Raw genomic sequence first — 124,220 nt, forward strand, 5'->3', positions numbered from 1 at the left:
GTATGTTCCTATGTGTGAAGGGGCGCCTACAGGAGTGTGTAGCACTTACCTATGGAGGCTAGAAGCTGACGCTGAGTATCTTTCCCAATTGCTCTAAATAGTCGGCAGGGTATCATTGATTCAACTAATCCCCCTGTCCAGCTTGCCCTAGGAATCCTGCCTCTGGCTCCTGCATATTGGGATTACAGGCATGTCATCTTCGTACCTGACATTTACATGGGTGTTGGGAAATCCCAACTGTGGTCCTTTAAGCTTACATAAGTGTTTTACCAGCTGAACCAACTCCCTAACTCTGAACTCTTTTTCTTGTTTGTTTGTTTTTGTTTTTGTTTTGAGACAGAGTTTCTCTATGTATCAGTCCTAGTCATCCTGGAACTAATTCTTGTAGACCAGACTGGCCTCAAACTCACAGATATCCTCCTGCCTGTGCCTCCTAAATGCTGGGATTAAAGGTGTCGACCACCATTGCCTGGTAACTCTGGACTCTTAATAGATACTCCAAGTGGCTTTCCAAAAGGCAAGCACAGAAAAGAATCTGCTTTATCAACTTTTAACAACTGGAGGGGACCTAAGAGCTAGGCATAGTGATCAACACCTGTAATCCCAGTCTTTGGAAGGAAGAGGCAAGATGATAAAGTTCAAAGTCATCCTCCATTACATAGCAAACTCCAACTACCCAGGCTACATGTGATCTTGTCAAAAGAATCATTTGAAAGATAAAAAAAAATACTTACTAGGACTGAACCGATGAATCAGAAGCTGAGCAATCATGAGGACCAGAGTTCGGATCCCACCACCCATGTAACTTGCCCAAGACAGGGTCTCACTAAGTATCCATGACTCACTAGAGCTCACTGTGTAGACCAGCAGACTAGCCTCAAATTCACAGACATCCGCCTGCCTCTACCTCCCAAACTGCTAGGATTAAAGGTGTACACCACACACCTGGCAATCAACACCTTCTTCTAGCCTCTACCCAGGCACCCAAATCAATATACACAAATAAAGTGGATCTTTTAAAGCAGTGTTAGTGTGCCATTCTTTGATTAATTAAAGAATTAAACATTTTCCACATGTGTGTGTATATCTTTATTCACCTACAAACTGAATAACCCCATGTTCTCATTCAGCAGATATAGTTTAGAAAATACATTTGGGGAGAAATATTTTTCTAAGTATTTGGTTTTGTTGCCTTTTAAAATGTTGGTGTTGTTAATGTTTTACTGCTTTTCTTTGTTGTCAAACCTTTTGCTTTTTCCATTACTATTTTATTCATGGTCTAATTCAGTGGTTTTCAAACTCCCTAATGCTGTGACCCTTTAACAGAGTTCTTCATGTTTTGGCGATTCCCCAACCACAAAATTATTTTTGTTGCTACTTCATAACTGTAATTTTGTTACTGTTATAAATTGTAATGTAAATATTTTTGGAGATAGAGATCTGGCAAAGGGGTTGAGACCCATGGGTTGAGAACCAATAATCTAAATGGTTTGGAAGAAACACCCCACATACATCCCAGTTCAGAGAAAGAATAAGGATTTGCATGTGATTCCTTCTTAAACAGTTTAATTTCTTTTTGTTTTCCACTTCGTTTGTTTGTTTTTCGAGACAGGGTTTCTCTGTAGCTTTGGAGCCTGTCCTGGAACTAGCTCTTGTAGTCCAGGCTGGTCTTGAACTCACAGAGATCTGCCTGCCTCTGCCTCCCGAGTGCTGGGATTGAAGGTATGCGCCACCATCGCACAGCTAAACAGTTTAATTTCTTAAACATAACTCTTTAATTAACAACTTCATTCTAGCCATGAAATATCAACCATGAAAGCAAAGTTCTACAACTTTTTGTTCATTTTTGAGACAGGGTCTCTACAAAGGCAGTTTCAACTTGTGGGCCAAACCCCTTTGGGGACTGAAAGACTCACAAGGGCCACCTGAGGCCATTGGAAAACACAAATATTTACATTATGACTCATAACAGTAACAAAAACTACAATTCTGAAGTAGCAATGAAAATAATTTAATGTTTTAGAGTCACTACAACATGAGGAATTGTATTAAGGGGTTGCAGCATTAGGAAGGTTGAGAACCACTGCTCTAAATACCCCTGGCTGTTATGGAACTCACTATGTAGACCAGACTGGCCTGAACTCACAAAGATCTACCTGATTCTGCAGGGATTAAAGTCATGGACCACCATTCCCAGTTAAAGTTTGGCAACTTTTAAATGCTGTAAACAGGTGAAAACGTTAAATTACAATCCCAGAGATTTACACAAAAGGAAGTCTGAACACTGACACTAAATTATAGACACAAAGGATGAAGGGGTCACTATGGGGTCCTCAAGCAGAATCTCCTCCCTCTCCATCAGCTCACACTTCAGTCCTCTCCTGAACATCCGGGTACATGATGATCTATCTGACTCAGGTCCTTTGGAAAAGCAGTACACTCTTAACCACTGAGCCAGTTCCCCGCCCATCTCATTTTAAGTGATGGGATCTCACTACATACTCCTAGGGTAGCCCCAAACTCCTAACTTCATAAGGTCATCCCTGCCTCAGCCTCCTAAGTAGCTGAGACTATAGGTCTACACCCCATGCCCAGCAAAAATTTTTATTATTAAAGTTTCAAAAGATTATTATAAAAATAAAATAGTTAGGCATAGCCAGAGGGTGGTGGCACACACCTTTAATCCCAGCATTCAGGAGGCAGAGGCAGGAGGATCTCTGAGTTTGAGATCAGCCTGGTCTACACAGTGAGTTGCAGGACAGCTATGGCTACACAGAGGAAACCCTATCTCGGAAAAACAAAACAAAACAAAAAGCCAAGCATGGTAACACCTTGATGATCCCAAGATTACAAGAACTAAAAGCAGAGGGATCCGATGCTAAATGTCACCCTCAGCTGTACACGCAGCCTGAACAACAAGACATCCTGTCTTAAAACGAGGAAAGGAAGGAAGGAATGAACCAACCAACCAACCATTGCCTTCACTCTCTCTCCCAGTCCCACGCCATCTCCAGGCTCCCAAAGGAGCACTATCCTACACCTTACTGTCTTTCACTCATTGTTTATGTGCATGTATATACAGAGGCCAGAGGACAACCTTGGGTGTTTTCCCTCAAGACAGGGTATCTCATTAGACTGAAGCTTGCCAAGTCAGCTAGACTGGCTAGCCAAAGATACTGCAAGCATGTGCCACCATGCTCAGAGCTGCTGTTTTATTTTTGATGTGTTGTGTGTGTGTGTGTGTGTGTGTGTGTGTTATGTGGGTTCTGAGGATGGAACTCCAGTCCTTGTACTCTGAAAGTACCCTACTGTTCTGTTGACCAAGTTATCTACTCAACCACCCACCCCTTTACTTCTTCTCTTGAGTTGTACCACGTGTGTTTGCCATTAAGTAGCACTTTGTTTTGTGTTTTAGTGTTAAAATGAAATTTTTCCCTGAGTGTAGTGTCTCCAAGTACTTGAGAGACAGAGGCAAGCATATTCTTCTGTGTTCTAGGCTAGTCTGGTGTACATAGCAAGTCCCAGGCCCACCAGGGCTACATAGTGAGACTCTGTCTTAAAAAAAGAAAAAAGGCAGGGAGGTAGTGGCCCATGCCTTTAATCTCAGCACTTGGGTGTAGCATGATTACTAAAAATCCAGAGCCAGATATTGGGGGTCAACCTGAAAATCAGAAAAGCAAAACAGACAGCCACTGGTTCTTATTAATAATGCTACACTTGAGAGGCAGAGGCAGGTGGATCTCTGAGCTCGAGGCCAGCCTGGTCTACAGAGTGAGTTCCAGGACAGCCAGAGCTGCACAGGGAAACCCTGTCTTGGAAAACAAAAACAATACAAAACAAACAAACAAAAAAGGAAGGAAGAAAGGAAAGATTTTGTAGACCAATTATATTGAGTAGTATATTTAAGCAAAACCAAACGTGATTCTGAGACCATCCACCAACTTCAGACAGCTCTTACCAAGAGAACAGAGGTGAGATAAAGAAAACAAGTTGGCTGTGACTCCTCAACCTGTCAATTGGTTACAAATTAACTAGTTGTTTACAACTTAGTTAATTGGCTACTAGGGCTCCTGAAACCACCCAAAACCCTATTAGTGACATTAAACTTCTTTATTGATTTGTTATGCTGGACCCAGAACAGATATCAAGGACAAATCAAAGGCTCCCTGGTGCAGAACGCATCAAATGGGGAAACGCGAGTCAAATAATCTCAAGATAACTCCAAATAGAGTATTCTAAGGTTTTTCTTTATTAAAGGGGAACTCATGGATCACAGCAAGGAAACAGGAATGGGGTCCAATATCCAGTGTAGCTCGCAAGGAGAAGAGAGGGAGCTGGGCAGGACCAAGGCTTTGGGTACACTAAGTCACGCCCAAACCTGGTCCAGCCTCTTAAAGACCATTAGCTAAAGGAGGTTCCCCATCAGCCCCCTAAAATTAATAGTTAACATCTTGGCAAAATGGAAACGCCACACAATTCACTCTTCTCTAATTGTATTTCCATCATTTGCCCTTATGCTCCTGGTGCCACATTTTCTCGTGTTGCTATAATTGACTCATTAATACTGCTCAACAGGATCCATTGAATAAATGTCTCAGAGTTTATTTATCCATTCTACTGCCGATGAACATTTGAGCTGTTTCCTGTCTGGAGCAATGAAGAATAATGCTGTGTGAACAATGGTAACAACCTTCTTGGGGTAGGATGTGTATCTCCATAAAATTTACCCATCTTAAGTAGTCTATAAATTCATACCAGCGTGCAAACCTCACCACCACTGAGTCTGGGAACACTCATTGCTCGCAGTCAACCCCACCTGCTGTAGACTACCACAGCTCTCTCTGGCTTTCCTAGAAATTCCACATAAGTAGACTCAGACAATAAGTCTTTTGCATCTAGCTCCTTTCCCAGTGCATCAGTGTTGAAGAGTGTTAGATTCTGTGCCTTGTCGATCAATGCCCAGTATGTAAAAACTTAGTTGGATTTCAGGTTTCGGCTGAGAGATGCTGGGAATGTGTATGTGCAAGGCTTTGTGGGGACCCGTATTTTCATTTCTCCAGGAGTAGAATTAGCAGGACAGAGAGTAATTTATGTTGCTTTTTTTTTTTTAATTTGAGATACACTGTATCCCAGGCTGGCCTCAAATCTGAAGTTGTTCTGCCTCAGCCTCCCCAGTGCTGGGACCGCAGATATACATACCATTAGGTCTGGTATACTGTATATTTTTTTTCTCAATTTTGATGCGCTGGAGATGGAACCCTGAGCTCTGCTTGATCACAAAGTGCTCTACTACTGAACTATACCCACAGCCGTGTCTAACATATTTAAAAACAATTTAACCGGCAAGTAGTTCTTCAGTTGCTATTCTGCACACTGCTCATACCAAAGGGCGCTAAATAAACTTGTTTTCCAAAGTGACACAGCCATTTAGCATTCACCACTTAGGTCAGAGCAGGACTAAAGATGAGTAGGGGGAGGAAGATGGTCCCTTTACGGGGTGCATGAAGAGGGTAGTGAGGCTGGATGTGCAGAATTCTAAATGAAGTTGGGGATACTCGGGGATACTAGGGCTTAGAGAACACCACCACCACCCAGTTGTAGGATGCTGAACTTTTTTTTAACCTACCCAAACCCAATGTTCAGGTCTGTGAAATAGGTACCAGGCTTGGCTGCTAGAAAAGGAATTCAGAACTGCTTTGAGTTAAAACTAGGCACTACCAGAGTTTGGAACCCTCAACCTCCCATTACCATTACTATAAACCCCATCGACCACGGACATCAGTCCTTCAACCTATTTACTTTGTGCATAGTCTACTTTAAACACAACTGGAAACTCCAGATACATAAAAAAATGTAACTAAGAGAAATGCCTACTCACTTAACCCAAATCCTCACCAATGAACAAACATCCAGAGTGCATTTACACAGATCTGCTTTTGGGGACTGGAGGACCTCTCTAACACAGAAGAGGATATTCCCATGTTTTCTCTGTCCCCACCTGCCACAATGTGTTACTGCATGGCTCCACACCCTTAGTTAAATCCCTTAAGTCCCCAGAAACACTTTGAACACTTAAAGGGGCAAAAGGGACACAAGTAAAAGAACCTTTGGAGCAAGAAAGTCACAGGTGCAAGGCTCAGACCTGACACTTATCAGCAGGTAAATCAAGGGAAATTAAAGCCCCTGGGCTCCATGGGCTTCGGCAAGTGAAGTGCCAGGTGCTCACAGTGATAAAATCATTCCTATCAGCTGGGAGACTGTAGCCAAGGCAGGGAGAGAAGAGATGCCCTGATCTGAGTCCCCTGAATCCCTTCCAGCCCTTGTCCACATACACAGAATCCGGATATAGTGCAAGGCAAGGTGACCCACACCCTTAATCCCAGCACTCAGGTGGTAGAGGCAGGAGGATCCTGACTTAGAGGACCAGCCTTGGCTACACACACATCAAGTTCCAGGCCAACCTGAGCTGCATAGTTAGATCTTGACTCAAACAGAAAAAAAGAGAGGGAGGGAGGCAGAGAGGGAGATGTCACCTCTGTCTGACCAGAACAAAGTATCCTTTTTTGACAAGTGACAAATAAATTTTCACAGGACCACAAAATTCCAGTGGAGAAGTAAAGCCAGCTGCAAGTAAGAGGATCTGACTCCAAGCACCCCAACCACAAAGACATTTAATTATGCCATGTAACAAGTCACCAACAAAAATGTAACCATAGCTTTTTAAAATAAGCATTTCCAGTAAGCCACCACGGTGTCAGCTTTATCCTGAAGCCTTATTACCTCCAGGTCCATAACCTGAGTCAAGGAAGAGATTTCCTGGTGCATACTGAGTTTCAGATTTTGTTATATGAAAATTTGTTTTGAGACGTTCATATGTGAGTGCTGTATTATTTCCTCCCTTCCTGTCCTCCCTCCAGCTTCTGTGTCCCTTTTTATTCTTATTCTTTTTTGCTTCTTCCTTCCTTTCTTTCTTCCTTTCTTTCTTTCTAGATTGGGTCTCATTATGTAGACCATACTGGCCTTGAACTCACAGAGATCCACCTGTCTCTGCCTCCAAAGTGTTGCTTCTATGTGTGTTAGAGCTGACACTTGGGACCGGATAATCTATTGGGTTCTTGCCTGGAGAAGACTTCCTCTCTCAGCAACCATTACTTACCTGTAGTTCTTCCTCTAGGGATGAGAGCTTGTGAAATTTTCCCCATTCACACTGGTATTCCAACTGTTGTCATTTTTTCAGGTCTTATTTAAGCAGCCACACTGCTAAGATTTCATGGACATGGCTTCCTGTCGTATGTAGAAAACACTATCTCACAGCAGACATCCTGGTCCTCTGCCTCCTATAATCTTTCTGCCTTCTCTTCTGCGAGGTTCTCTGGGCCTTAGTTTTAAAGGTTTTGTCTTAAGTATGGAGAAAACACCTTCCTAAGAACCCTCTTACAGATATCTGCTTACATCTCAAGTTCAAGGCTAGGGCTAGATCACCAGCCTTCTCACTCAATGGGAGCCATAAAAGTGAGATATCTCTGCTTGCCTTGCACCTATCACAAGTTACAAGGTGAGGGTAGGACACAGAATTAGGAAAGCAGGGCAGGGTGGTTGCCACTTTTCCTGAGGAGCCCCTTCAAGGCTCACAGGAAGGGACTGGGGCCCAGAGACCTTAAGTCCCTCATTCAAAAGCCCACCAGAGCCTAGTAAAGCCACTTCACCCAGGGCTGTCTCCGCCATGTCCAGGTTTATGACTTCACAGGGCATGAGCATTAAGCAAAACTTGGCCAGAGGTGTGGCATGGCTAAGGTCAAGATCCTTCAAACAGATCCCTCCAGTGCCTCTCACTGGGCCTGCCTACAGAGCCCACAGTAGGAAAAAGCACTTTGAGGTACTCACCAGAGCCTAGCACTGTATCTCTAGCTTTCTGGTACCTGGCCAAACTGCCTCATTACCCAGAGGTGAAGTCTGGAGAGGTCATTCTTCAATCCACCCACAGTCTGTGTGCAGCTCAGTTCTGCTACCAACAAAGGAAACAGCCAGGCTAGTGTGTGGAGAAAGGAACACAGCACAAACAGCACCCCCACGCCCACCCTGCACCCCCATGCCCACCGTGCCCACCAAAGCCTCTGTCCAGCCAGTCAAGCCCACTTCAAAAGGGAGCTGAGACAAGGTTCATGTCCACCTGCTGTCTTTCCTCCAATGGATGAGTATATTTTATAAAAAAGCAAAACAAAAACTTTCACACTGGCTATTTCTGTCTGCTGCATTCAGACTCTTGGAGAGTGAACAGGCAGTTTAACTTCATGGGATGCACTTGAATATGTCTGTTGTCAGTTCCAGAGAGAAAGAGAGAGAGAGAGAGAGAGAGAGAGAGAGAGAGAGAGAGAGAGAGAGAGAGAGAGAGAGAGAGAGAGAGAGAGAGCGAGCGCACAAGCACTGGAGAATTCATGGCCAAGCTAAGGCCCACATTCTGTGACAAAAAGTAAATGTTTATTTGGCCCAGACCTGGAGCAGCCACCCACTCCAGAGGTTCCAAAGTCACTATTAGCAAAACCTCCCTTTGTATGGAAGCCATGTGTGCACCTAAGGACATTTAAAAGGCTTCATGATCTTATTTTCAAACTCTCTTTCTGGGTCAAACATCTACTTAACACTCGAGAGTGAGTGAGAGTGGCCGTGGGAAGCAGCAACTCATGTAGTTGTGCCCCAGGATACACACGCTCCTTTTACACCCTTCCAGGACCTCTTTCTACCATCACCCGTGCCTTCAAGCTGCAGGAACTACCCAAGGCGTGGGATCTCATTCGTGTAAACATTTTATCCTTGGGCTGTCAAGATGGTTCAGCAGGACAAAGCACTTGCCTTGCAAGCCTGACAGTCAAGGTTCAACCCACACAAAGGTGAAGAAACCCTACTCCTGAAAGCTGTCCTCTGACTTTCACGCTCATCTGGCAGTGTGTCACGTGCGCTCTCTCTCTCTCTCTCTCTCTCTCTCTCTCTCTCTCTCTCTCTCTCTCTCTCACACACACACACACACACACACATGCATGCATGCATGCACACAAGTGGAGAGCAGAGTGGGCACACAAAAACACAATAAAATTCTTTTAGCTTTGTTCTCACTCAACCACAGGGACTAAGAAACATGTGGAGGAAGGCAAAGGGCCTGTCTCTTGTTTGCCTTCCCAGCTCTAGCCTGACCCAAAGGAAGCTGACCAGGTTTAAACTTTGCTTACTGAAGTGTTTCTCGGGCTAAGAGGAGTCTTCAGAGCTTGAAATCTCTGCATACACTGCATACATTGAAAGTATGCAGACAGCGTAGACACATGTACAGAGTGGAATTTTCCATTTACAGAATCATAATCTTCATACCACTCTGGGGGCCACCGTGCTTGTGGTAAGAGCTCGAGTTTAGTGTCAGCAAACCTGCCAGGCTTCTGTGGGAGACCCACAGCACTCGAGTTCTTCTGTTTATTTTTGGTGGGAGAGAGGGAGGAAATAAAGGTGACTTTGAACCTGAATGCCAACACAAACTTTAAAAAGGAACTACATTGCCAAGTGCAGAGTATTCCCGCATGGCTTTAGGTCTCTACCAAACACTGGCAGCTAGGGCATGAGAAAGAACATGAAATACATATCTTCAAGCACTAACTTGACAATTGGTCAGAACAGATGTCTCTTTCTTTCTTTTTTTTTCTTTTTTCTTTCTTTTTTCTTTCTTTCTTTCTCTCTTTCTTTCTTTCTTTCTTTCTTTCTTTCTTTCTTTCTTTCTTTCTTTCTTTCTGTTTTGTTTTTCAAGACAAGGTTTCTCTTTCTGTGTAACAGCTCTGGCTGTCCTGGAACTCACTTTGTAGACCAGACTAGCCTCGAACCCACAGAGATCTGCCTGCTCTGCCTCCCAAGTACTAAGATTAAAGACATGCACCACCACTGCTTAGCTCAGGTGTCCCTTTCTTGCTTCAGACCTGATCCTGTACCTCCAGTGTGCTTTGTATAGCTCCTTGCAGGCAGGGCCTCGAGCAAAGACAAATCCATCATTCCAACTTATTTCTTTCCAGCTACCCACTGATGATAACACTAATTTAGCCTGAAATACTTTCTGTACCCTGGTATTTGGGGAGGTCACTTGGCCAGGAGTAGTGAGGCCAGAGTCCTAATTTTGACTGTCATATAGTCGCTGTTTGACCTTCAAGAACTCCATCTCTTCTTGGGGGTCTCATTTTCCTCACCCATAAAGAAAAGATGATCCCAAAGATTCCTCTCACGGCCGATCTGTTTCACCATTCACACATTTATTCTAACATTAATTCAAGCCAGAACCAAGTTCTGAGCATCCTGTGCTAGGCACAGCAAGTCATGTGACTGTGGCTTGTCACCTAAAGAAAGCTGATAGCATTAGGGAGCCTATCTCCTCGCTTCCATGGTCAGTGTATGGTGCAAAGTGGGAAAAACAAAACCAGCTCTCCTACCTGCCCAGCCAACAAAGAGAAGGTGTTTTTCTGTCCCTCATCCTAGGTCACGTAACATTTTCGAAGTTTCAAGTTATTTTTTGAAGTTGTTGGTGTTTGCATTTTAAGTTGCCTCTTTCCCTCCTAATAAGTCCTTTATTCTCCAGGGTTTTGCAAAAAAAAAAAAAAAAAAAAAAAAAAAAAGTTACTCATTTCAAAGCATCGAATACACTGTTTTTCAAGTTGCACAGACTCTACATTTCAATATAAGACCCCAGAAGATGAGCTTCAGGCAAACAGGCCCATGGAAAGAATTTCTGAGTAAACATCTTACTGCCCCCAGTTTCTGAACACCTGTTAAACCTGCTATGATTCTCTACCTTTTACTACCGTGAGCTTCCTCCCTGAGCCTCAAAGTTTGTGGGAAGATTCACCCTGTGGAAAGAGCTCCGGAGCCTTGTGCCAACCGAAGTCACTGGGTCTCTAGTTGGGCTTTGATGGGAGATGGCGCCTAGCTCTGCCTCTCACAGCTTGTCTTGCTGATGACGTTGAAAGGCAAGGGGAAATGGTGGTCTCAGACTTTAACCCCCGGTCCAGCCAACGCTGCAGGTGGATACTTGTATCCCAGTGGTTCCATCGCGATCTGAGTCCACGGCATCTCACTACCCAGCAGAGGAAAACCAAGCTGGGTCACCAGTGGCAGTCCCCACACTGGGGCGAAGGCTAGCCCCAGCCACCGCCCCTCCCGGCCCTCTCCGCAAAGCCACCCCCCACCCACCCCAACACACCCGCCGCCCGCCTCCTCCCTGACTACCACCAATCAGCATCCCGAGCGGCGCTCGCGGAGTCAGGTCGGCAGCCATTGAGCGCCAGGGCCCGAGGCGGCGCCTCGCCCGCCCCCTCGCAGGATGCCAGGCGCCCTGCAGCTGGCGAGGTGGGCGCTGCGCGGTGGGCGCAGGAGGCGCGCGGGGCTGGGGAGGAGCGCGCACCCGCCTCCGCTCCGCCTCCGTCCGGGGGCGCGGGCGCGGTGGCCCCGGCGGAGGATCGCAGGGGGCAGGGCCGAGACAGAGAGGAGGGGCACCGGGGGAAGCGGGAGCGATAAAAGGAGGCAAGGCTGCCCCACCCCGAGGCAGGCCGGTGGGCAGGCTCTTGCGTCCCTTCCGTCCGGCCTGTGCCGGCTGCGGGGAGGCGCGCGGCCCGCTGCCGGCCCATGGAGGCTTTCCCTTGGGCGCCCCGCTCGCCCCGCCGCGCCCGCGCCCCCGCTCCTATGGCGCTCGTGCCCAGCGCCCGCTACATGAGCGCCCCGGGCCCGGTGCACCCGCAGCCCTTCAGCTCCTGGAACGACTACCTGGGGCTCGCCACGCTCATCACCAGAGCTGGAGACCGCAGCTCCCCGCCCTCCTCGTCCCACTGCTCCTCGCACGAAGGGTCCGGGCCCTTGGCGGCGGGGCCCACGCTTGAGCCGCCCGACGACGACGAGGACGACGATGGCGATGAGCCAGGGGCCCGGGACCGCTACCTGGGCGGCGCGCTGGAACTGCGCGCACTAGAGCTGTGCGCCGGCACTGCCGAGGCCGGGCTGCTGGAGGAGCGCTTCGCTGAGCTAAACCCGTTCGCAGGGCGCGCCGCCGCGGTGCTGCTGAGCTGCGCGCCCGCCGCCTCCGCCGCCCGCACGGCCGAGGTGACGACGCGAGAGGTGCCGGGCCCTGCGTGGGCGGCCGAGCCTCGTCTGCACGCGGCCTCGGGGGCGGCCGCCGCACGTCTGCTGAAACCGGAGCTGCAGGTGTGTGTGTTCTGCCGGAACAACAAGGAGGCGGTGGCGCTCTACACCACACACATCCTCAAGGGCCCCGACGGCCGAGTGCTGTGCCCGGTTTTGCGCCGCTACACGTGCCCCTTGTGCGGTGCCAGCGGCGACAACGCACACACCATCAAATATTGCCCGCTTTCCAAAGTGCCACCGCCTGCTGCCCGCCCGCCGCAGCGCAGCACCAGGGACAGCCTGCCCAGCAAGAAGCTGCGCTAGGGCCGGGCTGTGGACACCTGAAGTCATGGTGGCGCCTCCTTTCCCGTGACTCAACTTTGCAAGTGGTCTTCGTTTTGCGGAAGCCGGCGGGACGCAGCAGTCTCCAGTGGAATGGTCGGGTCTCTGACGTTGAAATCTTGAATTTTGTCTCTAGTTTCTAAAGCGCGCATCCAGAACCGTGAGGACTGAACGAGTATGCCACCGGCTTTAAGTGGCGACTGGAGTTGCTTACTGAATACGTCGGCCTATTTTAGGTGCGCATCATTATGAAATTGTCTCTGATTTGGGATGTTTCGTTTCATGAATGGAGGCACTTTATTAGGTCTAGAGTATTTTTTAATAGCCTCTGAACTTTAGTGTGTAAAACTAACCATTTTATGGAATGTCGGCAAATGTCTATTTTATTGTTTGATCCAATTTATTAACTTAAGTTTGTCCTTACTGTTTGCAGGTAAAACAATTCAGTACACGTCCCAGTATTATTTAAGAGGGTGTTCCTCCTCGTGGCTTGTTTCTGTCCTAACTGGGAGGTTTAAAGGCACAATCTGTAGCAGGTAGAATCGTTCTTAACCTTTTATGTATCAGATATTCTACTGAATTAGCAAGTAGCCCTTCCTACCCTTAAAATTAACTGTGCCAAGTCCTAATCATATCATGTTCATATTTGGAAATGGTGCTGTTTAAGAGACTTGTGTGACAGTGACAATATACGAATACATTAATCTCCCCTGTAACTCCTGCTTAGCATTTCCTCTATGCACCATTCCCCGACCTCTCCAATTCTTTATAATGTCTGATGGTAAGATCAGTCAGAAAGGAAAAAACCCAAGAACAGTGTTTTAACTCACCTTGATTGTTCCATTTCAGGCTTCCTAAATAGAAAATGGGAAACTATGAAGCAATAACCTGAGATCCAGAAGGTTGTACTCTGGGCTGTCTGCCTTCAGATATACAGGTGTGCCAAAATAAACACCATTTAAAGGCTCTAATAATTAGGGTTAGATGCAAGTATCATAACCTCCCTGGTTATGATTCCACTCTTACTGGTCTGCTTCCAGAACCTAATCTTGAGGCAAAAGTTCCTAACCCCTTATTTCCAGTAAATCCATCACATTGAATGCTGGACTATGGCATATAACTGCCATCCAGACAGAAGAGGCAAAGATGGAAGTGAATTAAGATAAACTCAGACATAACACTATCTGAAAATACCAGGCAAGAGTTTAAGTATACAAAACTTCCGGTAGTCAGATTAGCTACAGTACTGAGTGTAGGCTTTCATATGTAACAGTTAATTTCGACAACAAACTGTGTACCAGAGAGTGATATAAAAATACTGGATAGCTGTGCACCCTTTTGGTAAAAGGGGGTGGGAGCCACAGGGTGCATCATATCATATACAAGGAGAAGGGGTTGATGGAAAAATATTCTTAGCGAGGAAGAAAATACCTGTTGCAGCTCCACAGAATTGCATATTCCACTCGGCCTGGGCCTAAACTTGTTACTTAACAAAACCATGTAGTTCCTTGTTCTTTTGCTAAAAAATAAACCATTTGTTTTGGGGCAGTTTTTCAAGTTAACATAAATTCACATTCTTTCCCCTAACTGGTCTGTTTTTTAAAAACTGAGCATTCTCAAAGTCAAGATCAAGTCATTCAGCTCCTTAAACTTCACCACATGCCTTGGTGGAACTCCTGAAATTCAAAGAGCACATACCTAATGTCTACATTTATTTTCTGACATCTTACCAAAACCAGGGCTGTTGAGATTTGCATTCCTGTTCAGTGGGCGGTACTAAGGCAACCCCAAAAAATGTGCTCACATTAAGTACCTGTTATACTAAGAAATGGGGAAATGGCTACCAATAAAGTGCTTCTAAGCACAAAGACCTGAGTTCTATCCCCAGCACCCACATAAAAATATGGGAATGGTGATATGCTTATACTCCCAGTGCTGGTGAGGCAGAGGCCAGCCTTGCTAAAACCCTATCTCATGTTAGGTGGTCTCATGAAGACAATCCCTCTGAGGCTAACCTTCACATATGTGCACACTCGTGCAGTTTGGGGTGATTTTTTTTTTTTTTTAAGCTATAGTCTTAACGACAGGGGAAGCAGGCTAGCTCCAGGTTTGGAGAACTCCAGATTCAAAGAAATACCTTGTGTGAACAACAAAACAAAAAATGTGGAATGCGATTGAGGGCACCTCTGACCTCCATGTACTTATACAAAGAACATGTACACACACACAAACATAACCCATACACGGTCTCCACCCTATACTAAGTCAATTTACCAGCTAATTGAAAGTCTTCGATATAAACAAAAAATATTGTTGGTTTTCTAGTGTTAGAGCTCTAGAGGAAATAGACCCCACCACCACCAAACCCTTGGGGAGCCAGATATGAGCCTTTAATCCTAGCACTCCTGAGGCAGAGGGAGGCTAAGTAATCCTTGGAATGCGATGTGACACTTTATAAAGGTTCTGTAAAAATGTTTACAGTAGAAACTCAAGTTTAGGGCTAGAGATACACTCAGTGGTAGAGCACTTGCCTAGAATGCGCAAAACCCTAAATCAATCCCCAGTATTACAGGGAAGTAAAGGAAACTTAAGATGCAAAGTTTAATACGAAACTCTGTGACAAGGTTGGCTTCTAAGAACACACTGTGTATCTGGTTAAACCACAAAAGGTACAGCCCTGTAATAGCTTCTCCAGGAGCACAACAGGCTGTGCTATGCTTTAGCCTGTCTGTCCAAACTTGTTAATTCTAGTGGCTTTTTACTTCCTTGTACTTTATTTTTCCTACAAAATCCTTTTCAGAAGTTAAATAGCTTTGATTAGAACTTTTGTCAGATATATTAAACCAAAACCATGTATTTCAAAACTATCAGAAATGTATTTCAGATTAATTTTGTTGTCTTAAGCGTCTGGTAAGAACATTCCCTCCAGTGTCTCGTAGTTCTATTATAACAGCCGAAATGTCTTTGGGGAAAATACAACAGATGGAAGTACAGTTCTTGAGACTGCGTCTCACCAGCCAAAGCTGACCTGGAAAATTCAGTATCCTTCTGCCTCACCCAAAGTTCTGAGATTACATGTCATGTGGTACTGGTGGTTACTGACTATATCCCACACATAGGTTCAAACCCCTTCCTGGTTGGCACTTTATGGGCAAGCGTGATAAAGATCTTCTGAGGGGTCTCTCTACCTTCAAGAACAGCTATGGGAGCTGTAAGGTTCCATTGTTTACAACTGCCAAAAGCCATAGGGCTCACCTGGAGATTAATCAGCTTTCCTTTAACCTGTTAAATGTATGGAAAGAGCGCTGTGATAGTGGAATCCCACAAGTTAGACCACAAAGCAAAAGCATCAGATATTTCTGCCCCTACCCTGTTCTCTGGGTTCTCTCCCAGAACAACAACAAGAATGCAGACAGTGTCTGGAATCCCAGCTAAGCGGCAAAGATAGATCTTCAGGCTAACCTTGCAACATGCTACCCCCACCATATGCATTCAACTATATGTAGTTGATTACTTGCTGGGGATTATCTCTGGCATCACATTAGTGTCTGGCTCACTAGTAAATGCATATAGGAGGTTACTGTCTCAAATATAACCAATGATCTCTAAGTCTTTTGCATGTTTGAAATTCCAGTCCTTGGAAACACCATATGATTAAGTAAGAAGAGCATGAGCTCTCCCTCTTCTGGTCTGACAGCTATAACAAATTTTTAAACCACTACCTTAGTAATTTATAAAGTCACCCCCACTAAAAGTTTATCACACAAATCCCCTACAACTCTGTTGCTTTTTTTTTTGTTTTTCCTTTTCCCGACAGGTTATGTGACTGGTAAGGACATTTCACAAACTTGCTAGCTGCTACTATTTGCTTTTTGTGTTACTGTTAGGTTATTCTTTGCTACTAACAATGGTAAATTTTAATAGCATTGATAAAATTCACAAAACCTCAACTGAATACATGGACTATATATAACACCATTAACAAATTAACACTAACACCAATTATGTAAGTATTTTATTTATCACTGAAGAAAAAACACAGCAGCAAGTTCTGTGTTGGCTTCAATAAGACCAAATGGTTATTACTCTTTAACACAGCTACTACACTCCAAAATTGAAGTCAACACAGTCATCACTACAAATTACTTGTTGAAATAATCTATCCTGAAGAAAGGAAATTAGGAAAAAGAATTTAAACAATTCCTCCAAACCACACATTTATAAATATTGTCATATTTAAAATGCTTGAAAGGCATGAATTAGTGGGAAAGCAGTTTTCTTTTGGCAACAGAAAAAAAGAAAGAGCAGCAGTTTACCAAATGCTCTAGGAACCCAAAGCTGTCCTGTCCTGGATCTGCACCTGAGCAGTGCCATGATGACTACAAAATGCTTATACTCACCTCTCTCAAGTAGTCTACAGAAAACCCCCTTGCAACCAGTGTTTGTAATGTCTACTGCACTGATCAGAAGCTATAAACTGCCTAAATGTAGTTAATAGTAAATACCCAAGAAAGTATGTCCCCACTAATGATGGGAAAGCTGTCAGATCTGTTGGCCTAAAGGGTTTTCAAAATTTTAACAGAACCTTACCTTATTCCAAATTAATTTGATATTTCAAAACAAAACAAAAAGATCAATTGTATACCAAGATATAGGTGTTAACACCTGAAGGGTTCATTTTTTATTTTTTTAGTTTTTTTAAACAAATGATTGATGAAATAATGCAACACCTTAAATTCCAGAAAATGGCATGGTTTTTCAACCTCCTGTGAATACAGTGCATGATCAATCTATTATATATGATTAATACAAGTTCATGCTTTTTGTGTTATGGTGAGACAACATTAAAGAATTCAGTTTAGACCGGGTGAAGCACAAGTGTAATAACCCTTGACTGTGACCAAACCTATGGGAGACGCCCGTCCGTCTGACTCCGCCGCCTCGGGCCTCAGCGCCGCACCGTTGTCCATCCGTCTTCATCTGTTTCATTCTTCGCACGACGAAGGGTCTCCCTGTCTTTCTCAGCTCTCCAGGATGCTTTCTCTTTCTCACCTTCTCGTTCTCTCTCTCTCTCTCTTGAAAGAGCTGGGGGAGGAACACGACGAGGTAGATCCCGCTCTTCAGTCCGATCATCTTTCCTGTCATCAGCTCGTCTCCAAGAGCTTGCTAGAAAAGTTTAAAAAAAAAAAAAAAAGTCTTAAGTTTGAACTATTTTATTGGTTCAAAATAAACAAGTGAAGCTAAGGAAATGCCCACCTTAAACTATTGAGAAAATCAACAATGCAGAATCACACTTTTAAATTAATTTGTTCACATTTTAATTTTTTGTCATTTCTGACAAAAATCCTTTTAAAATATGAACTTGTAGACATAATTGAAAAATTGCAAACAGAAATCCCTGGCCATAGAAATATCTTAACAGTTACAAGCTAAACAAAGGATAAAACTATCAGAATAAAAATGTCCAATAGAAAGAATTTTTGGCTCTTGAATTTAAGTTATAGTTTTAATACTCTTCTGATCCCGACAAGTGAGCAAACTGTTAAAAAACCATGTAAGGGCCGGGCGGTGGTGGCGCACGCCTTTAATCCCAGCACTCGGGAGGCAGAGGCAGGCGGATCTCTGAGTTCGAGGCCAGCCTGGTCTACAAGAGCTAGTTCCAGGACAGGCTCTAGAAACTACAGGGAAACCCTGTCTCGAAAAACAAAAAACAAAAAACAAAAAAAAAACAACATGTAAGGAAAGCACGGAAGTACAACGGACATCTTAAACTAACTAAAAATACTTAAAATCTGTTTGCTGCAAGTGGTGGTGGCAGTGCTCACCTTCAATGCCAGCACCTGGAAGACAGAGGCAGGCAGATCTGAATTCTAGGCCAACCTGGACTACAGATTCTGGGACAGCTAGGGCTACACAGCGCAACCCTGCCTCAAAAAAAAATCCAAAAATAAATAGATATAATTTAAAATATCGTTTAGGTGTTTACAGTTAGGGATGTGAGTGAGCACCGATCAGAAAACAGCTTTCAGGGAGTGAGTTCTTTTTCTCCTACGTAGGTCCCCAGGACTGATGTCAAGTTGCCAAGCAGAGCTTCACTTACTGAGCCATCTCACCAGCCCCAAGTGTCTCTGCATTTACACGCCTGTGCTCGTACACCAGGACCTTATACAGTTAATACTGTTTCTCCATTCTCATTTACACGCCTGTGCTCGTGCACCAGGACTGTTTCTCCATTCTCATTTACACGCCTGTGCTCGTACACCAGGACCTTATACAGTTAATACTGTTTCTCCATTCTCATTTACACGCCTGTGCTCGTGCACCAGGACTGTTTCTCCATTCTCATTTACACGCCTGTGCTCGTACACCAGGACCTTATACAGTTAATACTGTTTCTCCATTCTCATTTACACGCCTGTGCTCGTACACCAGGACCTTATACAATTGATGCTGTTTCTCCATTCTCACCAGTTTCTGCTACTTACCGGTCAGTCTATTGTACACACCTGCCTTATACATGAGCTGATAACTAAGTGCCACAAAACTGTTCATTCTGACACCCAAAATGTCTCTCTACCTTCTTCTCGCTCTGATCTGAGGGGAGGTCCTCTCCGGTCTCTATCATCTCTTAAATCCCTTCTTTCTCTCAGGTCTCTCAGATCACGACGATCATCTCTTTCCCGACGACGGTCATCCCGGTCTCTATCATCACGGCGACTTGAATCTCGCCAGCTTGAAGATTCTTCTGCTGGTCCTCTCCTCCAGCCACCTTCATCCCTGTAGCCATTTAAAGTAACAAGTTCAGCTCTTGGTAGACTACATGGGTAATTTGTAAACAACACACCGGCCTTGTGGGTGGTGGTGCATACCAGTTTGAGGCCAGCCTGACTACAGAATGAGATCCAGGGCTTCACAGAGAAACCCTGCCTCAAAAATAAATAAATAAATAAATAAATAAATAAGTAAATAAATAAAAAGTTAAAAGATAAAAAATTAAAAAAAATAAAAAGTATGGGGCGGGGGGACACGAACACACATAACACACCAAATCCAGTTTATTATTCTGAGTTTAAACTCCCAACACCTCAATCTCAATCTGGTATCTAAGGCGCCTAGACCACTTCACCTGTAGTTACTTAAATGAGATCCTACAATAGCACAACCCATACTCCTAGAGCTAGATTACTAGCCACATGAAGCTGCTGGCTGCCATGCTGGACAAAATACAGAGAGCTTTTACTGCTGATAAAAACCGGGCGTGTTGTCAACAGACTATAAATCTCAGCATATGAGTGCTGGATAAAAACTGGAATTCAGGTCATCCTAAGCTACACATTAATACTTCATCTTCTCAAAAACCAACAAAAAAGGATAATTTAAAGATAATTAAGATAATTCATTACTCTAAGAAACAGGAGTAGTAGACACCCAGTCTGGTCCATTTACCTGATAAACAACCTGCAGGCAGCCAATCAGAGTTAAGCTCCCTCCACAGCCCCATTTTTTCACTTTCTAGATGCTCTGTTTATCTAAATGGTGCATAGCAAAGTGTATGAGAACTATGAGTCGGGTAATTCCAACCTGGGTCTTCTGAAGCGATCCTCCCGGTCCCCATCTCTCTCTCTGTCCCTTTCTCGTTCAGGGTCCTTATCGTTCTCCTCTCGATCTTGACTGTCTCTATCTCTCTCTTTGTCTCTATCCCATTCACGTTCTTCTGATGGTCTTGATTCTCGAGGTGGACCCCAGCTCTCTTCTCTAGCCTTTTCTTTCTCTCTCCATCCACCTATTTTATAAAAAGAAGCAATTTTATTTTTAAATCTACGGATTAGCAATTGTATGTTTGTGTGGTATTGGGGATTTACCGTAAGACCTTATGCATGCTAAGCAAGTCATCTATCAACTGAGCTCATCCCTGGCCTTTATGAAAATATCTTAGCATCAATTCACCATCCTAAACAAATTGAAGATACTCTTATTTCAGTAAGAAAATTTAAACTAAATTCATGTGTGTGCTGTGTGTGTGTGTGTGTGTGTGTGTGTGTGTGTGTGTGTGGCGCTGGTCATTAGCAATTTTTCTAAATTATGTATCTATAGGAAGTTTAAAGTCTCGATGTAATGTTTGATAAGAGATTATCAAATATTTCTTGTTGTATACATTGCCAGTATAAAAATCTGTTCTAATTGTATTACAGAGTACTCAGTTAAACAGAAAACTTCAGAGTTTCCTGGGAATGACTACCCCAATTATGAATTTATACTCTGTAATATTTTATCAACGACTTCTTTCCTATTCCTGTCCTGTGACATTTATCCCACCATCCAGTTACAAAGCAAGGATAAATGCTTTGATTCTGCCTGGTGTTTCGTATAAAAAGCAAAGAAGCCAAAGCAAGCTAACGTCTCATTGGTGCACTATAGCTACAAAGCTAATCACCACTGTACCTTACTTTCATATCAAGTGAGTAACAAACTATAGACTTAAATCCCACTTATATTAACTTGCTTAATTAATCCTTGCCATAATTAAGTCAATCCTAACTATTGTCAGATTCTTGAATTTTCTGTTCCAAAGACAGGGTCACTCTATGTAGCCCTGGCTGTCCTGGAACTTACCATGGAGATCATGCTGGCCTTATATTCACAGAGATCCTCCTGCCTCTGCCACCAGAGGGCTGAGATTAAAAATGTGTGCCATCACACCCAGCCCACTTACAAATAAATATTTATAATCTCAAATTAATACTTGTGGCAATTTTGCAATTGCTCAGTTCAGAAAGAAAAGTAAGTTGTCTTCTGACATGAAATACCAGCTCAGGTTTGCTGCCCTCTGACTCACAGAATCAGCTGTTTTAACTATAAAAAATGTCCTTTTAAAGGTCTGCTTATTTAGTACTGTGATTTTTTTACTCCACTATTCAAATGACCACAATAGGCTGAAGTACTGTCTCAAATTTAAGGGGAAATGCATGTGTTAGACAAACTTTGTTCAATCATGGGTTACCAAAACTGCTGGCCATGGATTCACTATTTCAAATCAGTACTGTTTTGAGCAAAGTGATTTAAACAGAAACACATCAAGAGATAAATTATATGTTGATGGATGGCAGAATAATAGAAAGGCATCTAAGCTTGTATTTCTTCTAGGATTTCTCAGTATTCACAGCAACTTTATAGGACACATCACAATTTACTAAGAACCTACCATACTGCCAATCTCATCTGACACAAAGCATGGAAATCTAAGGTCACATAGTTCAACAGTGGAATATGGCCAAGATTAGAAAAGATAAAAAGGTTTGCCACAAAGTCACAACTAATAAAAGGTGATAATTAGATCTAAACTCAGGAAGGACTATTCTGGGTACTGCAAAAGGAACTGGGAGTGAGGAAAAATGGCAGAAGCCAGTTAGCAGGGCAAGAAGAGCTCAAAGAACATATATTCAATTTCAATCAGAGGGAACACAAACGTGGGTGGATTTAAGGGTCCTCAAAAGGCAGACTGAAAGGGGCTGGAGAGGACGCTCAGCGATTAACAGCACATTCTGTTCTTGCAGTTCAATTCTATATACCCATGTCAGGAGGCTCTACTTGCCTTCACTCTATCTCCAGGAGATCAGATGCCTCTGGGCTGCCTCCATGGACACCTGCATTCACGTGTACATACCCGCACACAGGCAATTTTAAAATAATGCCACTTTAAAAATGAGATCCTGAGTATGATCCCAGGGTGGACGGGACAAATGAGAGTAATTTTCATTTAAAAATCATTGTACAGGCACTTGAAGAAGAAAAAACACCTACCTACATTTAAAAAAAAAAAGATATAGTACCTGTCATTTAGGCCTACAATTCCATTCTTTACACACCAAATTCCACAACAGCATCTAATTTTTTAAATATGAAATCTTACCTGGCTTGACAAATGGTCTCCAAGGACCAGGCCTTGCATCGTCACCCCGTCTGGGAATCCTGTCATCGTCCATATTTCTCCAAGGCCCCCGGTCATCATCCGCACCTCTCCTGGGAATCCTATCATCATCAGCATTCCTCCAGGGTCCTCGGTCTTCATCCATGCCCCTCCTGGGACCCCGGTCATCATCCATGCCCCGCCTGGGACCCCGGTCATCATCAGCACCACGCCAGGATGACCGCTCATCATCAGCACCTCCTCTTCTCGGCCCCCGGTCCTCATCCATCCCACGTCTAGGTCCTCTGTCCTCATCTGCTGTCCGCCAGCTTCCTCTGTCGTCATCCGTGTGACGCCAGCTGCCCCTATCGTCATCACCAATTCGCCTGGGAGGTCTGTCATCATCTGTGTGACGCCAGGAAGGACGGTCATCATCTGTTCCTCTACGAGAAAATCTATCTTCATCGGGACCACGTCTAGGCCCTCTGTCATCATCCAGGCCACGCCTGGGGATGCGATCATCATCTGGTCTAAGAGAAGATTCTCTCTCTTCATCATCTCCCAAGCGCCTCAGTCGATCCTCATCTCTCCTGTGAGGCCTGTCATCATCCCGAGTTTCTCCACGTCTCCAGTCCCTAAGGAGCAATAAGGTACAAGCTTTAAAAGCAAATTTTTCAGAAAGCATATGGATCCTTGATTTCACTCATTCTTCTAAATAACTAAGTCTAAATTCATTAGGTCTGGTCCTTTAAAAATGTTTTCCAAATAAAAATTGTACAAAATCCAGCACCTTAGCAAATAAGATCCTGAAAACAATTACCTGTGCCTTCCCAAGAGCACCTATCAAATTCTATATCTTTTATAATGAACTTTGCTTGAAACTGAACTTCTACTTAAATAAAGCACTATTTCTACCAATAGTTATTACCATAAAAAATAGTTCAATAACTAAGCATGTGGTGTCTCCCAGTATTACAAAGATTAAAGAATATATTAAAAAACAAAAAACTGTTCAACCTTCTTAGAAAAATGTTATAGACAGCTCTTTTTGGGGAGAGGTTTTCTGTGTAGTCCTAGATGTCTTGGGAACTCACTCTACAACAGGCTAGTCTGAAACTCAAGAGATTCGCCAGTCTCTCTGCCACCCAAGTGCTCGGACTAAAAGTGTGTGCCACCACAACACAACACATTTCATTCTTATTCTTTGAACTCAGTGCTGTTGGGATCTGATGGTATTTCTCAAGATTGATATGGGTCAGTCATCAGAGCAATGTTGAAGGAAAAAACAAATATAAAGAAAAGTCACATTAACAGTAAACCCAGGCATAAACTTGCAAATCCAACACTTGGGAAATAAAATAAGATTAGGAGTTTCAAGGTTATCTTAAAGCTACACAGGACCATGACCTTGGCTCAAATAATACATGAATCTGCATATTATTCTATAATCCCAATCTGATTTTTTTAATCTACATATCAGGATCTAAGACAAGGCACACTGTTCTCATGGTTCCACTTACTTCTCTGGCGGGCCTCTCCTCCACTCAGAGTCAGCTTCTGGTCCTTTCCTCCATGTGCCTTCTGAATCTCTATCTCCCCACCGAGAGTCCTGGACCCACAAAGCAAAGAGGCATCATAGTAATAAAAGATACAATGCCAACTACTAGAGTTGTAACAAGCATTTCATGCTTTCATTAAACAACCTCAAGATCCTAAAAAGAAAAAAAGATCCTCTCCTTCCACAAAAATTAAAAACTAGGGACTGGAAAGAACTCAGTTCCCAGCAGTATCAGATGCCTCACAATTTTACCTATAACTCCAGTTCCAATGAATGCAACAATTCTGTGGGCACTTGCACTTATCGGTACATGCCCACATGCATATAATTAAAAATAATCATTTAGGAAGCTGAATAGATGGCTCAGCAGTTAAGAGCACTGGCTGCTCTTCCAGCGGTCCTGAGTTCAATTCCCAGCAACCACATGGTGACTCACAACCATCTATAGTGAGATCTGGTGCCCTCTTCTCGCATAAAATCATACATGCAGATAGAGCATTCATATACATAAAGTAAATAAATCTTTTTAAAAATCATTTAAGAAAACTAGAAAAAAAATTGATAGCCAGTGTTTGGTTTAAAAAGTTGCTAAAGCACAAGTATACAGCTGAAACTGTGAAAAGGGTTTGTCAAATATGTTCCCTTAGGCTCTCCGTAAATGAGTATGAACCAAAGGAAGCTAAGACAGAAGAGCAGATTTAAGGATCACATACGCTATCATTATGAAAACTAGAAAAGGTCTGGAAGAAAGTCTAGAAGGATATTATGATGGGGAAGCATGGGAATCAGAAGCGACATAGGGTGTAATTAAAACTGAAATATGAGGGGCTGGCAAGATGACTCAGCAGTTAAGAGCACTGGCTGCTCTTTCATAGAGTTCAATTCCCAGCACCCACATGGCAGCTCACAACTCTCTGTAACTCCAGTTCCAGGGAATCTGACACCTCATACATACAAGCAAAACAGTAGTGCACATAAAACAAAAATAAATAAATCATTTAAAAAAGTTTAAAAAAGAAACAGTCATAGAAGTATCCCCACTGGGTGAATGAAAGAATGAAATGTGGGAAACAGAGGCTCCTTAGTTCCCTAAGGTGCATTCCCCAGAGCTCAGTACTTTAGTTTACAAAAGCCTGACCCCATGTGAAAACCAATGTTCACAGGTAATGCCTGCCTACAACCTTAGTTTAGTCCCTGGGTGTTCCCACCCATCCTTCAGTCTGTAAGGAAAAAAAGAAAAACAAAATACTAAATTATGATTAAGTGGATAACAGACCACAAATGAGAATAATTTAAAAGATGAGAGAAACAAGTCAGTTTTTGTGTTCAAGCAATTTTTTATCACCTAGGCCCCCAATTACACTGCACATTCTGAATAAGGTTGAGATGGACCCAATTAACTCTTCCAAGTGATGGAGACACTATGAAACTGAAGTTTTTTGTATCTAGGTAGTCAGACAATGTCCAGTAGTTCATCAGGCCACAATATTATATAAGAAATTCATTGGTGACTCTACATGTAACTAAAACAGAATAAATATATAAGGGTTGGGAACATAACTCAGTTAACAGTGAACTTGCCAGATGAAGAGTCTGGATTCCCTCTCCAGCACTAAAGAGAAACCAAGAGAATAACTTCTGTACTCACCTTCCTAGAAAGTGGGTCATCACCAAGTCTCCTCTCTTCCTCTCTGCGCCGTTCTCTTTCTTCAATTTCCAGTTCCCTCTGCCGTTTTTTCCTTTCTACTTCTTCCAGTTTCTTGACTCTCTCTTGATACTCTCTAAGTTCTTCCTCCCGTTTTGCTCTCTCAGCTCGCTCTCTTTCTTCTCGCTCTGTAAAATGTTTTTCAGGTTACTCCAATGTTGATTCCCACCCATACTTTCCCTACCATCAGGGCTACTTTTCTAGTATAAAGCAGTACATGTAGAGTGGAGGTAGAATAGAGCAGAGCTGAAGAGGTGGCTCAAACTGCTCTTCCAGAGAACCTGGGTTCAAGTCCCAGCATCCACATGGCAGCTCACAGTCATATAACCCCAATATCTGACATCCTCACAGACATACATACAGGCAAAACACCAATGCACATAAAAGTAAATAAATAGTTTTTCAAAGGCAAGAATATTAAAACAAGCCAGTTAGTAGTAGTACATGACTTCAATCCCAGCACTCATGAGGCAGAGACAGGCAGATCTGAGTTTGAGGACAGCCTGGCCTACACAGTGAGTTCCAGGATAGATAGGGCTACTCAGAGAAATTCTGCCTTGAAAAAATAAACTACAACAGAAAAAAATATTAAAACAAGGCCATCAAGATAGCTCAGCAGATAAAAACATTTACACGTAAACTAACTATATACATTTAATCCATGGAACCTACATAAAAATTTTAAAAAAACTGACTCCTAAAAAGCTGGCCTCTGACCCCCAACCAGCACACCTGCCTCATATATATCATATATACCCATTAATGAACAAAAATTTAAAGAAATCTAAAATAGCTGGCAATCAACAAATAGCAGTTGAGATTCAAGAAAAACCACAATGATTTAGGATCAGTTGACACAAATCTAGACATACTTGGAAGAACTGCCTCCATGAGACTGGCCTATGGACATGTCTGTGGGGACACTTTCTTGTTTGCTGATTGCTGTGGGCAATACCATCATTCATCCCTGGACTACACAAGAAAGGTAGCTGAGCAAGTCACAGGGAGTGAGCCACGAAGCAGTTCTCCTCCATGGTTTGAGTCAGTTTGTCTCCAGGTTCGCTCCTTGAGTCCCCTAGCAGACTCTCTCGCTTCCCTCAGTGATGAACTATGATATGGAATTCAAATAAATTATCTCATCCCCCAAGCTGCTTTTGGTCAGTGTTTTGGCATAGCAACAGAAACCAAACTACAACAAATTCTTAATCTGTGATACCAGGTATACAACCACATATGTAATAATCATTAATAATACAGGATAATAAAATACCAAGAGGGAAGAAAGTATAAACTTAAGTATGTAGATATAGGTTGATAGAGGAAACAGCACCTATACATAATGCATTGGGTCATCTGTATAGTAGAGACCAATTATGCAGATTCCTTTGTTTTCTAAATAAGATCGTAAAATAGGACATCTAACAATTATGCAGTTTATCTAAAGGATACCTTTTAGCATCTGTTCTTCTGCTCTCCTCTGTTCTTCTTCTTCCTTTTCTCTGTAGTAAGTTATCTTCCGTTCTTCTTTTCGCTGCCTTTTCCGTTCTTCCAGACGATTATGTCTTTCTTCTGCTAACCGCTCTTCAAACTGTTTCAATTTTTCCTGTAATTAAAGTTATATTACCCCACAAAGGTCAATTTTGTCCGAATTATAAACCAGGAATATACTATTACACTTGTAAGCTCACAAGATCTAAAAGCCATAGAAAGTGGCCACCAAGGAAAGACAAAAGCACAATCTCTAAAAAGGTAAAGAAATTTTATCAGTGTGTCAAGTTTTAAAATACTGAATTACACTTAACTAAAGCTAACACTGGACTGAGAACAGAGTGCTTTGTCTGGCACATCTGCGGCCATAGGTTCAACTCCCAGCTCTAGTCCCTACCTCAAAACAAAAGAAGAAAAAAAAAGAAAAAAGGGGTAAAAAAAAACCTAGTCACATTTTATTTATTTATAACAAAGAAAATGACTATCTAAGAACTTAACAAACATCTTTGATTTAGTTCTAGTTCCCTTTCTTTTTCTTTTTTGAGACAGGTTCTCTCTACATAGTCTAGGTCTTATATGTAAACCAAGCTGGCCTCCAACTCAGATCTGCCTGCCTCTCCCTCCAAAGTGCTGCGATTAACAGTGTACATCACCATTCCCAACCCTGATCTAGTTCATTTCTAAATCAAATAGTAAAAAACCACAACTTAAAAGCACACATGAATCTGGAGTTAGCCATGGTGTGCCTGAAATTCTGCCTCCTTCAAGAGGTTCAGTGTCAAAACACACAGCATGACAAATAAGGCACCATCCCCAAAACCCACACTTCTATCAAATGAGAAAAATCAATTTTCATCTTTGAAACATTTGAGATGATTAAAATATCTCCCAACTCTTCCTACTAAAATAGTAAATAATTATCTGTTATATTTTAACTCAAGATAGATCTTGCCAATGTTAAGGGAGAAAGAATCCTTAACACACACACACACACACACACACACACACACACACACACACACAACCAATAAATAAATAAATGAAAAGAAACCCTCAAAGCTCACAAATTAAGGTTCCCTTAAGCACAAGAATCTCACCTCATAGACAGACTGCCGGGCTGCTTTGAGTCGCATCACAAATAGATCTCTGTCTTCCAACATACGTGACATTCGGTTCTTATGTTCCAGAGCTTTTTCTCGTTCTAGCTGCATTGTAGTAATCTAAAGTACACAATAGAAGAGTAGTCTCCAAAGCATTTGTTTTCCCAATTTACCCCAAAAAGATTCTAATAGACATTTTTTAAAACTAGAAACTGCTCCTTCCCCATTGTATCTTGTGGCAACAGTATCCCAGTAGACCCCCAAAATAGAAGGCAGGGACAAGAGTCCTAGGACATTAGTGAGAGAAGTTTTGAGCAAAACTATTTAATTATATTGGAAGTTAAGGCAAATTGTCAGATTTTCTTCTCAGCCCAGCGAAAATACAAAAGACCCCAGACTGTCCCAAGTGCTACTTGACCTTCAGCATTTTCTACTTCTACTTAGTCTGAACACTTATATTTGAGAATTACCAAGAAAATTCCAATTTATCCATTATAAAGCAGGAAGAACAAAAGGCCTATAAATCTCCAGGTACAAGACTGACTGCAGGTGCCACAGGGCCCCACAGGGATGCCCTTCTCTCGTGTACGCGCACACAAAGCTGTGACTTACAGTTTCATATTAAATCTTTATTGTGAATATTGCTCCTTCCAAACTATTAGTAAACAATTGTTAAAAGCACAATTTCTAACAAAAGAATTTAAAAACTGTTTCATTGGCAGACTTATAACTTAGTTTATATAGTATATAATACCACAATGAAATGAAAGCTTACTCTTTCTTCTTCTTGTTGTTCCCACAGGTCCATATCTTTAACTCTTTGCTCCTCATAAGCACTCTTTATCAAAGGAATTTCTTCTAAACGCTTAGCTCTTTCAAAATAGTCAATCTGAATGGTATGAAAACAAATGCAGTTTTACAAAGTAACTTTTGTTTTTATGATTTTAGAGACAAGGTTTCACTATGTAGCCCCAACTGTTCTAGAACCAGGCTAGCCTCAAATTCAGAGATCTGCCTGCCTCTGCCTCCCACGTGCAAGGATTCAAAGCATGCACCACCACCACTACCCAGCCAGAATAGCTACTTAACTCATGTAAAAAGATTAACAATCCCATTAGGCAGGAGGATCATTTAGAAGACAATTTGGAGAACTTTTATTAAAACTAAAAAAGCTTAAAAAAAAAAACCACCCAAAACAAAACAAAGCCCTCAAGAAAAAAAAAATCCACCCTTTCTTTTACCTTCTTTTCTTGATTCTTCAGGCGTTCCTGAAGTTCCTTCTTTTCTTTCTCCAGTTGTTCAACCTGTTTGGCCATGATAAAATCTGGATCCAGTTCTTCAAGGTCCTGATGGCAACACAAAGGCAGAATGGTCACCACAACATTTTAGTTTATATTTACTTGAGACAGAAACATTTTAGCTTATATGTATTTGAGACACGATTTCTCTCTATAGCCCTGGCTGTCCTAGAATTCCAGCCTGCCTGGTCCACCTGCCCCTGCCAACGCCTGGCTACAAATTTTAAAGATTAATTTTAACTATAGGGAAAAGTTGCCTGGAGGTCCCAAGTGTTGATGAGTGACTGATGTGCTACATACTTCAATGTCGATGTCTTTGAATGCTTTGGCACCCAGTTCTGTCTTCTTGATCTGCTCTAACCGCTCCCGAACAGTCTTCTTTTTGATTTGCTCATGTTCCTGAAGAATTCGTTCCTTTTCTCGCTCTTTTGCTTCCTGGCGCAGCCTCTCTTCTTCGGCCTTCCGTACTTTCTGGAGTTCTGCTTCCCTCTGCTCCAGTTCTTCTTTCTCACGCTGGATATTCAGACTCTCAAGTCGCTCTTTCCTTTCCTCAATTGTCTGTCGACGAGCCAGAATCCGCTGATGCTCTTTTCGTGAATTTTTAAGGTATGCAGTAACTGCCAACTGATGCTGTTCTTCTTTCTCTTGCTTCAAAAACAAATACATTTTTTAAAGTGATTACAACTATGACTTAGTATTAGACAGCAGTAGTAAAAACAAGTGTAAAATACTAGCTTTCCACAAATATGTGCATTTAGTAAGATAATATTCTAGTATCCAAGTACTATAGCACTACAGTTATTCACTCTCTAACTAGCAATGACACAAGCTAAAACAGTATTTGCCAGTCTATTACTGTTCTCAGCAACAAATTTATTGTGTCAAGTCAATACTGACAGCTCACCAACTATCATTTAGCAAGAACACAATCACCTCAACAACTAGGCCAAGGTTTTTGTGTATGTAGTCTGTTTTGTATAACATATTACCCATTGAAAAGCAGTTCAACAACTTCTCTTGACAAAAGCATCTCAACCACCAGTGAAATCATAAAATCTCTTCCAGATTTCATCTCAAACCACATTGTGAAAGATATACAAGTACCTCAAAACTTTTATAGCTCATATCCCCCTCAAAACACATACCAGAATGTGAGCAGGCTTGATGACTTCAAGTGCTTTTGCAAGCACTGAGGACATGGCTGTGAGCTGATTTCTTATTTGTTCTGATGGCATACTTTGCAGATGAGGGCCAATTGGGGCATCTTCTCGAGTTGCATAATTCAAGTCTGATCCAAAACTCAGAGTCCGAGAAGTATGATCAATGCGAACCTTTGAAAATTAAATTATCAGTAACCAAACTTAAACTTACAACTGCATTTGAGAAGAAAATTATCACCCAAAGTTAATAGAAAAGCAGTGAGAATTTGCTAATTAGACTTAAAAGGTTACTACTGTATCAAAAGCAGAGTTTCAAATACCTTCTAACCAGCCACCAGTGCCTCCTTATAGCACATACCTGCAGGTCACAGTGCCTGGCTGCATCTACTATGGCCCGTTCTAGTTGGAAAGCATCAACAAAAGGAACCAGAGAAGTCAAACGAGAAAACTCAATGCTCTGATAAATCTGAGCCACCTGCACAAAAAAACACAGGGTTAATAATAGCTCCAATACAGTCACAATTTTTATGTGCAATTTCATGGTAGCTAGACAAAGCAAAAATTATGACCACTGTCCAGAAAAGGTTTAAAAAAAAAACTGAAGTTTATGCAATTCAGCACAGCAGTAGACTATGGGAACTGGAGTTTCCCAAGGCTCCGAATCATATGTTGTACTTATTATACATAACCATCTTCTAATTCCCAGATTCATAAAATCAAAAACCATTAAATGGCCAAATATTTGTAGATAAAAGCCTACTACTTACCTAATATAAGTACTTCTAATGTTTATTTTTTGTTTGAAGGAGACTGGCAGCATTACTACATACAGTTACTCTGCTAATTAACCTTCAAGTATTTGTATAGCACATAAGAAATAACACTGCTCACATATTCAAAAGAAAGCAGGTCAATGAAATGTGCAACAATATTCCCTCAACAAATGAAAATAAAGTACAAAGAACTTACACCACCAATAAACTGCAACACTCAACCATAGTTATGACATTGAATTAATATGACAAAAAAATACCAATGTCAGTGTAAGCAAAAGAAAATAGACCACCCGTCCATTACTGGTTAAGATGCTGTTAATATAGTCTTCTCAGGAGCTGCTAAAGAGTTAATTACATAAACTGTGTGACTAACAATATGTATGCTACAGGAGTCTCACTCACATGCAAAGGTATATGCATATTAAGTGTTTGCTGCTCTAACACTTTCTAATGGGGAAACCCTAAAGGAGTTCCAGTGGCAAGAAATAGATGATTTCGTTACTATTATCTGAGTAAGTAGAACTTTCAGACTATGAAAAGTAATGTACATAAAATTTTAAAGGAATACAGGAGCCCTATATTAGCAAGGAAAACTCAGGGTAGGTGCAATGATGCACACCTTTAATCTCAACACTTGGAAGGCAGAAGCAGGCCAATCTCTGTTGATTTCAAGGCCAGCTTGGTCTACATAATGAGTTCCAAGATAGCCAGAGTAAACAGCGAGACTGAGTCGACTACTGATGTGGGAGAGTCTTCTGTTTGAGTTGATTTCATTGGCTAATAAAGAAACTGCCTGGCCCATTTGATAGACCGCCCCTTAGGTGGGTGGAGTAGACAGAACAGGAAGAAGGAAGTGAGGTAGATGGCTCAGTCAGATGCCACGCCTCTCCTAAGTTAGTCAGACTGCCGTGCCTCTCCTCAGAGAGAGATGCCAGACACAACGAAGCTCCAGCCCAAGATGGACGTATGCTAGAATCTAAACGGTAAGGCACCACTTCATGGTGCTACACAGATTATTAGATATGGGTTAATCAAGATGTGAGTAAGAGGCTGAAAATAATGGGCCAGGCAGTGTTTAAAAGAATACAATTTGTGTGTTGTTATTTCACGTGTAAAGCTAAGCATGCGGGAGCAGGGCGGCGGGAATCCGGCCCACAGCTCATCACTACAGACTACAACCCAACACCTAAGGAAAACTCAGTCGTATTTGGCAAATAAAGAGAAGGGAAGAAGAACAGCTGTTAAGTCATTGACTCTGTTTCAAAATTACAAATACAGAAATTGAGCAGAAGTGGAAATTGGGATGGCTTTCACTTAAGTAATTCTAAACTTTTTTTTTTCAGTTTTATCTTCAAAATAAAGAATGAAGGGGCTACGGAGGGGAGGGGAGCTTTCCAGAGCCAGTCAGCCTAGCTATTTTTCAGCTTCAGATTCAGTGACAATCTCAAAGTACAAGATAGAGAGTAACAGATAACAGAGGAAAGACAGGCAATGTCCACTTCTGGCATTCACATACTTGTGTGCACATATACAAAGCAAGTGTGTGCATACAAATATTTGCAATAGTGATAGAGTCAAGGACAGAAATTTCACTTTCTCCATAAAGCTTTTGCTTGCATTTTACCTGTTGCAGAAGGCGGAGTATGGTATTGTTCTGTAGTTGTGGTACATATTGTTGCAATTCTGGTTCCTTTTCAGGTTGTTCCCTAACCCAATTTAATACCTATAAAATCAATTATATTGAGAAAAAAATTCATACACAAATAGTTCAGATTCTTTCAACTTCTTATATATACAAATAGTACATAATATAAAGATACAAAAATCATCAAACACTATCAAAACTTGTTTGAAGGTGACTGACAACAGTGGCAGAAAGTCATGTTGCTAATTTACCTCCAAAAGTTTGTTTAGCACATCAGAAATATCTTTTCTCTTGATATGAAGAAAAAAGACGATAAAATGTGCACTTTTCAAAACATAGGGGAACGCTTCTTTCTTAGACAAAATACAATGCTCAACTGCAGTAATGCCAACCATGTGGTAAAGACAAAAAAAAAAAAAAAAAAAAACCCGCCCATGCCAAAGCTTACCTTTGTGACTCTCTCACAGAGTTTTAGTGGGTTGAATTCTACCTCTAGCCAGTTGTAAAGGTCTTTTACTTCCGGGACAACATATTGTAGCACATTGAATCTGACCTACAGTAAGAAAGGCAAAATGTTTAACCGTGAAAGGAAATTTTCTAGCAGAGATTTTAGACTACAAATAAAAATAGAAAATTAACTGACCTCAGTTCCTTATCAATTTACCAAATACAATACAATCCAAACCATTGCTTAATTACCCCTATATTGTTTCTACCTATAATTAACGACCCAAAAAAACACTTGAAAAGAGAGCAAAATATTAGGTAACATACAATATTTACAAAGGCTGGACAGCACAAATCACACAGCCAAAAAGGCAAAATAACAGCTTACATTTTTTTTTTCGGGGGGGGGGGGTGCAAGTTCAAAACAGAGTTTCTCTGTGGAGCCATGGCTGTCCTAGAACTCGCTCTGTAGACCAGAGCTAGCCTCAAACTCAGGGATTGGCCTACTTCTGCCTCCCATGTACTGGGATCAAAGGAGTGTGCCACCACTGTCCCGCAACAAATTATTCTTATACACAAAGTATCACAAAATTAGTAAGGCGACTCTATTGTGTACAGGGTCAAATTCAAAAAACTCAGCGTTTATTAACAGAACAGTGTTATGTTCATTTAATAGTGCTGGTCCCTTGTATCATCAGGTTCCACATACACACTCAATCAAATTTAGATAATATTCAAGAAAAAAATTACATCTGTCCTAAATGCTTTCTCCTTATCATCTAAACAACATAACTATTGTACAACGTGGTACAAATATAAGTATTCTAAGTAATTTGGAGATTACATTCCAATCTTACATGAAGTTATGTGTGGATTATATGCAAATACAACCATACCCTATTTCGGTGTACCAGTAGTTTTGATGTGCACTGGGATCTGAGACGATGATCTGAACCAGTATCATGCAGACACTTTCAGGTGTAACTGAAAATATACTTTACTCATCACATACCCTAAGTCTCCTCAAATGAACAAGATATCCACCCATTTCATCAGTGGGTCCTTGTCCAGACATCAGAAGTCTGACAATGAATCTGAATTCCCAGTATTTAATCATGAACTAAAACTTACCACAAAGTTTTCTCTCCAGAGCGATAAATGCTTATACTTATACTAACCATATCGTTAATAAGGCCGATTCGTGTGGGTGGGGCTTGAAGACCTAGCAGTGTTGCAAGGCGGCGCTGCTTCTCAACTATAATGCCATCCATATCCAAAAGCCGAGCAATATCAGTTCGCTCAGGAGTGATAGGTATGGAAAGAGTCGCCAAAAGGACTCTAGTTGACATTCTGTGGCAAACAAAGTTTTCTTTATTGAGATTATAAATATGCTTCTTTATTTATTATATGGCAGACAGAATATATACTTCATACTAATAATTCCAACATAGTACAGTATTAGAAAACTGAACCTTGAAGAAATGAATTCTTGTAAACGAAATCTCATCAACACAATGAATGTGGCACAAAAGCAGTAAAAACAAACTTCCTTACCAAAATAATTAAAGGTAGCTTTATAAACTAAGAAAAAAATGACAGGGAAAGAAAACTTAACTTTTACTTTCCTGAAACATAAGAAAGTCTGCACTTTAGAATGCTAAGCACATAGGTGCTCATGAGTCTCAGTAACACGCAGGAGTAAATGGCCTGATGCTGCTAACTAATATTGCAGCACTCATAAGAACAGTATTAACTCTTTTAAGGAAAACCATTTGATTTTGTATTCTACAAAACTAAGAAAAACAGATAGATATTAAAACGTTTAGTGATTCAAGGAAAAAAGGTGACATGTGACTTATATAGTTTGTGCAGGACAATGGGTTCAATTCTATGCTTGACAAAAGAAAAAAAAGAAAACTAAAAGAAACAAGCTATGTGATAGGGTTTGTTGTAGATTTTCCTTTTTTCCTAGTTAAGCTCATCTAGTTTTGTCCATGTGCCACCACATTCGACCTACACTATGATTCTCTTTTTAACAATCGACAAGTTGCACACTCTTTTATCTTTGAAATGTATTCTCATGATTATCTCCCAAAGAGTCTCCATTTTATGATTCACATATTAAGAAACACGGTTTTTTAACCCATATTTTTAGCACAGTACAAAAGAAATAGAAACTTTTCTTTCCCCAAGCTAGTGATGTAAGGTGTAATATTCTTGAAAAAGCAGCAGCAGTAATGATACACACAGCTCCTAGTGAGCCATGCAATTTTAAGAGTGAGCAGACCCTCTCCCTCCCCAGTACACTACACTGTTGACAGGAGGTCAGTGTAATACATCCTGACTTTAAGTTTTGAACTTACAATAGGTTTACCAGGATATAACCTAACATAAGTCAAGTGCTTTATGCTACAGTTACTGTTTTATAATCGAGGAAATGAACTTGATGGAGTTACCTAATTATACAACTTGTGCTAAGAAGAGAATCTACCAATATATGGATAGAAGGTTCACATGTTAGCATTACCTCTGTGAATATACGATTTTCTCAATTGGGTTTCCAGTGACAGGTTTTCTGGGTTCAGGAGAATAATCTCCAAGGAGAACAATGTCTTAGAGATACTTGGTAGTCACAATTAGAGATTGCTCCTGGCCCCTAAGGAACAGAGTCTAGGGATACCGCTATCAAGTTCTCGCAATGCACCACAACAGTATTAGCCAATCCAGAAGGTCCAGAAGGTAAGACACCATGGCTTAGACCACTCTGCCACAGAGAAGTTTAAGTTCATTACCACCCAACTACAACATTGTTACCTTTGCATCTCATCTTGTGTAAGATTCTTTCTCATTTCTCTAGACAGATGATAGAGACGATGAAGTGTAGACGCATGAAATAGAGCATTTCCAGATTTCCAAAATACTGTTGAGACTTTGTTATAGTAATTTGCCATCAACTGAGGCTTAGGTGGTTTTTTAGACAAGGAAAATAGCCCATGAATATCTTCCACAGCTTTGAAGGCTTCCTAAAATGTACAAATTAATCACTTCACTTCATTTAAAAAGGATCGAATACCAATCACTTTCTTGAAATTAAAACTTACTATAAATAATAGAAAATAAAATGCCTAACATGGTTTTTATTTCTGTCTCATAAATCTGAGAAATTTTTAAATTTACAAAAATGCTGTCTTTAAATTTTTCTGTTTTGTTTTTTAAGACAGGGATTCTCTTTGCAGGCTTGGCTGTCCCAGAATATTTTTCCTAATATAATCACGTTTGCTTGCCCTCTACACGTAGTAATTTAAGACAGGTGTTCCTATAAAAAAGGAAAAAATACTATGGGCAAGAGCAGAAAATTAAATCACATTTTTACTTTTAACTCTCAGTTAAAGGATTTCAACTAAAAACTGCTATTTTAGTTAATCCTTTGTAATTTCAATAGGCTTTTTTGTTAAATATGAAAGTCTTCAAGTTATAAAGCCACAAAATGATGTGACTATAAACTAAGGGGAAAGGGCCAGGAAGCTTTTCATCACCAGTGCCATCTCTAAAGTGCAGTATATACCATGCATGGTGCTAAAGCAGCACTTCTCCAAACAGAGAAAAGGATATGTCATTTTAAATTCTCATCATCAACAAATGCTCACAAAGTACAATAAAGTTAAAATGTATTATCAGATTAATACAAAATTATGAGGAAACTGCTATTTAATGCTGTTTGTAGAAGGTAGAGATGTAATCAGTGGACAAGCTTACCATTTGAAAGTCTACGAGTTTAACTACTGACACCAGGAGTTTGGGAGATTTAGCTCATTAAAGTGCTGGCCTACCAAGTCAAGACAAGGCCCTGGGTTTGGTACCTAGCACAGAAGAGCACGCACGTATAAACAGGTACTAATCCCTGGCACTAAAACCAAATGAGGAGAGGAAACATCAGCAGCAGCAGCAACAGGAACAAAAATACCTACATCTTTTAATATTTTTCTTTATACTTCTTTCATCAGACTACCCAGCTCAGAATGGTACCAATCATAGACCAATTATAGAGCCACATTTTTTGCAGCAGTCATGATGCAGGGTTTTGTTTTGGCATAGAATAAAAAGATATGATTTAGTCCAGATTTTTTAAGTGATTAAAAACTGACCTCTGAACTTCCTGTCTAGAACTCTTCCTACTGTCAGACAACCTTAAATTCTCACATTACCCAACGGAATTAACGAGTATTGAGTAAATACTAATACTCAAGGTGGAGAGGGAATGGAACAAAGCTAACAGTTTAACTTGCCTGCCATAGTTCCATGCTGATAGCACTGTCCAACTGAACAAGTCTGGTTTCCAAATGCATGGACTGGCTCTCTGGATTGTTAAGATTGATTGCTGTGCTTTGGTTATGGTGGCGCTGAATCTGAGATAAGTGCATTCGCAAATTGTCACAGAGCTTGCGGAACTCAGCCTTCCGAGTGTACTGGAGGCAGAATTTGAAAGCTGTAAGCATAATTGTCAAACAAGAATTAGATATTTTGTCAACTTCAGTATCTGAGTAAGTTTAATACACCATATATTAAGATCAACTTTAGCAAGACCAACTAAGCTCACCATTAGTCTTAACTCCCTCACGAACCTATACCACCACTCTGAATTCTGAGCAAAATAAAAGACATGGTCATAAATCCTGGCCCAAGATATGGTTCCCAGAAATCTACAAATATGAAATGAATAGAATTTGAATTTAGGAAAAGTCTCGGGAGCTGGAGAAATGGCTCAACATCTGATTACTCCAGAGGACTCAAATTAAGACTTCCTAAACCCACATGGCAATTTATGGCCATCTGTAACTCCAGTTCTAGGGAATCCAGTGCCCTCTTCTGGACTCTGTAGGCACCAGGCATGTATGTCTATATCATAGACAGTCAAAACACCCATACACAAAAAATAATAATTCAAAATTTGAAGGAGTCACCTTCAAAAACCTAAGCACAAAAGTTGCTAGGCTGAAATACAATGAACTTACATATCTAATGTATATAAATTCAACATGCTTTTGTACTAATGACAACTATGTAATGAGGATTTACTTAACCTAATTTCAAATACAGAAACAGAGAAGCACATGAACTACTTGTTGTTCCATCAAAATGCACATCTATGCAATTATCAGAGTACTTTTGGGGGACATCTTTGTTCTTAAAATATCTCGCTGAGTGGGGGTGGCACTGAAGTCAGGGAGTTGGCAGTAAGAGGATAATCAAGAATGAAGACTAATAACATGAAAATATACAAAATAAAGCCTAATGCTCAGTGTGCTTAACTTTAAAAAGCAGGAGGGGGCTTCAAAAGTCAGTAGAACAATTCTTAAACCTGTAAGACATATCTCTTTTTCAGCTATTTATGCAATAAAGATCAATTTCATTTCACCAAGGCTAAAACTAGTTGTTTTTAAAAACTATAGAGAACGAGTTGTTAATGTACAAAAATCTATTCTAAAGTCAACTTTTCAACTCAGTTTATTAACATTTCACGCTGTCATTTTACCTTGCTGGGCGATATCATGGTAAAGGCGCTCTACTCTAGAATTGTTTCGAAGAAGGTCCAAACACTGCCTGTATGATTCCCACAGGAACTTGACCCAAGGAGTCAAAAGCAATCTGTCAGTACGATCTTGAGTGTCTTCCCCGCTTACTGCACTTAAGAGAACACTACAAAGAAAGTGCATTGAAAACATTTTAAGTAATTTTCTATTTTATTGTGATGTGAAAGCCCAAACCAACAATGACATCCTTCCCACAACCTCATATATACTTTGAGATGTCCCTGAATTCTCTCAGTCTGTAGTACAACTGTTTAAATTTTATTGCATGTTCTATTCTAAGGTGTAAATTTTAAATATTACTTACATGGTTGGTGAAGTATACATTTTAAGCTTCTAAGCAGTTTTTCTGATAACCACCTATCTTCAAGTAGGGGAATTATAGTGGCCCATGAAAAAGAAAAACACTGTGCTGGGCAGTGGTGGCACACACCTTTAATCAGAGCACTTAGGAGGCAGAGGCAAGTGAATTTCTTTGAGTTTGAGGCCAGCCTGGTCTACAGAATACATTCCAAGTCAGGTGTCTCAAAAACAAACAAACAAACCATTGTGCCAACTATCAAAATACTTGCGAAGGCATTAAACTCACGTACCTCTCAGGAGTCTGAATATTATCCAGATCTTCTATATCTAACACCATTTGTTGGGACTCTTCTTTAGCAGCTTCTGTTTTTTCCTCTGCTAATTTCAAGTATGCCCTAACAACATCTTCTAAAGATTTAATATTTACCTACAGGAAGAAGGAAAATGAATTACTTTTCTCCAATGAACTAAAAGAATGTTTGAAAAGCAAACTGAGATAGAAAACTTAAAGGTAAATTACTCTAAAAGTTATTAAAAGTCTTTAAAAATACAAAAAAACTGAGCTCGGTACCTGCTGACAGATGTTCTTATATTGATATAAACCTTCCTTAGCCAAGTGGCTCTTACGAAGATCCACACACAGTTCCAAGTATTTCAACATAATTGGCTCGTGTATCTTTTGCCATGTTCTGTGTTTCTTACTTTTCATAACATCATAAAGAACATCCAGTGCAGGTTGCTTTTTGCCAACCTCAAGAAATTCTGGAAAAGAAAATGAGAATTGAAATTAGCTGTACATACTACATACAAACCTAAATGACAGACCAAGGAAATAGCTCAATAGCCCTTGCTGCCAACCCTGACCCTCTTGAGTTTCATCTTTAGAATCCACATGGTGGCAGGAAAACCCACTCTTGTCCCCTTAACTTGCACAAATAGATGTAAAGGAAAAACTTTTTAAAATCTAAATCTTGTCCCTTTACTGATTTAATGTTCTAACTTACTCCTAACTTTTTCTTATGTTTGGCTTCTGATAACAATCCCATAATCATCCAACATATAATGATGAAAAATTAGTATTATCTCAACATATAGTATCTATATAGAGCTCAGTGATTTTAAAATTCCAGAAACTAAAGTCATGGATGGGGGGATATCTACCCAGTAACTGAAAGTGTAATTATGACCTTCATCACATTTCTATGGATGATTTCATTTCTGCTAGATTTTATGAAGTAGAAAAACAGTAGATTTTTTTTTACTATCTAAGGTCAATTGACTACATTTAAATGAGTTTATTCTCAAGGAAATCTAATAGTCTTGAAACTGGATACTAAGTATTCCAATGTTGTCAGTTGGTATCTCTGATCTGATATAGGTCTGAGCCTTTCCACACAAATTTTGCAATCATCTACAAAATAGCTTGCTAAAATTTTGACTGGGATTAAACTGAAGTTATAGATGTGAGTTTGAAATGTGACAATCCAAATGGGTCGCATACACACACCAAAAAAAGACAAGAAAGGAATTCATGGGTCTGGAGAAGATGGCTCAGCAGTTAAGAGAAATGTCCTGTTATTACACAGATCTAAATCCCAACACCCCCATGAGGCAGCACACAACTGCTTGTAACTTTCAGCTCCAGGGGGGGATAGATACACAATGCCTTCATCTGGCTCTTCCAGAATTTTACACACACACACAGACACACACATACACAAATTTTTTTTTTTTGGAGGGGAAGGGTCAACACACAGTGGCCCAGCTCAAAAATAAAACTTAAAAAAGAAAAAGGAACTGCTGAGCTTAATGACACATGCTTTAATTCCAGCACTTAGCAGACAGATGCAGGTGGATCTCTGAGTTCCAGAATAGCTACACAGAGAAACCCTATCTCGAAAAACAAAACAAACAACAGCAAGAACAGAAAGAAAAAAATGAGAGGGGAGAGGGAGAGAGAGGGAGGGGGAGAGAGAGGGAGAGAGAGGGGTAAAGAGAGAGGGAGAGGGGGGAGCAAATCTGTAAGTTGGAGGCTGGCCAGGTCTACTTAGTGAGTTCCAGGGCTACTACATCCTATACAAAATAACAAAAAAATTAACTTTGTTTACTGGCTCCTTAGTTATGAGTGATATACCATACTGTTTTAAGATGTTCATTAATGGGAAAAACTGTGGTAAAAACTCTGTACTATCTTTAAATGAGTCTTAAAACTTTTATAAATTTAATGTTAGTTTTAAAATTATAGGGCAAAGTAAAGACTTTATCAAGCTTGAAGGCACTGTGTGTAGTAACATTTCCAAATCCAGCTGCTGTCTTAAATTTTATGCAGCACCTTTTCAAATTCAGCCAATAGAAGTGGCTTAAAGTAAAAATGTGTAATTTTTGTCCTTTTCCCCCTTCATACAAATAATAGAAAATAGTTAATCTAGTCAACTGGTTAGGTTCATTTTTAAATTTAGTAATTAAGTCAGGAGTGGTGGCTTATACACATAATCCTAGCATTTAGGAGGCTGAAAGCACACACACACACAAAATGCTGAATTTTGAAACACAAAAATTCAGAAACACAAATAGATTCCACTGCACATTTTTTCTTTTCTTTTTTTTTTTCTGGTTTTTCGAGACAGGGTTTCTCTGCAGCTTTTTTAGAGCCTGTCCTGGAACTAGCTCTTGTAGACCAGGCTGGCCTCGAACTCACAGAGATCCGTCTGCCTCTGCCTCCCGAGTGCTGGGATTAAAGGCGTGCGCCACCACCTCCCGGCTTCCACTGCACATTTTTAAAAAAACAGAATTTGAAGGAGTTAAAACATTGGTTTTACTAATCTCCATTTTTTTAAAACTGTTTATTTTCCTCTTAAAGAATAGACTTGGGGTCAGGGATGGTGGCCCACACCTTTAATCCCAGCAAGGAGGCTGGGGCAGGTGGACCTCTGTGAGCTTGAGGCCAGACTGGTTGGTCTACATAGTAAAAAAAACCCTGTCTCCACCACCCCTGAACATAATCTTGAGCAAACAATTCTTTTTTTAAATCCTGAAGTAATCTGAATCTGGGATGTGGTGTACATAGTAAAACCCTGTCTCCACCACCCCCTAAACAAACAAACACAAACAAAACACTTGAGCAAACAATTTCTCTTCTAAGAAATTGTTTTCTTAATCTATTTCTTAATCTAAGCAAGATTGTTAGATGCCCTGGGTTCAATCCTTAGTACCATTTTTTTTTTAATGGACAGCATTTGAGGCTGCTCTCATACACTCATGCACACAGAAAGCCAATAAAAGTTCCTTATTTATAGGGAGCTTACTAGATCTACAGGTTTAATGACTAAGATTTCCGGAACAGTGCTTCCCAGTTCTTCCAGTGAAACAATACTCCTGTGACTCTCGAACATACTAAGTTTAGACCTGAACAAATCGTGCAACCAGTCAAAAACTAAGCACCTTTACAGAATGTTCTTAGTCCTCTTGTTTATTTTTCCCTCCAGTGCTGGGACCCAAACCTAGTGCCTCACCTCCAGTATGCCAGGCAAACAACCTTAGCACCACCCCATACAGTATTAAATAGTATTCAGAGCAAACAAATACAAACTCAACCTTATGTGGAAACAACCATCTTCATTTCTGCCACACACTGTTACCTCAAAATTTTACCAAATGAAACAAGTTAGTACACCTATATACTATATTAGAACCAAAAATTCTGTTTTAAGCACTATCCTCTTCCTGAAGTGTGCCTAAGGTTGTTTTCCATGCTACTTTAGGTGTTTTTCAAAGCTATTTAACTGAAAGTCCTTATCAGAAAAAACCCACCTTAATTAGTCAATTAATTTAGCCATAACAGCAGGGCTTAAGAGATGGCTCAGCAATTTAGAACACTGGCTACTCTTCAAAGACCTGGGTTCTATGCCCAGCACCTTCATGGAAGCGCACATCATCTCTACCAACACTCTTTCTGACACCCTCTTCTGACTTCTAATAGGGTACTACTTGCACATAGTGTACAGACATACATGCAGGCAAAACACATATACACATAAAATAACAAGAAAATTATAACAGTAACATTAAAATGGCATCATATCCATATACCCAACTCCTAATTGTACACTAAGGATTTAAGTTTTCAAGCTATTATTCAATGTTTGCAATATTAAATACAAATAAAGTTGAGGAGTGAACTCATGATAAAATACAAAACACTGGAAATATAAGAATAATCCACTTTCCCAATATATATTTTAAATGGAACTAGGGCTCCTTTACTTTAAAAAAATTCTATTTTCTTAATTATTTTATGTGTATGAGTGTTTTGCTTGCATGTGCCCCACAAGCATGCCTTTGTATGTCAGAAGAGGATAGATCTCCTTCAACTGATGTTACAGTTGGTTGTTAGAGTGGTTTTTTAATGTCATGTTTAGAAGCTTGATGTGGTAGAATCAAATCTGTATCTTTAGCACTGAAGGAGGTTGAAGCAACAGGATCAAGTTTGACGACAACCTGGGCTACCTAATTAAGACTCTGGCGCTAAAACAAAAACCCTACAAAAATAAACCTTTAATGATAAGTCTGGTTCAAAACTCATCCTTTCTAACTCTGAAAGTCTCAAATAACTAAAGGAAGCACACGTAAATGAACCTTCTACTGGGTGTAATAGAGCACGCCTTTAAATTAACCCCAGCACTCATTAGGTGGATTCATAAGAGACCCTGTCTCAAAACACAAAATTATCATACAGATACCCGCACTGTCCCCCAAATAATAAGAAAAATAAGGGAGGGGATGAATATTTTTAAACAAAACAATGAAATTGAACAAACTCTTCATAATGCTCCACGGTTGTGAGATTTAGCTCCTAGTTAATGGGGTAGGAAGGCTTGTGAAGCTGGAAGGATTTCAACACCTAAAATGATTCCAAGACTAAAATTCTAGAAACTGAAATCCAGAATTATATGTACTAATGAGTTAAGTGTAGAAATTACTAGCATTCTGTGTTTATCTTTAGGACATGATTGAAACCATGAAAAGGTTCACATCAATCCTTCATCTTTCACTATTCTGTGCAACAGATTAAGTATCTAAATTATGTTACTACTCAATCGTGGGGTTTCAGTAACAACTTCATCTCTTAAGGCAGGAGTTGTAGGGTGTGCAAAGTGAAAAGGCTTTGACATTTTTCCCTCAAAAATGACTGCTTAGTGTGACTGGAAGTGCTATTTTATTAAAAAAAGAATCGCGGGGGGGGGGGGGGCGGGAGGGGTGGCTCAGAGGTTAAGAGCACTGATTGCAGCCGGGCGGTGGTGGCACACGCCTTTAATCCCAGCACTCGGGAGGCAGAGGCCGGCGGATCTCTGAGTTCGAGGCCAGCCTGGTCTACAAAAGCTAGTTCCAGGACAGGCTCTAGAAACTACAGGGAAACCCTGTCTCGAAAAAAAAACAAAACATAAAAAAAAAAAAAGCACTGATTGCTCTTCCAGAGGTCCTGAGTTCAATTCCTAGCAACCACATGGTGGCTCACAGCCATCTATAATGAGATCTGATGTCCTCTTCTGGCATGCAAGCATACATGGAAGAAATGTTGTATACATAATAAATTAATAAAAATCTTAAAAAAATACTCATTTAAAAAAATCGCTGGGTTTACAGATGCTACAGATAAAACATTTAAGTAAACAGATTTCTAGAATGTGAAAAACCCTTTCATTATTCTACTTAATGTCCTGTAAACAGTGCTAAGTGTGATAGACAATCTGCTCCTGTCAAGTCCTTTGGAAGGGAAGGCATCACTACTTGCTACTTCAGACACTAATGGGGCTGCAACAAGAAGTCAATACAGGCCTTTGGAAAGATACATCTATAGAATCCATGTTACCCAAACAGTACTTTACTGCTACTTTCCCCAACTTGCTCATCATTAATCAAGTCTACTTCAACTGAGAAACAGTGAAAACAAATATATAACACGTTATGTAACCTTCCTACTTTAAAAGTTATTGAACTATTAAGTTCACATGCTGATTCCAAACAGGAAAAAACAAGGTCAGCATGTTACTGTGTATGTATGTAGGCCAAAGACTACAGTGCTTTAAGTAGACAACGATGGGGGTGCAAATAAACATACACACAACAGCTATACCTAGTACATCCACCTTTTCTACAAGACAATGAAATTCTAAGTTTCAGAACATCCAAAGTCCTAACTTAGCTACACTTCTGATTTCAATATAGATTAGTGTTAGTAGTATTAGGTTAGTTATCAGCAACTTGCAGTTTTAGTAAATTCTACTACAATTCCAGGGTACATAGTAACTCTATTCCGGATTACTCCCCAACCACAAAAAAATACCACATTTCAGAAGTATGTAACCAACACATCTTTATTCCTGACAGACTATCAAAAGTATTCCTTTTGTAAGTACTGACTCAAATAGCCTTTTCACAAAATAAGATCTCCACTTCTAACAAGCTTGCCAAACATAAACCATCAACATACATGGTTTCCCTGTTTGGATTGGGAGTTAAAAGGGGAGATGGCTACAGAATTATTACGATTTTTAAGGCAATTTTTAAAGATCAGAGATGTGCACACGACTTTTCCACCTCACAATGTCAAACTGATGAGATCAGGACAAGTCTTTCCTGCAAGGGCCAGGGCTTAAACACACATATGTTAATAGAAATAGCAGACGGTGGGGCTGCGGGGGAGGAAGGAAAAAAGAAAAAAATCTGATCTGGTTATCAAGAGACCTCGGTTTTAGTTTCCTCAAGCTCCCAAGTGACCTTGGGGAAACAACTCTAGAGGCTTGTCTGGGGAGAACCATTTTTAAATCCCTAAAGAATATTAACTTTTCGTGGTTCAGAATAGGCTTTCGAACCGGCCCTAATCAATATGGGAGGAGGAGGAGCACAGGAAACAAGTTAATGGGTGAGAGGCCTGAAGTGCAAACTAGCGACTTTGTTAGGGAAGTGGACCCTGACCCAGCAGGCCTCGGCGTGGGACTAGGGGCCAGACGTGCCTGAGAGGCAGGGTGGAGGTAAACTAGCAGGGTTCCCGGCCCCGGCGGGAGGTGGAGCCGAGGTTCTCGCGTGCATTGTCCCCGGGAGGGAGCCATGTTTCCTCCTCCCCGGCACTCCCAGATGGCGGTAGGGAGCGCGGGGCTTCCCAAGCAGCCCGCGAGTCTGAAAAGCCGGAGGGAGGCTGATCGAGGGGAGGCCTCACCGGGCCGGAGACCCCGCGACGCAAGCATCAGGCGGCAGCCAGGGAAGACAAGCCGGGGCGACGGTTCCTGATCCGCGCTTTCCGCCGCGGCCCGTTTGAGCGGGGAGGCCGGGCCGAGACACCGCCGGGGTGGAGGCGGCCGTGACCACCGGTCTCCAGAGCCCGGGCTCCGGGAATCGGGCCGGGGCTCTCGACCTCCCAAGCCTCAGGCCGGCCCTGTGCGGCGCGACCTGCTGCCTTACTCACCGTTGGCGCGCTTGAGGGCATTTTCCGGCCTCTGGAAATAGGCCGGCATCTTGGCGGTAGGCTCAGCTCACCCGGCGTCAGCGAACTCCCTAGTGGCCCGGACCGGGAGAGGAGGCGGAGGGGAACTAGCGCGAGCTTCCACGCGCCTCGCCAGCAGTCGCCCGCGCCCAGTCGGCCAGAGACGGAAAGGAAGGAGCCACGTGATCCCCTTGCGGCGGCACAGCCGCCGCCCGAGCCCCGGATGTAGGGGGCGGACTTCTGCGCATGCTCCGACTTTCTCCACGCGCAGGCGCGCTCGTCTGTGGAGCGCGGGCTGACGTGGCGGCGGGTACCGGGTGGCGCGAACAGTTGTGTACCCCTTGGGGTGCGGGAGGAGAGGACCTTGGAGACATTTTCCTCCCGACAGCGGTGCTCCAACGAACGTGGATTGGGAAAGGGGAATTTGCTGTCAGATCTGCGACGAGAAAAGGCAGTATCTACACAGTCATTTCCAAAGCGATTGGCGCGTGGGCAGACCGCGTTAGGTTAAGGTCACATTGGCTACGCAGGCTCCTCGCCTGACTGTCAGGAAAGGCTGAAAAAGAGTATTGTTTGTTGTTTTTCGAGACAGGGTTTCACTGTGTTGTGTAGCTCTGGCTGTGCTAGATCTCTCTTTGTAGACCAGGTCGGCCTCCTGCCTCTGCCTGTCGAGCGCTGGGATTAAAGGCCTGTGCTGCCACTGCCGGCCGTATTTACTTAACGGAAATGCGGAGCTCGTCGCGGGGAACTAGGGTACCAGTCGCTTGATTGACAAGGAAGGGGAGGGGAGCACACTAATAAGTAGAGTTATTTGGTATCCTTGTGGGTTTAGTGCCTCAAGGATTCTCAAGAGAAAGCTAGTTCTGGCAGAACCACCTCATAAGAGGGAGAAGGCCCTGGAAAATAGCAGATTATTTGTGTGTTTGAAAATACGCGAGTGTCGTCGATTTTTACATAACAGTCCACGTCACAAACAAAAGAAATGTGTGTTGGTGGGAAAAGGGTTTATTGCAAGCCATGTATGTCTTTTATTGCTGACTAACAAACTTGGTGTGTATAGATTAATTACTATGCTTAGAGCTTGAAAGCCATTTAAACTGCGTCGAATTATTAAGCTGTTGGTAGGAAATAGCTTGAGTTGAGGGCTGAAGATTGCCTAGCATGAACAAGGTGCTTGGCTCAGTCCCTAGCTCCATAATAAGAAAGGTTCAGAAGGAAAAGGTGGGATAAATTACTGCAAGTTTATTACACACTTTACAATAATAGATATTGGATATGTGAATTAATGAGATACTGTATCAATGAATGAGGAAACCACAGTACATGCCACAAAATCATCTCTTATTTCTGTCTCCACAACGAGGTTTTTCCGTTTAATGGAAAGATGGGCAAAAAAAAAAAATTCTTTTCAAATCAAAAACCTGGCGGTGGTGGCTCACACCTTTGATACCAGCATTCTGGAGGCAGAGGCAGGCTCTGAGTTCAAGGTCAGCTCAGTTTACACAGTGAGTTCTAGGACAGCCAGGGCTACCCGGAAAAACCATTTCTCAAATAAAATTTAAAAAAATTAAAGAGCTTTTTACGGGTCTGAAGAGATGGCTCAACCTTTAAAGGGATTCTGGGCCTGCAGAGCCCCTTAGTTCAGTTCTCAGCACTCATGCCAGCGTATCCAACACCTCTGGCCTCCCCGTGGCACCTTACATACCCACATGCAGACATGTTTTTAATTTTATTTCAAGAATTCTTATCCCAGAATGCTTAGACCATGCTAAGTGCATGAGCTTTAACCTTCCAAAGCAAACACCAGACAGGGTTGGTGTAAAGGAGCAGCAAATACTAAGATGCTTTAGCAACTGTTTTATGGGCATGATCAAGGGATTTCATTGTGTATATTATAATTAAGTCAAAATTTAAAAGCCAAGCATAAAGAGCAAATAGTTCTTTTATGCAGTTTTTATTACATAAAAATTACTTCATAGGCTAAAGAAAGATGCAAACGATAAAATAAAAGGAAACTTGACCTAAATATTAGAAGATGCTTATCATATCAGAAAAGGATAAAAAAAAAAACAGGAGCTGGAGAACTGGCTCAGCAGTTAAAAGGACTTGTTGCTCCTGAGGAAGATCCAGGTTTGATTCCAAGCATCCACAATGTGGTTTACAACCATCCATTCATAACTCCAGTCCCAAGGTATGTGGCACTTTCTGACCTCTACAAACACCAGGCACACACATGGTCCACATATATACATGAAGGAAAAATACCCAGAAACATTAATAAATCTAAAAAAAATTAAAGGTAAATGGGTTCTGCATTACTCATTTGGAAGGCCCAGTCGAATGAACCCTAGAAAATTAAAAGATGAACTGAAATAAAATATCCCTCATATTGATAATTTTCCCTTTCACATTGTTTGAAGCATATGAAACATTGGTGATATAATAGCCAATGATCATTTAAATGCATTAAATAAAATTAGTCAAATTAGTTTTATTTTATTTATTTAAATGGTGGCTGGTATCTGTAGTCCCAACCACTCAAAGCCTAAGGCAGAAGGATTGCTTGAATCTAGGATTTCAAGACCAACTGGGCAACACAGAAGACACCATCTCCAATAATTTATTTGGAATCTGGTACTATTTGTTAATGAAAGCAATAATGTCAATTGCAGGGGTAAATACATTCTCCCAACAGGTTTTGGGTAACATCTAGCAGCCATAATGTTGAGTGGTAGAGATAAGATATCCAATGCCTCCTTTCAAAGGATTCCTTGGTTTAAAAAAAAAAATTAGATTTTTATACAATGAGAATTGAGATAGGAGCTAATTGGACCAAGAGAAAAACATAATTGCCTGCTGATTAGTGCTCATTCATCAGGAAAAAAACAACTTGAAGATATGTTTGAAACCATTCAAGCATGGTCAAAGCTGATGATTTTTTCCCTTGTCAAGTTACTTTTGTACTTCCTGGGATAGTTTCTCTCATACATGTAGGGAACTTTTTAACATATTTTTTTTACTGATTCTTTGGAATTTCACATCATGCACCCCAATCCCACTCATTTTCCGGTCCTTCCATGTCCACACTCCACCCTTGTAACCTGTCCCACAGAAGAAAATATAAATAAATAAGAGAACACGCAAAAAACACTTTGCTCCTCCATCTTTCCAACTCTCAATCTCATATTCGTTTGTGGTAAGTAACATTGGGAGCTGTGGTTTGTCATGCAGTATATCCTATCGCCAAAATAGTTTTACTTGCAAATGTTCATTGCAATGAGTCTAGTTCAAGGCCTCTGGCTTCTGGTACACCATTAAAACCGGACCCTCACCAAAACTTCTCTCAGATATCCTGCTGTTGTCCTGAGTTATGGAGATCCTGTGGCTATGGTTCTTCAGGACCAGTGTAGGGAATGTTTTTGAGAGTGTTTTTGTTCTCTTGTTTTGCTTTTAAAATAGGATCCCACTATGCAATGAAAAAATTCTAAGCTGGCCCAGAATTTTCAATTCTCCCAACTTAGCCTGCAGTGAGCTTGAACTACAGGCTTGCACCACCATGTCTACCACACGTTTATCATTTTATTTATAAGAATGTGGCAGTGTACTTATAAACTATGATTCACAGTAAAGCACTTTTTCAACAAATCTTTTATCAAGTGTCAAGCACTTTACTATGGGCCAAGCATAGTAGATATACATTTTTGATAGGGGTAAGGGTCACAACAGTAAACAAAATAGTCTAGCTTTCTACCTTAATGAACTTTGCAGTCCTAGGAAAAAGTTCAAACTCATAAGCTTTGTGAAGGCAACGTCTCTCCAGGCCCACACCCTATGTCTTTCAGAGTTCTCAGAGGCCCTCCCCAACGCCTGCCATTACCTCACTAGGAACCAGTCATTCCTTTTTATTCTGTTTTATTTTAGTTTTGAAACAGTCTCACTACGAAGTACTGGCTAGCCAGAAACAGATCCGGCTCCCTCTGGCTCATAAATTAGTGGGTTTTTTTGTTTTTTAGGGTTTTTTTTTTCTGCTTTTTCTTTCTCTTTTTTTGTTTAGTTTTGTTTTACATACCAATCCCAGTTTCCCCACCCTCCTCTCCTCCAGCTCCTCCCCCTCCACCTGACCCCACCCCCCATCTGCTCCTCAGAGAGGTTAAGGGCCCCCCTGGGAAGGCAACTAAGTCTGTCTCAACGCCTCCTTGAGGCAGAACCAAAGGGCACCACCACCACTATCACCCCTCCCCCTGGCCTAGGCTGAGCAAGGTATCCGTCCTTAGAGAGTGGGCTCCACAAAGTCATTACATGCATTAGAATTAGATCCTGGTCCCATTGCCTGTGACCCCTTATACTGCCCAAGCCACACCATTGTTACCTGTATTCCTGGGGCCTAGTTTGGTCCTGTGCAGGTTCCCCAGTTGTCAACCTAACAGTTACCACCACTGCTTGGTGATGCCTGATCCATGTTACAGACATTTCTCACGTAGAGTTAGTAGTAACTTACTAAATCGGGTTTTTATTCCACGTTGGTTCTTTCTCTTTACTCCCCACATACCAGGGAAGAAATTCTTTGGAAGTAAAAGTGAGTTGGTGCCAGTGCCCTGATGAAGATCCATTTTGTCATTCCAGCTCAGCTGGTGAAAGTCAGAGTCTTTACAGTATCTCACAAGGCCTTTCACAGTCCTGGTCCTCTGTAGTATTATTCTCCCCCCCCCCCCCACTGTCACCCTTACTGTAAAATCTTCCCCCATAGAGTAATGACAACTTCCCTTCTCCTACATCTCTTAGCATCGTTCTTTTATTTCCTCCACAGCATTGTTCGCCATTTGATTCCTAGCATATTTTATTCATTTATTTATTGACTGACCATCTAAAAACACAGTAATCTTGCCAAGGGCCAGGTCTGTTTTATTTGCTCATGTATGTGACACCTATAAGAGTGCCTAACACATAGAAAGCACTCGATAAATGTTTGTTGAGCACATGTCGTAGTTGATTGAGACACGCTTTTAATGCCAAAAAGAGTGGCACACGCCTGTAGTCACATCAACTTTGAAGCTAAGGTGGGAGAATAGCATGAGCCCAGGACTCTTTGAGTAGCCTTGTCAATGTAGCAGACTATCTAGGGAGACAGAGAGAGAGAAATCCTAAGAGATTGCCCATTTGCCTGTTGATGTCCTTGTGTGATGCTGGCAGTATCTTAAAGGTGGAGCAGCCTATCATTGTATGCAGACAGTGCCTGGCACACAGTTAATACTCAGAAAACATTAATTCTGTGACTGTTTTCAGAGCAGCTTGATTATTTCACCTATGTGAAAAAAAGATCCAACACCTTCCAGCTTTCAAACTTCATCAAGTCCAGTTAAGAGATACACCAAGGACATAGTGTACCTCTACCAAGCAGGTCACTGTTGTTGGTGGCCATGAAACTCAGTTTCTGCTTGGCATTTTAGGAAGGTAGGCCCAAAGCTACCCAAACCAACTAGACCAAAACAAAATGAATAAGACACAGAAGAGTGGTTTTGGGTGTGGTTTGAAAACAAATGTCTCTGTTAAATATGTCAAACATGATTACAAGGAAACATGGAGCCACAGGGTGTGGGCTTTCATGCTGGGGAGGTAGAGATAATCTTTATAGAGATTTCATTCTGTGTTACAGAGCAACTTAAAAGGCACCTGTTTAGAAAGCCCTATCCAATACCCAAATGTAAATCTGATGACTATTCTGTTTTTCCTTTAATTTAGACTTTTAAATAGTGAATATCAATTGTAAAGGGTTTTCTTAAGGCATTTTCATGAATGCATCTCATATACTTTGAAATAATCTTACTTCCCTTTCCCCCTTTCCTTCTACATTTCTAGTTTGAATTTTCTGCAGCATGTTCACCATCAGGTGATTAATTTGTTTCCTTGGTTACTAGGTGGCAAGCTTTAAGGGACCAATGAGGCTGTGTTCGCTTTTGTGCCCCAGTCCTGGAACTCTGCCTGGTACAGAGCAGTCACTGCATAAATATGTGTTGTGTGAATAAATAAAAGAGGAGCAGGAATGAAGGCTCAATGATTGGCTAATAAACAAACTGCCTTGGCTTTTTGATAGGGCAAAATTTAGATAGGTGGAGTAGACAGAACAGGAAAAAGGAAGTGAGGTAGATGGCTCAGATAGTTGCCCTGCCTCTCCTCTCTGAGCCAGACTGCCATGCCTCTCCTCTGAGCCAGATGCGATGAAGCCAGCCACCAGGTCAGACGTGCTGAATCTTTCCCGGTAAGACACCATTCGTGGTGTTATACAGATTATTCGATATGGGTTAGTCAAGATGTGAGTAAGAGGCTGAAATTAATGGGCCAGGCAGTATTTAAAAGAATACAATTTGTATGTTGTTATTTCGTGTGTAAAGCTAACCATGCGGGAGCCAGGTGGGATGAAAAGCAGCCCTACCCTCAGCTCCTCACTACAGGCTACTCTTCCAGAGGACTCAGATTTGACTCCCAGTGCCTGCATGGTAGCTCACAACCAAAAGATCTGATGACCTCATGGCATCCACAGGCATCTAGCATGCATGCCACACACAGACATACATTTAAACAAAACACCCATACATATAAAATAAATAAATAAAGTGGTGGAGACTGACCATGGTGGACAGAATTCTATAATACTTCAACATTCCCATCTCCTGGTGAACTTGCTTTGTATAAACCCTAGGCCTGTTTTTCAAAAGTAGGATTTGGGTTATATGCTACAATTGACTTTTTAAATTTTTTTATTATTGTGTGTGAGTGTGGGTACATGTATGTTGAGGTCAGAGGACAACTTTCAGGAGTTGGTTCTCTCCTTCCACCATGGAATCTGGGTATCAAACTTAGGTTGGCAGGCTTCTGCCCAGCTACAGGTAACTTTTAAAAGGGGAAATAGTCTAATGAGATGGCTGTAAAAACCCTTGATGTTCAGACTTATATATAATACACACACACACATACATACATACATTAAATAAATGAATGTACTAAAAAATTACCTCAATAAAAGAGCTAAGAGCAGTAAACAACCACTCAGATAAGAGAGAGATGTTAGTCCTACAACCATAAGGAGCTGAATGCTGTCAACAGTCTGAATTTAGAAGCCAGTTCTTCTGATAATCTCCTACAAGAAATGCAGACTGGACATCATTTGGCTTCCAGCCTGGTAAGATCCTAAGGAGAGAGACCAGCCCTACTGTTCCAAGCCCAGAGAGCTATAAGCTCATGAGTATGGGTGTTCTGAGCCTCTGGTGATGCTAATTTGTTACGCAACTATGAAAATTAACATAGAGGCATTAACAGTTCTCTCTCTCTCTCTCTCTCTCTCTCTCTCTCTCTCTCTCTCTCTCTCTCTCTGGTTTTGGTTTTTGAAACAGGGTTTCTCTGCATAGCCCTGGCTGTCCTGGAACTCAATCTCTAGACCAGACTAGCCTTTGCTGTTGGTCATACAAGAGAAACAATGAGTTGCATTCAAAGTTCCAGGAGTCAGCCCACCAGAAGGGCATCCTCTGATGGGTCAATCTCGTTTAGGCAAGGCCATGGGACTGCAGACCCTGGAATGTCTTTTGCTTCTGCTGTGCCTTTACATGTTTGCTACAGCTCTTTCTCTCATATATAGCATGGTGTGAGAAGATGTGGGGAGATCTTCACTGACTGTAATACAATGTGTTTATCTCTTGGAAACATCCCATTCTACTGGGCATTTTTAACCTGTGGATTGGCAAGAAGCTAATACTTCTTCCCTAAGAAGTACTGTCTAAGCTGTACTGTCTAGTTTGATAATGATGATAGCATATATAGAGCTTTGATGAACAAAAATAAATACAAGGGTATGTTTCACAGCTAAGATCTGGGAGTCTCTCATAGGAGCTGCATGGATTTTAGCTCAAGTTAACAACTAACAACTGAGTCCCAGTAGCCCAGCTAGTTTAAATTCTTTTAAACTTAATGTTGGGAAATGTGTTCACAGGTCTCAGAGTGCATCTCAGCTGAAACAAAGCTTTGAAAATAACAAAGTCAGATTAAGAAGTTTTTGTTAAATAACATGGAGGTGAAAACCCCAAGAAGACAAGTTTTAAAAAGGCACATAGCTGAATACAGAACTCTTCAAGATCAGGGAACAAGAACAAAGTAGCACAATTATTACTGGCTGACATTCTCTCCTTGCTAGGTTTGGTTGATGACAAAAGGTAATAACTAATTCCTTACACCCATGTATGCCCTCAGTCTCCTGATATAAAAAAAACTATTAATGAGTGGATATGTACCCTAAAGATTTAAAGTAGAGCTGAATGATTTTTTTCATATGTAAAAGTTTACATTTGTAATTTCTTTAAGATTCCTTATAAGATTACCTTTCGAGATAAGTAATAAAGTAATCGGCCCTTTCTTTGTAACTGTAAAATACAGCCTGACAGTAAAAGACCTGACAAAAACATTTTGCTTGCCATATGATTAATCTATAACAAGTTGCTTTGGGTATGAACGTATGTGGGTTCTTGGGATAATTTGTTTCTCACCTGTAATACATAAAGTGTTTAATCATGGGAGGGAGATGAAAAACATGTTTTTCCCTATAATCATTCACTTGAGAAATGAAATGGAACTGTTTTGACTCTTGTGCTGCCTGGAAGATTCTTTTGGACTATAAAAGCTGTAGAACAACTTATACAGAGAGAGAATAAAGAAGAGAAAGACTAAAGAAGGAAACTATCAAGAGTTTGTGAGTACCTTTTTCCCTGCCCCCTCAGATAGAAAAGTTTAGCCTCACTGACTCCATAGATTCCTGTCAAAGCCCTGTGCTGCTCCAGGCTGGTCCCCCAGATAGCAGTAGGCCTTGACCCTCTTGCCTCTGCTTTCCAAGTGCTGGCATTCAAGGAGTGCACCACCACTGCCCAGCTAAGTTTCTCTGTTCGTTTATTTATTTGTTTGTTTGTTTGTTTGTTGTGTGTATGTGTGTGGGTATGTGCATGCCATGACATGCATGGGGAGGTAAAAGGACAACTCTCAGTCATCAGTTCTCTCCTGCCACCTTGTAGGATCTGGATATTAAGCTCTGGTTGTCCAACCTGCATGCAAGCGCCTTTATCTGCTTAGCCATCTCTATAGCTTTTTGTTGTTGTTTGTTCTTGTGAGACGGTGTTTCACTGTTATCCAATCTGGCCTCAAACTCACAGGGATCCTCTTACCTTAATCTCCAGGCTGTCGGAATTACAGGCATGCATCATTGGGACTTTCTCTCCATATTATGTCAGAAGAATATTGAGATTCTAAAAGGAATCTAACCCCAGCACTTGGAAGGTAGAGTCAGAAGTTCAAGGTCATCTTCAGCTACATAGCAGATTGGAGACCAGCCTGGTTTACCTCAGACCCTGACTCAAAGAGAGGGAGAATTTTGGTTAATAGTATGTTACCAATTCTCCCAAAATCCTGTAAAGCCTTGTGTGCATCTGCTGCAAGGAGTCTGTTAACAGGAGGTTCTAATAGGGAGAAGCATTGAGAGTTAGTTGTTGGTGCCATGGTTTGGGATGATGCTCGATGACTCGGGGTCAGAAGTTCAGTTACACTATTACTAAGGATTCTCATTCTGGGTAGTGGTGGTGGTGGTGCAGGCCTTTAATCCCCACAATAGGAAGGCAGAGGAAAGTGGATCTGAGCTCAAGGCCTGCGTGGTCTACAGAGCAAGTTCTAGGACAATCAGAACTCTACAGAGAAACTCTGTCTTGAAAAACAAAACAAAAACCAGAAAAAGATTCTCAGACTATGCAACAGAAAGTGGCATGCAGCTAATCACCACATGTAACATGTCAGGATCATGGGGAATAGGTATAGCAAACCTGCCAGAGATGGAGCTGGCCCTGGGTGCCAAGATAGTTGCCCTACATAAGAAAAAGGTAAAGGCCATGAAAGTGGACTGAAGAAGAATCCCGAAGAGCTGTAGGATGCAGGTTGGGTGCACACGTTCATGCATAACTCCTCACTGGGAAAAAAAACTCATTTTTGAATTGTTCATATTATTTTTATGTATGTGTTTTGCATGTACATATGTATGTGCACCCCATACACACCTGATGCCTGTACAGACTGTCAGATCCTCTAAAACTGGAGTTACAGATGACCGGGAACTGCCAAGTCCTCAGAGAGAGTAACAAGTGCTGATCCAGCTCTCCGGCCCAGAACTTGTTTTTTGAATGGATAATTTGAATATAACCTGTACATCATAAAACAAAGATTTTTTTTTTTTGAGACAGGGTTTTACTATGTAGCCCAGGTTGGCCTTGAATTCTCAATCCACCTGCCTCTGTCTCCTCTGAGAGTTGAGATTACAGGGAATATACTACTACAAGAGATATTTAAATAAACAGTTATGGTGCACCAATCTTGGTCCATTACTTGTAATAAATGTCCTGATGATACAAGGTTGACAAAAGAAACTGGGTAACTCTCAGTACTATACTTATGGCTTTTCTGTAAGGTCAAACTGTTCTAAAACAAAAAGATGACTTTTTTTCTGGTTTTTCAAAACAGGGTTTCTCTGTGTAGCCCTGGCTGTCCTGAAACTCTCTTTGTAGACCAGGCTGACCTCACACTCATAGAAATTTACCTGCCTCTGCTTCCCAAGTGCTAATATTAAAGGTGTACACCACCACTGCCTAACAAAAAGATAACTTTTAAAACAGGGTAGAATTATTTTTAGACACATCACTGTAAATGATAAATATTTTAGTGTTCTGTGGTGATTTGCTTGAGAATGATCCTCATAGGCCCATATAATACTTGAACACCTGGTTTCCCAGCTTGAAAAAAACATTTGGGAATGACTAGGGGGCGTGGCCTTGTTGGAGGAGATGTGTCACTGAATGAACATTAAGTTTTCAGAAGACTCAGATTCCATTCTGTATGCAACTGATGAGTCCTTCAAGCAAATCAATGGATTTAGGGGTAGTATTAGAAACCCCTGATACAAGGCTAATGACACTTTTCTAAAGTTTTTCTGATTCAAATTTTATTGGGAGAGGAACAAAGGTAAGTGTGGGTAGCTTCTCTTGACTTTCAAGGAAACAGGAGGAGAACAAGTGATGTAAATTAGGCTGCACAGCTAAGATGGGCAGACCCGGGCTTTGAAACTAGAAAGTTTATTTCTACACCCCAGCTTCATCTATGACAGAACAGAGGTCAGTCTCACAGCTAAAGGTTGGTTGCATAAGCTTTCTTTCCACCATCTCCATTCTCTAACCTTTACCACTTAACGCTGGTGAACTTGTCTGGCAGGTCTGACAGCACAAAGTAATGAAATAAGGGGGGGGGGGCATAATTACCAGTCACCTACTGTCTTAGTCTCCATTCTATTGCTGTGAAGAAACATCATGACCAAGCCAACTCTTATAAAAGAAAACATTTCACGGGAAGCTTGCTTGCAGTTTTAGAAACTTAGTCTATAATCATCACAGCAGAAAGCACAGCAACAGGTGAGTATGATGCTGGAGAAGTAGCTGAGAGCTACATCCTGATCTGAAAACAGAGAGAAAGAGAGCATGGGACTGACATGCGCTTTTGAAACCTCAAAGCCCACCCCCAGTGACATACTTCTTCCAACAACACTACAACCCCTAATCCTTCTAAATATTTCAAATACTCCCACTCCCTGTGATTAAACATTCAAATACATGAGCCTATGAAAGACATTCATCTATCATATCTACCTTCCCACAAATCATATCTCCAGCTCTGACCTAGAGTCCCACAGCATAGACATTAGACATGGCCTTCAATATCCTTTCTCTGCACCTAATACCAGCTCCATTAAATACAGCACTTATGAGTTATAGGCAGGAAGATTAGAAGTTCGAAGTCATCCCCCAGCTATATAGGAAGTTGAAGACCAATCCGAACTTCATAAGACCCTAACTCAAAAACAAACAAACAAACAAACAAATAGAAAAGGATTTTTACTTAATATGTCACCAGTTCTCCCAATCCTGTAAAGCCTGTGTTACCTCTGTAAGGAATCTATTCACAGAAGGTCTAACAGAAGTTCAAAACAATTATGTGGTAACTATAAGTTCGTGAAGTTGGTGGAAAGAATTATATTTATTCAAGGATCTGTGGGGGTCTTCGCAACCACCATGGTCAGCATAAAGTCAGTTATGCTTGAGGCAGTTCAAATTGATTCAGGAGTTAGTGCTGGATCAAGTGTCAAGAGTCTGACCTCGAGTACTTTATTTTAGGCACATTTAAGCACAGCACAATTTGGAAAAAAGTTTCCTTGTGATAATAAAATAATCCCATGTGTACAATAAAGCTTAAGACATGACTACATCAAGACTCTCATCTAAAGTACATGTGGCATCTTCCATAAAGATGGGTTCTATAGATTAATTAACATGGCATCTTAAGCATCACATTTGTATCAATATACAAAAAATTCATACCAATGTAAAATATATAAGACTAGTAGCTCCTTTTCTTTAGTTTAAAAGTAGATTCAATAATCTACCCTTTCTCCTATCATTCCTATACTCCTTTTTCTTTTCAGAATGAGATCCCTGAATCTAATATCCTTTGCTTAGTTTTCTCCCTGACTATGACCAATAACAACTTGCAACCAAACCCCCTAAAAGATGATACACATCTATTCTATGGAATTGACCAAAAACCAACTACCCCATCTCTTGGGCATGTGGGCATTGTGTTCTTAAAGTTACTTTCTGTTTCTTTGGGCAATGACATCTTTAGGGGACCATGGAAAACTAAGATAATGGTCAAGTCCTGGGAGATCAAGCTGTGTCCAATCTTGGTGTGATAGGAAATTGCAGGACTTACCTGAAATCCTGTCTGGAGTAGTCTTTGAGGCTGGACCATCTTAACTAACTGTTTTGAAGTTGTCCTGAGCAGCAGGAATCCAAAGCTAATTTTTTGAGAGGGCTTGTCAGCTTAGTGGCAAACACAGTCTCCCACTATAACTACTTTTTTTGGCAGGGAGGTTGAGACAGGGTTTCTCTGTGTAGTTTTGGAGTCTGTCATGGAACTCATTGTCTATACCAGGCTAGCCTCAAACTCACAGAGATCAGCCTGCTGGAGATCCAGTGTCAGGACAGCCAAGCTTAGGCAATGAAGGACACAAAGCTGATAGAGATGTAATTGAATTAGGGGGCCCCAATAAGCTGCAGAACTTGGCCATATGGTTCTGGCTTTAGAGTTAAGGATAGAAGAAATGGGTTATAGAATTTGCCTGCATGCAGAAAGAAAGATGCTGAGGCCAACCATGTTTCAGGGGTGTCACTAGTAGAGAAGCCATTGAATAAAGCTGTGAAGTTGAAGCCTGGATTGCTTTGGAGAACCCGAGATGTTAGGATGCAGAATTGTGGGGTACCTGCCAAGGACAGCTGATACCAGGGAGTGGAACCAGCCCAAGAGAAAGAAGTATATTGCAGTAAACAGCCAAATGGTGTTGGAGCTCTGAAGAGCGCTTTTATATCAGACATAGAGATGCAGAGTTTAGAGTTTGCCCAGATAGTTTTCGGTCTTGCTTTGGTCCAGTATTTTCTCACTATGCTTCCGTTCCTAAGTTTTGGAATGATAAGGTATATCCTGTGCCATTATATGTTGGAAGTATGTGATCTGTTTTTCATTTTGATTTTACAGTTGATCACAATTAAGATTGTATGAATCTCAGAAAGGACTTTGAATTTCGAACTTTTTAACATTGTTGAGATTGTGATAGACTATGGGGACTTTTGAAGATGGACTAAATGAATTTTGCATCATGATATTGTTACAGACTTATAGGGGTCAGGGAGTGTAATGTGGTAGTTTGAATGTAATTGACCCCATAATCTCATAGGGAGTGAAACTATCAGACATAACCTCTGAAACTGTAAGCTGCCACCTTAATTAAATGCTTTCTTTTGCTGTGGTCATAATGTCTCTTCACAGCAATAGAAATCCAAACTAAGACACTCTATGACCTATTTCCTCTAACTAGCCCCTCTTTCCTACTGTGACCACTTCCAATAAAACTATCATATTATGGGTGCTGGAGAGATGGCTCAGCGGTTAAGAGCATTGCCTGCTCTTCCAAAGGTCCTGAGTTCAATTCCCAGCAACCACATGGTGGCTCACAACCATCTGTAATGAGGTCTGGTGCCCTCTTCTGGCCTACACAGACAGAATATTGTATATATAATAAATAAATAAAATATCTTTTAAAAAACTATCATATTATGAATCCATCAAGGGATTAATTCATTTATTAAGTTATCCTTATGATCTAATCACCTATGGGAACACCATCATAGACATAACCAAATAGCATTTCACTAATCTAGACATTTCTTAAGTCAACCAAATTAAAAAGATTAACCATCCGAGATAGAAAATAAAATTTATACGATGAAATTGTTTTGGACCAAGTTTCTGCACGAGGCCCAACATGCCAGATCCAAGTCAAGCTTATCAAATAATCAAATTGAACTCATAAACTACGGAGATTTGACTAAAAATGGTCCCATAGACTCATAGGAAGTGGCATTATTGGAGGTGTGGTCTTGTTGGAGGAAGTGTGTCATTGAGAGGGTGGACTTTGAGGTTTCAAATACTCAAGCCAGGCACAGTGTCACTCTCTGTTTCTGCTGCCTGCCAGTTCGGATGTAGAGCCTTCAGCTACCTACCCAGTACCATATCTGCCTGCAGGCTGCCATGCTTCCCACCATGATGATAATGGACTAAACTTCTAAAACTGTGAATCCCAATTAAATGTTTTCCTTATTAAGAGTTGCCATGGTCATGGTGTCCCTTCACATTAATAAAATACTGACTAAGACAGAAATCATGCCTGTTTTACAAAACAAAACAAGCAAACAAACAAAAATAGGAAGGTTCTTGGCTGGCCATGCAGAAGAACCTTAGTTTACTAAAGCAACTGGGAAAGTCTTGTTTTACCCTGTAACAAGTCCTGAGACTGTAGCAGGCCTCCAGACCTTAGTACTACTGACTCCATAATGGAAATGCCATTCAGGCTGTAAAATCCAACATGTAGACATCACCACCAGACAAAATGAAAACAAAGGCCTAACTCATCAAAGTCCATAATTCTGGGAAAGTCTCTAAATATCCTATGAGACTACAAAGTTTCTAGATTTTTGGCATCTGTAGTTCCCCTTCTGGCTAGCTGTTCTTGTTAACTGAAGTATGTCAACCGAGAACATGTTTTTTGTGCTTAAAAGCTCACCCTGAAAAATTCTCAGGCTATACCCAATATAGTCATTGACCCTCTAGTAACGACTTCTATTGGTTTAAACCCATGTCTGAGCTGTCTTCTCTGGTGAATACCCCATAACAGTATACGTTGAGGAAATGGTTAAAGCTGAAAAGTGCTTGTCAGGAAGCATGAAGACCTGAGTTGGGATCCCCAACTCCCACATAAAAGGTAGTGTGACTGTAATCCCAATTCTGGGGAGCTAGAGACAAGAGGATCCTGAGAGATTGCTGGCCAGAAAGTCTAACCAATCAGAGAGACTCTGTCTTAAATAAATAAATAAAATGGAGGGCTAAGGAGATGGGTTAGTGGGTAGAGTGCTTGGCTGTGCCAGCATAAGAACCCGAGTTCAGATCCTCAGCACCCTCATAAAAAGCCTGGAATAATGGCACATATATGTTACACACATCTGTTACCCTGGGGAGGGAGGCATAGCAGATTCTGACCTAGCTGCAATGACAAGTTCCAGGACCAACAAAAGACTCTGTTTCAAAAAATAAGAGGAAGATACCCAACATACCCTTGGCCTTCATATGTGCACACATAGGTAAGTGTGCATTCACACTCTTGTACACATGTATACACACACACACACACACACACACACGAGACACCAAAAAATTATTGACATGAGGGACAACAGAGATGCCGTAGCAGTTAAGAGCACTTGGCTTCTTCCAGAGAACTCAGGCTCAATTCCCAACACCCACATGGCAGCTCGCAACTGTCTGTATTTACAGTACCAGGGGAATATGATGCTGTCTTCTGGCCTCTGATGTATGTTGCACACATGTGGTACACAGACAACACTCATACACATAAAAGTAAGAGATAAATTTTAAAAATGTTAAAGAGATTTAAAAAATATTTAAATTATTTTTTTCAAGGTTACATAACATAAAATTTACCATTTTAGAGTGGATTATTCAGTGGCTTCCTTTTCCCTCCCCCGCCCCCCCCACAAGGTTTTTCTGCAGCTTTGGAGCCTGTCTTGGAACTCGCTCTGTAGAGCAGGCTGGCCTTGAACTCACAGAAATTTGTGTGCCTCTGTCTCCCAAGTGCTGGGATTAAAGGCGTGAGCCACCTTCACCCAGCTTCTAGAGTAAGATTTAATGCTGAGGGAAAAGTCAAGATTATGAAAAAGGGATTTTTCTTTTCTAGAAATTGTACATAAGTAAGGCAAACATCTACTTTCAGGGGGTGTGTTGTGTAGGTCACTGCAACACTGCCGTCATTAGCTCCTCATCAAACAGCAAGGCAACACTTTGAAAATGATGACTTGATCTTTTTTTTCGATAGTTGGCATGTGTATTATACCTAATAGCATAATACTTCAGGAAGTCTTGCTTGACTGTTGGACTAGAAGTCCAAACATCAGGGAGGAGTCGCTCCAGACACCACTCACATAACCACAATTGATGCAAAAGCAAGAGGATTTTTATTCTGACATGACAGGGCCCTTCAGGTTCGGGATATGAAGGACCTCTGATAGCTGTTACAGTTCATCTTTTAAAGCAAAAAGCCACAGACACAAGTGGGGAACTGTAGGTTGTTTTCCAACTCATTGGATTGGCTTATTCAAAGGGTTACTAACAGTGATTGGTCTATTCCAGGGCAGGAGAATAGCTGAGAGATCGGGTGAGATAAGGGGAGCATCTGTGGCCTTCCTACCTTGTTCTACTGACTAAATCAATACATCAGGAACTGAGTCGACATCTGTGGGTTGTATTTGCCTCAGTTCCCAGAATGGAGTTATGTTTGAAGATTATTCACAAGGACACAGGAGGATGAGCAGTCCAGCATGTGTGTATGTGTGTGTGTGTGTGTGTGTGTGTGTGTGTGTGTTTGTGTGTGGGCGACTGTCCCGTTTCCAAGAGAGAGTGAGTGTAAGGTTTTAGAAAAATGTCTTAGGGTTGAGGGGGCTTACAAATGCATTTAGAGCCTTTCATGACACCCATTGTGAGGTGGTATTATACCTCATTCCCTGACAACTAGCAGTATTTTTTAAAATATTTATTTACTTATTATGTATACAATATTCTGTTTGTGTGTGTGCCTGCAGGCAAGAAGAAGGCACCAGACCCCATTACAGATGGTTGTGAGCCACCTTGTATGTGGTTGCTGGGAATTGAACTCAGGACCTTTGGAAGAGCAGGCAATGCTCTTAACCTCTGAGCCATCTCTCCAGCCCCCAACTTGCAGTATTTTGTTGTCTTCATGCCGCTTATCATTTTGAGCTGTCCTAGTAATATTTATTTTATCCAATTAATGTCCCTCACCCTTACTGAAATGCTTATTTTCTTTTGGTCAGCAGTGTTCCCAATACATATTAGGTCTCCAATTATTTTTATTTGTTTTCTTTCTTTCTCTTTCTTTCTTTCTTTCTTTCTTTCTTTCTTTCTTTCTTTCTTTCTTTCTTTCTTTCTTTCTTTCTTTCTTTCGTCTTATTTATTATGTATGCAATATTCTGTCTCTGTATATGTCTGCAGGCCAGAAGAGGGCACCACACCTCATTACAGATGGTTGTGAGGGGAATTGAACTCAGGACCTTTGGAAGAGCAGGCAATGCTCTTAACCGCTGAGCCATCTCTCCAGCCCTTGTTTTCGTTTTTTGTAATGAATCAGTGAACGGAGACTCCATTTTTAAGGTACTACAGAAACCGAGGGTGAAAGGCTGGGTGGGGCTCTGTGATTGAACAGAGTTTAGAGAAATGGAGCTGCGAGAAGGAAGTCCCCGCCAGGAAAGAGAAGCAGGGGCGGTACCTGCACGGTCGGATCCTCCGGCCGGAAGAGAGGGAACTGGTGTGTGGGCGTGGCCAAGAGGAGGGGCAGGACCTGCAGGGTCGGATTCGCCGGCCGGAAGAGACGTTACTGGGGTGTGGGCGTGGCCAAGAGGAGGGGCGGGACGTGCGGCGCGGACGGGGCAGCAGCGGAAGATGGCTGCGGTGGTGGCCACGGATACACAGCTGATGCTCGGAGTCGGGCTGATCGGTAAGGACCCAGGCTCTCTGCCCGCCAGCCCCGCTGCAGCTCCACCTCGGTTCTCAGATCTGCCAGGACGGGGCTGGACCGGGCCGCGGAATTCGGCCTCCTCGCCGCCCGGACTGACGTGAGGCCTGCGGGCTGGTTCCGCTTTGGGAATACGGGGTTGGAGAGCGGGCTCCCCGGGAATATAGGTGACGCCCCGGGGGTCTCGAGGAAGTGGCGGAGCCAGTGTTGGAACCCGCGCAGGGTGACCTCGAACTTCTAAGTCCACGGTGGAGAACTTCTTGTCAGTTGATCCAGATGTCCCTGCTGCGTGGTCACATTTGTGACCCCGGCTAGTTTATAGGAATTTTTTTTTTTTTTTTTTTTTTGGTTTTTCGAGACAGGGTTTCTCTGTAGCTTTGGAGCCTGTCCTGGAACTAGCTCTTGTAGACCAGGCTGGTCTCGAACTCACAGAGATCCGCCTGCCTCTGCCTCCCGAGTGCTGGGATTAAAGGCGTGCGCCACCACCGCCCGGCTAGTTTATAGGAATTTATGATGAGGAAATTCATAGGTATCTTTGGACAGTTCAGACTGTGTGTGAGTTTTGTGCAGTCCAAGCAGGCGGTAGCTGACACCGGACTGCACGAATGAATGAACCTTTATGAATCCCTTTGAATAGTCTCGCTCCCGAAGTTCTAATGCACCTAAACCCTATCCTTCCTTGCAGAGTGCAAACCATTACCTAGGCTTAGCAAATAACTACACTAATTATTTTTCAGACGTTCAAAGGAGTGTCTTTATCCTGAATTTATTTTTTTCTTCCACTGTAAAATTTTATTTATTCATTTTGCATGAGTGTTTGTCTGACTGTATGTTTTTTGCACCGCGTGCATGCCTGGTGCCTAACGGGAACCAGAAGATATCATCAGATCCTATGGAACTGGAGCCAGTTGTGAGCTGCCATGTGGGTACTGGGAATCGAAGAAGAACAGCCAGTGCTAACTGCTAAGCCATCTCTAGCCACATTGTTTTCATATCTAATGCGGTTTTTAAAAAAGTGCTTGGGGGGCTGGAGAGATGGCTCAGAGGTCAAGAGCACTGCTTGCTCTTCCAGAGGTCCTGAGTTCAATTCCCAGCAACCACATGGTGGCTCACAACCATCTATAATGAGATCTGGTGCCCTCTTCTGGTCTGGTGGCATAATGCAGACAGAACACTATACATAATAAATAAACAAATCTTTAAAAAAAATAAATAATAAATAAATAAAATAAATAAAATGTGCTTGAAAACAAAACATAAGTACCTCAGGCATCTTGGACTTGTCAGCACTTCAGAATTAAGGTTGAAATATCTGTGAAGATAAAGATGACATACAAACAGCTAGGCGATGGTGGCATGCCTTTAATCCTAGCACTTGATAGGCAGACTCAGGGATATCTCTGTGAGTTTGAGACCAACCGGGTCTACAGACCAAGTTCCAAGACAGCCAGGGCTGCACAGAAAAACCCTGTCTCAAAAAAAAAAAAAAAAAAAAAAAAGACTTATACCTACCCGTAAAACAACAACAACAACAACAACAACAAAACCAGTCCATTAGTTTTTTATTGTGGCATGCATTTAAGAGGTATTTCCTTGCCGGGCAGTGGTGGTGCACACCTTTAATCCCAGCACTTGGGAAGTAGAGGCAGGTGGATCTCTGTGAGTTCATGACCATCCTGGGCTACGGAGCAAGTTCCAGGACAGGTTCTAAAGCTACACAGAGGAAACCCTGTCTTGAAAATACTAACAAAAACAAAAAACAGAAAAAGAAAGAAAAAAGGTATTAACTTCTAAACTGGGTAGTGTTAGCATGCCTTTAGTCCTAGCACTCCAGAGGCAGCAGCAGGTGGATCTATGAGTTTGAGGCTAGTCTAGTCTACATAGTGAGTTCCAGGGTAACCAGAACTACACAGGGAAACCCTGTCTCAGGAAAAGAAAGATTTTTTTGTGTCTAAGGAAAGAGGGTATCAGAGGCATAGTAATGCGAATCTATAGTGAACAACTACTTTGGGGACTGAGCTAGTCCCACAAGTTCTTTTATTTCCTTTTTTGTAATTGAGATGTTTATTTTGGTGATAAAATTACATTATGAATGGATAGTTTTTATTATTTTTATTTTAAAAATTTGGTAGAACAGTAGAACTCTTGCTTAGCATATAAAATGTGTTGGGTTTAATCCCCATCAAAAAACGCAAATTTTAATCTAGTCTTTATATAACATGAGTTGAAGGATGTTTCATTATCTTTTTCATTTTTGGGAAAGTGGGATTAAGGATCAAACCCAGGGTTTCAAGTGGCTCTGCCTATATGCCTAACACTCTCTTTTTTTAGGAACCTTTCCTATGTATTTTTATTGAAGATCTTCCTGTTACATAAAAATAGCATTTTTTTTTGTGGGAGAAGATAATCTTAACAAATATCTAAGCCTAGTTTTTCATTACAGATTCATTCATTCATTCATTTATTCATTTATTTATTTATTTATTTATTTATTTATTTATTTATTTATTTATTTGTGTATGTGAACATGTAGACGGCTTGTCCACGTGGAGGTCTGAGGACAGGCTACATAACAAGCACTTTTACCTGTTTTACTTAGGTGACCTAAAACTAAAATCAAGGTATATGCCTGTAATCTCAACTCTTAAGAGATAGAATCAGGAGAATTACTAGCCTGGGTGATCACAAACAAAACAACCAAACAAATGCAAATCATGAGTTCATAGGAATGTTGGGTCTCAAGAGCTCTAAGTTGCTTTGTAAAGTGGGTTGTTAAAACTGATTCCACAAAATGTTTCTAAGTAACCAATCAATTTACTTCCTTGCTGCTGTTTGACATTCTCACAGTGACCATCTTTCCACCATAGAAAAGGACACTAATGGAGAAGTTCTGTGGGTGTGGTGCTATCCTTCCACCACAGCCTCATTAAGGAATCTGCTGCTTCGAAAATGCTGCCTAACAGATGAAAACAAACTTCTCCACCCCTTTGTCTTTGGCCAGTACAGAAGAATGTGGTTTTATATCACTACAGTTGAAGTCCCAGATGCTTCAATTTTGAAAAAGGTATGCTACAAGGTCAAAAAAAAAAAAAAAAAACAAACAAACAAAAAAAAACCCATTATATCTAAAGTGATTTAAGAATATAAGACTTGTAGACTCTGTATTTCACAACACACACTTGAAAGCCTTGAATGTTATTTTCACTGGGACTGTTCCCTTTTGCACTCCATTGTGGTTAGTTGAATGCTCAATAACTTAAGGATCAAAGTTACAGTCTGGTGGAGTAGAGGTTTAAGAGCAGTCTCAAAGCCACACTGAGTAAAAATGACAAGTGTTTTCCATAATTAAAATCTGTTTTAGGACTAGGTGTGTTGTCTCATACCTTTAATCCCAGCACTTTGAAGGCAGGTTGATCTCTGAGAGTTTAAGGCCAGCCTGATCTCCATAGGGAGTTTCAAAAACACAGCACTATTTTAGAAGCTGGGAGTGATGACATATTCCTTTAATTCCAACTCTTAGGGGGCTCAGGCAGGAGGATTGCCAGGTTCAAGACCAGCCTGAACTACAAATGCATTCCAGGCTAGTAAAAAACTTTTAAATTTTTTTAAAATTTATTTTTATATGTATAGGTGTTTTGCCTGAATGTATATCTGTATGAATGTACCACATGTGGTCTAGTGCCTGCAGAGACCAGAAAAAGGTGTTGGATCTCCTGGGACTAGAGTTAGAAACAGTCATGTATGGCCATATGGGTACTGGGAATAGAACCCAGTCCTCTGTAAGAGCAGCCAATGTTCTTAACCACTGAACGATCTATCTCTTGAGTCCCTTAAAAACTTTTTTAAAGTATTATAACTACTCTTGGCTGAGTTAAGTGATTATTAAGAAAATCTATGTCATAATTAGACTTTTATTGGTGTGTTGTTTTCTATGAGTAGTTAGTCTCAGTGTGACCTGGGGAATAAGTTATGTGACTTCTTTTTTGTTGTTACTATTTTGTTTTTTTCCAAGATGGTTTCTCTGTTTAGCCCTTACTGTCCTGGAACTCTGTAGACCAGGCTGGGCTTAAACTCAAGAGATCTGCTTGCCTCTGTCTCCCTGGTGCTGAGGCCAAAGGTGTGTGCTGCCACCTAGCTAAGTTACATGCTTTCTAAGTTCAAGCAAGTAGTTTTCCAAGAGAAAAATAAGGAAGCAAGTTGCTGAGTCTCTGGCATGAACCTGATGGCGTCTCTTCACTTTTTAGAGTTAACTTTTGAGCTATAACGGGACACTATGAAGTATGCCCAGACTATAAAGAATGGTATGAAAAACAGGAAAATCATTTATAAAGAGTTATAGGATTCTTAGAAAACGTAAACTTGGAAGTTTCAATGTATTATAAGATCTTTGCATTTTGTTCAGTAAGTACTTTTTCTCTTTGATGGTTTGTTTTAAAACAAGGTCTCTTATAGCCCAGACTGACCTCAAACTCACTATGTAACTGAGGCTGGCCGTAAACTTTTTTGATTGTTCTGTCTCACTTCCCAAGTGCTTCCATTACAGATTTGTGCCATCATGACTAATTTACTTACATTCAGTTTGGTGTGTTTGTTGTTTTTTTTTCTTCAAACTTTTATTTGTGTACATGTATGCCCATTTGAGGACAGGTGTCTTCAGAAGCCAGAAGAGGGCATCAGACCCCCTGGAGGTGGAGTTACAGGCAATATTGAGCTGCTCCGTAGGTTCAGGGATTCAAACTTGCCTCTGCAAGAGTGGCAAATACTTTTAATTGATAAGACATCTCTCTTTCACTTCTTTCTGGAAAATTCTTACGCAGCCTTAAGTGGATGTGACCCGTGTTTTGGATTATAGACTGCCAAGTTATAGCAGCATTCATAACAACATCTGTGGTTCAGAATTCAAAGATAATAAGATTTAGAATAGTCCAAACTATATATTTTTCAACAGAGCACAGTGGCATACACATATAATCTAGCACTTGGGAGGCTGAGGCAAAAGGTCTCAAATTTGAAACCAAGATGGGCTACATAGTGAGACTGTCTCAAAATAAAACAAGGATAAAGAAGCTGGTGAAGACCTTGACATTTTGGTATTTTCTTTTTATTGCAACTATGTTGTGTTCAAGAGGTTTGTTAGAATAGAATAATACTGTAATCTTTTACAGTAAGTATCTGTTGAATTCTATTCAAGTATCTTTAAAAAAGTATGCTTTTGTTTGTTTGTTTCTTTTGGACAGGTGACTCATTTTTCTATTGTTCTGACCGCCAAAGATTTTAACCCAGAGAAATATGCCGCCTTCACTAGGATATTGTGTAGGTCTGTATGAAAATTGTGTTAAATGCTAATTCACCAAATTAAAGATCTCATTTTGTAGTGATCTAGCTGATGTGCACATGAAGGAAACAAATTCAGTCTTCAGTCTCCTGACTTAACCACTGTGGCTTTGCAGAGGCTGATTTGTAAGGAGGGACTTTCTCTTTGCTTGAAGGATTTATCTTCTGATTTGGGAAAATGGGGCAAGAGAGGAGAAAAAACAATTTGTCCAATTTCTGTAGTTCCTGGGAGATTGCTTGCCACTTTTGGTCTGTCCCAATATTTCTTACATATTAAGCACATTGACTTTTTAATGATAGCTTTTCACAGGTTTTAGCTTTCCTGTTTTAGTAGTATTACTATGTAATATGTATTTCTAAATGTCACATGTGTCAACTCACTCACCCAGTAGTTTGTGAAGAGCTGAAGGGAATTTTTGTGTTTCCTACTGTAAGCCTAATAAGTTTGGGGTTTTTTTTGTGTTTTATACATATGTACCCCACATATATGCACATGTACACCAAAGCAAAAATTGAAAAATAAAACTCCATTACTTAAGAGTTACAGTTAGGGGGCTGGAGAGATGGCTCAGAGGTTAAGAGCATTGCCTGCTCTTCCAAAGGTCCTGAGTTTGATTCCCAGCAACCACATGGTGGCTCACAGCCATCTCTAATGAGGTCTGGTGCCCTCTTCTGGCGTGCAGGCATACAGACAGAATATTGTATACATAATAAATAAATATTTAAAAAAAAAAAAAAGAGTTACAGTTAGATTGTATTTTAACCAAATGAGGTTTTGCTGTTTATGTAACTAGCTATACTACAAGATTTGCTGTGGAAGATAAATTCCAGGCATGTGACTCACCATGGAACAGAAACAGTTGCTGCTCTTGTGGCACATGTTTAACAACATAGGGAAGTTGTTATTGACAGAAAAGTCCAGGCCCAGAAGCTGTAAACTAAAAACATTATAGATGTTTTCTAAAAAACATGAGGCTTCCATTGCATCTGACTTACCTAGTCAGGGCTATTTGGATAGACCTGAACTGAGCAGGAAGAATTGTGGAGTTCAAAGGCAGTATTGTTTCAGATCTAACTTCCTCTTCAGGAAGCCTAGAAGATGTCTGGTTTCTGTAGTGCATAGTATTATGGCATTCCACATCCTCCTCTCAGGCCATGGGTCAGAAAGAATGGGAACTCAGCAATTGCCAGCCACTTCCTCTGTCCCCTGTTCCTCCTGCTCCCACGTGCTCAGCTTTACGTGTGTGCTCGTGGGTAATTCCTCTGCATGTCCCCACCACATGTGCCTGATGTCTTTGTACACATTCATGGACAAACACTTTTCATGATGGTGAGGTAAATGTAGAGGTTCTTATCGTCATTTCTGGGGAGAAAATCAGGCAGGTGTGCTTCCCATGACACACAGCAGAGGTCACTCAGGAAGGCTTCAGTCCCTGGGTGGCATTCTTTGCCACCACTCCCTTCCTTCCTCCTCTAGCTCCTGCAGCTAATGGGGTCCTGTGCACTCCTAGAATCTGCTGTATACACCAGCTGTGGGTTACTGTCCACACATGGTCCTTGGGGCCACACTGCATGATTCTCCCACAGTCTTTTCAAGGGGGTTGTTCTTTTCTGTTTCTCATAGCCCAGGGTCGTCATCTTATCAATTACTATAGTTGGTTTCTGTTCATTATGTTGATAAAATTTTTTATTAAGAAACACATAAGGGGCTAGAGAGATGGCTCAGTGGTTAAGAACATTGACTTCTCTTCCAAAGGTCCTGAGTTCAATTCCCAACAACCACTTGGTGGCTCACAATCATCCATAATAAGATCTGGTGCCCTCTCTGATCTGTAGACATACATGTAGTATGTCTGCGTAATAAGTAAATCTTAAAAAGAAAAAGAAAGAAACACATAAAAAATTATCAGTGATACAAGAGTCTACAATAAAATTCAGGATTTCCCCTTCTTCCCCAGCCCCAGTTCACACAACCCCTGCAATATATACTCTTGTTGGTGGTCATACCTGAGAGCTCACAGTGTTTATTGTTTCCTACCCTTTTCTCAGTTTGTAGCATTACATTAGCTGTTGAAAGGCCCAAGTATGCCCAGTAATGTCTTTTTAATTCTTTAGTGCTGTGGATCAAACTCAGGGCCTCAAGCAGGCTAGGCCCACCCTTGACTACTGAAGTATAACACCAGCCCCAGTCAAGTTTCTCAAGCAAAATGTAGCTCTAAGCCAGGCTTGGTGGCTTAAGTCTTTAATCCCAACTCTCTTGAGGCATGGGCATGGGGATCTCTCTGAATCTGAGGCCAGCCTGGTCTACATGGCGAGTTCTAGGATAGCCAGGACACAGAGAGACACTGCGTCTAAATAAGTAATTGCTGTCAAGTAATAAATGAATAAACAAACAAGAGAGAGGGTAGTCTTAGTTGCTCAGTGGAAAGGACTTCAAGGGGAAGAGACTGAACATGTGGCTTCTCTTATTTTTTATTAAAAATTTCCATCTCCTCCCACTTCCCTCCCCTCCCCTCCACCCACACCCTATTCCCTCCCTCTTCAGACCAAAGAGCAGTCAGGGTTCCCTACACTATGGGAAGTCCAAGGTCCTCCCAACTCCCCCCAGGTCCAGGAAGGTGAGCATCCAAACTGACAAGGCTCCCACAGAGCCCGTCCATAACATGTGGCTTCTGTAAGTGCAGCTGACTTCCCATCGGTGTTTTCGGAAGTCTTTAACTTGATGACAGATGTCTGTGTTTATCACTGGGTTTCTTAACCATCTAAGTGTAGTTACTTCTAGGATTGCTTATAATAATGGGTCCCTGAGCACTGTTTTATCTGTGGATGATGCTTTGAACTCTTGTCAAAGGAAGTTGAGCCAGGAGAACAGAGTTGTGTGACTGAGGACACCAGTTGTGAGCATAAGACATAAAAAGAAGTAAGAATACAATATTCCTGGGAGTAACAGCTTTGGGAATCTATTGTTAATTTCCCCTATATAGGGACTACATTTCCAGATGGCAGGAGAGAGCCTTCCTCAAAGAAATGGTCTATACCTGTCAAGTGTTGTATTTCAAAGTAAAGCAGAGAAGCAGTGTTATGGGCAGGTTTGCACATTTGGAAATGCTGAAACTTCATAATCTAGAAAATACTAGTGTCTAATCTTGGTCCCTTTCCCACATTATCATACTGCATAAAAAGCATTGTCACCGTTTGTCCTTTCTCACAGAATATATCTGAAACACGGGAGCCCAGTTAAAATGATGGAGAGTTACATTGCAGTTCTTACCAAGGGGATCTGCCAGAGTGAAGAAAATGGCTCTTTCTTTAGCAGAGACTATGAGAGTCGAAAGGCATATCTTGCAGGCTCCATCAAAGGTAAGAAAGAAAAGAAAGGAAAACCCTGACCAGCAACAAAAGCCCCAAGCTAAGGCATTTTCTATACAGCAGAATACATCAGCTCTTACGTTACTTACTGGTTTAGAATTCTGTCAAAACAAAACATTTTGTTGCAACCTTTTTCCATATTGTATCTTTTATAGAAATGTTCTTTTAGCTAAATTTCATGGCTCATGGTCTCCACTGACTTCCATATTTTTTCTTTCCTAACATCTTAGTCATTAATTCTTCCTACTAGAGAGCTACAGCCATATCTATAGTCTTTAATCCAGCACTTAGCTAAAGAATACAATGACAGGCAGCCAAAAGCTGAGCCACAGATCCTGCTGTCCTCTGGAGGTGGAGCTGCCCCGCCTCACGTCCTTAACAGAGCCGACTGCTCTCCATCTGCTGGCTTCAGTGGGGTCGGGGCTGGGTGTTCTCCAGAGCTTTTTATGACTCTGAAAAGTGTTGGTTCTCCTTCATATTATTTATTGCACTTCCTTGGGATTCTGGCATTATCTGTGTATCCAGAGTCCCCAAAGGGCATTGTTGGCAACTATGATATATGTCCTGGTAAGAGGACATGAATAAACATATCCATTTACTAAATGAAGTATGTCTGCACTTAATAGCATTTGCTTTAATGTAGCCAGCATATTAAAAGTCATTTTGTATTTATATGACAAGAATTCTTTTTAATGGAAACTTTATGCTTTTATGTATTTAATGTAATATTTTCTTTTTATTTTAAGACATTGTTTCTCAATTTGGAATGGAAACTGTTATCTTACACACAGCATTGATGTTGAAAAAACGAATTGTTGTTTATCATCCCAAAATAGAAGCTGTGCAGGAGTTTACCAGGTACCACCTTTAGTTACTAAAGTGTGAGCTTTCCTTACAGTTGGAGATACTAGATGCTACTGTGTGCTATGCTCTGTTGCATATTTGATAAAAAGAGCATGGGTTAGTGTAGTGTGATTTTTTTTTTCTCTTTACTCTTTGTTCTTTAGGGGGCTCACCATCCAGCTCCCAAGTAAGCACACATGGAGGCTTATTTTTACTTACAAATGCCTGACCTTAGCGTGGCTTGTTTCTTGCCAGCTTTTCTTAAATTATGCTGCCTACCTTTTGCTTCTGGCCTTTTTCCTTTTCTTATTTCTGTATATCTTACTTTCACTCTTACTCGTGGCTGTCCGGGTGGCTGGCCCCTGACCATGCCCTCTCCTTGTTATCTCAAGGAGACAACATGCCCTCTCTTCCTCGTTTCTCCTTCTGTTTATGTTCTGTTTGCCAGCTTCGCCTGTCTTGTTCCGACCTCGCTATTGGCCATTCAGTTAAACAAATGAAGCATAAACAAAAGTCACACACCTGAAAATAATATTCTACAACAGGTTAGTGTGAGTAAAGTACCATTTTTATGATTCAGTTTAGAGCTAGTAGTTCAGGGTCACTGAATTTTTATTTATCTTTAGAAATAGGGTACTTGGAAGGCAAAGGCTGCACTCAAGAGGCAGAGGCAGATGGTTTCTGAATTTGAGGCCTGCCTGGTCCACAGTGCTAGTTCTAGGACAGCCAGGGCTACACAGAGAAACCCTGTCTTAAAAAACAACAACATAAAAATGGACCTGCAGATGTGCACCCCAGGAGGAAGGGCTCTCCTTAACTTCTGTTTGGTGCGTATGTTTATATATGTGAGTGGGTGCTTGTGGTATGTGTGCATACATTCCTACAATACTGACTACAACTATTTCTTTGGCAGATACAATGAGTTAGCAAATTTTTGTTTGAAAGAAAGTAAGTAGTTTAGGCTTGGGGCTGGAGATATGGACTTAGTGGTTAATAGCACTGGCTGTTCTTACGGCAGGTCTGGATTTAAGTCCCAGTACCCACATAGTGAGTCTCAACCATCTGTAATTCCTTGGGCACCAAGCACAGATGTGTTGCACAGACATGAATTCAGGTGGAATACCCATACACATAAAATTAAATAAATTAAAATTAAAATATATACATGTATATACACATTCATACACATACGTGTATATAATAAACATTTTAGGCTTGGGAACTATGTGCCTCTGCTAATTTCTCAGCTGCCTAGCTAGCAGGAAAGTAACTCTAGACAATATGTGTGTGAGTGAGCATGGCTATGTCAGTAAAACTTTATTTTCAAAGATAGGCAGCTAGCCAGCCCAGGAGGCCTAGTTTGCTGACCTTTGTTTAAAGTAAATTTTTGATTCAGTTTTACCTGACTCACATCGTTAGTGGTAAATGGGGTGTGGGAAGTGGAATTTTTTTGTTTACTAAATCTAATTCATTCTTATATCTTTTTTTGTTGTTGTTGTTGTTTGTCTTTGTTTTTCAAGACAGGGTTTGACTGTTTAGTTCTGGCTGTTCTGGAACTCACTTTGTAGACCAGACTGTCCTCGAACTTACAGAGATCACCCTAGTTGCTGACTCAGCCTCCTGACCACAGGTGAATTTTATTTAATCAAACACATTTTTGCATCGTTAAAAAATTGTTTCAGAGCATAAACAAAAATGGCATACCTTAAAATAATATTCTACAACATTTCCCCCTTTTTATCTAAACAACAAATGAAAGGTTTTAACTTTAACAATATACCTATAATCCTAGCACTTAGAGGTTATGGCAGGAGAACTGTGATGAGTTTGAGGCCAACCTGGGTTACATAGTGAGTTCCAAGCCAGCCAGGGTACAATATCCTGTCCAAAGACACACACACATAGGCATTGCTTTATTGTCAAGTCCATTTAAGGCTTAGATTTCTCCTCTGTTTCTGCATAGCCATCCATAGAACTTTACCCTGGATGTTTCCTCTTGGGAGGAGTGGAAGCAGACAAGTGTCCAAAGTGAAGGCCAGCAAGTGTATGACTGAGTTTTTCCTTTATTCCTTAGGACTCTGCCTGCCCTGGTGTGGCATCGACAGGACTGGACCATCCTGCATTCTTACGTGCACCTCCATGCTGAAGAACTGGAAGGCCTGCAGATGTGCACAGGTACACGAGAACATCCTAGGGGAGGAAAGACTCTGCCTATGTTTAATGTATGTATTTGTATTGATGGGGCATGCACACATTGATAAAATGAATAATAAAACTTTTTTTTGCAAATACAATGATTTTTTTCCAATTTAGAAATATTTTTTAAAAATTGTAGTAAAATGCACAAAATTGTCATTTTAACTTGTTTGTGTGTGTGTGTCGGGGGGTGGTTTCCTGGTATTAAAACTTGAATGTAGGGTTTCAGGCATGCTAAGCAAGGCCTCTACCACTGACCTATATTTCCAGCCCCAAGTTAATCAGTAATTTGATTTTGAGTGGTTTTTTGTTCGTTTTTTTTTTTTTTTTATTGAGACAGAGTTTCTCTCTGTATTAACAGCCTTAGCTGTCCTGGAACTTGCTTTGTAGACCAAAATGGCCTCAAACTCGCAGAGATTCACCTGTCTCTGCCTCCCAAGTGCTGGATTAAAGGCATGCACCACTACTGCTGGCTTGAATGTTTAGATTTTATTTTGAGCCTTTCCATGTTTTTTCATAAATCCATAGTCATTAAAATAGTATTATACATATATGATGGTAAGATATGAGAATAATTTAATCATAGTTTATTACTTATATCTACAAAATACTAACTTTCTATGGGCTTTTTTAAAAAATTTAAACTATTATACCATCTGTATTTTTATGCCATCTAGGATTTTTTTGGGGGGGCCAGTGAGATGGATCAGCTGGTAAAGGCATTAGCCCCCAAGCTTGATGGCTTCAGTTTGATCCCTGAAACTCACATGACAGAAGGACAGAACTAATTTCCAGAAGTTGTCCTTTGACCTCCACATGTATGCTGTGGCATTGGTGGGGGAAGTCCTTCTGTTTATGTGTTGCTTTTAGTGGTTAATAAATAAAGAAGCTGCTTGGGCCTATGACAGGACAGAGTAAATCAAGGTAGGAATTCCAAGGAAAGATAGAGAACAGAAGCCAGAGTCGGGAGATGCCATGTAGCCACCAAAAGAGACAGATACCCCGGAACCTTGCTGGTAAACCATGAGCCTCGTGATATTACACAGAATAATAGAAATGGGTTAATTTAAGATATAAGAGCTAGCTAGAAATACACTTAAAGTATTGGCCAAAAAGTATTATAATTAATATAGTTCCTGTGTGATTGTTTTGGGTCTGGGCGGCTGGGAAACAAACAAGCAGCCTCTGCCTACGTGGCACATACATTTATAATAAAGGAATGCTTATCTATCCAGCCATCTATCATCTATCCATCCATCATCCGTCCGTCCGTCTATCTATCTTCGGGTATTTGAGACAGGGTTTCTCTATGTAGCCCTTGCTGCCCTGGAACTCACTCTACAGATGAGGCTGGCCTCAAACTCATAGAGATCTACCTGCCTCTGCCTCCCAAGTGCTGGGATTAAAGGCATGTGCTACCACCACCTGGGTCATGATGTTGCCTTTCAAATTATGAAATATTTCTGTCATGCAAAATATACAGAGTTGAGGCCAGAGTGATAGCTCAGCAGTAAAGACACTTGCCACCAAACGTGATGACTTGAGTTTGATTCCCAGAATATACGTAGTAGGTAGAAGGAACGAACCAACTTTTTTAAGTTGTCCTCTGACCTCCACATGCACTGAGTACTGAATACATATACTCAATCAGTCAATAGGATATATTTTTCTAAAGATATATAGGGTTGGGGATATGACTCAGGGTAGATAATATTTGCCTAACATATTCAAAGCCCTGAGTTCAATCCTGAGCAACAGAGACAAAGAGAAAACGTTTTCTTAGCAATAAGTCATTTGTCAAGTGAAGTAGCCTCTTGGTGGTGTGCGGAGCACCGCTCTTTCCGCCTGCTTTCCTCCTACAGCTTTTTTTCCCCTTACATTTATTTGTGGGTTCATCCTTTCTGGCCTTCATGTATAAATGTGTATCTCCAAGCAGCTCTGTGCATAGATGCAGTAGATGAAATTTTCTGTGACCTGTTTTATTTCTGTTTAGCATTTAATATTTTTGTGGGATTCATCCATGTTTATGTGGATGTCTGTAGTTCCTTTTATTCTTCATTTGCATTGGAGTTCACTGAATAACTTTATATATTCACTTTTTAAATCTAACATGTTTATTTATTTTGTGTGTAGGCGTATGTCTGTCATTGCATGTGTGGGATTAAAGGACAACTTGTGGGTATTGGGTCTCTCCTTCTACACTGGGGCTCACAGAGATTGAACTAAGATCATAGGCTTGGTGACGGTCACCTTTACCAACTGAGCCATTTTGCTAGCCCATAGTTAACCTTTTTAAAAACACTGCTACCATAAGCATTCTTATGTATTGCTTGGTGAATGTTTATAAGACTTCTCATTAAATATTGTGGTGGAATTGCTAGTTTAACACAAGTCACTGGCTAAGTGTGACCCTCAGAGACTCCAGTTTACCTTCTCTGTTACTTCCTATCTTCAACCACTCCTGCCGTTATAGATTGAAATATTTGCCAGCTTGAGTTTTTTTATTTATTTGTTTTATTTTGTTTTGTTTTGAGATAGGGCTTCTCTGTGTAGTCTGGCTGTCCTGGAACTTACTCTGTAGACCAGGCTGACCTTGAATTCACAGAGATCTCTGCCTACCTCTACTTCGCAAGTGCTAAGATTAAAGGCATGGGCCACTACCACCCAGCTACAGCTTGGAAAGTTTATAGTGGTAATTTATTGTAGTTTTAATTTTTCCTGATTCCTAGTAAGGGTAAACACATCTAGATATCTCTCCTGTTTTCTTTACAGCAAAACAACATTTTTTATACTCATTTTTTCAATTAAGTTTTTGTATAAATTTTATTTGTTCAGGATATAAGCACATTATTTTTACTTATGTTTCAAAATCTCCAAGCTGGTGTGTGTTTCATTACAAGCGGTATCTTTTGATGAGTAGAATTCTTTTTGTTTTTTATATTTGTGTGTGTGTGTGTGTGTGTGTTGCTCAGTTGCATGCTTACCTTCCCATAGCATATTGCTGGAGGTCAGAGGACAGCTTGTATCAGTTGATTTTTTTCTATGTATGTCTGGGGATCAAGCCTAGGTCATTAGTCTTGGCCACAAACACTTTTACCCACTGAGCAATATTACTGGTCCCACAAATTCTTAATTTTAATTTGTTGGAATTTTTTAGACTTCTGTTACTTTAGTATTTTATATTTTGTCTAGAAAAACCTTTTCCTGGGCTTAGATCAGAGTCTCCTATGCTTTCTTAAAAATGTTTTTTTCTTTCCCATTTAGTTCTTTAATATACCTAGGATTATTTTGTATATATAGTGTCTAATTTTTTAAAGATTTATTTATAGTCTCTTTTATGTTCATAAGTGTTTTGCTCCTATGTATGTCTAGGGACTATTGTGTGCCTAGTGCCTGTGAAGGCCCGAAACTGGAGTTCCAGATGGCTGTGAGCCATCATGTGGGCTCTGGGAATCTAATCTCTGTTCTTGCTCTTAACTACTGAGCCATCTCTCTAGCTCCTAATTTTAAAATTTTATTTATTTATTTGTTGTTTATTTTCATTTTTGGAGACGGTTTCTCTGTGTAACAGCCCTGGAACTCATTCTGTAGACCAAGCTATCCTTGGACTCACAGAGATCCACCTGTCTCTGCCTCCCAAATGCTTGGATTAAAGGTGTGCACCACCATTGCCCAGCTGGGGATAGGCTTCTTTAAGAGTTACCTACTTTCTGACATTCTTGACATAAATAGCATTGACCAAAAAGTAAATGTTTTCCTTCAGCCTTGTTCCTTGACATTGAACTCAAGTTTTAGAACATTTTGAGCCATGCATATTTTGATTTTATAGCACTAATAAAGTAGTGCCAAGGTACAGCTAATGTTCCGAATAGTAGAAAATTCTAAAGAAAAGTAGCCAGTGAGCTATCAGTTTGATCACTTCTGAGACTTTAACCATATGATTTCTTTCTGCTCCAGTAATTTTATTAATTTGCAATGCAGGCTACATTGCTGGCTTTGTAGAACTGGAGGTGAGCAACAGACCAGACCTCTACGATGTGTTTGTGAATCTGGCGGATAGTGAGATCACCATCGCTCCACTTGCAAAAGGTGACTTTTCCATTCTGTTCTCTGTTCTAGTGTTAGCATGAGATATAAACCAAGCAGCTGTGTGTTTTGTGCTGACTCCTTAAAACCAATATTTGAGAGCTTGCTAGGCATCTGCTAGAGCTGGAGGGATTTCTCAGTATTCAAAGTGTACAGTTTATTCCTGCAGGTCCCTGTGTTAGAAAGACATGTGCGACTGCTGCTCAAAGCTTCTGTGTGCTCTACCACTTGTTCCCAAAGGTGGGAGCAGCCGAATGCTGGCTGTCAGGACTCTGTGCTAGAATCTGATGCTGTGAGGGTTTTATCTAGCAACTTCAAATGAGTAAAACCAGATTTTTTCTCTTTTCACTTGTTTTAAAATTTCTAACATGACCATGTTGCATGTTCATGTGGAAAAATGAAAGTAGAAACAGACCTTAGGAAAAGGCTAAAATTATAAAAAATGGCCATGGTCAGAGCCAGAGAGGACGGCACTGCCCATTTCTGATCTACAGAGCACACTCATTCCAGTTGGCACCAAATAAATAGACTGTGTCCCTTGCAGTGACGCACAGAACTTTCTGTTTCATAGCAAGCAGGAGCAATTCTGTAATTCATGTGACTGAAGCGGTTTTCTTTGCATATTTCCAAGGATCTGAACATGCTGTGTGCTCTTCTAGCACCCGAGGGCCTGGTAGGAAGCTCTTTTTTCACAACCTTCCTGCCAGAATAATTCACTTAATTTTTTTATTCCCCACCCTGATTTTTTGAGACAGTCTCTCTTCATAGTCAGGACTGTACTAGAACTCATTCTGTAGACGAGGCTGGCCTACAACTCAAAGAGATTGGCCTTCCTCTGCCCTCAGATTGCTGGGATTAAATGTATGTGCCACTCAGATTCTTAACTGTAAAGGCTTTCACCTTCCAGTCACAGCTCACTTGTAATCAGTGTTTTTCATCCAGTTTATCAGGCAGATATGAAGGGGAAATCTGGTTTGGCATTGGTGATAATACCTCCAGCATGCTGTTATGTGTGTGTTGGGAATAAAACAGAAACCTGGAGGGTTAGCTGTAGTCTTTGAAAAGTCCTTTAGTGTGGTCTTTCAGATTTTCAGTTGGAAGACTTGGTTATTTTTTATTGTGTAAAATTCTAAATCTTTATCTAACATTCTTTCTGCTTTCATCAGAGGCCATGACAATGGGCAAACTGCATAAAGAGATTGGTCAGCTAATTGTGCAGTCTGCAGAAGACCCGGAGAAGTCAGACAGCCAGGTGATACAGGTAACCCTTGATTTGCCTTAGGAAGCATCCTGTAGCAGCCTTACTGTACACTCTCAGGGCATGGTAGTAGAATGAAGTGTCAGGGGACAAGCCAACTGGCCATAGTAGGTTTTGCAGTGGCCAAGATAAAGGTGGATAGCTGTGGGTGGGTGTGGGAGGGGAGGGTCATTACAGGGGCTGGTACTGAAGTCATCCCCAGTGGTGAGAACTGTAACCACTGAGTAGGCTGGAATGCCTGTGAAGATCACCAGTGACTCTCATCCTGCTATTAGAATTTTCATGGGGGAGCAAATGGTGAAACAGTAGCTTTGGAATCAAGTCTCCACTTTTGAACTCTTAAGAGATCAAGCTTTTAATAATAGGTCTTAGAGGAGTTGCTGACCTGTAAACAGATGCAAGGAGCAGCAGGCTTTGGCAGGGTTGGCTGACAGCACTGTTTTCTCTGCAGTGTTGGTGGCCTGTGCAGCATGGCCAGGAAAAGTAGGTGGGTTCCCTCCTAAGACTGAGACACTTCTCTTTTATTTGAATTGGCCATAGCCTCCCATCAAATTAGAACAGAAACACTCATTCTTTTTAGTATCATTTAAAATTTATTCTTTGAGAATTTCACACATGTATACAGGTATACTTTGTACTTTGACAGATATCTACTCCCTACTTCTTCTGGATCTCTCCAGTAGATTCCCTCCCAACTTCCTCTATCTATCTATCATCTATCTATCTATCTATCTATCTATCTATCTATCTATCTATCTATCTATCTATCTATCTATCTATCTCCATCCATCATCTATCATGTATCTGTCTGTGTATTATGTGTGTGTGTATGTGTATTGGTGTTTTGCCTGCATGTATGTCTGTACACTATATTACACCCAGAAATCAGAAGAGGATGTTGGATCCCCTGCACTGGAATTACAGATGATTGTGAACTACCATGTGGGTGCTGGAAACTAAACCTGGATCCTCTGAAAGAGCAGCAAATACTCTTAACCACTGAGTCATCTCTTCAGGTCTCTGCCACCCCCACACTGGGCTCAGTGCTGCCCATATGCACATGGGTGTGGGGCAGCCATTAGAGCACGAGTGACCTACCTCTGACTACACCCCAAAGAAAACTGACTATCTTCCTCCAGCTGTCTTCTACTGAGTTAGGGTGGGGCTTCATTTCCCTCTCCCTATCCGTGTTGAAATTTTAACTTGATCTTGTACAGATTTTTACATGGGCAGTCAGAGCTGTATGGAGTTCATGAATGCTACAACCCTGTCAGCATCTCACAATTCTGCTTCCCACCCTCCAGCTCTTCTATGATTCTGTGGTGTTCTCGAGCCTTGCGGGGTGGTGATATAGATGTCCTGTTTAGGGTTGAGCAGTCACTTGTTCTCAGCACTTTGACCAGTTTGAGTCTCTGCATTAACCACTACTCGCTGCAAAAATAAGCCTCTCTGACTAAGGTTGAGATCAGCACAAGTCTGTGGATATAACGATGAATATTTAGAAGACAGTTTGGTAATATGACCATTTAGAAAACAGCAATAGTATGTTTGCCCTTAGTATGAACTCACCTTTTCCCTCTACCCCAGATGTGGGCTTTTGACCATGTTTACAGTAGCCTCAAGAATTCCCTCCCATGGAGCAGTCAGAAAGTGAACGATTGTTACTCTGTAATGGTCCTGTCACTGTTGCACCAGTGGTGGCACATCTTGCCTTTCAAGTCACTTTATAGTATATAGGGTCTAATAATAGGTAAGACCATTGCTGTCTTTTCTTAGCAACCTATATATAGCACATTCTGGCAATATGAAAGCTAGCAAGCAGGGAGAAAATGTCTTGATCAGTTTCAGCTTAATTTTTATATATCCTACAGCCAGTATATGGATGGTGTCATCAGTATGGACGGTGTCATCAGTATATGGACGGTGTCATCAGTATATGGATGGTGTCATCAGTATATGGATGGTGTCATCAGTATATGGATGGTGTCATCAGTATATGGATGGTGTCATCAGTATATGGATGGTGTCATCAGTATATGGATGGTGTCATCAGTATATGGATGGTGTCATCAGTATATGGATGGGGTCATCAGTATATGGATGGGGTCATCAGTATATGGATGGGGTCATCAGTATATGGATGGGGTCATCAGTATGGATGGTGTCATCAGTATATGGATGGTGTCATCAGTATGGATGGGGTCATCAGTATGGATGGTGTCATCAGTATATGGATGGTGTCATCAGTATGGATGGTGTCATCAGTATATGGATGGTGTCATCAGTATGGATGGTGTCATCAGTATATGGATGGTGTCATCAGTATGGATGGGGTCATCAGTATGGATGGTGTCATCAGTATATGGATGGTGTCATCAGTATGGATGGTGTCATCAGTATATGGATGGTGTCATCAGTATGGATGGTGTCATCAGTATATGGATGGGGTCATCAGTATATGGATGGTGTCATCAGTATATGGATGGGGTCATAACATCTGGTTAGAGAGGGCAGTGAAGAGCTATGGCGATAGCCTGAGAAACTGCCATCCTTGATAATGTTGGTCACATACAGAGATCATAGCTATGGGTTGTTTGGATTATTTCTCGTAGATTAGAAGTGATACTTAGATAACTTCACATAATGTATGAGATCTTGGAAAAGGTAAGTGATAAATGTTGAAAAATACTTGAATGCGATTATGATGTCAGCAAAACAGGTAAAAGACATGACTTTAATGTGAGTTCCAGTGAGTCACCAGCCACTCAGGAGTGCCAGTTACTGAACAGGCTAAAGCCCATGTGGCAGGTGACAGGTTACTCTGCTGGGCAATTGGGGGGAAGAGACTCATTCAAAGAATGTACCTGTAAAATGATTCTTAATCAGCAATTCTGCTTCTAGGTGAATATCCGGTGGAATTGAAGGCAGAGGCATAAACAGACTTGTCACTGGTAGCGTTATGTATATTTAATAAAAGATGGGGGTGACCAAATTATCCATCAGCGGGAAGAGTCAGTAAACAAAATATAGTGGACACATACAATAGAATATTATTCAGCCTTAGAAAAGGAGGATCTAATAGCCAAGACTGAACCTTCAGGACTTGGTAACATGTTGCATGAAACAAGCCAATCACAAAATGGCAGATACATGATTCTACTTAGATAATGTAGCAAAGCAGGTGAATTCGTAGAGAAGTAGGATACAGGTCACCAGGGTTCTGCAGGGAAGAAAGAGTTGACCATTCCTGGGCACACAGTACCTGTGTGGCATGGTAAAAACCTAGAAACAACACAACATGGCAACTGTACTTTTTTCTTTTGAATTATTGGGTGTGTGTGCACGCACTTACATATAACCTGGAGTTGGTCCATCCACTGTCGGCTCTGGGGAGTTAACTAGGGTGGTCAGGTTCTCACAGCAGTCACTTTTACTCACGGAACCATCTTGCCCATGCTTGTGGCTACTATTTATTCTTCATGTTTATTTATGTGTGTCTGTGTGTGTGCTATCACTGCATGCGTGAAGTCAGAGGACAACTTTCAGGAAGTTGGTTTTCTCCTTCTACCATGTGGGTCTCGGATTGAATCAAGCTGTCAGGCTTTTACCTGGTAGGCCTGGGGTGCCTTTTTTAGACAGGGGTTCTCTAAGTAGTCCTTTGGCTTCCAAGTGCTGGGATTAAAAGTGTGCACTACCATACTTAGCTTTTTTATTTTGAAACAGGGTCTGCTATGTAGCCCTGTCTTGGCTGGAACTCACTGTGTAGACAGGATTGGCCTTGAACTCACAGAGATCCACCAGCCTCTGCCTCCCACTGGGATCAAAGTCAAACTCCACCATGCTAGGCCTCCACGGTGACTATTCTTAGTATCAATGTATTATATGCTTTAAAATGACTAGATGATTATAAACACATCTGTGACATTGATTTCCTAAGTTATTTTAAGAATTTATGAGAGCTGGGTATAGTGGTAGGTGACTTTAATTCCAGATCTTAGGAGGTAGAAGAAGGTGGATGTCTTGAGTTAGAGACCAGCCTGGTCTATAGAGTTAGCTCCAGAAGAGCCAGAAAAACCCTGTCCTGGGGTGAGGGGTGGTTATGAAGTCAGTCTGATACAGAGGGAGGATTCTAGGAAATAACTACTCACATTTTTAGATACTAAAATGCTGTGTGTTTTTCTGTTCTTTTAAAGGATATTGCTCTAAAAACAAAAGAAATCTTCACCAATCTAGCACCATTTTCAGAAGTGTCAGATGACGGGGGGAAAATTGTCCTCAGTGTTGAGGCACTGAAGCAAAAGCGATTCCCACCTGCCACAGAGAACTTTCTTTACCATCTAGCAGCGGCCGAACAGATGCTGAAAATCTGACTGTTCACAGCAAGCCCCTACAGAACTTCTCTTCATTCTGAGTACCCACTGACATTATATAGTATTGGAGTTACAGAGGAAATGTTCTATTTTTAATGATTTATTTCCAAGTATTGAGATCTGTCCTGAGAAACATTTAAAAAACAATTGTGATTATTTTTCTCCCTGCCAATTTGATCCAGTGCTGGACAGTGTTTTAACCATGTCCTAATGGTAGGAGCCATATGCTGTCCCAGAGTTTAGGAGTTGCACACAGTTCAGCACATGCACGCCTTCATTGTGTATCCCCGTTTGTCTCACTGTAACCATAAACTTAACGGTTTATTTTCAGAAAGATGTCTCGCAGTTTGCTTTTTATTCTTCTAGAAAAAAAACCTTGAATTTGTCGTGAGAGATTTTTTTACTTTCTGAGCCAAACTGCTATATTTTCTGCAGAATTATCTAGAATATCATTCAAGAGATATTGCAGTTGCACTTTCTTGTAAAAGAAAATGTTTTTGGGCCTTTGAAATTTTTGCCTATATTATGAAGGTTTTCATAGATTTTGTACTAACTGCTGCTGGCAGTGCCTTTGGGAAAAAGAAACCAGTTCCTGTAACAGAGGAGACCGTTTTAAATATAAGAAACAACACCTTTGCTTTTGTTTGCAGTGCTGGAGCTAGAACCTGGGCCTGGCATGTGCCTGGCAAGTGCTTTCCCAGCAAGCTAAACCCTCAGCCCATAATGCTTTCATTATTATAAAGGAACTTAAGAATCAAATTGCAGAGGCTAAAACCAGATAGTGTCTTCAGGTGACTTCAGGAAAAGTAATTTGACCACATCATAAAGGACACTGTTATTGGACCTTCTTTTTTTTGTTTTGTGTTTTATTGGTTGTTTTTGTTTTGGTTTGTGTTTTGAGACAAGGTTTCTCTGTAGCACTAGCTGTCCTGGAACTCACTATGGAGACCAGGCTGGCCTCAAACCCAGAGATCTCTTCCTCTGCCTACCGAGTGCTGGGATTAAAGGTGTACACCACCAGCACCTTATTGGACCTTCTTCATTTAAGACTTTAAAATTGCCACATAATCACAGATGTCTACGTTATGAATTCCAGTGTCTACTCATGTTAGTTATGAAAGGCTACTTTCTTTCAGTACAGTTGCAGAACCTTCAAACCAGGAAACACATTTGCAGAAACTTTATCTAAGTTGGGTCTTTTTGCTGGGCATAGTGATACATATCTTCAGCAATTGGTAGGCCGAGGCAGGATGGTCTTTGTGAGTTTGAGGCTAGCCTTGTCTACAAAGTTCCAGAACAGCCAGGCTGTTACACATAGAAACCCTGCATCAAAATAAATAAATAAATAAATAAATAAATAAATAAATAAATAAAACCAAAAAGGTTGGGTCTTTTTAAAAACTTGACATTTAAGTAAAAACAAAAAATAGCCTTTCCCTCTTTTTCTTGGGTTGGAACAGAGAGGACCTGAAATAAGTTGTTTACTGGATTTAACAATTGAAGATTAAATTTGCACTTTATGAAAAGAACTGCTGATGTCTTTATTTTCTCTGTTTTCTTGCAAAAATTACGAAATTTAGAATTACAAAATTATGATGCAATGACTTCCCAGGGAAGGCCTTACCCTCTTGAGGAGCAGATGGCAGAGGGGAGAAGGTGGGGGGGGGGGCGGGTAGAGAGGAGGGAGGGAGAACTGGGATTGGTATGTAAAAATAAATGAATAAATAAATAAAAACATTTTTGATAAAGTTTTAAGTAGCAGTGGAGATTTTGCCCATCTTGTGACATTTTTGTGTTCTGGTTTATGTGTATGACTTCTGCCTGCATGTAATGTAGGTCCGTGCACCACTTGTATACCTAGTGCTCATTGTGGTCAGAAGGCATTGGCTTTCCTGGCTGGAATAATAGATGTTTATGAGCCAAACCTGGGTCCTCTGTAAGAATAAGTGTTCTTAAGTTCTGGTTGACATGAAACACGAGAGATCTGCCTGGCTCTGCCTCCTGGGTGCCAGAATTATAGATGTGTGTGGTCACCATACTTGACTACCTTTTTTTTTAAAAAAAAAAACAAAAAAAAAACCTTCCTACTTACCCTGATCTTTTCTCACACACACAAAAAGATTTTTATTTATTGTATTATATGCATCTTTGTGTGTATGCCACATGTTGGGGTGTCAGGGGAAGTGTTGGTTCTTCCTGGAGCTGGAGTCACAGGCAGCTACATGGGTGCTGGGAACAGAACTCATGTCCTCTGGAAGAGCATCAAGCACACTTAAATGCTGAGCCATTTCTCTAGCCTATGGTTCTCTATGGTTAGTTCTGTGTGGCATCCACCTATGGCTACGCCTAGTCACATGGTAGGTCACTTGCCAATTTTGTCTTTTTAGGCTGATGTGATACTTTTTTAAAACATAATTTTGGAATAATTGTCCTGCAGACAGAGAAGCACAAATACCTTTGGTGAGTTCAGTGTGGAAACAACACTGCAGTAGCCAAATGTGTGCATCTTCTCTATGACTCTGCTAGAAAACAGGACCAGCCAACAGGTCTTGTAGTAGTGTGGCCAGAGCCAGATCTGTTCAGAGAAAAGGGGTGCTATGGGAGCTCTCAAGGCCTCCACAGCTTCTGTAAAGGGCCAGAAAAACTCACAAACTCATGTGAGGCACCCATGAGACAAAAGAAGAGAATGACAATAGTTGAGATGAATGAGGGAGAGACTTTCCAAGGGTGTTTGGGATCAGAATTTGGTCTCAAACACAAGCAGGAAGGTTCAGAAATCAGCCAGAACAGCTAGAAAGACACAGGCAATCAGCCAGCAGGGGGTGCTGTTGCACTGAGCTGAGGCTGCACCTAAAGCCTTGGGTTCTTAACACATGAAATTATACCCTTCTGGGGTGAGGAGGGGTATAGGTGCCAAGACATCTGTCAGACACAGCTGGGTAAATGATGGCACCATTCTCCAAGACTGTTAGGGAGCCAAACTAAGGCATGGGTGAGTTCTGTGGTGCATCACAGAGCCAAGTACCTTTTTGTGGTCTGAGGGGCTAGCAGAATGTCAGTCCAGCCTTGGATGGGGTTTGGGTGAGAGCCATTTCAGCAGAATGTAGGCTGTGGCCAAGAGCATTAGAAAGTCTGGGTAAGGTCTGAGTTTGAGGATAACTCAGTCTACAGTGAGTTCCAGGACAGCCAGGGCTACACAGAGAAACCCTGTCTTGAAGAAGAGGAAGGGAAGGAAGTTTTAACTTTAACATAGCAAGATTACATACAACAAAACAGTTATCAAGCAAGAAAGTATGTTGCTTTGGAAAAGAAGAATCTCTTTTCCAAAGCAACATATCCTTATACCCAAATTGGTTTAGCTTAGCAGCATGTACAATGAACGTCTCTCTGTACTTAGCTCATTCACAGTCAAAAAATTTAAAGAAAACACAATAATATACCATAGTCCATACTCTCTCTGTATATTCCATCTTTATGTGGCTTATTTTTCTTTAGTCCTTTAATCTATGACTGTCTGTGCTCTGTCTCTTTAAAGACTGTTTTATTCTTGAAAACTACTTATTTTTATAACTGTCTATACTCTTTTTCTTCTCTCTCCCAAGCTTATGTACATTTTTTTAAAACAAACTGGCCCATTCAGAGGTTTATTTTTGTCTGATTCTGTCTTTATTGCATATCTATAATTATTTTCTGACCGGAAGTGCTTTTTTTTAAAAAAAATGCTAAGCAGATATTGCTAGGACTGACTCTGCCATCTTGTCCATTGGCTCCACCCAGTCCAACATGGTGGAGGTCTCTTCAGTGCAAGTCATGCTCACAGCCCCATTTTCAGGCACACAGTGGGTCTATGTTGCCATTAAGCAAGTTGTAGCACTTTGCTCATAAACCCCATTTAAATGCTTTGTAGCTGGACCTCCCAGAAGAGTCAGAGCCATTTGTGTTGGCGAACCAGGACTAGCTGCTGTTTCTTATGCTGAATCAGTAATCCTTTTCTTAAAGGAGTCTCAGTGCTCCTGCAAACAAAGCTCATCCAGGGGGAAAAAAGCCTGGCATTTTAAGGCATTTCTCAGGTACATCATTTCACCCACAAATATTCCAGTATGGAATGACAGACTGCTTGATACCATATACACAGGAGTGAGAGTAATCATACCTACTAAATGTTAGCAGTGGACCCATAACAGCCATTGCTAATTTCTAGTCTTTCAAGGTTGGATGTACTCATTAGCACATGGTAAACAGCAGAGTTCTGAAGGGACAGGCTCTCTTGTCAGGATCCTTGAAGTTCCAGAAAAGTAAGATATCTGAGGAGATACAGAACCACTCTCAGCCTTAGAATGGCCAACCAAGGCAGGGTACAGCAATAGCACAAGACCACCACCACTGGAGCATCTCCACCACCCACCTAGAGCCAACAGGAACCTTCAAGGCCTGTTGAATCTCTGGAGCAATGCAGGGAGACAGACTCTACTTCCTGCCCCTCTTCTGCCCTCTATTCAGCCTCAATGCCTGGCAAAGCTTCAAGCCCATGGCCTGCTTCCTCAGCTTGGTGGTACAGTGCTGACATTGGTCTCAGCATCCTGTGAGTCCTATGGGGTCATGTTGTCCACTCCTCCTTCCTGCTCTTCCACTGGGGATGTGTTCTTTTCAGTCTTATTTCTGCCTGTGGAAGTCCAGCCACTTCCAGAGGCTCCCTCCTCCAGGAAGCCTTCCTTAGTACTAATCTCTCTGTTCATGTTTACTTTCCGTCATGAAACAGTGTAGCACGTTTAACAAAAACCCAGACACAGATACTGGGGTTCAACCTGAAGGTCAGAAAAGTAAAACCAGGCACTTGCTCTTGCCTCTATCTTGGTCTGAAATGGCGATCCTGCCTCCTGGAATCCTCAGAATGAGACTGTCTGAGAGCTGTCTCCTCCCAACTCTAGGTAGGTAGGTCATCTTCAAACACTTCAGAGCTCTACAGAATTTACAGAATTTAGCATTTAAGAAGTTTTTAATAACATAGGCTCTTTTTTTTTCTGACAATGAGACATGTCTGCTCTTAGCAGCACCAATCTATTTCAGAGAAGATAATGGGCATTGAAGAAACTCATGTAGTTTACTTTCTTTGTGGCAAAACTAAACCACTGGGAAAGAAAATGCCCTTGTCTCGACTACTGACAGTGTGCTGTCCTAATTAGATAAGCAGGACACAAAAGAAAATGACTGTCAAACACTGTCAAGACAAGGACAGAACACTCTGCTTCACAGAAAAGTCAGTCAGATATGCTAGGCCTGTAGTTTGAAGATGGATGCCCCAATGTTGCAGAACTTTTCTTTCAGCTTTTACCCCAACATCTGACTCCTGATTTTTATTGATAAGACTTGTTGTGTGATATTTTATTCTTTTGGCTTTTTGGAGGGCGCCACCCAGCTCCCAAGTAAATCACACACACGGACACTTATTATTAGTTATAAATGCCAGGCCTTAGCTTGGCTTGTTTCTAGCCAGCTTTTCTTATTTTATCCTGACTACCTTTTGTCTTTAGGCTTTTATCTTTATTTCTGTATACCTTTCTTTACTTCTTTCTTCATGGCTTGCTGTGTAGCTGGGTGTCTGGCCCCTGATGTCATCCTCCTCTTCTTGTTCTCTTGTTCTTCCTCCTCTTCTTCCTTTCTCCTTCTATTTATACTCTCTGCCTGCCAGCTCCGCCTATCCTTGCTCCTGTCTCAGTATTGGCCATTCAGCTCATTATTAGGAGCATTAGGTGTTACAAACAGGCATAGTAACATAGCTTCACAGAGTTAAAGAGATGCAGCGTAAACAAAAGTCACACACTGAAGATAGTATTTCCTATTAAGACTAATTAGGATCATGCTTCAGAGGGAGAATAACAGGAGACAGAGAACAGGAAGAACATAGTGAGAATAACAGGAGGGGGAGCCAGAGACAGAGTGGGGATCTGAGTAAGAAGGGATGCTAACGTGACCTTTGAAATAGATAACAAGTACTTTTGGGTAGCAACTGCGGGAGCCTAGATGGGCTTTGATACGCAACCACAGGTAGCTATCTGTTCCTTCTGCCAGAGGTAACAGAATGATTTCTTTAAGCAGATGGGAACTGGTTTCACAACTTCATGAGGAATGAACTTTTATACAACTGCCAGAAATTATCCTACAGCCCAGTTTAAACTTATTTCTGAGCTTCCTGAAACCTAACAATAGTGTTCTTGCCATGGCAATACAAAAGTAACTAAAACGTTTGTCAGGTCTAAAGTCATCCCCACTCCCCCTATTCTAATCTGTTTCCCTTTACCAGAGCCATTTCCATCACTGTCTCTGTGGTGACTATTAGCACCACACATACCAAGGCACATGCTGGTCTCCAGGATCACTCAGTATCACAAGTACCTGTGGTTCTTTTCAGCTCTTCTCACCTGTCCCCTACTTCAACGTCTTCAGCTCATGGACTTGTCTTCCCCCAGTTTATCACTTATAACCCTGCTATTTTAAGTCTCTTTTGTCTTCCTCTCTTGGGCCCCTCTCTCTTAAGCCTCCTTTGTCCATACTCTGTCTTCCTTTCTCAACTCAAACCTAACCATGACCCATTCTAGTTTGCTGGCCATGTTACATCTACCACTTTCTTTTCCTGTTCTGGATTCTAGATGTCTTTAGCTGTACTCTCCCTAATATATACAATAAAAACCTTCCTTTCAATCATACCTTGGAGCAGTCTTAGCCTCGGTTTGAACACCATTGATACTAGGAAGTGGGTTATTTTGTTGTGACAGGCCTGTTTTTAGAGTAATGTGGAAGACTTTAGGACTTTGGACTAGTAAGGGACTGAACATTGTAAGCTGGACTTAATTCACTAACAGAAGCTTGGAAGACAAATGTGCTGAGAACAATGTGGATTATAGAGGCACAGCTCAAGAGGTTTCAGAGGGGAACATTATAGATCATTATTTGATATTTTGGCCAAGAATGTGGCTGCTTTTTGCCCTTGTCTTAAAAATCTACCTGAACTGAACTGAAGAGTTTTGGTCTAATTCTGTTGGCAGAAATTTCAAGAGAGCCTAATATTTACACATTTGCATAGTTATTAATGCTTTTTTTTTTTTCAAGACAGGGCTATTTCTCTGTGTAGTCCTGGCTGTTCAGGAACTTGTTCCTTGGACCAGGCTGACTTTGAACTCAGAGATCCACCTGCCTCTGCTGGGATTAAAGGCGTGAGTCACCACTCACTACCTAGCTAGTGATCTACAAGGAAAAAGAGCAAGTGGGACAAACAGAAATACACCATGTAGTCTGAGGAGAAAAAGAGCACAAGGAAATTTAATGTTGATGCCAGGGTTGTGCTGAAAGAGATAAAAAGAAGTGGAATAAAGGGAGTGATGCCCTCAGGGCAAGACCCTAGCCAGCAACTCCTGCAATTTGTAAAAAGGCCTAAGGGATTAGGCCTGTTCCTAAACACTGACAAATCAAAGTTTATGCAAATGTAATTCAATAAGAGGCAAGTAAGCAGCCAAACTTGGCAGGATGCGCCACATGTTCTGGCTTTAGAGTCATGAAGGATATAGGAGTAAAGGGGTCATGGAATCTTCCTCCAGGGTTAAGGAAACCTGTTGAGGCCAGGCCTGTGGCAGTAGAATCCTTGCATGGAAGCTCAGAGAAGTCATTGTGTAAAGCTACAAAATTCAAGCTTAATTTTATTGGAGAATATAGGATGTTGGAGATGCCAAATCTGTAGAATGTGTACCAGGCAGAGCTGCAGAGCTCAAGAAAATGAAGTATGTAGGAGATTGCTCATTTGTTCTTAGCTGCTCAGACCCGAATAATCACACAGAAACTATATTAATTACAACACTGATTTGCCTATTAGCTCAGGCTTATTAACTCTTACATCTTAAATTAACCCATTTCTATTATTTTGTATTGCCGTGAGTCTGTGGCCAACTGGTAAGGTTATGGCATCTGTCTCCTTTGGCAGCTACATGGCATCTTTGACTCCGCCTACTCTCTCTCTCTCTCTCTCTCTCTCTCTCTCTCTCTCTCTCTGTAGCTTTGGAGCCTGTCCTAGCACTCTTCTGTAGACCAAGCTGGCCTCAAACTCAAAGATCTGCCTGCCTCTGCCTCCAAGTGCTGGGATTAAAGGCATGTGCCACCATCGCCTGGCTTAAATCCTTTCTTTTATAAGTTGTTTTGGTCATATGTTTTGTCACAGCAACAGAAAATTCACTAAGACAGTTGCTAACTTCCTTTTCTACATATTTCCTCTCATTTGATTCATATAAAATCCTCAAGACATATATAATTACCTTTGTTTTACAGATGAGAAAATAGACCCAGTCTTTTCTCCCCAAGTGCTTCCCTGAAAACACTACTCAAAACTCTGCTCCAAGACAGCAACTACCTGATTTCTACTGTTTATTATTGGTCTTCTCCTCTAGAATCAAGAGAATGAAGATGAGGGTTTGTTTTTAATTCACTCAAATGTCTCCAAAGGCCATCTGGCACAAAGGCCATCTGGCACAAGTTTAGCATTCCAGGAGCTAACAAAATAATGGATGAAAGTTTAGGTACTAGTCTTGCCTGCTAAATTTCAGCTTCATGAGAGTGGTTTCAGCGTTATCTTGTTTGGTTTCAGAGCCAAATGTCCAATAAATAATTATTCGTTGACCTAAGTCATCAAAGGATGAGGTGTACCCCAGAATAAAGTGACCCAACAGTTAATGATGTCAAGAATGCAAATAGTTTAATGTTCATTCTTAAACTATACTTTACATCCAGCACTTGAAGAAAATGATTATGGTGTTTTAAAAATCCAACCACCAGATTAGACATAGTCCTTCATGATTATACCTCTATACCTAAGGACATTATTAGTTAATGAATACAGTAAGAATAATAATGGGAAATTCAGCTTAATACACAGAAATTCAGAAAGAAATTTCAAGACTTTGATCAGAAGTTTTCAGTGCTGGTGCTATGTGCTACTGCATTGCAGACCAAGGTTCAGAGCAGGCTAAGGAGAAGAATGCTTGCCCTCTGAAGACATGATCTAAAAAATGAGGAACTAAAATAATAAAAAGAAAGAAATGGGGGACCAAGCATTCTGTGGGAACTGGTTAGCCATCAAGAAGTCCCTAGTAAGGACAGGTATGGAAGCAGCTAGCCATCTTTAGAGAGCCTGAGCCTATCTTACAAAACAAAGCCGTGGAGCAGTACTCATAAACACAAGCATGATGAGGTTCTGCCATCTATAAATAATCTTCAAATCCTTGAAGGGATTCCAGCTGTGGCTCTTTTCTGGGATTCCAGCTGTGGCTCTTTTTTGGCATGAGAAGTTTTGGGTGAACACCAGACATGGGATGATCTACTGATGGACCTTCTCAAAGTACTCTTTGGAAGCTGTTGGACTCGGCTTGATCTGAAAATTAAAATTAAACTGGGTGAGAGAGACTTCATGATAGTAGAGTCTCAACAGTGAGCTGAGCTCCAGTTTTAAACTAAAATGTCTTCGCTTTTGAAGATTAGCCTTTTTTTTCAAAACATATAGATGAAAGCTAACTAGCAGCCTACATACTGTCCAGCTCAGAGTCACCTCTGTTGGCTCCCTTGATAGATTATCTTTAGGCAGAGAAGACTTAGAATTGGGGCCTGGTACTCTGAAGAAAACAACATACCGTAGGGGACTCTGGTGTCCAGTTGGCAGGGCAGACTTCTCCATGGGTCTCCACAAACTGGAACGCCTTCACCAGACGGAGGGTTTCTTCCACACTGCGGCCCACTGGGAGGTCGTTGACACTCAAGTGTTTGATGACACCATTAGGGTCAATAATGAAGAGGCCTCTGCACAGAATATATCCTAATCAGTGATAACAGAACTAGAGCCAATAACTCTCATTTATATCCTTTTATGTCTTTCATTCACTTTTAATAAATTCATAAAACTGTCGAATGCTCAAAAATGGGAGTTTTAGGGACTGAAGAGACTGCTTAGCAATCATGTACTGTCTATCCAGACGACCTGAGTTCAGTCTGTAGAACCCATGTAGAGCAGCACACAACTGCCTGTAACTCCTGCTCCAGGGGACCTGATATCTTCTTATAGCCTCCAAGAGCAAGTCTCCTAGCATGCATGTACTTCCACATAGTCACACATACATAATTAATAATTTTTTATAAATCTTAAAAAGAAAAACCAGAGCTGGAAAGATGGTTCAGAGGCTAAGAACACTGGCTACTCTTCCAGAGTCCCTGAGTTCAATTTCCAACAACCATACAGTGGCTCACAACTATCTATAATAAAATCTGGTGCCCTCTTCTAGTATGAAGGCATACATGCAGACAGAAAACTGTATACATAATAAACAAAAAAATCTTAAAAAGAAAAACCAACATGGAATTAGTATTATACAAATGTTTGTCACCTTTTAGTAGTGACAGATGTTTTGATAATGCCAGACTACCATGTGAAGCATGTTATAGGAACATTGCAAAAGTGTACCCCCAATGTGATGTATCTAGAAGAAATGAACTAGAAACAGTAAACACCTTTATTCAGTGACCTAGCAGGCATTCTTTAGACTCCTGTTCAGACTCTGGTAAAGTAACCACATAAATGTGTAAGAGGAAGAAATGATGTTATCTCTATTAAGTGAATATTTAAAATGTTACCTTTTATTTATATGTGTGTTTGTGTGTGTGTGTTATGTATGCATGTAAGAAAATATCTATGGAATCCAGAAGAAAGGGTTAGATTCCCTAGAGCAGGAGTGGTGCAGTGTGAGCCCTGGAAACTGAAGTCTGTCCTCTGCCACAGCAATAAGTACTGCTGGATCATCTTTCTAGCACCTCCCCTAATGAGACAGGGTCTCTATACACAGTCCTAGTCACTATTTAGACCAGACTGGCCCAGAACTCACAGAGATCTGGCTTTCTCTGCCTCCAGAGTGCTTGGATTAAAGGCATATAATACCATACCCAGGTTCACAATTCCTCTTTAAAGGGACACAAGGACTTCACATGTCAACTACATAGGGAAAAGGCAAAGTACAAGGGGCTTGTTCTCCTGTGTGATGTTTAGAATCCAGGCCTTGGGACTGACCGTATTCTTCTGGTGCTTGATCTCTGAGAGAAGACTAACATCAGCTAGACTCAGCTTTCTCTACCCTTAGCCTCAGTAACCAGTAGATTCATGGTGTGGTAGTTTGAATGTAATTGGTCCCCATAAATTCATTAAGAGCAACACTATTAAGAGTAGGTATGGCCTTGTTGGAGGAAGTGTGTCACTGCAGGGATGGGCTTTGAAGTCTCATATATGTTTAAGTTACACTCATTATCTCAGTTCACTTCTGTGTTCAAGGAGATAAACAGACTAAGAAATGGAATACAGGGAGAGGTGACCTCAGGGCAAGATCCCACTCAGCTAAATTTCAAACTTGTGAAAAAGAATTAAAGAAAAGCTTAGAGCTGGGTATGGTGGTACATGCCTTTAATCCCAGTACCTCAGAGGCAGAGACTTGTTGTAGATCTCTGAGTTTGTGGCCAGCATGGTCTACAGATCCAGATTCAGGGCAGCCAAGCTTTGGCAGTGAAGGAAACTATCAAAACCAGAAAGGTAGTGAAGATGTAACTGAATGAGGGGACCATGTTCCAGCCCCAGTAAGCAGCAGAACATGGCAGCTTTGGCCACAGGATTCCTAGCATTAAGGATAGAAGAAAGGGGTTATGGAATCTGCCTCTACGACTAAGGAAAGTTGCCAAGGCCAGGCATGCATCAGGGTGTCCCTGAATGAAGGCCACTGCATGAAGCTATGACGCTGAAGCCTGGATTGCCTTGGAGAACCCAAGATGTTGGAGATGCTAGAGCTATGGTATTTAACTGCCAAGGAAAGCTGTCAACAGGGAGTGGAACCAGCCCAAGAGAAAGAAGTGTGTTGCAATCAACAAAGCTGACAGGAGTTGGAGATCTGAAGAGTGTTTTTACATCAGACATGGAAATGCAGAGTTTGGAGTTTGTCTAGCTGGTTTTCAGTCTTACTTTGGTCCAGTATTTCCTCACCATGCCCCCCCTCCCTATGTTTTGGAATGGTAATGAATATCCTATGCCATTATATGTTGGAAGTATGTGACATGTTTTTTTGATTTTATAGGGGATTCATGTAGTTAAGAGACTTTAAAGTCATGTAGTTAAGAGTTAAAGTCTCTTTAGAGACTTTGAACTTTGAAACACTGAGATTGTGGTAGCCTATGGGGACTTTTGAAGCTGGACTAAATACATTTTTGCATCATATTGTTATAAGTTTATGGGGCCAGGGAGTGGAATGGAGTAGTTTGAATGTAATTGACCTTTATAAGTGCATTGGGAGTGGTACTATTAGGAGGGGTAACTTTTTTGGAGTACGTGTGTCCTTGCTGGAGGAAGTATGTCTTTGTAGGGGTGTACTTTGAGGTCTCATATAAGCTCAAGCCACACCCAGTGTCTCAGTTCACTTCCTACTGCTCCTTCTCCAATACCATGTCTGCCTGCAGGCTGCTATGTCCCCCATAATGATAACAATGAACTGTAAGTGACCCAATTACACATTTTCCTTTATAAGAGTTGCCATGGTTATGGTGTTTTTTCATTGCAATAGAAATCCTAAGTAAGACATAGAAGAAGGAAGCATAACAGACTACATTTTCCCCTGCCACTGCTAAGTATGGAGAAGCTTGGCTTTGGTTTACTAAGAAAAACAGTAATCTTGAAGTCAAGAAGACTGAGTTCCAAAAGGCTGCCAGCACTGAGGTTCAACACGAGTTGGGTTTAGCAACTATGTGGGAGCCCACAGAAGTGGATCATTCTACCTTAACTAAAGGTCAGAGTTCAAACATATTCTTGCTCCTTCAAGGTTATAAGGACAGGAGGTTTGACGTAAGATGTGGCTACTAACAGGATGTTTTGACCTAGGGTATGGTTACTTGATGTTTTGAGTATTAAGAAGGTAATTACTTTGTTCTTCGTACCTTGGTGAAGAAGTCTTTTGCCTTCGCCCCTCCTTTTTGGATTGGGGTATATAAAGGCTATGAGAAATAAACACAAGGCAAATCTCTGTATTTACTGGATGATCTCCCGACTCTTATCTGTTATCTCTTGTCTATTTCTTTCTCAATCCTCACTCTTCCCTCCAAGTGTGGATGAATATGTCAGGTCGGATCAGACACAACTGTGTGGCATCCCAAGGTGTGGCTCTCTTCTCCTTCATGAAGTTAACTGCCTGAGTCCGTCCTTCACTCTTATTCTCATAGACATCAAGAAGACAGCTAAAGCCTGCGTTCCCATGAAGAAGCACTCAAGAAGAACTTTCCCCTGTCCCATAGAATGAAAGTACATAGAAAATACAAGCTATAATAACTGCCTGGAGCTATTCCCTAAACTACCTCACCAGGTCACTCCTATACACCTACTAGAGATTCACCTCCATTTTATCTAGGAGAAAACTGAGGCACAAAAAGGCAAATAACTTGCTCAAAATCACAGAGTCATTAAGAAGCCAAGCTTAAAAAAAAATCAAACCATGGCTTTTAAAACACTATCTCCATTGAGAGAGAAAGAAAGAGACAGAAGGACCTTGAAAAAGCTTTTCTCCCCAGTAGTTCAGGAGTAGCCATCACTGAAGGGCCCCTACACTGTTAGAAAAAATGGATCCGTGGGACCATGAAGACATCGCACCCTTTCCTAAACGGAGGACCAGGTAGTGAACCAAGCACACATCTTGGCCATTTCTCCAGTCCTCACAGAAACTATTTCATCAGTGCCTAAGTAGACAAAAAGGCTTTCTCATGGGACAGGGAGGTGGCTTAGAAGCTAAGAGCACTTGTTACTCCTGCAAAGGACTTAGGTTAGATTCCCCACATCCATATCATAGCCAACAACAATTTATAACTCCAGTTCCAGGGGATATGACCTCAAGGGGATAGTGCTTGCAAATGGTGCACAGACATACATGCAGAGGACACACACCCACACACATAAAATAAAATAAATTTGTGATATTTATTTTTGGATGTCCACCTGACTATACCTGGAACTAACTAAAACCCAAATGACTGGGCATACCTGTGGTGGACTTTCTTTTTTTCCCTTTCAGTCCTGGACAGTTTTTTCCCTGGACAGTCCCTGGCTGTCCAGGACCTTACTCTGTACCTCTGCTTCCAGAATGCTGGGATTAAAAGTGTACCCCACACCAGCCAGCAATTTTTCCTCAATAAATTATTTGAAGGGATGACCCACTGCTAATTCAGATCTTTGAAGTGGGAAGACATACCTTTAATCTGGAGCACACCTGCTGACAGTCTATAAGGAGAAGAAGGAAGCTTGCTCTCACTTTGCCGGATTGCTCTTACTCTTGAGAGCAAGTCCATTCCTTCACAGGTATTAGAGCCACTTTTTGGAGATTCTGGAGTAAACTGAAGGCCAGCTAAGACATCCAGCCTCATGGACTGAACTACTACTGGATTCTTGGGCCTCTCATTAGTAGACAGCCATTGTAAAGACTAGTTTAGACCACAGCCTGTAAGTCATTCTAAGAAATCCCTATAGATAAAATAAATAACACACACACACACACACACACACACACACACACACACACACACTCACTCTAGAAGTTCTGAACTCTAATACAAAATCTAAATTAACAAAAAAAGCTTCTGTTTCTGTAATTTTGTCATCCAGGTATCATATCTGTGTTACCTGCCCATAATCCCAGCACTAAGGAGGTGGACCAGAATGAGCACAAAATCAAGGATAGCCTGGGGCCATATATTCAAACCCTGTCTCAAAAAAACCAAAAAAACAAAACCACCAACACAAAACCTGTATTCCTTCCTGAGTTTTATTAAAATTGACAAGCAAAACGCTTCTCTTTACAAGTCCTCAAGAGTCAGTATGACACTAGTGTACGCAAAGCCATCCCAGCTCTAAGGAGCCACTCTTACCTGAGTGCAATGCCAGCACCTTCCAACAGCACTCCGTAGTCTCGGGCTATTTGCTTGGTTAAATCCGACAACAGCGTGATATTCATGTGGCCCAAACCACCACTCTAACAAAAAGGCAAACAGGACTGGTTTTTTCAGGTGGTCCTACAATGTCTGAACCATGTACCCATGTTGATGGTGGTAATAGTAAATGCACACTTCCTTCCTGTAAACGCGCCTAAAGGAGATACAATTATATTTGCCATTATGTTTTTTAAATCTATTTTTATTTTATGTGTTTTACCTGCATATCATATGCATGCAGTGTCTGAAGAAGTCAGCGGAGGCTATCAGATCCCCTGGAACTGGAGTTAAAACAGTTGTGAGCCGCCATATGGATGCTGGGAACTGAACCTGGATCCTCTTGAAGAATAGTAATGTTCTTAACCAATGAGCCATCTCTCCAGTCCCTATTATTCCTGTATTAATTGATGTGTATGTGTGTGGGGAGGGTGGGCACATGTGTGGGTTCCAGTGTTAGAATTCAGGTTGTCAGGTTTGCTCAGCAAGTATGTTACCTGATGAATCACCACATTGACCAATTTCCACTGTTTTAAAGATAAGGAAACTGAAGCTCAAAAAAAAAAAAAACAACAAAAAAAAAACCTTTTTTTTTTTTTTTTTTTTTTTTTCTGGACACTGCAAGCAATAAAGAATCTGACTGACCTTTCCTTATCTTTTTGAGTCAAGGTCTCATGCAGCCAGATTGGCCTCCAATTTACTGTATTGCCAATGATGACCTTGAACTTTTTCTCTTCCTTCCTCTACCTCTGGAATGATGGGATCACAGGCTATGCTAATCTACCAAGTTTATGGTAATAGGGACTGAACCCAAGTTTTCTTGTATATTAAGTAAAAGCTCTGAGCATGCCCTGCTCTCTTTCTCCAATCGTTAAAGCAGCTGTTGAAATGAAAACTAATTTCTGAATAATAAAAATGAAGGAGTCGCCGGGCGGTGGTGGCGCACGCCTTTAATCCCAGCACTCGGGAGGCAGAGGCAGGCGGATCTCTGTGAGTTCGAGACCAGCCTGGTCTACAAGAGCTAGTTCCAGGACAGGCTCCAAAACTACACAGAAACCCTGTCTCGAAAAACCAAAAAAGAAAGAGTGACAAATTACTCAAGTCACTATTGTTAGTCCTGGATCATACCTAGTGAAGTTTTGGTAGTTTTTTTTTAGCAGATTTCTAGACAACATCACACAGAACAGTACAGCAAACTTACTATGAGTTCAAAGTACAGGCCTAAGAGGAAGCAATAGACCCTAGCCATGTCCCTTGTCATGCTGAGCCTGTCTCCATTACTATTTGAACTTGGAAAATATACATGGAATGGGCAGTAAAGATAAATACAATGTCCATGGAGTTCTTACTAACATAGTTTACAGACTACTAATAGGCAAGGATCTACAAATGGCCTGCTTCAGGAGGATACATCTCACCTAATACAGAGCTTATCTAGAATGCATGAAGCCCTGGATTTGATTCCCAGGAAGGTATAAACCAGGTTCTGATCCTAGAACTTGAAAAGTAGAGGCTGCAGGATTAGAAGTTCAAGGTTATCTGAATAATGCATCCAGTTAAGAGGCCAGCCTGAAATACCTGGCACACTGTTTATGGAAAGGAAGCGGGGAAAGGAAGGCAGTTAAGCAAGAAACTCACTTCAGACTGATTATGCTTTAACGATCCCTAGGCTTTGTCTTAAATTTCTTCTGTTAGTGCATGAGGAAAAGGCAATGATTAATTAGATAAGAGGATTAAGTTCTGTTCTTCTGTATAACAGGTGACTACAGTTAGAACATATTGTATTTTTTAAACTAGCTAAAAAAGGGTTTTTATTTGCTTTTTTGAGAAAGTCTCATCATGTGGCTCTGGAACTTACTAGGTAGACCATGTTAGCTTAAAACTCATGAAGATCCTCCTGCCTCTACCTTCTGAGTGCTGGAATTAAAGGTGTGAACCATCTGCCCATCTAAAACAGGAATTTGAATGTCATGGCCATAAAGAAGTGACTGATGAAAAGAACACAGAATAACCCAATTTGATCCTTGCACAATGTACACATGTATCAAAACATCACATTGTAGCCCACAAATATATGCAATGTTTTTATTGTGTGGTCTATATTGTTTGTGATTTAGAAATGAAACCAAAGAATAAAATAAAACCAAGGGAAGGTGACTGTCAACCAACTTACCTTCCTTGGCGTATTGATCCAGGCAAGATGACTGAAGTGGGAGTCCACTGAAACTGCAACCACTTCACAGTTTACATCATGAAATTCATTGGCTTTGTCACTGAAAGCAACAATTTCTGTAGGGCATACAAAAGTGCTTGGGGAAAAAAGACAGTTTCATCAGATCATGTAAAGACAAAAATTTAAGACATAAACAGTAATTTGTCTAAAAGCTAAATTGATTTGCTTAGGGGGCAAAAATGGTAAAATGGGCTGGATTAGTGGCATACACCTTTAATCCCAGAATTTGGAAGGTAGATGGAGGAGGATATTTGTCTGTTCAGTTCAGCTTGGTCTACATATAAATATGATACAAAAACAAATAATAAAAAATAAAATAAAAATAAAAAAGTGTAAGCTTTCTTTCTAGTTGCTGGACATGGTGGTATGCACTTTAATCCAGGAACTGAGGAGGCAGAGGCAGGCTGATCTCTTGTGAGTTTGAGGCCAGCTTGGTCTATCATGAGTCCCAAGACAGTCAGGGCTATATAGAGATACCCTGCCTCAATAAATCAATCAACCTGGGGCTTGAGGGGGCACATATTTGAAGACTTAAATTGAAAATTTGTATTTGAATAAAGCAGCTTTAAGAAAAACTCATTTCTTATACTACTTTCTCATTTTCCAACCAGACTGGTATAAAGTTTAAACTGGTTTAGAGAACCATTAATCAAAAGCATGTAATACTGAATTGTATTAAAGGTTGAGAACATTAGCCAGTGATTACCTTGCATGCAGAAGGCCTGGGGTTTGATCCCCAAGACCACCAGAAAAACTAATAGAACCATATTAAAACTCCTCCATTAAAGTAAGGTCATTTCTTCCATTAAATTCATCACATGAGCTATAGACAGCTGAGGCCAATGAACAAAATCAGAAAGACTCTTCCTCTTCACTAGAAGAGGAAATTTCAGTGAGTCAGAATCCACCACCAGCTCTCCGAAGGATATGAAAGCATTACAGAGTCAGACTTACAAATCCAAAGGGTAGAAGAAAAGCACCAAATATTTCCCCTTAAAGTCGTCAAGACTCAGCTCTTTGAACTCTCCGTTGACAACAGCAGTACCCTTAAAATAGGGAGCATGCTGTGTGACAGCAGGGGTGTGGAAGGAGGAACCTAAAAAAGATCACAAACCTGTATGTAGCTTGTCATCCACCGCATCAAGCACTACTTGATTTTATCCAAATACCTTTCATTGAAACTTATCAAATAAATTTATTATTTATAACCGGAGATATTATTAATACAACTCAATGAGATGGTTCACTTTATTTATTTTTTAAAAAAATATTTATTCATTCATTCATTCATTCATTCATTTATTTATTGTGTATACAATATTCTGTCTGTGTCTATGCCTGCAGGCCAGAAGAGGGCACCAGACCTCATCACAGATGGTTGTGAGCCACCATGTGGTTGCTGGGAATTAAACTCAGGACCTTTGGAAGAGCAGGCAATGCTCTTAACCACTAAGCCATCTCTCCAGCCCATCATCCTCTTGAAGTAGCTTGGTGCTACCAGGAACAGATGTGTCTCACTGTCATGAAAAGTCATCTCTCCAGCCCGATGGTTCACTTTAATTGTACATCTTAGGTACAATACTTTCCCCTTCAGCTGAGTTCTAAATTATACACAAATCCAACTCAGTGATAGGGAGAAGTGTGTGTGTGTGTGTGTGTAAATTCAGAGGATGGGATCCAGTATTGATCCCTCTTTTCTCTCTTTTAGCATCTGATAAACTTAGAACTCACCAGTAGGCTAGCTGGACACAAGTGTATCTATCCTACCACATCTGCTTATACGTGGGTTCTGAAGGTCAAACTGAGTCCTTGTGCTAGTTTACTGACTGATTTAGCTATCACTCCAGCCCTGAAGAACAGAAAGAAAAAATGAAATGCCCTGGAAACTAAAGGGAGGAAGACAAAAGAAAGCAAAGCCAGAGTCAGGCTTAAAAAGGCCCTTAGTGTCAAGCTGCAAGGTTAGCTCTTCACCTCAGGAGAGAATAGAGTCTGGGAGGTTCTGATGTAGGAGGACAGCTGTTTTCAGGAAGATTAGGCTATCAGGAGGACAGGACTAATGTAAGGACTCCAGTTATCTCAGCGAGAGGCCCTGAGGTGTGGCAGAGAGAACACCAAGAACAGATGCAGGACATGTTTCAAAGCTGGGGTGGGGTGGGGTGGGGTACAGGGAAAACTCAGTGGTGTCTACTCATTTTATCCAGGGGTCTTTTTGTTATTATTAAGCTGTTATAATTTAGCTATCTTAGAGGAATATCCTTTATTAAGTATATTACACAAATATTTTCTTTTTCCTAGATTACAGCTTTCTCTACTCATTTTCTTTTCTTTCCTCATTTCTTTGTTTGTTTTGTGCTTGCAGACAGGGTCTCACACTAAGAGGGCTCTATTGGCCTGGAACTTATTATGAAGTACAGGCTGGCCTCAAACTTGTTAGCAATCTCCGTGTCTGCTTCCCTACTGCTAAGGTTACAGTTATTCACTAACCGCATCTGGCCCCTTTCTTCTTTCTCTCTTGGAAACAGAACCTTCCTATATAACCCAAGCTGGCCTCAAACTTGTGTTGATATTCTAACCTACCTCAGCCACCCAAGACCTGGAATTTCAATTGTGTGCTGCTATGCCTAGTTTTTTCCTTTCCTTTCTTTTATTCCCCCCCACGGAGTCAGGGTTTCTCTGTGTAGTCCTGACTGTCCTGAAACTGACTCTATAGATCAGCTGGTCTCGAACTCAGAGATACACTTGCCTTTGTCTCCTGAGCGCTGGGATTAAAGGCGTGTCCTGCTTTATTTTCTTCATGTTCCTTAAAAGTAGATCTTAAACTTTTGACACTGCCAATTACTTACTGTTCCTACACAATTCCTTATGGAGCTGGCCATCTCTACACATTTTCATACTGCACTTTTTAAAGCACTGAAGATAAGTCTCATGCATAGCCAAGGTCCAGAGTTGCTGACATGGGTTCCCTTTTGGGTGCAACTAGAACACAGTAACACTTACTGGTGCTAAAGGCAAACTTTGGTTGGGCAGAGGCAGACCACAGTATGTCTGTCAAGCAGGGTCTTCTAGAAGCAACAGGCCTAAGAACTGCTGAAGCACAAACACCCCGGGAAATGGCACCCACATGCTGAGCAACCTGCAAAGAGAAATGCTTTCTATTAGGAAGGCTTTCTGGAAGGGTGACTAATGGCTGACCTTGCTGCTGGCTGCCGTGGCCGTTTGTCAATGGTGGCCTCAGCTGTCCGTTTTCCCTGTAAACCAAATACCAAATCAAATTAAAATCTTCCTTCTTCTTCCTTAAAGGCTGCAAGGCCGAGGTAATCCTAAGAATACAGTCTCAGGAATAAAAATCTCCAGATGCCTACAAAAGTTCGGGAAGGCTAGGCCAGGCTGAGTAATTAACTCCCCCCAATCAGCTGCATGTGTGGCCATATCAAGGTTTTTCTCAGAAAAAGTCTCTCCCAGACTCTCAGTTAAGCAAAGAAATAAGGCAAAGTTCATGCCTTGGGAGAGTTTGGCCCGAGTTCAAGGGAAGTATTTGCTCAACTTTGATGTCCAGTGTAGCTAGGGGAGAAGGTAGGTGTTGCCCAGAGCTCCAGTGATGAGAAAAAGGGGAAGGTGGTTGGTAAAAGAATAGTAAGCTGCAACCACCAGAGAACAGCAGGTAACAGGGCAGAGTCCAGCCTGAGTGTGGGAGCAGAAAGCGGCTCCCATTACTACAGTACTTTAAGTACTAGATTTAAGAGTGAGCCCACAGTCCCAAGTCAAGGTATGGCATTACTCCTTCCATGGCAAAGAAAGGAAAGCAAACTGAGATTTAGAAATGAAAAGTCAAGCCAGGTGTTGGTGGCACACACCTTTAGTCCCTGCAAAGGGGAGGTAGAGGCAGGCGGATCTCTAAGAGTTCGTGGTCTACAGAGTGAGTTCCAGGACAGTCAGGGCTACAGACAAGCCTGAGAAGGGAGAAAAGTCACTTGCCCAAGGTCATGTTTGGTGACTGACCCTAGAACACGGGATCCAATACACTGGCCTACAAAGCCAGACCTGGGTGCTTTAGTGAGGGGAGAAGCAGCAAGGGGATCCTCGATTCCGAGACCGCAAAGACTCCGGGAGCGCACCACCCGCTGGGGCTAGGGGAAAAGCTGTCCTGCGCAGGCGCTGGGGCCTTGCGGGCCGCAGGAGGCCTCTCGGTGCGCGAGCCGAGAGCTCCCTCCAGTAGCGTCAGTAGCCAGCAGACCCAAGAGGGCGCGATCCGGTCCAGGAAGCAGGTCCCGGAGTCACGGCTGTGTCATGCGTCTGCCCAGATGGCAGCCACTCACCGAGGACCAGAGGAACCTTCCAGCAGCGGCCGCCATCTTCAGTGCACGCGGGAGGCAAAGCAGACAGAGGAGCCTGCGAGCAGCGGGTCCACGCTGGGTGCTGTGTCTCCTACGTAGGGCGTGGTTTCTGAGTCTGGGGGCGGGGCCTGGCGCGCAGGTTGGGTTTACGGGGCGGGACCGAGACGGGAGGGGTGTGGCTTACGTGAAGAGGCTGTGTGAATGTGGTTTAGGGTGGAAGGTGGAGACGCACCCCTTCCTGCTCAGGGTGATATTTCTTTTCCTCTTGGTCTCCTGAGGAGCTGAATGCTTCTTTTCCTATTTGTTGTACCAAACCTATAAAGAGCAAATGAAAGGGTCAAGTAGCCACTTATTTCAATGTTTCCTATTGATTTTGTTTTAGCTTTGTGTGGTGGAAACTGTGAGAGAATCCTGTTCCCATTCTACCTCAGGTGGAATCTTCTGGCTTCTGCATTAAATGGAACAAATTTAGTTGTTTGAGTTTTTAATAAGCTCAGTGACTTAGAAGCATCGAAGCTTAGTATGCTTGTAAACCTTTAGGATTGTGTGGGGGCTTCCATTTGACCTCTGCTCAAAATTGGGATAACTGAGACACATTTCAAATCAATTTATTTATTAATATTAAGTGCTGAGTGGAGAGCACTTTTTTGTTGTTGTTGTTTTTCGAGACAGGGTTTCCCTGTAGTTTCTAGAGCCTGTCCTGGAACTAGCTCTTGTAGACCAGGCTAGCCTCGAACTCAGAGATCCACCTGCCTCTGCCTCCCGAGTGCTGGGATTGAAGGCGTGCGCCACCACCGCCCGGCTGAGAGCACGGTTTTGAAGCAGCACCTCAAACACATAACGAAATTCACGCGATATTCACAGCAAATGCCGTCTGTAAACTGGTATTTTCCAAGCACTGTTCTGTTATTAATTTACCTCCTCAAATCTGCATGCCATAAATAATATTTAACATTTTCTGTAAACTAGCTTGCTTTATAAAACACAAATGATATTATTTAAAACGTTAAACATGAAAAACTTATAACAATATAAATAGAAGGTAATTAATAATAAACACACTAAAGCAAAATACTACAAAGTTCCAGCTAGATGCAATTACTTGCTGAAAGTCTAAATTTTATTAAAGAGAGAGGTGGTCAGAGGCATTCTCTTCTAGCTCCACGGAGAACCTTCTCATTTGTGTGGCCAGAGGACTGAAAGAAAATTCAAAAACACTTTCAGGGGGGCTGGAGAGATGGCTCAGAGGTAAAGGACACTGGCTGCTCTTCCAGAGGTCCTGAGTTCAATTCCCAGCAACCACATGGTGGCTCACAATCATCTGTAATAATATCTGGTATCCTCTTCTGTACTGCAGGATATATGCAGGAAGAACCCTGTATATATAATAAATTAAAATCTTAAAAAAACTTCCAGCTTTGTCATGCTGAGATTTTACGTTATTATTTATTTTGCTCACCACTATTCCAGAAGTATGTTTCATTAAGCTGTCCATGCACCCTTAGGTGCTACTCAGGGTAACTGCCTTGGTCAAAAAAAAAAAAAAACAAAGAAAGACAAAAACAAAAACAAGCAAACAAACAAAACAAAACATCTTAGACCTAGAGACACCTCATCTCAACCAGTTCCCCACAGCACCTGACTTGGTCTTAACTGGTACCCAATGTTTGTGTTTAGCAGGATCCAAATGAAAGAAATCATAGAATACTGGTGCTCAAATCTGTGATGGAATATAAACCAGACATAAAAAAAGAAAGCTGAGCTTGATGACTCATACTTGTAATTTCAGCACTTGGGAGCCTGAGACTGGAGGATGACTAAGAGTTCAAGGCCAGCCTTTGCTACTATGTAAGACTCACTTTTACATAAGAAAAAAAAAAAACCAGGCTGGGCAGTTGTGGCACGAATTCTGATTGGTCTTAATAAATAAAACCTGGAGTTAGATACTGGGGTGAAAGATGAAGATCAGAGAAGCAGAGCAGGCAAACACTAGAGAGACCTTTTACCTCTACCAGTGCTCAGGCAAGGGGGCAATCCTGTCCTCAGACTGTCTCCTCAGACTGTATCCCCAGACTACAACTGTCTCCACCAAACCTCAGAGTGCACTGCAGTCCTATTTCCTCCCATCTTATATTCCTCTCTCTGCCCAGCCATATCACTCCTGTCTCCACCTCCCTAGAGCTGGGGTTAAAAGCATGGGAACCCAAGTGCTGGGATCACCTTTGTGTGAACTCTATTTCTCTTTTAGACAGATTCAATCTCATGTAGCCCAGGGTGGCCTTGAACTAACAGAGATCCCTCTGCCTCTATCTCTGGAGTCCTGGGATTAAAGGTGTGTGCTACCACTCTCTGGCCTCTGGTGGCTTAGCTCTGCACTCTGATCTTTAGGCAAGCTTTATTTGTTAAAACACAAACAAAAATATCACTATAGGCAGTGGTGGTGCATGCCTTTAATGCCAGGACTCAGGAGACAGAGGCAGGCATATATATCTCTGTGAGTTCACGGTCAGCCTGGTCAACAGAGTGAGTTCTAGGACAGACTCCAAAGCTACACAGAGAAACCCTATCTCAAAAACAAAACAAAACAAAAAAGCAAACAAACATACAAACAAAAAAAAAAACAACCCAAAACTCTCAGGTGTGATAACAGAGGTCGTTAATCCCAGTATGTGGAACTCTGTGAGTTCAAAACTCAAAACTGTTTGGTCTACAAAGAGGGTTCTAGGCCAGCCAGGGTTATATAGTGAGGCCTTGTCTCAAAATTAAAAAAAAAATAAAACATTGAAAGATACTACCATGTAAATGAGCCTTAAAACCCCTATGTGGAGTCTGGAACAATGGAAGGAGAGAATTCGTTCCATAAAGTTGTTCTCTGACTTCTACACATGCACTATAACATGTGCCTCCTCCCACTCACATCATATGACTCCAATAATGATGATGATTGCAATGTTGGACAGAAGGGAAAATCTGTTCTATTGTTCTGTCTAGGTGTATTATTGGTTAGCAAACCCCCATACCCAGCCCAGAGTCAGTGGTTTTTTTTTTTTTTTAGTTTTTTTTTTAATTTTATTTCAGAGAATGGTGGATTTACAGATCCCAGGTTGAAAATGAGACATAAATTATGAAAGAGAAAGGAGTGGGACTTTCTCTTTTCTTTTGGGATCATCCCAAAGGAACTTCCCCCCTTTTCCAGAGCTGCTTAGAGCAGGCAGAGGGAATGCTCACCTAGGGAATCTATTTCCCTCTTCCGTTGTGTGTGTGTGTGTGTGTGTGTGTATTCCACTTAAATAGCAGGGGTCCCTGGATGAGAGGTCTGTCCTCTCCCCACCTTCACACAAGGACCAAGCCTGAATGTGAGCAAACCCTCCAGCTCTTGGAATGGGATGGGACAGGTGGAGGGTTTTGTTTTTGTTTGTTGGTTGGTGTTGTTGGTTTTTTTTTTCTGGCTGACCTGGCAGAGACAAAAGAATTCAGAGAGGAAGGGAGGGTCCTACACCAGAAAAAGCCACTGGTCAATACAGGGAAAGAAAACTGACAGAAACATAGAAAGACACACAGAGAGCTACACATACATAGAGAGACATAGAGTTAAAAAAAACAAACAAACCAGGTGTGGGTGACCACTCCACATTCATACACTTGAGCAGACAGAGGGATCCAGTGAAGTCTCACATGATTCCCAGACACTGGATCAGCAGCTATGTCCAACCTTTCCTGTGTATCCCATCAGAAGGCACCTTAACCAGACTTACCAGAGGTGACAGAGCAGGCAAATTTCTAATCTGTTTCCTTTGGGGTGGAGGTGTCAGACCCCTCTGAAGCTTTAGGCAGTGATTGCTCAAAGAGAGCCCTAGGAACCTGGAATATCTCAGATTGCGCAGATTCTGAGAAGTCTGCTGACCATTGCACTCTTCCTCCCTCCAAGGGACTCTGAGACCCCTGGTGTCTCAGGGTTTGTTCTCTGGGATCTCACTGGAGCCTCCAGAAATGCTGTGGGGTGTTCACCAGAGAAGACTGTTCAGACATGGGTTTAAGCCAATAGAAACTCTTTATTAGTGGGCTGGCAACTACACTGGGTGTTTGGGTTCCCAGTGTAGCCCTGAGCCTTTATCTGGGTGAACCATTAAGCACAAAACCACCTTCTGGATTGACATACTTTAGTTAACAATAACAGTTAGCTAGAAGAGGTTGCTTTTTGGCTTCTATAGATCTGATTCTGGATAACTTTTCTTATTAACTGAAGTATGTCAACTCAGGACCTGGTTTTTGTACTTAAAAACTCTTCTGAGAAAGGCGCAGGACTACACTGGGATCCCAAACCTCCATTGTAATTGCCAACCCACTAATAAAGACTTTCTATTGATTTAAACCCATGTCTGATCAGTCTTCTCTGATGAATACATCACAATGGAACCATAATGCAGACAAGAACATGAATCAGGATGTGAACTATGCTATCTAGCATTGCGTCTTCTTTCCATTTCCTCTGGAGTCCCTTAGTGGCTATTTCTCTGTGTAGCAATTCTCCTCCTCACAATGCAGGATGTACTCAGTTCCCAACTTTATTTAAAAATAAGTTGGTTTATCTGGGAGGGGGTGCACACCTTTAATCTTGGCACTTGGGTGGCAAAGGCAGGTGGATCTCTGTGAGTCTACAGAGTGAGTTCCAGGACAGGCTTCAAATCTACACAGAGGAAGAAACCCTGTCTCTAAAAGCACCCCCCCCCCAAAAAAAATTTGGCTTGATTTTCAAACATCTAAAAGCCTTTCAAATTTTCCTTTCCAAGCAATAGAGCCTCCCTCACCCTTAGATGAGCTTCTTCCATTCCTACTATGGAAGTGGTGAGAGGGATGAGGAGAATTTGAACTAAATAGCTGATCCCTTTTGGCTATCAACATTACATTTCAGAACTATTAGTGCCTAGTCAGCACACAACAGAAATACAAAAATGCATTGTTTTCAAAGGCTTTTTATGGTCTCCATCCTGTTACTCTGTGAAGGCCCCCGCTAAATGATTTTGAGAAGAAAAAAGTTGCTCTCCAGGTACAGAAGATTCAAGATACTGGGGTAGGAGGTGCAGAGTTTGAGTAGAGGTGAGGTAAGATTTACTGAGAAGGAAGTTACAAAGCTTTTTTTTTTTTTGTCTCATCTTTGGTCCCTCCTAAGTCATGTCTCAGAAAGAAGGGAGAACGAGAGAGATGGTAGAGGAGTGGCTATAGACTAGACCCTCCAAGGCAATGGGATGGCAAGAGTCCCACCTTGGAACTACTTTTTGGTTGTAGTGGGGGAGGGCAGGGTCTCCTATAGCCCAGGCTGACCTCAAACTCACCTTACAACCCTTCCTGATTCTCCGCACCCCAGTGTAAGGATGTACTGGGAATTGTACCAGGAATTCATATGTGTTAGGTGAACACTCTAATAACTGAGCTGCATCCCAGCTCCTAATGTGGGATTTCTTTCCTTCTTTCTCCTCAGCTCTCCACTTGAGGCAGGGTTTCTCTGTGTGACAGCCTTGGCTATCCTGGAAGTTACTGTGTGTATCAGGCTGGTCTTGAACTCACAGAGATCTACCTGCCTCTGCCTCCCAAGTGCTGGGAAACGTGGAATTTTTTTTCCTTTTTGTTCTTAGGAAATTTATTTATTTATTTATTATTGGTATTTTGCCTGCATGTTTGTCTATGTGAAGGTGTCAGATCTTAGAGTTAGAAACAGTTGTAAGCTGCCATGTAGGTGCTGGGAATTGAACCTGGGTTCTCTGGAAGGGCAGTCAATGCTCTTAACCACTGTGCCAAAATGTGGAACTTCTTAATGGGGAAAACTTACAACACTTAGCATTCCTTTTCTTTAAGGACCTTCCACCCTTCTACATGGGAGTCTGCGACTGGTCTCCCATGTCCTTATTCCATTCTGCATGCTGAGGCTGAGTTCCTCTCTGGGTAATTGCTTTGTCTCTTCTGTCTTTCCATAACTAGTGATCTAGTTATGGACTACGGACTCCAGGCTTCCTACTATGTACTCTTGCTCTCTAGGAAAATCAATGTTGTGTGGTAAACATGCTACTCAGCTCCTATTATTCAAGAACACTATGCAGTCATGTGACTTTGGAGTCCCAAATCTGCAACTTTGTGATTATGGGTCCTTTATTTCTTTGGTCTGTCATTTCGTGATCTATAAAATTACAACAATGCTTATCTATTTGTCTGTAAGCAAAATCACTATGTTAACTGTAGTATTTTATTTAGTGCACTGACATCACACATTGCTTGGTCTAATCTATAAGTTCCTCAGATATTAACTTAATTCAAAAAATTTAAAAAGTCTATATTTATAAGTATTTTGCTGCATATATGTCTGTGCACCATGTAACTACCCGGTGCCCATGAATGTCAAAAGAGAGTATCCAGTTCCCTGGAACTGGTTGTGAACCACCAAGTGGGTAATGAGAACTAAACCCAGCTCCTCTCCAAGAGCAACACATGTTCTTCACTGTTGAGCCATTTCTTCAGGTGCAATTTTTAAAAAAGTGGAATGGAGAGATGACTCAGTGGTTGAGAATATGCACTGTTCTTCCAGAGGACCTGAGTTTAATTTTCAGTGCTCACAAAGGGTGGCCCACAATGGTAACTCCAGTTCCAGGGAATCTGATGCCCCATACACATGTACATATGTACACACACACACACACACACACACACACACACACACCAATGAAACATTTAAATGAGGGGATAGAGAGATAGCTCAGCATTTAAGAGCATTTGGCTTCTTCCAGAGTACTAGGGTTCAATTCCCAGCACTCACATGGCAGCTCACAGCTGTCTGTATCTCCAGTGCCAAATGAATCTAAATTCCTTTTCTGGTCTTTGCTGTGCATTGCATACATGTGGTGCATAGATACACATGCAGGCCAAACACTCATACACATAAAAATAATAAATTAAAAATGTTAAAAAGAGATTTAAAACATTTAAATAATTTTTACTAAAGTTACATAACAAAAATCAGCATTTTAGAATTGATTATTCATTGGGTTTTAATATATTCATAATATTGGGCAATCAGTACCTCTATCCACTTCCAAGACATTTTCATCATCTTTAAATGAAACTCCCATACTTTTTATATAATTACTCCCTATTCCCTCATTCCCTGACAGCTGCCAGTCCATACTCTGTCTTTATAAAATTTTTGGATGTTTTATATAAATGAAATATTTTTCCCTTTGGGCCTAGTCTCTTTTATTCAGAAAAATATTCATATCAACACTTCATTATTTGGGGGAATATTTTCTTTCTTTCTTTTTTTGTTTGTTTCTTCGAGACAGGGTTTCTCTGTAGCTTTGGAGCCTGTCCTGGAACTAGCTCTTGTAGACCAGGCTGGTCTCGAACTCACAGAGATCCGCCTGCCTCTGCCTCCTGAGTGCTGGGATTAAAGGCGTGCGCCACCACCGCCCGGCTTGATATATTTTCTATGATATGAGTATGACATTTTGCTTACATAATTTGCATTTATTAAGACAGACTTGGACTGTTTCATCTTGTAACTACGATGTATAGTGCTGCTACCGACATTTATGTATGAGTTTTTGTTTGTATATGTTTTCAATACTCTTGGGTAAATACCTAAGAGTAGAAATATGTTGGGTCATATGGTAAATCTGGTATTTCTAAGGATTCGGTTTCTTTTCTCTTTCTTTCCGTTCATCTGTTTTTTCTCATTTCTTGGAAAGGAAAAGAATACTTAAAAAGTCAGTAATGATGGCAATATTCTATATGTCTGTGCATATGTCTAAACTCAAAGAACTAAACACCAAGAAGAATAAACTTTATTTCATATTTATTATTTATGCAGGGTCTTGCTATGTATCCTTGGCAAGCCTGTAACTGGCTATACATACATAACCAGGCTGAGCTCAAACTTGCAGCAATTCTCCTGCCCCTGCCTTCATAATGTTGAGATGATAATCTCTCTCTCACTCTTGCAAAACAAAATCAGTATTTATTACAGAAAAAGATGGGACAAAATAACCATGTTCACCAGCAAATGACTAGTTAAATGAATTCTAGTATAGCCATCTCTATAACAAATATCTTGTATATGTGAAAAGAATGAGACAGCCTGAAAGCCTGAAGAATTTCCATATGGAACACTCCCCAAGATATATTGTGGTGTGAAGATGTATCATGAAGGTAGAATAGTGCTTCCATTTATATATAATGAACATATGCATAAGCATTTGTGAATACACACATCTGTGCTGACATAAAAGACAGAAATATGGCTGGAAGTCTGTGGAGAAAGTAATTGGGCTTTAGGGGAAAAAGCTGAGAGCTAGATCTGTATTTTGCGTCTACCCTTGGTGCCTATGAGATTTGAATTCAGTGTTTTTACTGCATATTTAACAATGCTATGGGTGGATATGGTTCTGTGTAATTAGAAGTTTCTCTCCTGCCCACCAGTTCCAGAATAACCACTCTGAGGCTTGATATTAATTATAAATGTTTGGTGGATGGCTCAGACTTATTACAAGCTAGCTCTTACATTTAAATTAACCCATTTCTATTATAAGTATTGCTACATGGCTGTGGCATTACCAGTCTGCTGGCATGTTTTCCCTTGGGTGGTTGGATGGCATCTCCCTGACCCAACCTTTGTATCTCTGCTTGGCTTTCTGCCTTGCTTTATCCTGCCTTTCCATAGGTCAAAGCAACTATTTATCAACCAATGAAGGCAAAACATATTCAGAGCTTACAGAAGGACATCCCACAGCATTTCCCCTTTCTGTCTAATCAAAAAGGAAAGTTTTAACTTTAACATAGTAGAATTACGTATAGCAAAACAGTTATCAAGCAAGAATTACAGTTATATTATTTAATCTATTTGTATTTGGAAAAATTAAAGAAAATACTCTTTCAGTTTTGCAACTGTAACCCAGAACTCACAGGAGTAAGGCAGGAGGATAACAAGTTTGAAGGCAATCTGAGCTCTACAATAAGACCCTGTCTCAAGGACTGGAGAGATGGCTCATCAGTTGAGAGCACTGGCTGCTCTCCAGTTCAATTCCTAGCACCCACATGGCAGCTTATAACTGTCTGTGACTTTAGTTCCAGGGGAATCCAATACCTTCACAGAGACACACATCAGGGAAAACACCAATGCACATAAAAAAATAATAAATTAAAGAAAAAGACCCCATCTCAAAAACAAGCAGTGGTAGCCAGATGGCTCAGAAGGATAAAGGTGCTTGCTACCAAGCCTGAAGACCTGAGTAGCATCCTTGAAACCCACATAGTGGAAGGGGAGAACTGACTCTTGCAGGTTGTCTTCTGAATTCTGCACCTGTCCCCATAAATGTAAAAAAACTTTTTTTTTTAAAAAAAGAAATGCTTTAAAACAACAAACCCAAACCCAACAAAAATGATCTGTCTATGTACTTTGAAATTTGAAAATTTCATGAGTTGATATTAAAAGGCAGGACTTTTTGGAGATGAGTAGGTCATGAGAATAGAGACCTACTGAAATCAGGACCATGTACAGATATAGCAGCTAAGTACTATATATGGGGTAATTCACTAGGCACATACATCTGCTGGCACCTTGATCTCAAACTTCCTCACCTCCAAGACTATGAACTGAGAACCGTTTTTATGGTTCACAAATTACTCAGTTTTAAGGTATGGATTTTGTTACAGCAACCTACATCAGCTAAGACAAACCATAAACCATAAAGACATAAATCTTTCCTCTCCCAAATACAGAGAGGATAGAGTCAGCCAGGAGAGAGGACTCAATGGTTTCCCAGTCAGATACTGAACACGCAGGGTTGTAAAGGTTGAACTATAGGCAACAGACACTTTCTGTGACCCAAGCAGCACCTCAGGAGCAGAATTCCCTCTTTAACAAGTTGGAACTGTCCTAACACATTCATGAACCTGTATAGACTATACCATGTGAAGCTTGAGGCTTATTATTGCCATTCCCAAAGTATCTGCTAGATGACATCCTTTGTCTACAGAGAAAACTTCTTCAAGGAATGGGATCTCTAGCCACATCTGCCTGTCTAAACCCTGGATTTGAGATATCACTGTGGCAGGGACAGATGTTCAAGACAGATGCTCAAGACAGATGCTCAAGACATATGCTCAAGGCTACAATACTGTAGCCTATTTATTCTACATTACTGTAAATAAAAATTCAGTCCAGGTATTCAATAGATTTCATTTAGAATTAACTAGCTAGTTTAGGCTTCAAAGAGGGAAAAAGTAGGTTCTCTTTCCTGAGAATAAATAAAATATCCACATATCCACGATGGCTCACTTTATATGTGTAAAAGCTTTTTTTTTTTTCCTAAGGCTTCTAACGTGATTAGGCCTAGAGTCTGGAGCAAGAGAATGTTTATGTTATTGTAGTGTTAAGGTTGTCCTTCCTGCCTGCTTGTCCCATGAGTCATCTAGCTGATTCTAAGCACTTTAGCCTAAGGTTCCTTTCAGTTTGCCTCCTTCTCTTTTAGAAGCAGTTCTTGGCCAGGCATGGTGGTACCTGTCTGGAATCTCAGCATCTACAAGGGAGGATGTGGCAGGAGGATCATCACAAGTTAGAGGACAGTCTGGTCTGTACAGTGAATCCAGCATAGCTAGGGCTATATAGCCAGACCCTATCTTTAAAAAAAGAAGACATAGAGGCTGGAGACATGGTTCAGAGGTTAAGAGCATTAGCTGCTTTTTCTGAGATTCTGGGTTCAATTCCCAGCAACCACATGATGGCTCACAACCATTTATAATGAGATTTGGTGCCTTTTTCTGGTATGTAGACATACATGAAGGCAGAAAACTGTGTCTATAATAAAGATTTTTTTTTTAAAAAAGAAGACATACCTGACAAGGTGGCTCAGCAGGTAAAGGCATTTGCTGCCAAGCCTGACCACTTTAAGATTGATGGAACTCAAATGGTGGATGGAGAGAAGACTCCTGAAAGTTTTCTTGGACTTCCACATGCATGCACAAAATAAATGTAAAACAAACAAGACAGAGCAGTAGCCATATTTCTTAAGCTACATCTATCTGTTAAGAGTTCTTGGTACTAAAAATAACACATGGACCGCTTTTGGTGAGGCTAGCTCCTGTCTGATGCTGAGCATAAAAAGGCAATCCTTTGGCAAATACTGTTCATAAAATGAGCCAGGGTGATGGTTTAGATTGTTCTTTACATTAGCATAAAGATAACTGTAATTACTGTTAATAATTGTAAATTACTGGAGGGAAATGCATTCTCTGCCCTGATTCTGAAAGTGCAGAATTAAGTTTTATGCTCCTACTGTGTAATATGAATACTTTGTCTATTGATTGTTCAGCACTTAATGAGACAAAAAAAGGCTCAACTTTCTATAAACCATTTGGGGGGTGAGGATCTTGTGTTTCTCTCAGACTGATAATTGAGTTCAAACCAGCTTGTCTTATTTTCTAGTTTTAAAGTAGGGTGTCCACAGAACTATTGGCTTGAAAGCAAGAGACATTTCTGAGGAGAGAGGTCCAACCGGAGAGCCGAAAGTCTGAAGAGAAGATTGGTTTTGACTTTCTAGAAAATGTAGACAATTTTATAACATTAGATTGGGAGGCCAGTGCAGATCCACTCTTCTCCTTCAAAGTTTGATCTCACAGGGAGGAGGGGACTTAGACAGGTGCTTATCATGATCTAACTGGTACTCTTCAAGCCTCCGAGAGGGCAGGAACCTATCTATATTGGTGGTTCTTACACTTTCCCACTTGACTCCTTTTTGCCCAAGAATCTTTAGGTAAAGTGGGTATCAAGGCATATAAAACAGTTATATAAACGAAATATTTACTGCTGTGGGATAATGCTCTTATACATTGTAAAGATTTGTCACGCATATTGGTTTAGTAAAATGCTGATTAGCTGGTAGGCAGGAAGGAAGTATAGGCGGGACAACCAGACTAGGAGAATTTGGGGAAGAGGAAAGGCAGAGAATCAGTTGCCACCCAGACACAGAGCAAGCAAGATGAGAATGTCTTACTGAGAAAAGTACCAGGCCATGTGGCTAAACATAGATGAGAATTATGGGTTATTTTAAGTTATAAGAGCTCGTTAGAAATAGGTCTGAGCAATAGGCCAACCAGTTTATAATTAATATAAACCACTGTGAGTTTATTTGGGACTAAATGGCTGTGGGACTAGGTGGGTCAGAAACTTCCAACTACAATTTACTGATAAAAATCATAAAGAAGTTTCTTATTCATGTTTCAAAGCTGCCATTAGTTACTATGACATTATGATTTATCGCCTTCACATCTCCTGATGAGGACTAGCTATGGTAAAGTGCGTGCCTCACATGTGAAAGACCCTTGGTTCTTCTTTTTCTTTTCTTTTTTTTTTTTTTATGAGCAGGGTTTCACTGTTGTTAGCATTTAAGCATTACCTAGCCGCCCATTTGGGAACCTTGCCAGTAAGAAGGTAGTACCTTGGCCTGCTCAGGGTCCTGACAATGACCTAGCCTTTTGCCTAGCCTGTTTGTGTATGTGCCAAGCCCCCTTTAAGAGATCCCACCTTTCTCTCTCTTTTCTCTTCCACCACTCTTGTCCTCAGGGACCAGTCTCTGCTCTCTTTCCCCCTTTCTGTGTCTTCTTTTCTGCCTTTTCTCTCTCCTCTTCCAATAAATCTTCCATGTGAGTCCTGTTTTATGACATGGCTTCTTCCCATTGTTTTTTAAATTATAACATTTGGTGCCATGAAGCTCTGCAGGCCATCCTGGCACTACCTCCTACCACTGAGATGGGCCTGGACCCCGGAACCTTCAACAGCATCACATTTTCAACTAAAGAATCACTGGACCCCTTCACACAACATAGGTTGCTATTGGTAAGCCCTCCTTCACGTCTGGCCATTTTCTTCTAGTGAGGATTTGTCTCAACTGTGGTTTCTCACCTTTCTGCCTAGCCCACAAAATCTGGTACTGAGCAATCGCATCTCTTGGGCTTAAAGCCCTCCAGCCCCTGCTCCTGCTTGTCTTGTGCCTACTCAGAATCCTGTGACCCCTTGACCTTTGGGTGATGACCTATTGGCCAGCCTGTGGCACCTTGTTGGTCCCCACTTAATTTCTGGGGTACTAGAGTTTAGTTGCTTGAACTTCTGGCAGTGCTTGGCAAATTAGTAAACATTGAAAGAAGAGACTAAAAAGATGGAATTTCCAGGTGTTTCCGGCTGACCTGAAAGTCGAGAGTCCATAAGGATGAAGACTCCTACTCTACTAGGATCCAGAAAGCCTATGTAATTATTGAAGCACAAAGAATGTATACTTTAGAGTGAAGGTAGTTTGTGGTTTTCCAGAAAAGCAGATTTCTATTTACAAATAAGCAGCTTTATCCATGGGAGGTAGGTGTGCTTCTGGAAGAATAAGAATCCCTGTTTCTTGTGCATTTTTAGCTCAGCTGATCCTATGTGCAGTTTGTCAGCTTTTGTCTTTCCCATCCCTTGTATCATCACAGGAACCTCATCTGGATTTCCATTCTTACTCTCAGCTGGCTGTTAACAATTCCCTAATTAGTTATTGAAACTTAATAGATGGCTCTTCCTCAAAACAAACCAATCTTTCAAGTTGGACTGTGAGTTGTTATTGCAGCTAATTGAAAGGAATGAAATGATCCCAGTGGAATTACGGATGGGAATAGAAAACTCCCTAAAGTCTTAACCATTTAGTCAATCATCGGCTTTGTCCTCTTACAAGTTCACTCTGGAAACAAAAAAAAAAAATGTTCAGTACCAAGTTGTAGTGTCTTATATGTGTCAGGCAGAGATCAATGCACAAACTCGGATCTGCCTGCCACGTTCAAATCCTAGGACTTTTACTTACTAGTGTGTAACCCTAGGCAAATAATAAAATCTCAGCTATGCTCTCTATCTCATCCGGATGTTATGTTCAAGTTGATAATCACGGCAAACAGCTAGCACAGGCCTGCTGGGTAAATGCTATCATTGTTCCATTCCTACATTGGAATGTCCTAATTTCCTCACAGAGGCACAGATAACTTGACCTACAACTGTTTATTTTGTAGGAAGGATGCATCACCCTATAGTGGACAGAGAACTGGACAGGCTAAGACCTACTTGCGTGTCTACTGGGACTCACTCTTGCTGAATCTGTTTCATATCTGTAAACTGGAGACAGGCAGGACTTTACAGAGTTACAAACAGGAGTGTTTTTTTTTTTTTTCTATCAGAGAGGTAGAACCATGGCTGATTTGGACTGGATACAAGAAAGTACAGAATAGTGGAGTTTACAGTTAACAGAGCTTCCTTATTCAAAAGGGTGGTGGTCTGTTTTCTTGCAAGATTGACAGAACACTAGAGTCTGTCAAAAACAGAATTTCAGAATCTGCCATAGACCCACATCCAAATTTTAATCAGAATCTGCATTTTTAAAAGATCTCTAGTACCAGTAAACACAGTAAATTTGTGAACAGGTTACTTTGTGAAAGCATTCAAATTTAGTTATTAAAAAATGTTATGGAGCTAGGCAGTGATGACTCACACTTTAATCCCAGCACTTGAGAAGCAGAGATAGTTGGATCTCTGTAAATTCAAGGCCAGACTAGTTTACAAAGTTAGTTCTAGGACAGCCAGGTTTACACAAAGAAACTCTATCAAAAAACAAAACAAAACAACAACAACAAAATATCATGAAGATGAAGAGATGGTTTAGTGCTTAATGTTTGGTTGGAAGCATCACCCCAGACCCTGACATCCATTTTGGAATGTTTGGCGGAAAGTTGCATTTCAAGCCCCCTCCCCTAGGAATTGCCTCAGTCCAAACTCCACCTCTGAGAAAGCCCGCCAAATGGTGACTCCTCCCCAGGGAGGGTCAAGACCACTCCCACAGGCTATTTAAACTGCCCCCTCCCCAGAGAAAGAACACGTGATCTTTCCAGTTCTCCTTCCCCCTGTTTGTGCTTTCCCGGAGGGCCTACCAGGAGCGCTGACATCTATTAACCTGGGCTTTTTCTAATTTGGTTTGATTTGGTCTGATTTGGATTATTGCATCAGCAGAGAGGTTTATTGGGCCAAAAAAAACTTTACATCTGAAGGTTTCACCAAGATAGGTTGTTTTTCCCACTGGCCCAGGGCTACCTGTTGGAAAATGTCCTTCTTGCCCTGTGCTCTCTGACAGGCTACAATTGGCTTTGTCTGGGTGAGTTCCCCTTTTCCAAGTACATGCCCCTAAGATTGTTTGTCGGACAGTCTGTTGAAGCCATGGGCCCATGCCAGACTCCCCCCTGACTAAAGGGGTTGTTGTGGTGTTCCATAGAATTGAGATGTCCTTCCACAGAATTCTCACACCCTTCTGATTTTTGACTTGAGTCTTATCACAGTGGACGCATTGTGGTACGAGTCCCAAGACTCGGCATAGACTTGTAAAAATAAAATCTTGTACAATGGGAGGCCTAATCTTCAAATTCCCTTGGGCTGCCTTTTATAAAAATCCTTTTAAATTGGTGCTAACACCTAACATAAAACAAACAAGGCTCCAAATGCTTATGACTGTAGTGAGGGGCTGCGGGTTACGTTCCCACCATCCTGCTCCCGGCTGCCTGGCTAGCTTATGCCCCAAAATAACAACACCCAAACTGTATTCATTTAAACACTGCCTGGCCCATTAGTTTCAGACTCTTACTCACATCTTGATTAACCCATATCTAATAATCTGTGTAGCACCACAAAGTGGTGCCTTACCGGGAAGATTCTAGCTTTCGTCCATCTTGGGCCGGAGCTTCATCAAGTTTGGCTCAGAGAGCAGAGGCATGGCAATCTAACTGAGCCATCTACCTCACTTCCTTCTTCCTGTTCTGTCTACTCCACCCACCTAAGGGCGGGCCTATTAAATGGGCCAAGGGAGTTTCTTTATTAACTAACCAATGAAATCATCAGATAGATAGCAGACACACC

General features: G+C 41.3%; 4 protein-coding genes and 2 non-coding genes across 10 annotated transcripts; 2 read left to right on the forward strand and 4 right to left on the reverse strand.

Moving 5' to 3' along the window:
• Positions 1 to 11,581: 11,581 nt before the first annotated feature.
• On the forward strand, positions 11,582 to 15,347 carry Nanos1 (nanos C2HC-type zinc finger 1). The gene has a single exon (XM_038319317.1). It carries the CDS (start codon positions 11,647 to 11,649, stop codon positions 12,460 to 12,462), a length of 816 nt encoding a protein of 271 aa, XP_038175245.1. The 5' UTR covers positions 11,582 to 11,646; the 3' UTR covers positions 12,463 to 15,347.
• A 1,785-nt stretch (positions 15,348 to 17,132) lies between these two features.
• Positions 17,133 to 47,132, reverse strand: Eif3a (eukaryotic translation initiation factor 3 subunit A). Of its 2 annotated transcripts, XM_038319321.2 has the most exons (23): positions 46,918 to 47,132; positions 40,027 to 40,217; positions 39,746 to 39,882; positions 39,098 to 39,261; positions 37,851 to 38,050; positions 36,379 to 36,587; positions 34,743 to 34,914; positions 33,566 to 33,670; positions 33,097 to 33,195; positions 31,055 to 31,171; positions 30,682 to 30,867; positions 29,837 to 30,184; positions 29,480 to 29,584; positions 29,014 to 29,127; positions 28,236 to 28,358; positions 27,100 to 27,253; positions 25,594 to 25,778; positions 23,908 to 23,996; positions 22,591 to 23,022; positions 22,391 to 22,560; positions 20,062 to 20,263; positions 19,058 to 19,257; positions 17,133 to 17,646 (listed from the first exon to the last, which is right to left on the reverse strand). In XM_038319321.2, exons 1-23 carry the CDS (start codon positions 46,964 to 46,966, stop codon positions 17,429 to 17,431), a joined length of 3,969 nt encoding a protein of 1,322 aa, XP_038175249.1. In that variant the 5' UTR covers positions 46,967 to 47,132; the 3' UTR covers positions 17,133 to 17,428. The 2 variants fall into 2 exon arrangements, with proteins under 2 accessions (XP_038175249.1, XP_038175246.1); XM_038319318.2 differs by having other exon boundaries at positions 22,391 to 23,022.
• Positions 31,491 to 31,622, reverse strand: LOC119806095. Its single transcript, XR_005284127.1, has one exon. It is a non-coding gene; the product is annotated as a small nucleolar RNA SNORA19 (small nucleolar RNA).
• On the reverse strand, positions 33,316 to 33,442 carry LOC119806096. The gene has a single exon (XR_005284128.1). It is a non-coding gene; the product is annotated as a small nucleolar RNA SNORA19 (small nucleolar RNA).
• Positions 47,133 to 65,090: 17,958 nt separating the features above from the next.
• Positions 65,091 to 87,553, forward strand: Dennd10 (DENN domain containing 10). Of its 4 annotated transcripts, none has more exons than XM_038341433.2 (9): positions 65,091 to 65,194; positions 68,080 to 68,276; positions 70,450 to 70,529; positions 73,758 to 73,906; positions 74,662 to 74,773; positions 76,833 to 76,933; positions 80,912 to 81,043; positions 82,207 to 82,301; positions 86,492 to 87,553. In XM_038341433.2, the coding sequence occupies exons 1-9, from the start codon at positions 65,140 to 65,142 to the stop codon at positions 86,666 to 86,668; spliced, it is 1,098 nt and encodes a 365-aa protein (XP_038197361.1). In that variant the 5' UTR covers positions 65,091 to 65,139; the 3' UTR covers positions 86,669 to 87,553. The 4 variants fall into 4 exon arrangements, with proteins under 4 accessions (XP_038197361.1, XP_038197370.1, XP_038197376.1 ...); XM_038341442.2 differs by having other exon boundaries at positions 82,207 to 82,292; XM_038341448.2 differs by having other exon boundaries at positions 80,936 to 81,043.
• Positions 87,554 to 95,383: 7,830 nt separating this feature from the next.
• Prdx3 (peroxiredoxin 3) lies at positions 95,384 to 108,368 on the reverse strand. The gene is made up of 7 exons (XM_038343663.2): positions 108,245 to 108,368; positions 106,926 to 107,061; positions 104,883 to 105,024; positions 103,869 to 104,004; positions 101,636 to 101,739; positions 96,337 to 96,502; positions 95,384 to 96,080 (listed from the first exon to the last, which is right to left on the reverse strand). Exons 1-7 carry the CDS (start codon positions 108,278 to 108,280, stop codon positions 96,027 to 96,029), a joined length of 774 nt encoding a protein of 257 aa, XP_038199591.1. The 5' UTR covers positions 108,281 to 108,368; the 3' UTR covers positions 95,384 to 96,026.
• Positions 108,369 to 124,220: the final 15,852 nt, after the last annotated feature.

The sequence above is a fragment of the Arvicola amphibius genome, chromosome 1, assembly GCF_903992535.2.
Source record: "Arvicola amphibius chromosome 1, mArvAmp1.2, whole genome shotgun sequence".
In the NCBI taxonomy this organism is placed as follows: Eukaryota; Metazoa; Chordata; class Mammalia; order Rodentia; family Cricetidae; genus Arvicola; species Arvicola amphibius.

What these genes read in the sequence shown, in the direction of transcription:
- Nanos1 (XM_038319317.1), top strand. Translation starts at nt 11,647, where the DNA reads ATGGAGGCTTTCCCTTGGGCGCCCCGCTCGCCCCGCCGCGCCCGCGCC.
- Eif3a (XM_038319318.2), bottom strand. Translation starts at nt 46,966, where the DNA reads ATGCCGGCCTATTTCCAGAGGCCGGAAAATGCCCTCAAGCGCGCCAAC. An exon ending in AGGAGAGGCCCGCCAGAGAA is followed by an intron (nt 23,023 to 23,907) that starts GTAAGTGGAACC and finishes ATTGCTCCTTAG; the next exon opens with GGACTGGAGACGTGGAGAAA. An exon ending in GAGACCATTTGTCAAGCCAG is followed by an intron (nt 20,264 to 22,390) that starts GTAAGATTTCAT and finishes TTTATAAAATAG; the next exon opens with GTGGATGGAGAGAGAAAGAA.
- Dennd10 (XM_038341433.2), top strand. Translation starts at nt 65,140, where the DNA reads ATGGCTGCGGTGGTGGCCACGGATACACAGCTGATGCTCGGAGTCGGG. An exon ending in AGGCCTGCAGATGTGCACAG is followed by an intron (nt 76,934 to 80,911) that starts GTACACGAGAAC and finishes TTTCTGCTCCAG; the next exon opens with TAATTTTATTAATTTGCAAT. An exon ending in CAGACAGCCAGGTGATACAG is followed by an intron (nt 82,302 to 86,491) that starts GTAACCCTTGAT and finishes GTTCTTTTAAAG; the next exon opens with GATATTGCTCTAAAAACAAA.
- Prdx3 (XM_038343663.2), bottom strand. Translation starts at nt 108,280, where the DNA reads ATGGCGGCCGCTGCTGGAAGGTTCCTCTGGTCCTCG. An exon ending in GGATCAATACGCCAAGGAAG is followed by an intron (nt 101,740 to 103,868) that starts GTAAGTTGGTTG and finishes CCTTTTTGTTAG; the next exon opens with AGTGGTGGTTTGGGCCACAT. An exon ending in GGTGCTGGCATTGCACTCAG is followed by an intron (nt 96,503 to 101,635) that starts GTAAGAGTGGCT and finishes TATTCTGTGCAG; the next exon opens with AGGCCTCTTCATTATTGACC.